This window comes from Rattus rattus, chromosome 7 (genome assembly GCF_011064425.1).
Source record: "Rattus rattus isolate New Zealand chromosome 7, Rrattus_CSIRO_v1, whole genome shotgun sequence".
NCBI classification, from domain to species: domain Eukaryota; kingdom Metazoa; phylum Chordata; class Mammalia; order Rodentia; family Muridae; genus Rattus; species Rattus rattus.
In genome coordinates, this window is record NC_046160.1 from 11,085,884 (window position 1) to 11,230,062 (window position 144,179).

A 144,179-nucleotide genomic window follows, 5' to 3' on the forward strand; every position below is an offset into this window, starting at 1 on the left:
AAGGAAGGTGGGGCTAAGAGTTTCGGAGAGAGAGAGAGAGGAAGAGAAGGGGGGGAGAGAGAGGGGGAGAGAGAGAGGGAGAGAGGGAACAAGAGACAGTGAGAAGACAAGGACAGAGAAAGATGGAGGAATAGGACGATCCGGATCTGCATGGCTTGAAATAGCCACAGATAGCTATGAATATCATAGATGAACAATATAAAATAATATAGAATAATTTGTCCATTCTACGTGGGCAGCTTGTATCAATATCATTTGGCTCTGAGTTCATTGTATGGGAGTTTTGTGGGTTGAGAATTTACTGTTATAAATCTGACTGATAATTTACAAGCCAGTGGAGTTTTGATTATTCTATTGTGGGTTCTTGTGATTTGGGACTGCTAGCCACAGAGGGCAGAAGTTTCAGAAGATAGGAGTGGTTTTTAGACAAGTGAACCCAAAAGGGCAGACCCATGGGGATAGCCATAGGGGTGGGGAGACCTCCACGGCCTGAGAGTAGCTGGCGATAGCAGCCATTGATTTTTAATTATTACACGCAACATGTCTTCCTTTTGTTTCTGATTTACTTATTTATTTGGATACTTTCTCTCTGTTTTTTTTTTTTGTTTGTTTGTTTTGTTGTTAGTTTGGCTAAGGGTATGTCTATATTGTTGATTTTCTTAAAGAACCAGCTCTTGGTTTCATTGATTCTTTGTATTGTTTTCCTTATTTCTAACTGATTGATTTCAGCCTTGATTTTTTTAATTATTCCTTGCCTTCTACTCCTCTTTGTTGTGCTTTCTTTTATGTTGTGTTATTTTGTTATTGTTGCTGTTATTTGTCTCTTTGTTTTTCTTTCAGGTGTACATTGAAATTACTGGTACAGAATATTTCTCCTTTCTTTTGGAGGCAAAAATTAAAACAGAGGCAAAGGAACATCCATTCAAACCTGCCCCATGTGGCCCCATACATATACAGCCACAATTAGACAAGATGGATGAAGCAAAAGAAAGTGCATGCCGACAGGAGCGGATGTGATCTCTCCTGAGAGACACAGCCAGAATACAGCAAATACATAGGCGAATGCCAGCAGCAAACCACTGAACTGAGAACAGGACCCCCGTCGAAGGAATCAGAGAAAGGACTGAAAGAGCTTGAAGGGGCTTGAGACCCCATATGAACAACAATGCCAAGCAACCAGAGTTTCCAGGGACTAAGCCACTACCCAAAGACTATACATGGACTGACCCTGGACTCTAACCTCATAGGTAGCAATGTATAGCCTCGTAAGAGCACAAGTGGAAGGGGAAGCACTTGGTCCTGCCAAGACTGAACCCCCAGTGAACATGATTGTTGGGGGGGAGGGCAGTAACGGGAGGAGAATGGGGAGGGGAACACCCATATCGAAGGGGAGGGGGAGGGGTTAGGGCGATGTTGGCCCGGAAACCGGGAAAGGGAATAACATTCGAAATGTAAATAAGAAATACTCAAGTTAATAAAGAAAAAAAGGAGAAAAAAAAAAGAACTGAGAACTATTTTCCCCAAGGTTTTCTAAGTAGATGGAGGTATTTGAAACATGGTATAATCTGTAACTGTCTCTATTCACATGATGTGTAGGGGAAGTTAAGACAGAAGGGTTGAGAAAAACAGCAATGGCTTAGAAGTACCTGATACCAAAGTTTAGCCTGGATCAGATATTCCAGTTGACTCCCATTATTGCACCTATTTCCCAAGTTGTTATTTAGAGTTTATGACCCTTAAAGAAAAGAATGAGACAATTTAGGACATATGAGTCTAGTCTCAGAAAATAAGAGACAAAGCAGTTTCCAAGGTAACACTATTCAAATAACAAGTGAAGTTTGATACATATCTGAAAGATATATTTTGTTTTAAAATTACACACATACTTCATACATTTGGTTTGGGGTCAAGGACTCAGATGCTGTAAGATAAAATGAATTATAAAATCTTTCACATTTTTATAGCACATAAAGTTTGCGCTTTTGAGTCTTATCATTCTGCATTCATTTTGAATGGCTATTAAAAAATCTGTGGTAGTGCCAGTTTATACATATTGTCATATCAAGGAAAATTTCATTGAGAAATTGTCTAGTAATGATTACATATTAAAAATGAGAAATGATATGCTTACATGCTTTTGTGAACTTGAGTTTATTTTTCAATTCTTGTAATATTTTATAATTGTTATGTTCCTGAATTATGTTCAAACCTCTATTGAACTCACATATTTAAATTTATTTAATTTGAACAGACATTAAATTTTCACTGAGACTTTTTTTTTGTCAATTTCTTTACTTCATGGTTTGTTATTCATGGAATCTGAGGAAAGGTAATGGATAGATTATCCAGTGTGTCCTGACATTTATACTTTTGCTTCTCAAGCTTTCAACTTAACATTAAATAAGTGAAACACAAAAATAAATAATATAGATTGATTGCTGTCTTATAAGCCATTTTTCTAATTATTTTAATGTTTCCCATAATAATAGATAACATTTTTGAATCCCTGTTCCTTTTCTCAAAGACTGATAAACTTATGAAGTTTAGATTTGATACAGAACTTAAATAAATCCTTCCCTACACCTATATCAGGACTTATTACCTAGATGTTGACTTTCTTTTCTATAATCAGAAATATTAATTTGTAAATGATCTTTTTCAATAATTTTAGCCATGGTATGAATCTTTTTCACTGTGTATATGTCACCCAATATGGAGATTTAAGTGACCACAACCTGTAGTCAGGCAAGAGTTCCAGTGGAGGGAGGGGTATATCTACATATACACAAAAACTTCAATGCAAAATTTGTCTTGCTTACAAGACACACATGAATAAAAATGGAGCAGAGTTTGATGAAATGTTCAACCAACGACTCGCTCAACTTGAGACCCATTCGATGGGAGAGGCCCAACCCCTGGCACTATTAATGACCCTCTTCTATGCTGGAAGACAGAACCATAGCCTAACTGTCTCCCTAGATGCTTTATCCAGAATATTATGGGGACAGATACAGAGAACCACAGCCAAACAGCAGGTAGAGCTTGGGATGTCATATGGAAGAGTTTAGGAGAGGATTGAACAAGCCATAGGGATTAACAAACATCAAGAAGATCTACAGAGCCAATTAACCTGGGTCCATGGGGGCCCACAGAGACTGAACCACCAACAAAAGAGGATTTGGGGGCTGGACTTAGGCTCCCTACTCATTTATAGTAGATATGCAGCTTTGTCCCATAACAATTGGACCAGGGCTCTCTCTGATTCAGTTGTCCACCATTGGATCCCTTCTCCTCATTGGACTACATGGTCAGGCCTCAGTGGGAGAGGATGCACTAAGTCCTGCTGTGACTTGATGTCCCAAGGCAGAGAGGTACACAAGGGAATCTTCCCTTTCTCTGAGGAAGAAAGGATATAATAGATAGGATTGGATAGAGTGGGACCCTGATGAGTGGGACTACAACCTGGATATAAAGAAAATAAATAAATTGATTAATGAAGAATAAAGAAACACTAAACATTGTAGCATTTCAAATATGGAAGGGCTCTAGGGCTGAAGAATTAAGTATATTTACGGGTTAAAAATTGCCATACTAACATGAATCTACTTTTACTTAATGTTCCCATATGGAGAGAACATTTGTGATCTATAATTATGGTTTAAAGTTCAACAATCTCTTCTATTAGTTTCAGTGTATCTGGTTTGATGTGGACATCCTTGATCCACTTGGACTTGAGCTTTGTACAAGGCAATAAGAATGGCTCGATTTGCATTCTTCTACATGCTGACCTTTAGTTGAACTAGTACCATTTGTTGAAAATGCTGTCTTTTTTCTACTGTATGAATTTAGCTCCTTTCTCAAAGATCAAGTGACCATAGATGTGTGGGTTCATTTCTGAGTCTTCAATTCTACTCCATAGGCCTACCTTACTGTCTCTGTACATGCATTTTTTTTTTAATCACAATTGCTCTGTTATACAGCTTGAGGTCAGGGAATGTGATGGCCTCAGAAGTTCTTTTATTGTTGAGAAGAGTTTTCACTCTCCTGGGTTTTTTGTTATTCCAAATGAATTTGCAAATTGTTCTTTATAGCTCTATGAAGAATTGAGTTAGAATTTTGATGGGTATTGTATTGGCTACTTTTACTATAGCAATCCTGCCAATCCATGAGCATAGGTAATCTTTCTATCTTCTGAGATCTTCTTCGATTTCTTTCTTCAGAGACTTGAAGTTCTTGTCATACAGATCTTTCACTTGCTTGGTTGGATTCACACCAAAATATTTTCTATTATTTCTGACTTTTGTGAAAGATGTTATTCTTAGTCTGTTCATCCTTTGAGTAGAGGAAGGTTACTGATTTGTTTGAGTTTGTTTTATATCAGGCCATTTTGCTGAAGTTGTTTATCAGGTTTAGGAGTTCTCTGGTGGAATTTTTAGGGTCATTTAATTATACTATCATGTCATCTGAAAATAGTGATATATTGACTTCTTTTTAAATCTGTATCCTTTTGACCTCCTTTTGTTGTCTAATTGCTTTGGGTAGGATTTTGAGTACTATATTGAATAGGTAGGGAAAGAGTGGACAGCCTCATTTAGTCCATGATTTTAGTGAGATTGCTTCAAGTTTTCCTCCATTTATATAACAAGAACACATGCTCCACTATGTTCATAGCAGCCTTATTTATAATAGCCAGAAGATGGAAAAGACCCCAGATGTCCCTCAACAGAGGAATGGATACAGAAAACATCATATTTTTACATAATGGAATACTACTTAGCTATTAGAAGCAGTGACTTCATGAAATTCCTAGGCAAATAGATGGAACTAGAAAATACCATTTGGAGTGAGGTAACCCAGCCACAAAAGAATACACATGATATTCACTCACTCAAAAGCTCAGAATACCCAAGATAAAATTCATAGACCATATGAAGCTCAATAAGAAGGGAGACCAAAATGAGGATGCTTCATTTCTGCTTAGAAGGCAGGACAAAATACAGGAGGTAGAGGGTAGGAGGGACTTGAGAGGAGGAGGAGGAGGAGGAGGAGGAGGAGGAGGAGGAGGAGGAGGAGGAGGGAAGGAGGAGGAAGAGGATAGGGATTAGTAGGATCAGGTATGGAAGAAGAGGGGTGATATGCAGAGGGTCAGGAATTTGAGCAGAGGTGTGTAGCAATGGAGGATGGGGAATTTGTGGTAGCCACCAGCAAGTGCCAGATGCCAGGAAAGCAAGGGGACCCCAGGACCCAACAGGGATGAGATTAGCTGAGATGCCCAAAAACGGGAAGGAGAACCTGTAGAGTTCATATCCAGAGGTTGGGCAGGGTCCCTAGTTGGGTGATGGGACCACCCAATCATCTCCAAATTTTTAACCCAGAATTGCTCCTATCTAAACAAAATACTGGGACAAAGTGTGGAGCAGAGACTGAAGGAATGGCAATCCAGAGACTGCCCTACCTGATGATACATCCTATATACAGACACCAAACCCAGACACTGTTGCAGATGCCAAAAAGCGCTGACTGGCAGGAGCATGATATAGCTGTCTACTGAGAGGCTCTGCCAGAGCCTAACAAATACAGAGATGGAGACTCACAGACAACCATTTGACTGAGCATAGGGACAACAATGGAAGAGTAGAAGAAAGGCCTGAAGGAGCTGTAGGGGTTTGCAACCCCATAGGAAGAACAACAACATAACCCAACAGATCCCCCAGAGTTCCTAGGGACTAAACCACCAACCAAAGTGTATACATGGTGGGACCCATGGCTTCAGCTGCACATGTAGCAGAGGATGACATTCTTTGTCTTCAATAGGAGGAAAGGCCCTTGGTCCTTTGAAGGTTGAATGCCCCAGGTAGGAATGCCAGGACAGTGAGGAGGGAGTGGGTAGTTGGGTGGTGGAGCACCCAAGTAGAAGCAAGGGGAGGTGTTGGGATAGAGGGTTTTTGGAGGGGAAACCAGGAAAGGGAATAATATTTGAAATGTTAAGAAATAAAATATCCATTAGAAAAGGTAGTTAACCATTCAATGCAGAGCCAGAACATTTTCCATACCAAAAAAATGATTGAATTTGGATATAACTTTTGGCCCAAGAGTAATCTGAACTTTTGTAGAATTATTATGAAAAATTTTATACTAAGAAAAAATAACAATAAACAAAAAAAAACCTTGCAAACTTAGGAGTCTTGCTAATGGTTGAAGAATCTTAGTAAGAAAGCTGCAGTTTTCCTTTCAGATAAAAAGAAGTTAAGATGACATGTTTAGTTGTTCCCTCTTTCATGGTCAATGCTGATCTCCTGGAAGACGACATCAGGAGGAACAGTGGGAATGAGAACTATGACCATGTGACTGCAGAATCAAACCAGCCGAATACTTCACATGAGGTCCTAGTCCTTCCTCTCTGCTTTCACTGCTCATCTGTCACTGAGACGCTCAGAGGCAAAGAGGGATTCAAAGTTGACAATCTTCCCCAATGGCTCTTTACGTTCAAAAGAATTCAACATGGGATCAAAACAAAGGTGTGCTACTTTTAAACTTCTCTGCAATATTCAAATGAATGCTGGTACCCAAATCTGCTTTTCTTTGAAAGTCTTTCCCTGCCTTTCTGTCTCCCTCTCTTGCACCCTCTTTCTCACTTTTGAGTTCTGAAGCATGAATCTTTAAGTGGTGATGTTAAACCAGCACCCGCCCACCCCCACCAAAAAGTGAGCACTGTGCGAATACATTTTGAAATCGCAAACAATACCTTTCAGAATCTCTGTTGTTGGTGGAGCTCTGAGAACCCTCAGTGGTATGAACAAGTTTTTCCCTGCTGCCTTTCAGGATGCCTGAGGACTGCGTGGGCAGAAGAGGAAGTTCTCATGTTCCCCATCACTCACCTTGCCTTAAGAAGCTGGCACACTTTAGATGAAGCCTTTATTTCAAATTTGTTCTGAGGAAACTCTGCTAATGTCTTAAAAAGGCAACAAAACTGAAAATTCTTTTTGTTTCCTAAAGTTTAAAGAATGATAACGTGAAAACTATTGACCCAACCTTACACGTACTTGTCCTTACAAGTACTATATTTAGTGTCATGTATTCTCTGGAATATTTGTGGGTTGAAATGTAAGTTTTCTTATTGTTCTTGTCCACACTACCACAAGAGGTATCTTCTCAGACTTGGCTACGCATGCATACAGATGGATATGTTTCTTTTTTTGGATATATTGTTTTTTTCCTTTTAATTTAATTTAATTTGATTTAATTTTTTTACAATCCAATTTTTCTTCCCATCCCAGTCCCACTCTTTGACTGTTTCACATCCCACACCTCCTCCTCTGTCTCCATGGGTTCCACATCCCAACCCCCAAAGTTCCCCCAACTTCCCCATTCCTCAGGGCTTCCAGTCTCTTTAGGATTAGATTCATCTTCTCTGACTGAACCTAGCTCCAGCAATCCTTGGCTGTATATGTTTTGGGGGTCTCATATCAGATGGTATATGTTGCTGCTGGTCTTTCTACAGGGTCACACCCCTCCTCAGCTTCTTCCAGCTTTTCCCTAATTCAACCACAGGGTTCACCAGCTTCCGTTCATTGGTTGGGTTTGTATATCTGTGTCTGACTCTTTCAGAAGCTTGTTAGGTCTTTCGGAGGGCAGTCATGATAGACCTCTTTTTGTGAGCACTCAGAAATAGTGTCAAGCCTTGGGGCCTCTCCTCGAACTAGATCCCAATTTGATCCTATTGCTTGACCTCCTTTTCCTCAGGCTTTTTCCCCCCATTTTTTCCCCTACAGTTCTTTCAGACAGGAACAGTTATGGGTCAGAGTATTTGACTGTGGTATGGCAAACCCATCCCTCACTTGATGCCCTGTCTTTCTGCTGGGGCTAGGCTCTACAAGTTCCCTCTCCCGACCATAGGGCTTTCCATCTAAGATCCCTCTCTTGAGTTTGGGGAATCTCTTACCTCCTAGGTCTCTGATACATTCTGGAAGGTCTCCCACTTCCTCCCTTCAGAGGTTGCCTGTTTCCATTCTTTCTGCTGGCCCATATTTCACTGCTCCCAATAACTGATCATATTCCCCTCTTCCCCTCCCTGTCCCCTATTCCACCCAAAACCCCTTTCCTTCTCCCTCCTGTGTTGCTTTCTGCTCCCTTCCAAGTGGAATTGAGGTGTCTTCACTTGGGCCCTTTGACTTGTTAACCTTTCTGAGTTCTGTGGATTGTATCCTTGGTATTCTATACTATTTTTGGTTAATATTCACTTACTAGTGAGAACATACCATGCATGTCTTTTTGGGTCTGAGTTACCTCACACAGGACAATATTTTCTAGTTCTATCCATTTGCCTGCACAGTTCAAGATATCCTCATTCTTAATAGGTGAGTAGTACTCCATTTTATAAATGAAACACATTTTTTAAATCCATTCTTCTGTTGCAGGACATCTGGGTTGTTTCCAGATTCTGGTTATCACAAACAAGGACACTATGAACATAATGGAACACATGCCCTTGTGGCATGGTGGGGCATCTTTTGTGTATATGCCCAAGAGTACCTGGATCCTCAGGTACATCTAACCTTATTAAAATATTAAATATACAGGATAGAATGAGTCTAAGAGAAGCATCTGTAACTCCAATGTAATAGTTTCGATTATGTTATTTAAATATGTAAAGGCTCTTTTTGTCTCAATTTTGGGCTGATAATAGCAAAGAAATACCTGCAGGAGGTAGACAATCCTTAGGGGGCTGTAGGTGAAGACTATGATCTGTTTAAATACAAAACACAGTAGATTTGAATATTGAATCCTTGAACACCAAAACACAAACTTGTGAACAAAGTGAATGAGACAATAGAAAACTGGCCAACCAAAGAGGGAGTCATCAGCTAGGTAAAGGTTACTCTAAGAAAGAAGAGGTGTGCCCAGGATGAGTCCAGGAGGGCTCTCCATCAGAGGTGGCTTAGTAAAGTGCTACAGTTCAAATACAATTTGTTTGCTTGGCAGGATATTCAAATCTCTTCAAATGTGAAGAGCACAACTGAATGCCATCCAAAACTTTAATTTTTACATTCACTTGATCTGTGAAGAAAGTTGGGATAGTCGGAAGCTAAGTTTTGTTGTCTCTGGCATCTGTTCTTCTCTCAAGTAATAACTTTGAAATAACCATAACTCTGTGATAGGCAGAATCTGCCCGAGGAAAGCCAGGATTGTCTTTTAGAATTGAATTTAGGAAACAAGAGAGAAGTTTCATTTCTAAAGCAAAATATGAAAATAAACTCTTGTTTTAGTTTTCACAGTAAACCCAACTTTCCTTCTCTATCTGGGGATTTTCAATATCCTAATAGCTGTTGACGTTTACCTTCATGTCTGAAATTTTTGCAGTAACAATGTAGATACCTCCATATACATAACATATACATATACATATGCATGTACATGTACATGAACATGTACATATGTATACAGGTACACATGCATGAGTGCATCTATGGATCGTATTAAAATAATATGGCATCAACCTTTTCAAAATTAGAAATTATATGCATGGTACAATATGTACCCAATTTTTATAAACCAAATAAACGATCTTCCGGGATACTAAAGATGAGCTTTTTCATTTGTCTATTTAAAGGATTCAACTAGGCATTCTTTCGTATAATTTTTTGGATAAAGTTTTCCTTTCTTTTCACACTGGATTCTTTAGAGTGCCTGAGTTCTCTGGAACACATTCACTCATAAACATATGCTTCATTTGGCATCCCATTGTGAAAATCATCATAGTCTGCCCATGTTAGTCATGTCACCACAGTGTTTGAAGGACAGACTGGCATCCCATGTGCACTTACTGCCCAGGCAGAAGCCAAAACATACTGTTAAATTGACACTGGTAAAATTATTTTCCTGAGGTAGCCTGCAGTGCCATAAAGTGATGCATTTCCCACTAGAATTGGCGAGTTCATGCTTCCAAAAGTGTCTTTTTCTGAAAGATTTATTTGTGTTAGTTTTGTTTTATTTTTGTTATTGATGGATATGAGGAAGAAATAAATAGAAAGAAAAATATTTTATAATAAAATTCCAGGAACTTATCAGTCCTTTATAAGTATAGCCCTTAGGCATATAATTTTTTTCCCTAAAGAAAGTTTCAAAATGTAATGTTTACGCTATCTTTTGGCATCGAAAATGGCCTCTGAACTAATGAAAAGAAAGCTCTCAGTGATGCATAAATTGCACCTAATTCATCAATTTCTTTCATGACCCACTTTATGGTAAGAAAACTGAAATTAAAGCCTCAAGTGCCAGAGGGGAATAAGAGACTTTGTGGCTATGGAAACTAACAGTTCTTCATAATAGTCATTTAGTGGTGTCTTTGAAAAACCAGTACATTTTCATCCACAAAGAAAATTTAAATATGGAGGCAAAGTCTTCTGCTTTTCATGGAGATAGTTTGTTTAATACTGTCAAACCATCAGGTACACCACATTGTTACTTAGAATAAATCATGTTTGCAACATGTCAATGCCTAAAGATGATTTGCTTCCTAAGTGAAACTTATATTCTATTTGGATACTAAGGGGAAAGGAGATGGGGGGGAGAGGATGAAGAGGAGGTGTGAGGAAGAGGAGGAAGAAGAGGAGAAGGAGAAGGAGGAGAAGGAAGAAAGGAAAAGACAAAAAGCTTTCTAATATCAACTCTCCTATTAACTATCAATCATTTTATCCATAGAAGACACAGGTATGCTTGTCTTTGTCACATGACTATAGGCTTAGATGTTTCACAACATATTTTAGTAAGGTTTTCAAATGCTTTGACATCCCTCCCCTTCTTGCCCACCAAAGGTAGAGAAGAAATAAGACAAGGAAATGTATACCTGTTTAGAAGTAGTTCTTTGAGACAATTCCAATCTCCTTTTGTCACAATACCAGCAATCCACTCCAGTAATGTCGGTATACCAAATACTATCCAGCAGGGGTGACACAATCCAGCAGGAACAGCTAGGCCTCTACCAAATTGGGAATGACCAAAACCATCTGGGGTGCCAGGAGATTACTGCCACCCCTCTCTCAATGAAGTGAAGATCAACAAAGATGTGAGACCAACAAAGTGTTGCAAGGCTAGCATGCAAGCACACTGTCACTGTCTGATTAGTCCTATTTATACTCTCTTCAAGCATCATTTGTCTTCCCGTGGGTCTTGTCCCAGAAAAACGCCACGCAAGACTGCATCACCTGACATAACCAGAAACTTCTACTTCCTATGACTTTGTCAAAAGAAGTGAATGTGCCTATGTTGTTGTTGACAAGACTAAGTTACCTAATCTCTCTCTCTCTCTCTCTCTCTCTCTCTCTCTCTCTCTCTCTCTCTCTCTCTCTCTCTCTGTGTGTGTGTGTGTGTGTGTGTGTGTGTGTGTGTGTGTGTGTGAACATGAAGGCAGTGGTCAACATGAAGTGTCTCTTTCAACTTTTTCCCATCTTATTTATTTAGACACAGTCTTTTACGGTCTCACTGAATTTGATTGGCTGGGCTGGTTGGCCAGTAAATTTCAGACCTCTACTCTGCTGTGCTCTTCTACTATTTCTATGGTTTCAAATGTGGTGTGTGTGTGTGTGTGTGTGTGTGTGTGTGTGTGTGTGTGTGTGTGTGTGTGTGTGTGTGTGTGTAAACTTCAGTCCTCCTGATTGTGCTGAATGTTCTTTACCAACCGAACCAAATCTCCATGACCCACTTTGATTTAATGGCTTCACAAGAGTTGATTACTGCTTGTTATTTTGCAAAAATAGTACTGTCTACAACCATGCTCAAACTACAGGTAACAGCAGGTAAATAAAGGAGATTGTCTTGTTAAAGTTTTCATTCAGGCAGAACAAGAAACTTAGAGAGGTAAAATAGGTTGTCAATTTAATGTAAAAGATCCTCTGCAATCAAGTTATCTTGTCTCATGCATGCTCCATATTAGCATCATCATGTCTGTCTTGTTAGCAATTTCTCACAGTGTTTTGCCTTGCCTAGGGCTAGACTAATGTTTGCTAAATATATAAATGAAAGCAAATCTATTAGGGACTCATCCTCCTGGGTAAATACAAAGGCCGTTGAAAATGGCATAGAAACCACAATTTGTAAATACAGTGAACATAGTGAAAACAGTCAACTGGCATTAAGACAAATACAGAGAAGGCTAAGAGACAATGTTCTTTCATTTGCCACCAGAATGGACATTTTGAGGCTTAAGAGGGGAGAAAATATCTGTGCATATTCTTGGTAAAATCCATTCGAAAAATATTTGCTGTAACTTATTTCTGATTTGCATCCTTCCAAGTACCAAATTTTAAAAAAATACGCATTTTTAAAAAGATGTTCAGACTTTGTTTTCTCTCCATTTAGATTTTAAGCACAGATTCTGTGAATTTCCATTTCAAAACATATCTATAGTCATGATGCTTTGCTGCTGCTTTAATTCAAAGGAATCCTTTCCATACTCCTGTATGGAAACTCTCGAATGGAACTCCAAGTTCAATCTAATGTACTACTAATACCTGGTTGCATCCTAGTGCATTAACAGCCTATGGAAACAAGAATGTAACACTGTAAACAAGTTCAAATTATTCCAGTAGTTTCCGAGCACACCATACTTAAAACATGCATCCTCATCTATCATTGTAAGACCTTCCTGCTCTGATGTTTGCCACCTCCTAAATTTTCCCCCCATTAATCACCACTTGAAAAATGTGATCTACACTGACCACTGTCATGTGCTCAAATAATCCAAAAATGTTCCCACTTGCCACATTGGTTCTCATTCCAGGCAATGTTCAAATCTCTCTCACAGGTTTGAAAATCGTGTTCTCATTATTGTTGAAGGCAGTGATCTTTTTCTTCTTCCACATATCTTTATTGTGTCTACTTATTTCCTCTAGGAAGTTATTATTTCTAGGGCTAAGATTCTTTTCTACTTGTGCTGGCCTTCTATTCCACTCCTACTACCAATTTCTGCCTTAGGCTTCCTATCGCTGTAATAAAACAACAGGAGTAAAAGTGAATTGGGAGAGAATAGGTTATTTGGCTTATCTTTCCATATTATTGTTCATCACCGGAGGAAGTCAGGACATGTAGTCAAACAACCAGGAACCTGGAGGCAGGAGCTGATACAGAGTTCATGTAGGAGTGCTGCTTGTTGGCTCTGCACTCATGGCTTTATTAGCCTCCTATACAATGACACCTAGGACCCCAGCCTAGGGATAAAACCACAAATAATAAGATAGGCTCTCCCACATCATCACTAATTAAGATAATGCCGTACAGGTTTTTCTATCGCCCATTTTTATCATTTTTTAAATGAGTCTCTCCTGAATCAAGTTCACATAAAACTAAAGAGCACACCACTGTTCTTACTGAAGAATCTAGAAAAAAACTAAAATACTACCTTGTATATAGTTACATTCTCAGTTGGCTGTGTTGAATAATGACAACTTGATACAGGATATACATGCTTAGTGGCTTAGCTGATTTCTGTAACAAGTATGATAATACATGTAACTTAAACAAGAAATATGTTCTAAAACCCAGAAATTTCTCAATCAGAATGTAGGTAGATTTTTTTGAATTATAAGTAGCTTCATCATGTAGAAGAGAAAGATCATATTCACTGACTAATCTTATTTAATGGATTCAATCAATCCCAGTCAAATGAAGGGCAATCCCACATTCACATGTGATTGATTCCCAAACAATTCATTGCCAAATATCATCCATCAAAGACATAAGTATCAACAAACAAGTGTGAAGAAGGAAAGCAAACATCCAATCCATAGATAGCAGGGAGTTCGTTTTGTTTTGTTTTAGTGTGGTGTGTGTACGTGTGTGTGTGTGTGTGTGTGTGTGTGTGTGTGTGTGTGTGTGTGCCTGTGTGTGTGCCTGTGTGTGTGTACACGCCTGTGTGTACCTGTGTGTGTGTGTGTTCGCACACGTGTATGTGTGTACGAATGTGTGTAATTTTAGGAATTAAAAATATCTTTAAATACAAAAGGGAAAATGTATCAACACTTGTTAGCTGGTAATGCCGTCTTGAGCTCTTTGTCTAGTAGGCATAAAAGAGACATAAAATATAGTTTCTATTCCTTTGGTTGTAATTGATCAGCAAGCAAACCTGATTTGTATTGATCAACACAAAACTGAAACTCTTTATGACCTCATGGTCATAACAATTGACATTGTTAACAAATATGAATATCAATAAAAATCACCTAGAGAACTCATGAAAAACAGATTGTAGAGCCTGCTTACTCTAATAAAGCTGTTAGGAGTCAAGAAAAAATGCTGAGCTTCAAGTTCCTATTATGATCTTGTTGCTATAGGAACTCTGCACTATTCTCTCATTGAAACTTGTCTCAAACCTGGTTTCACATTCTATCAACTGATTTATTTTTACTTACAAATATAAAGATGTACAAAGACAAAGAAATTCATAGAGTCACATGCAGTCAGTGCTGGATGTGGCAAGGTCATTTCGATTATATTATCTATTCACTGAATAATGGTTCCAGAGTTCACATTTTTATATTAAGTCATTAGATCTTAAAAAGATTATCCAAATTGGGAAGTACTTTTTCAATGAGCCAAGGCATCATATGGAAAGATCAATCTTGCTTTCTTCTAGTGTAATTTTTAGACTTTGAGGAAGTAAGGCATAAAGGCACATTTCTATTGTGATCTGTAGTCACCCTTTAAAGGCAACATTCTGAGAAGACCAGTGAAATACTATCTAGATTAAGGTAGACACTAAACATTTGATATCAGAAGAGCCTACTAATACTGTAAGTGGCAGCATTTTTATGGGTTAGGATTCTGACTAGGATGAAAGCGTGTTGTTTGGAAGCATTCTTTTTCACATGATCCTTGATGCAGATACATGCCATGAGCTGCTTCAAGCTTCTGCTGATGGCTGATGTAACTTCTCCATAATGGTGAGCTACAACCTCAATCTGTTAGCCAAATTTAACCTACCCTCCCGTAAATTGCTTTAGTCAGACTATTCTATCTCAGCAAATGAAAAAAAGTAACTAAGATATAATGTAAAGTCATTCTCCTCAGTTCCTATCAATATGCCAATTTAGATAGACAAGACAGGAAAGATATCTGTGGTTAATTCAGGAATATTCATACTGGGATTCACTACCATCTTGAATGATATTATTTTATTTTATTTTCCAGAAAAATAATTCCAACACATATTAAGAAGAACATACCAGGATTGCATATCTTCTGGATCTTATTTATAATCTCATTTTCTTTCTTAGAATAAAATTGTGGTGGATACATCTGGGTCCCACAGAGATTTCAGTTAACAGTAAGAGGTTCTGGCATAAGCCTTCACCTGAGGTCGTAGGTTCCTTAGGATCACCCCTTAGGATAAATTTAGAAGATCATTTCTGCCTACAACATAAAGCCCTGTAAGGATGAGTCTTCAACAAGGCACAGATTCAGCTTACTTCATATACAGAAGAGTCATGGTTCATATATTACCTCAAACCACCAAAGAAACTTTCTAAACACTATGTGCAGCATTATAAGTCCCTGGCATATCCTTTCCACAGGACAAGTTTCCTCATAATGCAGTTTGTGATACTTGACTAAACAGGACATTTCAATCCTCTTTCTTAAGAATGTATGAATCACAAAATCAGAGAGAGAGAGAGAAAGAAAAAGATTGGGTTTTGGCCTGGAACTTTCTACCCTAAACATCCTGAAGAAAGAGATAATGTTTTATTCATCTGTTGCTCACATCCACTCTCCCAGTCTAGCACACCATGTGGAGAGCATAGGCTGAATATTGAATTAAAATGTTTTTCTCTGATTCCTCCTATTTCTATTTTCACAAATACTTTTTTCCTTGTGGCTGCTGCTTCTCATGGATGATAAATAGAATAAACGTGTCAGTCCTGAGCCTGGAAATCATCCAGATAACATAAAACAGATATTCTCTTTCTTTCCTCTTAGCACTGTTGCTGTCAGAGTAAAGACAACTGCTTCATTTGACTATGTTCACCTTTTAGGGAGACAGAGTACTCAACACCTCACTACTTGCTCTCAGATCAGATGCACTGGAGCTGATGCCAACAGACACTCAGAGGCAATGTATCAAAAGAGTGTTTCAGGGAATGGGAGACGCTTTTGAAATTTTGTCCCAAGTGTAGTGAACACATTTCACTAGAGGAACAGCATTATCTGCCTTTCATTTCCTAATGAGAGAGCATCTGTAATTGCTCCAAGAATAAGAATTGAGGGCAGATTATGGCTCACCAGGCAAAGGTGCTGGCCCTCATGCCTTGTAAGATAAATTTCATGTGAGAGACACATATGAGGGAAGGAGAGAAACTGATTTGATAATGCATAACTTCATAAGAACGCATACAAACATACATACATACATACATACATACACACACACACACACACACACACACACACACACACACACCACAAAATGAATGAATGCAATGAATTGAATATTTTGTTGCAGGATCATCTAGTCTAGCAAAAAAGAGCTGGTATTGTCCTTGTTAAATAGTCAAAAAACTACTTTTATTTAATACAGAGCAAGATGTTGGGCATCTAGCATGTATTGCGGAGTTAATGAGATATTTATCTGTAAATAAAACCAGTGAGTCTTTTGTCATATTACAAACAGTCATGCATAAATGCACACTCTAACAAGCTGATTTAAACTGCTACGTTCATATATTATTTAAAGTGGATTTCATATTTTACTGTTACACCTGTCAAAATTCATCATGTTAACTTGAGCCCATCAGAGTCATGGACATTTTCACATATTTTGTTTGTTACGTTAATTAACCTTCCAGGTTTCCAGTTGCATATAAAGTTGATAACCATGACTTCTTTTTCATTTCTCTAAGCTGTGTATTAAAATACCGCCAAGTCAATACCAGCTCATAAGAGACATCACTTCATCACTATGAAGCCCTGCATCTCCAGTCTTTAGGGATTTATTAGTCAAATGTGCTGTCATGTTATAAGATATATTTCTTGCCAATGTTTTAGACATACTGTATAAAGCATTTATGAAATTGGGGTTCTCTTGTCAACAGTATGCACTTTGCTAGCCTTCTCACCTAAGGCAATAAATTTAGTCTGTACTGCATAACAAGTATAGTTGATATAATAATGTGAATAGTCCCATATTTTATTTGAATTCAGACACTAGGTTTTCTCTTTTAAATTTCAATTGGTAATTATCAAACATCCTCAATTAAAGACAACTAGTATAAAGAGATCATCAATGCAAGGCAATATATTAATCCATAATATAAGTAATATCATTTATGAACTAATCACATCAAAAGTAAAAAGAATGTTTATTAAGTGACCTTTTCAGTCAGAAAAATGACAAAGAAGTGAATATATATGTAAACCTGACTTAAATGTTATATTCTACACATTTATCAGAAATACAAGGTGTGACATTAAAAAATGAAACATTGCATTATCAGACCCTTTGGGTCTGAGGAATCTTACAGAATCCCAAGAGCTTCCTGCTTCCCAATGGAATCCCGCAGGGTCCCTAAAAACCAAAACCATGAAACACTGAGCCACCAATCTCTTGCCAGTTGTGTCTGCCTGTGGCACAGCCAGCAGAGATGAGTTGTGCCCAGTCTCCTGAATTCCACTATTTGGCTCTGGGCTTGCCCTACCATCTCAAGGACCTTTCTGCTTCCCCTTGGAAGCCTGTGTGAGGCACTCAAAACAACCAGCCTAGAACACTGTCCCACCAATCCCATGCCAAATGTGTACACATGAGAAACAGTCAACAGATTTGCATCCCCTGACCTCCGTTGTCTAGCCCATGACTCCCACTGACTTCCAGAGGAATCTTGCTGTCATCAGGATCCTCTAGCCATAAGAACAACATCAACAAGACCAAGGGCAATGTTGACACCATCAGAGTCCAGCTACCCTGCTAAGTGGGCACTGGATATTCCAATGAATTTTATATCTAATCTTATAAATATGATAGACCCCTTTAAAGAGGAAATGAATAAATGCCTTAAAGACATATAGAAAAATATATTCAAACAAGTAGAGTCCTTAAAAGAGGAAACAAATAAGTATAAGAAATACAAGAAACTGATCAAACACCTGGATATTAATAAAGGTATCCAAGAATTGAAAATGGAAATAGAACAATAAAGAAAACACAGAGACAATCCTTGAAAATGAAAACCTAGGAAAGAGAACAGGAACTACGGACATAAGCATCATCAACAGAATATAAGAGATGGAAGGGAGAATTACAGGAATAGAAAATACAATAGAAGAAATTAATACATTGGTCAGAGAAAATGCAAAACCTTAAAAGTTCATGACACAAAACAAGGAAATTTGGGATGCTATGAAAGATCAAACCTAAGAATAGTAGGAATAAATGAAGAAAAACATTCCAAGTTAAAAGGCCCAAAAAACATCTCCAAGAAAATCATAGAAAAAAATTTCCTTGACCTAAGGAAAAAGATGGCTATAAACCTACAAGGAGCTTATAGAAAACCAAATAGATCAGACCAGAAAAGACAATGTTCACACAACATAATAATCAAGACCCCCAAATCTGTAGAACAAAGAAAGAATATTAAAACTGACAAGGGAAAAGGGGCAAGTAAAGTATGACAGTAGACTTAACAGAATTTCACTTTAAGCAACAAAGACTCTAAAAGCTAGAAGGGCCTGGACAAATGTCTTACAGATCCTAAAAGACTACAAATGTTAGCAAAGACTACTATGCCTAGCAAAATTTTTAATTACCATAGATAAAGAAACCAATATATAACAAGAAACACCAAATTTAAACAATATCTTTCCACTAATACAGCCCTACAGGGGATACTAAAAAAAATCTCCAATACAAGGAGGGTATCTTTCCCTAAGAAAACATAAGAAACACACACACACACACACACACACACACACACACAAACACACACACACACACACACACACACACACACACACTACCATCACTACCAAGATCAAAATAATAACAACTAACAATCATTGGTCATCAATATCTCTCAATATCAATGGACTCCATTCCCCAACAAACTGGCACAGGTTAAAAGAATGAATGCATATATTGCTCAGCATTGCTGGGAGCTTTCCCCAAAGTCTTAAAAACAAACAAACAAACAAACAAACAAATCAACAAAAACACCACTTCAATTGCTTTTTTGAAATAAATTATGAAAGTGAAAAGTATCCTTAGAAAAATTGTTTATATAAACAATACTACATACTAAAACAGCAACTCGTGGCACCTGTCTAACTATACTGCACTGCTATTATCATTATGACTATGTATTATTGCTATTTTCAGTCTTAGGGGTGTGAGGGGAAAATGTTTTGCCAGTGTGAGCATCATTTCATTCATTGCCTGATGACACTAGGGAAGTTGTATTCTTTTTATTTATTTATTTATTTTTTTTATTAACTTGAATATTTCTTATATACATTTGGTGTTATTCCTTTCCGGTTTCTGGGCAAACATCCCCTCGCCTCCCTTCCTTATGGTTGTTCCCTCCCCACCCTCCCCATTGCCGCCTCCCCCAACAGTCTAGTTCACTGGGGTTCAGTCTTAGCAGGGACCCAGGGCTTCCCCTTCCACTGGTGCTCTTACTAGGCTATTCATTGCTACCTATGAGGTCAGAGTCCAGGGTCAGTCCATGTATAGTCTTTAGGTAGTGGCTTAGTCCCTGGAGCTCTGGTTGCTTGGCATTGTTGTACATATGGGGTCTCAAGCCCCTTCAAGCTCTTCAGTTCTTTCTCTGATTCCTTCAACAGGGGGTCCTATTCTCAGTTCAGTGGTTTGCTGCTGGCATTCGCCTCTGTATTTGCTGTATTCTGGCTGTGTCTCTCAGGAGCGATCTACACTTCTGCACTTCTTTGCTTCATCCATCTTGTCTAATTGGGTGGCTGTATATATATGGGCCACATGTGGGGCCAGGCTCTGAATGGGTGTCCCTTCAGTCTCTGTTTTAATCTTTGCCTCTCTCTTCCCTGCCAAGGGTATTCTTGTTCCCCTTTTAAAGAAGGAGTGAAGCATTCACATTTTGATCATCCGTCCTGAGTTTCATTTGTTCTAGGCATCTAGGGTAATTCAAGCATTTGGGCTAATAGCCACTTATCAATGAGTACATACCATGTATGTCTTTCTGTGATTAGGTTAGCTCACTCAGGATGATATTTTCCAGTTCCATCCACTTGCCTACGAATTTCATAAAGTCATTGTTTTTGATAGCTGAGTAATATTCCATTGTGTAGATGTACCACATTTTCTGTATCCATTCCTCTGTTGAAGGGCATCTAGGTTCTTTCCAGCTTCTGGCTATTATAAATAAGGCTGCGATGAACATAGTGGAGCACGTGTCTTTTTTATATGTTGGGGCATCTTTTGGGTATATGCCCAAGAGAGGGATAGCTGGATCCTCAGGCAGTTCAATGTCCAATTTTCTGAGGAACCTCCAGACTGATTTCCAGAATGGTTGTACCAGTCTGCAACCCCACCAACAATGGAGGAGTGTTCCTCTTTCTCCGCATCTTCGCCAGCATTTGCTGTCACCTGAGTTTTTGATCTTAGTCATTCTCACTGGTGTGAGGTGAAATCTCAGGGTTGTTTTGATTTGTATTTCCCTTATGACTAAAGATGTTGAACATTTCTTTAGGTTTTTCTCAGCCATTCAGCATTCCTCAGCTGTGAATTCTTTGTTTAGCTTTGAACTCCATTTTTTAATAGGGTTATTTGTCTCCCTGCAGTCTAACTTTTGAGTTCTTTGTATATTTTGGATATAAGGCCTCTATCTGTTGTAGGATTGGTAAAGATCTTTTCCCAATCTGTTGGTTGCCGTTTTGTCCTAACCACAGTGTCCTTTGCCTTACAGAAGCTTTGCAGTTTTATGAGATCCCATTTGTCGATTCTTGATCTTAGAGCATAAGCCATTGGTGTTTTGTTCAGGAAATTTTTTTCCAGTGCCCATGTATTCCAGATGTTTCCCTAGTTCTTCTTCTATTAGTTTGAGTGTATCTGGTTTGATGTGGAGGTTCTTGATCAACTTGGACTTAAGCTTTGTACAGGGTGATAAGCTTGGATCGATCTGCATTCTTCTACATGTTGACCTCCAGTTGAACCAGCACCATTTGCTGAAAATGCTATCTTTTTTCCATTGGATGGATTTGGCTCCTTTGTCAAAAATCAAGTGACCATAGGTGTGTGGGTTCATTTCTGGGTCTTCAATTTTGTTCCATTTGTCTATCTGTCTGTCTCTGTACCAATACCATGCAGTTTTTATCACTATTGCTCTGTAATACTGCTTGAGTTCAGGGATAGTGATTCCCCCTGAAGTCCTTTTATTGTTGAGGATAGTTTTAGCTATCCTGGGTTTTTTGTTATTCCAGATGAATTTGCAAATTGTTCTGTCTAACTCTTTGAAGAATTGGATTGGTATTTTGATGGGGATTGCATTGAATCTGTAGATCGCTTTTGGTAAAATGGCCATTTTTACTATATTAATCCTGCCAATCCATGAGCATGGGAGATCTTTTCACCTTCTGAGGTCTTCTTCAATTTCTTTCTTCAGTGTCTTGAAGGTCTTATTGTACAGATCTTTTACTTGCTTGGTTAAAGTCACACCGAGGTACTTTATATTATTTGGGTCTATTATGAAGGGTGTCGTTTCCCTAATTTCTTTCTCGGCTTGTTTCTCTTTTGTGTAGAGGAAGGCTACTGATTTATTTGAGTTAATTTTATACCCAGCCACTTTGCTGAAGTTGTTTATCAGCTTTAGTAGTTCTCTGGTGGAACTTTTGGGATCACTTAAATATACTATCATATCATCTACAAATAGTGATATTTTGACTTCTTCTTTTCCGGTCTGTATCCCCTTGATCTCCTTTTGTTGTTTGATTGCTCTGGCTAGAACTTCAAGAACTATATCGAATAAGTAGGGAGAGAGTGGGCAGCCTTGTCTAGTCCCTGATTTTAGTGGGATTGCTTCAAGTTTCTCTCCATTTAGTTTAATGTTAGCAACCGGTTTGCTGTATATGGCTTTTACTACGTTTAGGTATGGGCCTTGAATTCCTATTCTTTCCAGGACTTTTATCATGAAGGGGTGTTGAATTTTGTCAAATGCTTTCTCAGCATCTAATGAAATGATCATGTGGTTTTGTTCTTTCAGTTTGTTTATATAATGGATCACGTTGATGGTTTTCCGTATATTAAACCATCCCTGCATGCCTGGGATGAAGCCTACTTGATCGTGGTGGATGATTGTTTTGATGTGCTCTTGGATTCGGTTTGCCAGAATTTTGTTGAGTATTTTTGCGTCGATGTTCATAAGGGAAATTGGTCTGAAGTTCTCTTTCTTTGTTGGGTCTTTGTGTGGTTTAGGTATAAGAGTAATTGTGGCTTCCTAGAAGGAATTCGGTAGTGCTCCATCTGTTTCAATTTTGTGGAATAGTTTGGATAATATTGGTACGAGGTCTTCTATGAAGGTCTGATAGAATTCTGCACTAAACCTGTCTGGACCTGGGCTCTTTTTGGTTGGGACACCTTTAATGACTGCTTCTATTTCCTTAGGAGTTATGGGGTTGTTTAACTGGTTTATCTGTTCCTGATTTAACTTCGGTACCTGGTATCTGTCTAGGAAATTGTCCATTTCCTGTAGATTTTCAAATTTTGTTGAATATAGGCTTTTATAGTAAGATCTGATGATTTTTTGAATTTCCTCTGAATCTGTAGTTATGTCTCCCTTTTCATTTCTGATTTTGTTAATTTGGACACACTCTCTGTGTCCTCTCGTTAGTCTGGCTAGGGGTTTATCTATCTTGTTGATTTTCTCAAAGAACCAACTTTTGGTTCTGTTGATTCTTTCTATGGTCCTTTTTGTTTCTACTTGGTTGATTTCAGCTCTGAGTTTGATTATTTCCTGCCTTCTACTCCTCCTGGGTGTATTTGCTTCTTTTTGTTCTAGAGCTTTTAGGTGTGCTGTCAAGCTGCTGACATATGCTCTTTCCTGTTTCTTTCTGCAGGCACTCAGCGCTATGAGTTTTCCTCTTAGCACAGCTTTCATTGTGTCCCATAAGTTTGGGTATGTTGTACCTTCATTTTCATTAAATTCTAAAAGTTTTTAATTTCTTTCTTTATATCTTTTTTGACCAGGTTATCATTGAGTAGAGCATTGTTCAATTTCCACGTATATGTGAGCATTCTTCCCTTATTGTTATTGAAGACCAGCTTTAGGCCGTGGTGGTCCGATAGCACGCATGGGATTATTTCTATCTTTCTGTACCTGTTGAGGCCCGTTTTTTGACCAATTATATGGTCAATTTTGGAGAAAGTACCATGAGGAGCTGAGAAGAAGGTATATCCTTTTGCTTTAGGGTAGAACGTTCTATAAATATCCGTTAGGTCCATTTGGCTCATGACTTCTCTTAGTCTGTCTACGTCTCTGTTTAATTTCTGTTTCCATGATCTGTCCATTGATGAGAGTGGGGTGTTGAAATCTCCTACTATTATTGTTTGAGGTGCAATGTGTTTTTGAGCTTTAGTAAGGTTTCTTTTACGTATGTAGGTGCCCTTGTATTTGGGGCATAGATATTTAGGATTGAGAGTTCATCTTGGTGGATTTTTCCTTTGATGAATATAAAGTGTCCTTCCTTATCTTTTTTGATGACTTTTAGTTGAAAATTGATTTTATTTGATATTAGAATGGCTACTCCAGCTTGCTTCTTCCGACCATTTGCTTGGAAAGTTGTTTCCCAGCCTTTCACTCTGAGGTAGTGTCTGTCTTTGTCTCTGAGGTGTGTTTCCTGTAGGCAGCAGAATGCAGGGTCCTCGTTGCGTATCCAGTTTGTTAATCTATGTCTTTTTATTGGGGAGTTGAAGCCATTGATGTTGAGAGATATTAAGGAGTAGTGATTATTGCTTCCTGTTATATTCATATTTGGATATGAGGTTATGTTTGTGTGCTTTTCTTCTCTTTGTTTTGTTGCCAAGACGATTAGTTTCTTGCCTCTTCTAGGGTATAGCTTGCCTCCTTATGTTGGGCTTTACCATTTATTATCCTTTGTAGTGCTGGATTTGTAGAAAGATATTGTGTAAATTTGGTTTTGTCATGGAATATCTTGGTTTCTCCATCTATGTTGATTGAGAGTTTTGCAGGCACAGTAACCTGGGCTGGCATTTGTGTTCTCTTAGGGTCTGTATGACATCAGTCCAGGATCTTCTGGCCTTCATAGTTTCTGGCGAAAAGTCTGGTGTGATTCTGATAGGTCTGCCTTCATATGTTACTTGACCTTTTTCCCTTACTGCTTTTAATATTCTTTCTTTATTTTGTGTGTTTGGTGTTTTGACTATTATGTGACGGAGGTGTTTCTTTTCTGGTCCAATCTATTTGGAGTTCTGTAGGCTTCTTGTATGCCTATGGGTATCTCTTTTTTTAGGTTAGGGAAGTTTTCTTCTATGATTTTGTTGAAGATATTTACTGGTCCTTTGAGCTGGGAGTCTTCACTCTCTTCTATACCTATTATCCTTAGGTTTGATCTTCTCATTGAGTCCTGGATTTCCTGTATTTTTTAGACCAGTAGCTTTTTCCGCTTTACATTATCTTTGACAGTTGAGTCAATGATTTCTATGGAATCTTCTGTTCCTGAGATTCTCTCTTCCATCTCTTGTATTCTGTTGGTGAAGCTTGTATCTACAGCTCCTTGTCTCTTCTTTTGGTTTTCTATATCCAGGGTTATTTCCATGTGTTCTTTCTTGATTGCTTCTATTTCCATTTTTAATTCCTTCAACTGTTTGATTGTGTTTTCCTGGAATTCTTTCAGGGATTTTTGCGATTCCTCTCTGTAGGCTTCTACTTGTTTATTAATGTTTTCCTGTGTTTCTCTAAGGGAGTTCTTCACGTCTTTCTTGAAGTCCTCCAGCATCATGATCAAATATGATTTTGAAACTAGATCTTGCTTTTCTGGTGTGTTTGGATATTCCATGTTTGTTTTGGTGGGAGAATTGGGCTCCGATGATGTCATGTAGTCTTGGTTTCCGTTGCTTGGGTTCCTGCGCTTGCCTCTCGCCATCAGATTATCTCTAGTGTTACTTTGTTCTGCTATTTCTGACAGTGGCTAGACTGTCTTATAAGCCTGTGTGTCAGGAGTGCTGTAGACCTGTTTTCCTGTTTTCTTTCAGCCAGTTATGGGGACAGAGTGTTCTGCTTTCGTGCATGTAGTTTTTCCCCTCTACAGGTCTTCAGCTGTTCCTGTGGGCCTGTGTGTTGAGTTCACCAGGCAGGTCACTTGCATCAGAAAAGTTGGTCTTATCTGTGGTCCCGAGGCTCAAGTTTGCTCGCGGGGTGCTGCCCACGGGCTCTCCGCGGTGGCAGCAACCAAGAAGATCTGCGTCGCCCCTTCCGGGAGCCTCCATGCACCAGGGTTCCAGATGGCCTCCGGTGTTTTCCTCTGGCGTCCGAGATGTGTGTGCAGAGAGCAGTCTCTTCTGGTTTCGCAGGCATGTCTGCCTCTCTGAAGGTTTAGCTCTCCCTCCCACAGGATTTGGGTGCAGAGAACTGTTTATCCCGTCTGTTTCCTTCAGGTTCCGGAGGTGTCTCAGGCAGGGGTCCTGCCGCTCCTGGGCCCTCCCCCACGGGAGCCCAGAGGCCTTATACAGTTTCCTCTTGGGCCACGGATGTGGGCAGGGGTGGGCAGTGTTGGTGGTCTCTTCCGCTCTGCAGCCTCAGGAGTGCCCACCCGGGAAGTTGTATTCTTATTTTGTTTGGTTTCTTCATCCTCATATCTCTAGTATCAAGTATGTTTGGCATATCGCGTGGATTCAATATACATTTAATAAATTATTGAAACTGTCAAAATATACCTTATCTAGCTATCATGATGGCATCATATAAAATAAACTATTGTACAGCTTTAATATAAAATGTTATCACTTTGTGAAATATTAATGTCCATCTGTATCTTATTGGCATGGGGTGGCATTTATAATGACTTCAGCAAAAAAAATGAATGAATGAATGAATGAATGAATGAATGTATTAGAACACAGTGTGATTCTAATTTTGCAAATAAAAATTGTAAAAATGTTCCTAAAAATGAAAGAAAAGAAAAAAAAATACCAGATGTATAAACAGAATCGATCATTCTGCTGTGTACAAGGAACACATCTCAGTAAACATGGCCATTACCTCAGGGTAAAGAGATAGAAAATGATTCCCAAAGAAATGGACCCAAGAAACAAGCAGGGCTAGCTATTCTAGTATATAATAATATAAACATTCAACCCAAACTAATCAAAAGATATAGGAAAGGACACATTCTATTAGTGGAAGAAAGAAATCCACACAGAGGACTTTTCAAATCAGAACAGTTATGCCCCAAATGCAAGGGCAACCACATCTATAAAATAAATATTACTAAAGCTTAAATCAGAGATCACACTCCACACCTTAATAGTGGGAGACCAACACTTAACTTTCTCTGATAGACAGGTTATCAATCAAGGACCTCCACATCAAACCAGATACACTCAAACTAATAGAAGAAAAACTAGGGAAGCATTTGGAACACATGGGCACTGGAAAAAATTTCCTGAACAAAACACCCATGGCTTATGCTCTAAGATCAAGAATCGACAAATGGGATCTCATAAAACTGCAAAGCTTCTGTAAGGCAAAGGACACTGTGGTTAGGACAAAACGGCAACCAACAGATTGGGAAAAGATCTTTACCAATCCTACAACAGATAGAGGGCTTATATCCAAAATATACAAAGAACTGAAGAAGTTAGACAGCAGGGAGACAAATAACCCTATTAAAAAATGGGGTTCAGAGCTAAACAGAGAATTCACAGCTGAGGAATGCCGAATGGCTGAGAAACACCTAAAGAAATGTTCAACATCGTTAGTCATAAGGGAAATGCAAATCAAAACAACCCTGAGATTTCACCTCACACCAGTGAGAATGGCTAAGATCAAAAACTCAGGTGACAGCAAATGCTGGCGAGGATGTGGAGAAAGAGGAACACTCCTCCATTGTTGGTGGGGTTGCAGACTGCTACAACCATTCTGGAAATCAGTCTGGAGGTTCCTCAGAAAATTGGACATTGAACTGCCTGAGGATCCAGCTATACTCTCTTGGGCATATACCCAAAAGATGCCCCAACATATAAAAAGACACGTGCTCCACTATGTTCATCGTAGCCTTATTCATAATAGCCAGAAGCTGGAAAGAACCCAGATGCCCTTCAACAGAGGAATGGATACAGAAAATGTGGTACATCTACACAATGGAATATTACTCAGCCATCAAAAACAATGACTTTGTGAAATTCGTAGGCAAATGGTTGGAACTGGAAAATATCATCCTGAGTGAGCTAACCCAATCACAGAAAGACATACATGGTATGTACTCATTGATAAGTGGCTATTAGCCCAAATGCTTGAATTACCCTAGATGCCTAGAACAAATGAAACTCAAGACAGATGATCAAAATGTGAATGCAGATCGCTCCTGAGAGACACAGCCAGAATACAGCAAATACAGAGGCGTATGCCAGCAGGAAACCACTGAACTGAGAACAGGACCCCTGTTGAAGGAATCAGAGAAAGAACTGCAAGAGCTTGAAGGAGCTCAAGACCCCATATGTACAGCAATGCCAACCAACCAGAGCTTCCAGGGACTAAGCCACTACCCAAAGACTATACATGGACTGACCCTGGACTCTGACCTCGTAGGTTGCAATGAATATCCTAAATAAGAGCACCAGTGGAAGGGGAAGCCCTGGGTCCTGCTAAGACTGAACCCCTAGTGAACTAGACTGTTGGGGAGAGGGCAGCAATGGGGGGGAGGGTTGGAGGAAACACCCATAAGGAAGGGGAGGGGGAGGGGGATGTTTGCCCGGAAACCGGGAAAGGGAATAACATTCGAAATGTATATAAGAAATGCTCAAGTTAATAATAATAAAAAAAATAAAAAAAAAAAGAGACAAATGAGGAGACTAACAGATGTAATGATTCTAATGGACCTAACAGATAATCTATAGAACACTTTACCCAAATACAAAACAATGTGCCTTCTTCTCAGCAGTTCTGGAAACTTCTACAAAATTGATCATATAATCAGTCATAAAGTCAGCTTTATCAGATACAAGAAAATTGAATTAACCCTTTGCTTCTTATCAGATTACCATGGATTAAAGCTGGACTTCAACAACAACAGAAATAACAAAATGTCTACCTACCCATGGAAAATGAACAAGTCTCTACTTACTGATAACTGTTTCAGAGAAGAAATAAAGATATTAAAGACTTTCTAGAATTCAATGAAAATGAACACACAGCATATCCAAATTATGGGACACAAAGAAATCACTGCTTAGATCATAACACTAAGTACATCATAATGAAATTGGAGAGCTTTCACACTAACAATTTAATAGTACATCTGGATGCTCTAGAAAAAATAAAAGAAGCAAACACACTCAAGAAGAACAAATAGCAGAAAATAATCAAACTCAGAGCTGAAATCAATCAATTAAAAACAAAGAGAACAATAGAAGCAGATACTAAAGAAATGGCTGACCAATGACTGGCCCAAATTGGTGGGGATTAAATCATGAATGAAGTACTATGTTGTGCTTTCAGACATGAGTCTAGCATGGCTGTTGTCTAAGAGGCTTTACCAGCAGCTGACTGAGATAGATGCAGACACTTAGAGCCAACCATTGGAATGAGTTTGGGGACCCCTATGGAAGACTTAGGGGAAGGATTGAAGGAACTGAAGGAAATGGCAACCCCATAGGAAGATCAAAACTGTCAACTTATTTGGACCTGTGGACCTCCCAGAGACTAAGGCCACCAACCAGAGAGCATACTCAGGCTAGTCCAAGGTCCCAACACGTATGTAGCCGAGGACTGCCTTGTCTGGCATCAGTGGTAGAGGATATACCTAATCCTGTAGAGACTTGATGCTCCAAACAGGAGGAATCCTTGGAGGTGACACTCTTTCAGAGGTGAAGGGAAGGGAAGGTGGGGTAAAAAAATCTCTGAGAGGGGGAAGAGGGAGGCAGCACTTGGGATGTTGATAAATAAAAAAAAATAATTTTAAAAAAGAATCAATGAAGCTGGGTCTTTGAGAAAATCAACAAGATAGACCAACCCTTAGCCAAACTATACAAAAAGCAGAGAGACCATGCCCAAATTACCAAAATCAGAAATGAACAGGGAGATATAACAATAGATTCTAAGTAAATCCAAAGAATCATTAGTTCTTACTCAATAGCCTATACTCCAGAAAACTGGAAAATCTAAATGAAATGTCTGATTTCCTAGTCAAATATCAATTTCCAAAATTAAATCAAGATCAGATAAAGTACCTAAATACTCCTATAGCCAATAATGAACTAGAAGCAGTCATTGAAATTTTCCTAATCTAAAAAAGCCCAGGGTCAACTGATTTCAGTGCAGAATCTTTTCAAACTCTCAAAGAAGATCTAGTAGAAAATTACTCAAGGTATTGCATAAAATAAAAGAGAAGGAACATTGGCAAACTCATCTTATGAAGCCACAGTTACCCTGATACCTAAACCACACAGTGACGTAACAAAGAAAGAAAATTTCAGACCAAATTCTATTATGAACATTGATGCAAAATACTCAATAAAATACAAACCAAATCCAAGAGCACAACAAAGATATCATCCACCATGAAGACTTTATCCCAGTGAAGCAAGAGTAGTTCAATGAATGAAAATCCATCAATGTGATCTACCATATAAAATATTAAAAGAAAAACCCACAGATCATGTCATTAGATATTGAAAAAACCTTTGACAAAATCCAATACCACTTCATGTTGAAATTCTTGGAGAGATTAAGGATGCAAAGCACATGCCTAAACACACTAAAGCACAGTATCCAGCAAGTTAACAGCCAACATCAAATTAAATGGAGAGACACTTAAAGGGATTTCACTGAAATCAGGAACAAGACAAGGCTGTCTACTCTCTCTCTATCTCTTCAGTTTAATACTTGAAGTTCTATCTAGAGCAACAAAATAACACAAGGAAATCAAATGGATACAAATGGGAAAGGAAGAAGTCAAAGCATTGCAATTCACAGATTATATGATAGTATACAGAAGTGACCCAAAAATTCTGCCAGAGAACTCTTACCGCTGATAAATACCTTCAGTAAAATGGATGGATAAAATATTAACCAAAAATAAAAAAAATCAATAGATTTTATACAAAAGATAATGAGACTGAGAAAGATATTATGAAAACAACACCCTTCACAATAGACACACATAATATAAAGTACCTTGATGTAACTCTAACCAAGAAAATGAAAGACCTATTTGCCAAGAACTTCAAATCTCTGAAGCAAGAAATTGAAGAAGCTATCAGAGGAAGGAAAGATCTCCCATGTATGTAAAAAAATGCAAATATGTCCATATTTACTACCCTGCACAAAACTCAAGTCTAAGTGGATCAAAGAGCTCAAGAGAAAACCAGACACTAAGTCAGATAGACAGAAAGTGGGCAATATTCTTGAACTCATTGGTACAGGAGATGACTTCTGGAACGGAACACCAAGGGCTCAGTCACTAAGATCACTAATTACTAAGTGAGACCTCATGAAACTGAAAAGATTCTCTAAGTCAAAGGACACTGTCAATAGGACAAAACAACAGCAATACAGTGTGGGGAAATGTCTTCACCAACTCTATATCTGACAGAGGGATAAGATCCAACAATCCAAATAACCCAATTAAAAATGGGGTACAGGAAGTGGTTTGTCAAAGATTATTAGAGCCAAAAGTCTTATCGTTCTCACTAATATGCAATGTACTGTAGCTAAAAGGAATTAGAATAAATACCCTTGGGAAATAACAAATGGAGTATGGAGCTACATAAGGAATTATTAATGTAACAATCTCTAATGCCAAAGAAACTCTTAAAGAAATGTTCAATGTCTTTAGTCATCTGGAAAATGCAAATCAAAACAACTCTAAGGTGCCATCTTACGCCCATCAGAATGGCTAAGATCAAAATTTTAAGGGACAGCACATGCTGGTAAAGATATGGAGCAATGGGAACATTCCTCCATTGCTAGTGTGAGTACAAACTTGTTGAACCACTTGGGAAATCAATTTGGTAGTGACTAAGAATATTTGGAATAGTTCTACCTCAAGACTCAACTATACCACTCCTGATAATATACCCAAAGGTTGTTCCACAATGCCACAAGGACACCTGCTCAACTACGTTCATAGCAGCTTTATTTGTGATAGCCAGAAACTGGGAACAGTCTATATGTCCCTCAACTGAAGAATGGATACAGAAAGCATGGGTCATTTACACAATGCAATCCTACTCAGCTCTTAAAAGCAAGGAAAACATGAATTATGCAGGCAAATGGATAAAACTAGAAAATATCATCCTGAGTCAGGTAACCCAGACCCAAGAAGACAGGCATGGTATGTACTCACTTTTAACTGAATATTAAGCACAGGATAAATACACTAAAATTCACAAACCCAGCAAAGTTAAATAACCAGGAGGGCCCAAGGGACGATGCTTGAATCTCTCTCAGAAGGAGAAATATAATAAATATTGAAAGTGGAGGGAGGGATCTGGGTGAGAGGGGGAATGTGTAGGGTATTAGGTGGAAGAGGATCAGGTGCAGGGAGAGTAGAGGAGAGAATAGAAATCAGCAGGAGTGGGAGCAATCTCTAGGACATGATAGAGACCTAGGATGGTTTGACAACAGGGTGCCTATGGGGGCTATTCTAGCTGAGATTCTTAGAATCAGAGATGATAAATCCAGAAGTAACCGCTTCCTACTGCCAGATGGAACTCTGAAGGGAAGGATAAACGTATCAAGTCATCCACAAATTTTTCAATCCAGAAGGTATCTTGCCTACAAGATGTGCAGGGACAAAGATAAAGCAGAGATGGAGGGACTGGACAATCAATGACTGGCCCAAACTAAGACATATCCCATGACCAAAAGCAGTCTCTGACACTATTAATGATATTTGGCTATGCTTGTAGAGAAAAGCCTAGCACAACTGTCCTCTGGGATGCTCCATCCAACAGTGAATGGAAAGAGATGTAGAGACCCAGTGCCAAACATTAGATGGAGCTCAGGGAGTCGTACAGAAGAGCTGGGAGAATGACTGAGGGGCATAAGGAGGGCAGGAACTCCACAGGAAGACCAACAGAGTCAACAGACTACCATGAACACTTGGGGGCTCCCAGAGACTAAACCACTAACCAAGAGCTAGGACATGCTGGACCTGGGCTCCCTGCACATATATAGCAGACGAGCAGTTTGGTCTTCATGTGGGTCCCCAAAACTAGAGCGGGGGCTGTCCAAGTATCTATTGCCTGCCTGTGGACCCTATTCCCCTAAATGGGCTGTCTTGTCTGGCTTCAGTGGGAGAGGATGAGCCTAGTCCTGCAGAGACTTAAGGATAACGAGAGGGAAGCTCACCCTTCTCCGAGGAGAAAGGGAGGGGAAGAGGGTAAATATCTTCATGAAGGATCACTGGTAAGAGAGCGGAATCTGACTTTGGAATGTAAAGTGAATAAATAAATAAATCATAAATAAAAGTGAATATCCAATGGGAAAAATAAAATGTTTATATATTTAAGTACCATTTAAACATAGACCTTTAAAAATAACTTTGGTGGAACGGTAGATTGTTACTAATGAAGATGAACTATTGCTATATTCTCAGCATGACTAAGTATCATATTAATAAATTGACTTAAAACGGTCACTTAAAAATGCATACTCTTTGATTATGAATTTTGAAGACAACCAATCATCACAAAAGTTAGGGAGAATGATGTATAACATGGCAATTTCAAGCATTTTTTGAGATAGGGAAGGAGGGAAATAAGTTTCTTGTATGTTAATCTGGATTGATCAACACATAGATGAAATGTTTTATAAAAATACATGTTAATTAAATAAGGGCATTTGAAAATTTCAATCAATTATTTTTAATAATATTAAAATGTAGGTATTTGGACATAAATTTTCAAGTTTTACTCCTGCATGTGGATGTAAATATGATTTTTCCCTGTATTTGATTTTTGATTTTGAAATTTTTAGGTACTAGCATTATTTAGTTATTTGGTTTATCTAGATATTTAAGATTCTAAATATTATCTGGGTCTATTTTTCAATTCCACTTTTAAAAAGCAATTTTCAAAAATTATTATTTTTTAACTAGTTTAACCATTTTTAAATATTTTCTTAATTTGATTTTTACTATAATTCAAAATGTATTTCCAGTTAAGATCATAGTAAATTCAATGAAGTTTCTGAATTAAGATTTTGGAAATATATCCTTCAAATTATTTCAAAGTTATATATTAGATCAATTTTAATAAATATAGAAGATTCTTGGCTGGGCTTTAGATTTGGGGTAGATATTGATATTTTGATTAATTGAGAAAATGGTGGGTCTTGTTAGATCAGACATTGGTTGGCCACTTCCACCCCAACAAGTTCTGCTATATCATTGTCCCAGCACATCTTGCAGGCAGGACAGGATGTAGGTCACAGGTTTTGTACCTGAGTTCTTAGCTATGTTTCTCTTTCAGTAGTGTGCAGAATATCTTCCTGCACCAAAGAGATTAAAACATGAGGGTTAAGGCTCCCATGTAGGCACCAGCTCTGTATCTCTACATTCAATGATTTCTGAAGATGTCCTAGGCATCAGGGCTGTCAGCTTGATGACTGTTCTAGCATCAGCCTGATGCCCTTCAAAAGAAGGATGGATAAAGAAAATGTAATCCGTTTACACAATAGAGTATTACTTGGCTGTTAAAAATGACATCATAAAATTTGCGGACAATTGGATTAAACTAGAAAACAACTATCCTGGGTGAGGTAACCCAGACTCAGATATATATATATATATATATATATATATATATATATATATATATGGGGTTTGTATTTATTCATAAGTAGGTATTAGCTAGTAAGTAAACAATAATGGAGATACAGTCTACAGACTCAAGAGAGGTTAGGTAAAGGACTCTAGAGGGAACACATGGATCTCTCTGGAAGGTGAAATAGAATAGATTTTACTGGCAGAATGCAGCATTTGGGAACAAGAGCAGGAGGTACTCGTGTGGAAGAGAAAGCATAGGAAGAGACTGATGGATTTGAGACCATTTCCAGGTAGTGTGGACACCTAATTCAGTGGGGAAATTCCTGGGAATTATGAGGGTGATCCTAGTGGGATTCCTCATAACATAGGGGCCATGGAGTGTGAACTGGCCATCTCTTGTAGCCAAGCAAGGTGGTAAGACTGAGTTGCATTTGGTTGAATTGTTAGCCAGTGAGTCCCATGGAAAACTCCAAACAGCCTAAGCACTAATTTCCAAATTTCATCCAAAATTTCAGTATCTGCAATGAACTCTCTAGCTTTGTTTATTTAGGTTACTTCTAAAACAAAAAAACTGAGATTTCTAAAATAATTTGTATTCAAATAGTAAAACAGTTTCAAAAACTCTGTATAGGATTCTGTTCCATAATGAATCGTAAGCTCAGATTTATGAGACCAATAGTCCTATTATATTACTTACTGGAAATGGATTATTTTGACATTTTTCTTTAACTTCTCAATATGTTTATAATTTTTTCTTAATTTCTTTTTAATTGATGTAATCTTACATACAGCATGAAAATTCAGTATGTTATAATTGATATTTTAATATTTCAATATAAAATTAAATACATTTATAAATATCTATTCATGATTTTTCTGTGACTGGAAAAGGTCTTTTGAGAATTTCACTCATTAGTAATGTGTTTATCTCATGTCCACGCCACTTTCTTCCCCTTCAACTCCTCCCGTGTTGCCTTGAAGTCTTCTCAAGGACTTCATAACCTCTCTTAATTATTACTGTCAGAGGCCCAGGCACACGTACATGCACACGTGTGTAAATTAACACAAGCTGCTGAATCTCCTTGATGTTGCCAATATGTATGTGTTTAAGGATAATGACTTGGGGCTGGGAAATCTATCAGGGAGAACTGAGTCTCCCTTTCTCAGTAGCCACAAACCGCATGGCATTGTGCCTTACAGGGTGTGAGGTATGTAAGAGTTCCTATCATATATAATACATTAGCTCTTCCTGGTCCTCTTACAATCTTTCTACACCCTCTTCCACATGAGCCTTGGTGTAAGGTCCTGCTCTAGATGTAACAATAGTGCTTGTCAAAGAAAGATGCAAATGAACACAGTAAAAGACAGATCTCCCAAGTTATGGATGATAGAATCAATACTATGAAAATCCCCGACATGGTGGGATTAATTCCCCAGAAGTGAGAAGTGAAATAAAATGACGTAAATTAAAATAAATGTCTTCTCCTGAGTTGCTTCTCTCGGGTATATTGTCACAGTCATAAGAGAAGAAATTAGTACTATTCTCCAAGGAAGACTAGAAATCTGTTATCATTAAATTTTTCTCAAGAGATAATGTCCCCTAAACTTTAAAAATGAGTGTTCCCCAGCAGACCAAGAGAAAGGAGCCATGAGAAAGTGGGGCATCTCTGGGAGGAGATGCTCAAAGGTACTCTACATAGAACCCGCACAGCCCAATGAAATGAGGAGAAAATTATTTTAATGAGTTGGGTATTGTGTACAATAGCCATGAGGAAAAAGATGTGAGCAAAATGATGTTGTAAATAAAGTCATAAAAAAGAAATATATTTAGGGAGATTGAAAACAATTATTCTGATTATTCATACTGTATGTGTGTATCAACTTTTGCAAAGTTCCCTAAATATGCAATTTCTTTCTTGTGAGTATAAAACAAAATAAAATGCTATAATCATCTTTCAAGAAATGTTATGTTAAAAGATCACACTTGATATGCACTCATTGATAAGTGGATATTAGCCAAAAAGCTCGCCTTTCTCAGGATGCAATCCACAGACTACAGGAAGCTCAAGAAGAAGGATGTCCAAAATGCGGATGCTCCCACTCCTTCTTAAAAGGGGAAACAATATCCATAGGAGGGGATATGGGAAGCAAAATTTAGAGCAGAGACTCAAGGAATGGCCATTCAGAGCCTGACCCATGTGGCCCATATATATACAGTCACCAAAACTAGATAAGATTGATGAAGCTAAAAAATGCATGCTGAAAGGGACCAGATATAGATCTGTCCTGAGAGACACATCCAGAGCGTGTCCAATAGAGAGGTCAATGCTAGCAGCAAACCACCAAACTGAGAACAGGACCCCCTTGGGGGGAATTAGAGGAAGGATTGAAAGAGGTGAAGGAGCTTGCAACCCCATAAAAAGAGCAATGCCAACCAACCAGAGCATCCAGGGACTAAACCACTACCGAAAGACTACACATGGACTGACCCAGGGCTCCAATTGCATATGTAGCAAAGAATAGCCTTGTTGGGGCACCAGTGAAAGGGGAAGCCCTTGGTCCTGCCAAGGTTGGACCCCCAGTGCAGGGGAATATGTGGGGGCAGTAAGGGAGATGTAGAGGAGGAATACCTGTATGAGGGAGGGGATGGGAGGGAATGGGGGCTTATGGACAGAAAACTGGGAAGGGGAATAACATTTGAAATGTAAATAAAGAAATATATCTAATAAAAAATAAAAATCAATAATAGAATCTTCATTGCAAATTATCTTGCAAGTATTTTAATTAGATAAATCATTTATATCATAACAGATTATTCTATGATATAGTATTTACTTTAAAATAATGTTTCCTCTCATATTAAGCAATATTTTAAATGCTGTCTTGTTCTCTTTTATAAAGATGTTCACCATGTGATATCTGGAATCACACAAGTATCATTCACACATAAATGTATATACGTATGAACACATACACTATACATACATATATGTATTTAAAATTGAAAGTATACATCACTGACTTGAGTCTAACATTACCAATATTAATTTTAATAGTTTATTAGAACATTTTTACACTTCCAGATATTTATGAAATTTGCAAATACTTTGTGATTTGCTCAAAAACTTGGAAGAACAATTGTTTTTAAAAAACAGTCTCTAATAACTTTTTCAGAGTACTTCAGGACTCGTAATATTTCTTTTACAACAGAAGTGAAACGGATTTGGTTTAATAGTGTAACATTCATACCAGTTATAGGAAAAAGTATTTAAAATAATACAAAATAAGGATAAAATGAAAAAGTACAGATTTGTATTTTTTTCTTTTAGCAAATCAAAATTCGTTTTTCAAAAGTATGCCTCTAATTCAATATTATTGGCAAAGACTTGTTTTTTCTTGAGGTTGAAATGTCAAAATGAGCCTTCCTTTAAATTGGCCTATTTTTCAGTCTGAAGGCTTTCTCCTCAGTGAATGGTTATGATTACATATTCAATCGATACAAGAATAATCTAGTATTGAGAGAAAAAGAAATAAGAAACAAAAAGGCATTTGATAACAAGTCATTTGCTATATTGTTTTTAATCAAAATAACTAGTCAGTAAATGGCTGGAAAGTGTACAGTGGACAATATGCTCAACGGGGACTTAAATCTCAGGCTGTGATCTGAAAGAAGAGCTCAAGTTTTGGACAAGCAACAGAAATAGCATCGCCAAGAACAACATTTTGTACCTAATCAACGTTAACCTTCTGCAAATTGCAAAGTTCTACTTCTGGGAAAATTTTGTAATTTTAATATAGGGCCCTTACTTAATCTGAATGATAAGTTGTTTATCAAGATCAGCTGAAGAAGTTGCCTCAGCACAAAATGTGCAGTGCTGATTAAAGAAAAGACATAATTTCGAAACAACCTTATGCTATTAAAAAGTCAACTCTATTAGGGGAATTATTGCACACAAGCTGTAGAACATTTCCATGAAGGAGAGTGTCCATTAATCACATGTAAGTTACATACATATCATCTTTATTTACCATTCCATTTTCAGTAATGTTCCAATTAAAAATGACTGATTTTGATATGAAACTTTTGATTTTAGAGGTTTTTTTCAAAATGCAACTTTTGATAGACTGTGTATTTTATGCACCATTCATACTTCTTATCAATGTATATTATCAAAACTTTAAATAATGTTTTCAATTTACCTAGTTTGCCCTGGTTATATGATTATATAAGAATCAAAGCAGGAAAGGAACAACTTGAAACAAAGGTGTTTGGCTAACACAGGCGATTTAGAGATTGTGCAACACAGAGAGATACAGCAGTGTAAGACAAAGACTGGGTAATTTGTAGTGGAAACGACAATAGGAAAAGCACTGCAATGAGCACCTAAGAACATCAAGTGTTTAAAAAATCACTAGAATCACTCATTTTATTTTATGTGATTCTTTTGTCTGCATGTATGTGTGTGCACCACGAGTGATTGCTGCTGTCAGCAACAATCAGAAGCCGGCATCACAACCCCTTACAATTAAGAGCTTTGGGTTGCGAACCACCCACCACCTGGATGTTGGAAACTGGATCTGGGCTCTTTGTAGAGCAATCTGTGCTCTTAGCTGCAAAGCCATCTTGCTAGCCTCTAATCATTTTTTTTCACTTTCCATTAATTAAGTTATATATTTATTCAACTTACTGCTGATCACAGCACACCTCCCTCTTCTCCTCCCAGTCCTACCCTCTCACCACCCTTTTCCCATTCCCCTCAACTTCTCCTCAGAGACCACCATGCCAACCCACCCGGGCACACTGAGTTTCCTCAGGCCTAAGTGCTTCCTCTCCCACCTTGGTCAGACAAGGCATCCTAGAAAGAGGATAGGCAGGCAAGAGTCCAATTCAGACACAACCCCTGCTCTTGTCCTATTGGGGGACCCATTTGATCACCAGGCTGCACACCTACTGCATATCGATAGGGGGCTTAGGTCCAGTCCATGCATGTTCTTTGATTGGTGGTTCAGTTTCTGTGTGGCCCCATGGGTCCCAATTATTTGTCTCTTATAGGTCTTTTGTGGGTGTGCTTGACCCCTCCAGCTGCCTCAGTCCTTCCTCCTGACATTTTCCCAAGACTGGAGCTCAGCCAAATGTTTGGCTGTGGGTCTCTGCATTTGTTTCCATCAGCTGCTAGATAGTCACAGAAGACAGTTATGCTAGGCTTCTGTCTGCAAGCATAGCCGAGTATCAGTGATAGTGTCAAGGGTTGGCTCTCTCCTATGGGGCGGGTCCAAGGTTCAGCCAGTCATCGGTTGGCCATCCTTCAATCTCTGCTCCATTTTTATCCTTGCACATGTAGTAGGCAGGGAAAATTTTGGGTCTAAGCTTTTGCTGGTGGGTAAATGTCCCCCTCCCTCTACTGGAAGTCCTGAGTGCTTACAAGAGAAAGCTAGTTTAGGTTCTATATTCCCAGCAGCTAAGAATCTCACCTAGAGTTACCCACAGGAACCTCCCCCATTCCAGAGATGCCCCCTCCAGAATTTCTCTTATCTCTCCCAGACACCACCCTACTCTCCTCCTACGTGATCCCCACCGTTCCTCCCTTCCCCACCGCCTGTCCAACCCAGTTCCCTCCCTTCCTCCACCCTGATTTCTGTTTTATTTATCTTTCTGTGTGATAGTCACATATCGTCTCTTCGCCCCTCCTTGCTATTAATCTTCTTTTCGTCTGTAGATTATAGCATGGGTATCCTGTATTTTATGGTACTTATCAGGGAGTACATACTGTTCATGTCCCTTTGGGACTGGGTTACTCAGGATATTTTCAAGTTCCATCCATTTGCCTGTAAATTTCATGACGTACTTGTGTTTAATAGTTGAGTAGGATTCTGTTGTATAGATGTGGACTTTATTCATTCTTTAGTTGAGGGACATCTGGACTGTTTCCAGTTTCTGACTATTGCTAATAAAGCTGCTAGGAACATAATTGAGAACGTGTCTTTCTGGTATAGTGGAACATCTTTTGAATATATGCCCAGGACTGATATAGCAGAGTCCTGAGGTAGAACTATTTCCAGTTTTCTGAGAAACTGTCAGATTTATTTCCAGAGTGACTGTACTTCCTTTTGCTCCACATCCTCTCTAGTATGTGCTGTTACTCAAACTTTTGATCTTAGTCATTCAATGAATAAAAGATGAAATTTCAGACTCATTTTTATGTGCACTTCCCTGATGACTAAGGACATTGAACATTTCTTTTTTTAATTTCTTTTTATTTATTTAATTAATGTATTTATTCACTTTACTTCCTAATATCAGTACCCCTCTCCTCCCTGTACCCCCTCATGCAAGTCTTCCCCCATCTACCTTTCCCTTCTCTTTTGAGAACATAATGATACTTACCTATATAAAGAAAAACTCAAATATAACCCTATATCTTAAACTAAGAAAGAAAATGATTATGTAAGGCCAAACCAAACACTATAGAAAGGCCGAGAACAGACACAATAATTTGTGTCTATTTTAATAGAAAATAGAAAAGTCAGTATAGTTTGAAATTGATTTTTAAAATATAAAAGTTTGGGTATTAGAAAGACAAGAAAATTAAGAGGAATAAATCCAAGTGAATAGAAAATGAAGGAGAACACATAACTTACTACAGAAACATAAGTTTAGGGTTTAATATTCTCTGAATTTTCTAATTTCTTCTATATAGAACCAAAAATTTAGGAATTAAAGTAATGCAAAATGAGAAAAATATCAGGATAATAGTTTTTATTATATTTCCAGTAGTATGTACAGTAAAGATTACAGGAGAAAGGCTGCCACAGCAAGATTAATATTGGTTTTAATATTCTATATAGATGATATAGAGAAAGCGATGCTGTTGAAAACACAATGGGATGTGGTCTGGGTAGAAATCATGGGATAATTGCATTCTGGGAGAAAAATCATTGTTCGTTTAGAATACCATCTGGGAGCATAGTTAATGCCTGTGAAAACCAATGTTTACACAATGCCCCCTCATTTTTGTGATGCCCAAAATTTTAGAGAATAGAGGTTCATGATAGATGTTTTCTCCTTCCTTCTAGTATTTGCATAGAAAGAGGAGAGTGAATGAAAATTTAATTTTCTCAATTTTTAATAGAGTTACAGTATTTTAGGTAACCCCGGAATTACAAACTCTTAAAGTCCATGAGCTGATTATAAGATGAAAATTGAAATTAAGAGAAAGAAAATATTAGTTTTTATCATTTTTGTCTGGAATATCATTTCAGTTTGGGTTTTAGATGGTAAGCACCACAAACTTCTTATCTCTCGTTAGGGTTAGACATGTTAGATCTTTACAAAATGTTGAGTTTTTGTGAATGAGAACGGAGCTTTCCCAGCACAATTCTAATTCCGTGTAGCTAAACTTTAATTTTAATTAAAAAATAATCTGAACAAAGGACATGTTGGAATCATCTGTGATTTTACCAAACAAAATGGCGTCTAAATTGGTTTAATTATAACATGTATCCATGTGTGCAGGTAAGAATCTTGTCTGGTCATTCTGCAGTCTATCATCTCTGATTTTTATTGTTGTTTTATAATTTTACCAATATGTGTGCCACTAATGTCCTCTAAGACTTATGACATGCTCTTATTGGTTGTGGTTCATTGGCATAATAACTACTTAGGACTTTTGGTTCCTTCCCTTTGTTGGAAGCTTGCATGGTACCTTCTGGAAAGCCAATCTTTCTAAAAATACATGTAAACATATGAAAGCAAAAAGAGGTGGAGGAGATCAGAAAGGAATTGGGGGTGGGGGAAGGGTAATGGCTTGTTTAAAACACAAATATCATGCTAATAATTTCATACAGTGAACAATGACAAAATTACAAATCAAGAAAAATTCCGGGACCAATACTCACATAATCATCTTTAATTAAATAATGCTATGATCAAAATGTAACTAACACTGAAGAAACCATTCACTTCTATCGTGACTCCTTGTAAAGCAAATTTGTATTTATTAAAATATAATTATTCAGAATATGTTTTTACATATATTTACATTGTCAGTTTCTGCCTTCTATTTCTGACATAGTGTCAGTTTTAAATGGAACTAATCTTGTATCTATATGCCAGGAACCAGAATTCAAATACCAGGAAATGAGCTAGAAAGAAGTAACTAAAAGTTCAAGCTATAAACAATGCTGTACTATACTATTTAATACATTTAGAACTGTTTCTAATTTCAAAATATGGGACTTCATATTTTTTTCAGCATGTATCAGTACAAAATTAGGCTTTCTGTTGCAGGTCTTAACATGGATTTTTACCTACTAGAGAATTTGATGTGGAGAGATTATCTAACTTTAAACCTTTGGAGTAAATGACTTTTTCTTGTTACTAATAAAGTCTCAACCCCCCTGTTCTTTGTATTTTAGAGTATACTCCCACACTCAAGTTTCATAATCCTGTTGTGAAGAAACTGTTCCCAAATAGACCCACATTTCTAATTAAAATTAAATTCTTTCTTGTAAATATTCAGTCAAAGCTGTACCTCTTTGTTTTGCTTCAAGACTCCGGATTTATTCATTCAACATCCCAGGTTTCACAAAGTTCTATACTGTTAGATAATTGAGCAAATGCAAGTGATTAAAAAAGAGCTTGATGCTTTAAAAAATATATACTGAAAACTCTTTCACCGTCAAAGAATGTATAGAATTTTGCCACCACATGAAAGCTTTACAATTTTAATTTGTTTGCTAGTGAGAAAACTGATTAACTTTGGTATAGTGTACAAATGTTCGTTCCCACCTGGTAGCACTAAAAAAGGAACAACTATATTTTAAAGCTATTTTAATCATATGTTTTGAAACAATCATGATATTCTCTTTAGCATTGTTTTCTTTTTGGATATTCATTCCTTTCATGGTCATATTTAAGGATTTCTGATAGGATATCTGATATCTTCAGAGGGTAAAAAATATAAAGAGGATTTTTGGGAAAATGGCGGCTGAACTTTATATAAATGGAGTGATTGAGCAGCTTTCTAACCAGAAGCCTTGGGTTTGCAATCCAGGCCTCCCAGCTTCCTAACTGTACCAGCTCCTTTCTGCCTCTGATTTTTAGTTTTCTTCTAAAACCCACATAGTGAGGATAATTTCTGTGCCTGTGCAACAGGGCACACCTAGAAAATGAACTGGCTAAAGGTGAAAGGGTTTAGTCAGCATCTGCCTATGATGGGAAGAACATATGGAGGTGCTCTTTTTGTTTCTTTTTTCTTTCCTTTTATTGGATATTTTCTTTATTTACATTTCAAATGTGATCCCTTTTCCCAGATTCCCCTCCAGAAACTCCCAGTTCCATTCCCCTAACCCCTGCCTCCATGAGGGTGCTCCCCCATTCACCCACAAATGCCCTCCTGCCTCCAAGCCCTGGCATTCCCCTACACTGGGGCATCAAGCTTTCAAAGGATCAAGGGCCTCTCCTCCTGTTGATGCCAGACAATACAATCCCCTGCTACATATGCAGCTGGAGCCATGGGTTGCTCCATGTGTATCCTTTGGTTGGTGGTTTAGTCCCTGGGAGTTCTGGGGTATCTGGTTGATTGATATTGTAGTTTTTCAATGGGGTTACAACCCCCTCAGCTACTTCAGTTCTCTGTTTAAATCCTCCGTTCGGGACCACATTCTCAGTCCAGTGGTTGGTTGTGTGCATATGCCTGAGTATTTGTCAGGCTTTGGCAGAGCTATATCATGCTTCGGTCAGCATGCTCCTCTTGGCATCCCCAATAGTGACTGGGTTTGATAACTGCATGAGGGATGGATACTTATGTGTGGCAATCTCTGGATGGCCTTTCCTTCAGTCTCTGCTATACCCTTTTCTTTGTCTCCATATTTCTTCCTGTATTTTGGTCTCATTTCTACAAAATACTGGGTATTCTGAGATTTTGGGCTACTATCTACTTACCAGTGACTACATAACATGTGGTAACAATCTTTTGAGATTGTTACCTCACTCAGGATGATATTTTCTAGTTCCATCCATTTGCCTAAGAATTTCTTGTAGTCATTGTTTTTAATAGCCGAGTAGTACTCCATTGTGTAAATGTACCAGATTTTTCTGTTTCTGTTCCTCTGTTGAAGGACATCTGGGTTCTTTCCAGCTTCTAGCTATTAAAAATAAGGCTGCTACTAACATTGTGGAGCATGTGCCCTTGTTGTATGTTGGGGCTTCTTTTGGGTATATGCCCAGGAGAGGTATAACTGGGTCATCAGATAGTCCTATTTCCAATTTTCTGAAGGAACTGCCAAACTGATTTCCAGAGTGCTTGTACCAGTTTGCAATCACATCAAAACATGGAGGAGTGTTCCTCTTTCTCCACATCCTCACAGCATCTGCTGTCACCTGAGTTTTGAATCTTAGCCATTCTGACTGGTGTGAAGGGGAATGTCAAGGTTGCTTTGATTTGCATTTCCCTGATGACTAAGAATGTTGAGCATTTCTTTAGGTGCTTCTTGGCAATTCTATATTCCTCAATTGAGAATTCTTTGTTTAGCTCTATATCCCATTTTTAATAGGGTTATTTGATTCTCTGGAGTCTAACTTCTTGAGTTCTTTGTATATATGGGATATTAGACCTCTATCAGATGTAGGATTGGTAAAGACCTTTTGTCAAACTATTGGTTGTTGTTTTAGGCTATTGACAGTATGTCCTTTGTCTTACAGAAGCTTTGCAATTGTATGATGTCCCATTTGGCAATTCTTGATCTTCGAGTATAAGCCATTGATATTCTCATCAGGAAAAGTTCCCCTGTTCACATGTGTTCAAGGCACTTCAACACTATCTCTTCTATTAGTTTCACTGTATCTGGTTTTATGTGGAGGTCCTCGATCCACTTGGACTTGAGCTTTGTACAAGGCAATACCAACCATCCAGAGCTCCCAGGGACTAAACCACTACCTAAAGACTACACATGGACAGACCTGTGGCTGCAGCCGCATAGGTAGCAGAGGATGGCCTTGTTGGGCACGAATGGGAGATGAAGCCCTTGGTTTTGCCAAGGCTGGACTTCCCAGTACAGAGGAATGTCAGGTGAGGAGGGAAGGAGGGGTAGTTGGGGAAGGGGAACACCCTCATAGAAGAAGAGGGAGGGCATGGGATAGGGGGCTTATGGCCACAAAACCAGGAAAGAGAATAACATTTAAAATGTAAATAAAAAATATCAATGTCTAAAAAAACCCAAAGAATGGATCAATTTGCATTCTTCTACATGCTTTCGTCAAGTAGAACCAGCACCATTTGTTGAAAATGCTGTCTTTTTTCCACTGGATGATTTTTACTTCCTTTTTCAAAGATCAAATGACCATAAGTATGTGGGTTCATTTCTGGGTCTTCAATTCTATGCCATTGATCTATCTGCCTGTCTCTTTACCAATACCATACAGTTTTTATCACTATTGCTGTGGAATACAGCTTGAGGTCAAGAATGATGATTTTCCCCAGAAGTTGTTTTATTTTTGTGAATAGTTTTTGTTATCTTGGGTTTATTGTTATTACAAATGAATTTGCAATTTGCTCTTTCCAAGTCTATGAAGAACTGAGTTAATATTTTGACAGGGGTTGCATTGAATCTGTTGATTGCTTTTGGCCAAATGGCCATTTTTACCATATCAATCCTGTCAATCCATGAGCATGGGAGGGCTTTCCATCTTCTGAGATCTTCAATTTCTTTCTTCAGAGACTTGAAGTTTTTGTCATACAGATCTTTCACTTGCTTGGTTAGAGTAACACCAAGGTATTTTGTGTTATTTGTGACTATTGTGAAGGGTGTCTTTCTATAATTTCTTTCTCATCCTATTTATCCTGTAAGTAAGTGAAGGCTACTGATTTGTTTGAGTTAATTTTATATCCAGCCACTTTGCTGAAGTTGTTTATCACGTTAAGTAGTTCTGTGGTAGAACATTTGGGGTCACTTAAGTATACAAGTGTATCATTTGCAAATCTTCATATTTTGACTTCTTCCTTTCCAATTTGTATCCTTTTGACCTACTTTTGTTGTCTGATTGCTCTAGTTAGGACTTCACATACTATATTCAAAAGGTAGAGAGAGAGTAGGCAGCCTTGTGTAGTCCCTGAATTTAGTTTGGTGTTGGCTACTGGTTTGCTCTATGATGCTTTTACTATGTTTAGGTATGGGCCTTGAATTCCTGATCTTTTACGCTGAAGAGGTGTTAGATTTTGCCAAATGATCTCTCAGCATCTAATGAGATGGTCATGTGTGTTTTCTTTTCTTTTGAGTTTGTTTATAATAGATTATGTTGGTGGATTTCTGCATATTTAATCATACCTACATGGATGAAACCTACTTTTTCATGATGGATGATCATTTTTATGTGTTCTTGGATTCAGTTTATGATAATTTTATTGAGTAATTTTGTGTCAATATTCATAAGGAATATGGTCTGAAGTTCTCTTTTTCTGTTGGGTCTTTGTGTGGTTTAAGTATAAGCATAATTGTGGCTTCATAGAAGGAATGGGGTAGTGATCCTTCTGTTTCTATTTTGTGGAATATTTTAGACAGTATTGATATGAGGTCTTCTACAAAGTTCTGATATATTTCTCTTCTAAACCATCTAGTCATGGGATTTTTGGGGGGGGGTACTTTTAATAACTGTTTCTATTTCTTTAGGAGTTATTGGATTATTTAGACAATTTCTCTGATCATGAATTAACTTTGGTACCTGGTATCTATCTAGAAAATTGTCCATTTCCTCCTGATTTTCCAGTTTATTAAATATAGGCTTTTGTAGTAGGATCTGATGATTTTTTAAATTTCCTCAAATTCTGTTGTTTTGTCTCCCTTTTCATTTCTGATTTTGTTAATTTGGATACACTCTTGTGACCTCTGGTTAGTGTGGCTAAGAGTTTATCTATTTTGTTGCTTTTCTCAAAGAATCAGTTACTGGTTTTGTTGATTCTTTGTATAATCATTTTTGTTTCTACTTGGTTGGTTTCAGCCCCAAGTTTGATTATTTCCTGCTTTCTACTCCTCTTGGGTATATTTGCTTCTTTTTTTTTTTACTAGAGCTTTTAGGTGCCCATGTCAAGCTGCTAATGTATGCTCACTCCAGTTTCTTTTAGGAGGCACTCAGAGCTATGAGTTTTCCTTCTAGCACTGCTTTCATTGTATCCCATAAGTTTGTGTATGTTGTACCTTCATTTTCACTAAATTCTAAAAAGTCCTTAATTTCTTTATTTCTTCCTTGACCAAGTTATCATTGAGTAGAATATTGTTCACCTTTCATGTGTATGCAGGCTTTCTGTCATTTTTGCTGTTATTGAAGACCAGCCTTGGTACATGGTGATCTCATAGTATGCATAGGATTATTTCAATCTTGCATCTGTTAAGGCCTATTTTGTGAGAAGGTACCATGAGGTGCTGAGAAGAAGGTATATTCTCTTGTTTTAGGATGAAATGTTCTAAAGATATCTGTAAATCCCTTTGGATCATAACTTCTGTAAGTTTCTTTATATCTCTGTTTAGTTTCTGTGTCCATGATCTGTCCATTGGTGAAAATGGGGTGTTGAAGTCTCCCACTATTATTGTGTGAAGTGTGATGTGTGCTTTGAGCTTTAGTAAGATTTCTTTTATGAATGTAGGCGCCCTTGCATTTGGACCATAGATATTCAGGATTGAGAGTTCATCTTAGTGGATTTTTTTCTTTTATGAACATGAAGTGTCCTTTCTTACCTTTTTTGATAACTTTTTGTTGAAAGTTGATTATATTCAATATTAGAATTGTTACTTCAGCTTTTTTTTCTTGGGACTATTTGCTTGGAAAATTGTTTTCCAGTACTTTACTCAGAGGTAGTGTCTGATTTTGTCATTGAGGTATGTTTCCTGTATGCATCAAAATGCTGGGTCCTGTGTACATATCTAGTCTTTTAGTCTATGTCTTTTCATTGGGGAACTGAGTCTATTGATGTTAAGGGATATTAAGTAATAGTGATTGTTGTTTCCTATTATTTTTGTTGTTTGAGGTAGAATTATGTTTGTGTGGCTCTGTTTTTTGGAGTTTATTGCAAAAAGATTACTTTCTTGCTTCCCTCCTCATTTTGGAGTTTTCCATTTATTATCATTTGTAGGGCTGGATTTGTGGACAGATATTGTGTAAATTTTGTTTTGTCATGGAATATCTTGGTTTCTTTATCTATGTAATTTAGAGTTTTGTTGGATATAGTCGCCTGTTCTCCTAGGGTCTGTATGACATTTGTTCAGGATCTTCTAGCTTTCATAGTCTCTGTTGAGAAGTCTGTTCTAATTCTGTTAAGTCTTCCTTTACTCAACTTTTTTCTCTTACTGCTTTTAATAGTCCTTCTTTGTTTTGTGCCTTACGAATTTTGACTATTACATGATGGGAGGAATTACTTTTTTGGTCCAATCTTTTTGGAGTTATGTAGTCTTCTTGTATGTTTATGGGAATCTCGTTCTTTAGGTTAGGGAAGTTTCTTCTATAATTTTGTTGAAGATATTTGCTGTCCCTTTAAGTAGGGAATCTTCACTCTTTACCTATTACCCTTAGGATTGATCTTATTGTGTCCTGGATTTCCTGCATTTTTTATGTTAGGAGAATTTTGCCTTTTACATTTTTTTTTTGTTATTTGTGTCAATGTTTTCTATGGTATCTTCTGCCCCTGATAGTCTCTTTTCTATCTCTTGTATTCTGTTGGTGAAGCTTGTGTCTATGACTCCTGATCTCTTTCCTGGGTTTTCTATCTCCAGGGTTGTTTCCCTTTGTGATTTCTTTATTGTCTCTATTTCCATTTTTAGATCTTGGAAAGATTTGTTTAATTCCTTCACCTGTTCATTTTTTTCTTATAATTCTTTAAGGGATTTTTGTGTTTCCTCTTTAAGGGCTTCTACATTTTTTTTTACCTGTGTTGTTCTGTATTTCTTTAAGTGAGTTATTTATGTCCTTCTTAAAGTCCTCTATTATTATCATGATATGTGATTTTGAATCCATATCTTGCTTTTCTGATATGTTGGGATATCCATATTTGTTTTGGTGGAAGAACTGGGCTCTGATGATGCCAAGTAGCCGTTCTTACTGTTACTTAGATTCCTGTTCTTTCCTCTTGCCAGCTGGTGTTAGCTGGTCTTGATGTCTCTGACAGTGGCTTGACTCTCCTGTAAGCATGTTTGTCTGCACTTCTTGAGACTGGCTTTCTCACAGCAGGATCTGGGTACAGAGAGCTGTGTCACAGGGTCAGCTCCAGGCACAAGCAGAAACTGGAAAGATCCTGTCCCACACTGCTCCTCAGTTCCTGTGTTCAGGGGGCTCCAGATACGTTCCTCTTAGGCCAGGAATGTGAGCAGAAGTGGTGATCTCTCCTGTGCTCTCAGGATTGTCTGCACTTCTGAGAGTCCAGCTCTCTTCTCAGGGGATCTGGGTACAGAGATCTGTTGAACTGGGTCAGGTCCAGTGGCAGGCAGAAACCAGAAGGATCCTGTCCCAGACTGTTCCTGTGTCCTAAGTGCTCCAGGCAGGTTCCTCAGGTGTAAGTGGTGGTCTTCCCTCTGCTCTCAAGTGTGTCAGCACTCCTGGAGACTGACTTTCATCTCTGGAAAGATCCTGTCCCAGACTGCTCCTCGGTTCCTGTATCCAGAGGTCTCCAGGCAGGTTTCTCTTGGGCTAGGAATGAGCAGAAGTGATGGTCTACTCTGAACTCTCAGGATTGTCCACACTTCTGATAATTCAGCGGGACCGGGTACTCTATATTTCTTCATGCATTTTATTTTATATTAATTCATTAAGTGCTGTAAAGTAAACTAAGAAGACGGACAGGAAACCTCCTCTGATTAGGAACAGTTTCTCCTAGGAGTCACAACTCTAAACTTTACTGCACGTTTGACAGATTTATTTTCTGATGTGTAGCTAGTGCTGTACCACAGGGGAAAAAATTGTAAATTAAGACCTTAGAAATCTAGTCAGTACCTTGTAAATCAAAACCCCATCTCCCTGCAAGGTGGTTAGTCTGGTAAACTATTTCATGTAGCATATTTACCTTATTTCCAATCTCCATTCTTTGAGAGTAACTCATAGTCACTAGAAACTCTATGCTCTGCTTTGAAACTATTCCATAGATTGTGTAAGCAATAAATGAAAATTTCCTGGTACTTTTATATCTGATGAATTTTAAAATGTGTTTCAGACTTGTTATTTTTATACATCATTTCTGCCATAGGTAGTCTCTTTGTATCTTACTGAAATAGAATTAGGAAGAATTGATCATAATTGAGTATATGAAACTAAAACTTTCTACAAATTACTCATTGTAAAAGAAGTCCAGTCAAGTCTCTTTAATTTTAACTGTAGAAAAGATTTTAGTGTGAGTTTAAACCTGTTCATTTTTAGCGTAAACCAATTTCTTTTTTATCTGTTAACAATTATATTTTTCTTAGATTAAAATTTTAATTAGAGATATTTTTAAATGAATTGATTTTATTATTGATTTTTCTGTATTTAACGAGAAGTATTTATGCAGATGTCTGAACTAGTCTATCCATTTAATAGGAGTACATCCACTTACTATATAGCTTGAGAAACTTAGGTCTCTAAAAAAATACATATAACTTGAAAAATGTACTAGGCTGAAATTACAATCTTCTGGTGATTTAAAGAGAAACATTCCTCCTTTGTTGGTGGGATTGAAAGCTGGTACAACCACTCTGGATATCAGGGTAGAGGTTCCTCAGAAAATAGGACATAATATTACCTGAGAACCCAGCTATACCACTCCTGGGCATATACCCAAAAGATGTTCCAACATATAACAAAGACACATGCTCCGCTATGTTCATAGTGACCCTCTTTATAATAGCCATAAGCTGGAAAGAACCCAGATGTCCTTCAACAGAGGAATTGATACAGAAAATGTGCTGCATCTACACAGTGGAATACTACTCAGCTATTAAAAACAATGAGTTTATGAAATTCATAGGCAAAATGATGGAACTATAAAATAACATCCCACATGAGGTAACCTAATTACAAAACAGCACACATGGTATGCACTTATTGATAAGTGGATATTAGCCCAAAAGCTTGAATTACCCAAAATACGATCCACTGATGACATGAAACTCAAGAAAGATGACCAAAGTGTGTATGCTTTAGTCCTTCTTAAAATTGAGAACAAAAATATTCATAGGACGAGATATGTAGATTAAGTTTGAGGCAGAGACTGAAGGAATAGCTATTCAGATCTGCTCTGCCTGGGGATCTAGCCCATATACATACAACCGCCAAACCTAGAAAATATTGCTGATGCCAAGAAGTGCATACTGACAGGAGCCTGATATAGCTGTCTCCTGCAAGGCTATTCCAGAACATGACAAATACAGAGTCAAATGCTAGCAGCCAACCATTGAACTGAGAAAGGAGTCCTCAATGGAGGAGTTAGAAAAAGTATTGAATGAGCTGGAGAGGCTTGCAACCCCATAAGAACAATACGAATAAAGTAGAGCTCCCAGGGACTCAACCATCACCCAAAGATTACACATGGACAGACCCATGGCTCCAGCTGAATATATAGCAGAGGATGGCCTTGTTGGACTTCAATGGGAGGAGAAGCCCTTGGTCCTGCCAAGTCTTGACCCTCCAGTGTAGGGTAATGTCAGGGGGATGGGGGAGGTGGGAAAGGTTGGGTGTTTGGGTAGATGAATACCCTCATTGAAGAAGGAAGAGTAGGGGTGGGATAGGGTGTTTATAGATGGGAAACTGGGAATGGGGTAACAGTTTAAATGTTCAATAAAAATCCAATAAAAAAGAAAGAAATGTTTAACATCCTTGGTCATCAGGGAAATACAAATCATAGGAACCCTGAGATTCCACCTCACACCAGTCAGAATGGCTAAGATCAAAAACTCAGGTGACAACAGATGCTGGAGAGGATGTAGAGAAAGAAGAACACTCCTCTATTGTTGGTGAGATTGCAAGCTGGTACAACTACTGTAAAAATCAGGTTGGTGGTTCCTCAGAAAAGTGGACATAGTAACTCCTGGGGATATTCCAATATATAACAAGGACTATGGTCCACTATGTTCATAGCAGTCTTATTTATAATAGCCAGAAACTGGAAAGAACCCAGATGTCCTTCTACATAGGAATGGATCCAGAAAATGTGGTACATTTACACAATGGAGTATTACTCAGCTATTAAAAATATTGACTTCATGAAATTCATAGGCAAATGGGATGGAACTAGAAAATATGATCCTGAGTGGGATAATCCAACCACACACACACACACAGAGAGAGAGAGAGAGAGAGAGAGAGAGAGAGAGAGAGAGAGAGAGAGAGAGAACAAAAAATAACAAAATAAACAAAACAAAACAAATAAAATTGTATGTACTCACTGATACGTGGATATTATCACAAAAGCTTGGAATACCCAAGATACAATCCACTGACCACATGTAGCTCAAGAAGGAAGAACAAAGTGAGGATGCCTCAGTCCTTCTTAGAAAGGGGAATAAAAATATTCATAGGAGGCAATATGGAGACAAAATTTGGAGCAGAGACAGAAGGAATGACAATTCAGAGCCTGCCCTACCTGGGGATCCAGCCCATATACATACAACCCCAAAACCAAGTCATTACTGGGGATACCAAGACATGCATGCTGACAGGAGCCTGATATAGCTGTCTCCTGAGAAGCTGTGCCAGAGCATGACAAATACAGAGTTGGACTCTCACAGCCAACCATTGGACTGAGAATGGAGTACCCTTGGAGGAGTTAGAGAAAGGATTGGAGGAGCTCAAGGGATTAGCAACCCCATAAGAACAACAATACCAAACAACCAGAGCTCCCAGGGAATAAACCACCATCCAAATAGTATACATGGTCAGAGCCATGGTTTTAGCTGCATATGTAGCAGAGGATAGCCTTGTGGGTACCAGTGGGAAGAGAAACCCTTGGTCCTGCCAAGGCTGGACCTCCAGGAATATCAGGGTAGAGAGGCAGGAAGGTGTGAGTGGATGGGTTGGGGAACACCCTCATAGAAGAAGGGGCAGAGGGGTTGGGGTAGGGGGTTTATGGATGGGAAAACAAGAAAGGGTATAACATTTGAAATGTAAATAAATAAAAAATATCCAATTAAAAAATACAGTGCAGGGTTTGAGTTCTGTCTCATAGAGCAGACTTTAAATCAAATCAGAAAGTAGTTGGTTACTTCTCTAACATTTGTACACTATTGGAACAGTGGGCAAGTCCTGTGAGATTAGTGGGTTTTTTTTGTTATTGTTGTTTTCAGAGTTCACAACTGGGTGGAATGAATGTTATTTCATTCCTTTTGTATCAAGTATAGTACCTTCCATGAACACTACCCAGTAAGAATGAAGCTTCCAAGGTATCAGTTTTCAGTTTCATTTTTGCATGTAAAATTCTAATGAAAATCCCAGTACTAATCTCCACAGAAATAAAAAAAAAAGTTGGAGTTATATGGGTGTGGCGATAGTACAAACACACACACACATTACAAGGCTGCTTGAGAGAGAGAGAGAGAGAGAGAGAGAGAGAGAGAGAGACAGATAGTGGTTATAGTTCTGAGCCAAAGGAATAATGTTTGGAATTATTACCATACTCAATTTAAATTATACACAGAAGCAGAGTAGGAAAGGGAGAATGTCATTTGCATAAGTAGACACTTAGATCAGTGGAACACAATAGAGGGGAACAGATATAAGCATACAGATACCATTTTGTTTAGCATTACTAGCAGTAGTCATCAAAGTCAAGACTTCTTGGCAGGGGTTTCCCTATGATTTTTATCTACTCTCCCACCTTTTCCTATTCATGCATCCATACCTTCCTTTCTTCTCTACTCCCATTTTTTGAAGTCTTATTGAAACATAGATCAAGGGATGTACTTCATTTTAAGCACAAGCTATCCCTGAGCTTTGAAGTTTGGAGAAGATTTCAAAACATTTATTTAAAAAACTATCAGTAGTTCAAAACAAAGGCGGAAGATACTGTTAACTTCAGCATGTGGTGAATAGACCCTAAGAGGTCACTATTATTTCTTTACTTTATTTCAATAGGAAAGAGACTGAGAAATTTGAGAAAAATGCAAATCTTTAAGCTTTTATGTGGCTGTTTGATTAGATGTTATTTTAAAAAAATGGAAGGTCTTGAAATTCATATTGCCTCTAAATCCATTTCCTTTCTGATGAAATCCTTTAATTTTCCATGTAATTGCTTGGAGTTAAACTGCACTTGTAAAACATATGACTTGGAAGAAGATTAGGCTTTATTTTTGTGTAATCAGTTCTCCCATGCCATAAGAGGAGGTAAGAATTTAGGCTCTTAAAAGTAGTCCTTTCAAATAGCAGCATGAACTCTATAAAATAATCAGCACTGCACGTCTTCACACCAGAATTTCAAAGCAAATTATTTTTTTAATTTCCTAATGTATTTTATTTTCAGTATCCAGGTGCACCTTTGTAATTCACCATTCTTATACACATAGATTTTCTTCATACAAAACTTAGATTTTTAAGGTATGCATGTTGCTTCCCCGTACCTCAGGCTACATGAAACATAAGGCCACCCTCTCATCAGGTAATTATTGGAAACTGTCAGACAGAAAGGAGGTACACTGAATGGTACACCAATAAGAATTCTCATTTATCTCCACAAATCAATTTTCAAGTCCTGTGTTTTACCTTTAGTACAGAAAGTTAACCATTCATGTTCATATAAGTGCCAAAGTGTGCTTGTGGGTATGAAATAGATAGATAGATAGATAGATAGATAGATAGATAGATAGATAGATAGATAGATAGATAGACAGACAGACAGATAGGTAGGTAGATTGACATATTAAAAAGGAACTGGAAAATATCATCCTGAGTGAGCTAACCCAATCACAGAAAGACATACATGGTATGCACTCACTGATAAGTGGCTATTAGCCCAAATGCTTGAATTACCCTAGTTGCCTAGAACAAATGAAACTCAAGACGGATGATCAAAATGTGAAGGCTTCACTCCTTCTTTAAAAGGAACAAGAATACCCTTGGCAGGGGAAGAGAGAGGCAAAAGATTAAAACAGAGACTGAAGGAACACCCATTCAGAGCCTGCCCATGTGGCCCATACATATAGAGCCACCCAATTAGACAAGATGGATGAAAAAGAAATTGCAGACCGACAGGAGCGGATGTAGATCATCCTGAGAGACACAGCCAGAATACAGCAAATACAGAGGCGAATGCCAGCAGCAAACCACTGAACTGAGAAGGACCCCTTGAAGAATCAGAGAATGAACTGGAAGAGCTTGAAGGGGCTTGAGACCCCATATGTACAACAATGCCAAGCAAACAGAGCTTCCAGGGACTAAGCCACTACCTAAAGACTATACATGGACTGACCCTGGACTCTGACCTCATAGGTAGCAATGAATATCCTAGTAAGAGCACCAGTGGAAGGGAAGCCCTGGGTCCTGCTAAGACTGAACCCCCAGTGAACTAGACTGTCGGGGGAGGCGGCAATGGGGGGAGGTGGGGGAGGGAACACCCATAAAGGAAGGGGGAGGGAAGGGGATGTTTGCCGGAAGCAGGGAAAGAATAACACTCAAAATGTACATAAGAAATCCCAGTTAATAAAAAAAAAAAAAAAAAAAGAGGGCAATGCCTACTCTAAACTATGGTTCCAGACTTTTAGTAAATGTTATTTTGTCTAATATGTTAATATACAAAGAGACACATCCATCTTGGAAAAGGCAAATGCTAATGAATAAAAGAAGTTATATAGCTCAATAAATATCTTATAACATCTTGTAAGAGGATGAGTTTTAGGAGAGCACTTCAAAATTTCCTCTGTGTGCACGAGTTGCTTTTGGATAGTGCCCTATTGCTGGGACAACATACCCTGAAAAAAATCAGGTTAAGGAAGCCAGGGATTGTTCTGGCTCATAGGTTAAGAACACAGTTCATCATGGAAGGAACTTGGAGCTTCTATCCATACCACACTCATAATTGTGAAGCAGCAGACAATGAAACCAAGCTGCAGATCATTTCACTGACTCAATCCAGGATCAGAGCTGGAAATTAAAACATACACAGTGGGCAGGCCATCCTGTCTCTGTTGGTGCAACTAAGTCAGTGTCCAACAGGAATCCCCAGAGGCCAACCTAACCCTTAAGAATGTGCTCCCCAAAACTGACTTCTAGGTCATTCTAGAGTTTGTGAAACTGACAGTACTAACCATCACAGATAGGAAATCCATGTAAAGGTTCTTTAGACTAAATCACAAAATCCATTTTAAAACACTTTTGACTGAAACTCTGTCCATAGGGAAGAATTTTAATGCAATCATGAGTCTATTGTAGTTTTAAAAAGAACACAAAACTTTCCTACAGGATTTAATTTTATCGGGTTGTAAATCGGAATGTTTAATTTTAGTCAATCAAAGCACTGGCTTTTCATACAATGTCCAGAACTCAAAACTCAGTTGGTGCAATTATTTCTGAGTTTCACCCCCATCCAGCTCCATAAAAGGAATCCAGTAGCTCTCGCAATTGGTCTGTTTTTGCGCCAAGGTTGAAGCCTTTTCATGTTTGGCTGTGGGAAGTTGATTAGAAATATACTTCAGTGTGGACAAATTATAAGTATTTTGCCTAAAGCAAACAGAGGCAATGGTGAACAATGTGGCAGCTTACAGGAACACCGTAATTGAAAGAACTGGGCTAAGGAAGATTAGTCCCTCTTCTTCCAGTTTAGAAAAGAGCAGAAAAGGGTTATGGCCCCAACCATTCCCTCCAAAGATTGCTATTTATTCTGGAGTTGGTTGATTAAAGTCCAATTCATATACTCAGTATATAGTCTGAATTTCATTTTTCCATTGCCTTTCCAGTCGGCACCTCCACCAGTACCTGTGGCAGATCTGCATGCCTGCTCCCTGATCCAACAGCCCTGCCTGTCTCCCAGGAAGTCTGTCCTAAAGAGGGACACAGGTGAGACCCCTACCTCAATACCTGTGCCCATTGGGACTCCCACAGAGCCCAGCATAGATCTGTCCTGCCCTACTGGAGCCCCATCACCATTCCTAACTGCTCCTCCACTTGCACCCACAGTAGATCACCCTGACTGCTTCAACACCCCACAGACCTGCCTGTGTCCGAGGAGGGCTGCTCTAACCAGGGACAGCATTGCCTGCCTCCCAAGAGGCCTGATCACCTAGGTCATATAGCTCCACTTGCCTCTGAGGAGTCTTGTTCCAATCTGAAACACCAAGGTCAGATAATACCAGAGATAACCAGATGGCAAACAGCAAGACCAAGAATATAAGCCACAGAAGCCAATGTAATTTGAGACCATCAGAACCCAGTTCATGTTAGAAGACTTGGAGAGATCAAGAATTCATGGCCATACCTAAACATAGTAAAGGCAATATACAGCAAACCAACGGCCAACCTCAAATTAAATGGAAAGAAACTTGAAGCAATTCCACTAAATTCATGGATAAGACAAGACTGTACACTACTATCTCCCTATTTATTCAACAGAGTACTTGAAATTCTGGCTAGAGAAAAAAGACAACAAAAAGAGATCAAGAGGATACAAATAGGAAAAGAAGAGGTCAAAGCATCACTATCTGCAGGTGATATGACAGTAGGCATAAGCAATGGCAAAATTTCTACCAGAAAACTCCTACAGCTAATAAAAAAACTTCATCAAAGTGGCTGGATATAAAATTCCCTCAAACAAATCAGTAGCCTTCCTTTATACAAAGGATAAGCGGGCTCAGAAATAAATAAAGAAACAACACTATTCACAATAATATAAAGTGTCTTGGTGCAACTCTAACCAAGCAAGTGAAAGATGTGTATGACAAGAACTTCAAGACTCTCCAGAAAAAAACAATGGAAGAAGACCTCAGAAGACAGAAAGACCTGCCATGCACATGAATTGGTAGAATTGACATAGTAAAAATAGCCATCTTACCAAAAAGCAATCTACAAATTCAATGCAATTCCCATCAAAATTCCAACACAAATCTTCACAGACATGGAAAGGGCAATTCTCAACTTCATATGGAAAAAAAAAAAAAAAAACAGGATGGCCAAAATAGTTCTAAAGAATAAAAGAACTGCCAGGGGAGTCACCAACCTTGACTTCAAGCTGAACAAAGCAATAGTTATTAAAAAAAAAAAAAAGCCGTATGGTATTGGTACAGAGACAAACAGGATGATGAATGGAATAGAATCAAAGACCCAGAAATAAAAACACATACCTATGGACAATTGATCTTTAACAAAGAGGCCAAACCCATACAGTGAAAAGAGAAAAGCATCTTCAAAAAAAAAAAAAAAAAAAGGTACTGGTCTAACTAGATGTCTGCTTGTAGATGAATGTAATTGATCTATAATTATCACTCTGTACAAAACTCAAGTCCAAGTGAATCAAGGACCTCAACATAAAACCAGATACGCTGAAATTCAAATACACTGAATCTATTAGAAGAAAAATTAGGAAATAGTCTCAAACACACTGACACAGTGGAAATTTTTCCTGAACAGAACATCAGTGGCTCAGGATCTAAAATCAACAAGTGATAACTGAAAAGCTTCTGTAAGGCAAAGGACACTGTCAATGAGACAAAATGGCAGCCTACAAATGAAACAAATATCTTTACTAACCCTACATCTGATAGAGGGTTAATTTATAACATAATAAAGAACTCAAGAAAATAGACTTCAAAAAAATTACTCAATTTAAAAATAGAGTGAAGACCTAAACAGAGAATTCTCAACAGAATAATCTCAAATGACTAAGAAGCACTTAAAGAAATATTTAATATCCTTAGTCATCAAGAAAGTGCAAATCAAAACAAACTTGAGATTCTGCCTTATAGCAATCCATGGCTAAGATCAAATTTCAAATGACAGCACATCCTGGTGAGTGGGTGGAGAAAGGGAACACTCCTCCAATGTTGGTGGGAATTGCAAACTGGTACAAGCATTCTGGAAATCAATCTGGAGGTTCATCAGATAATTGGAAATAGTTCTACCTGAACACCCAACTATACCATTACTGGCCGTATACGAAAATATGCTCCACACCACAAGGTCACATGTCCGATGTTATAGCAGGCTTATTTGTAAAGCAAGAACATCATGAATTTTGCAGGCAAATCTATGGAACTAGAAAATATTATCCTGAGTGAGGTAACATGGGCCCAATAGTATACATGGTATGTACTCAGTGATATGTAGATATTAGCCTAAAAGTATAGAATGCCCATTATACAGTGGGAGGCATCTGGGTAGGAAAGGAGAAAATGTGGGCAGTATCAAGTATGGAGGAACAGAAGAGAAATTCAAAAGGCCAGGTGAATGAATGGAAATATGCAGATGATAGGGTTGGGGGTTGGATGTAAAAGGAACTTCTAGACTCTCCCTGAGACTGAAAGAGAATGAAGGAATGGCTGACCTGTGTCCTGTCCTACTTGGGATCCATCCCATGGGAGGGCACCAAACCATGACACTATTACTGATGCTACATTGGGTCTGTAGACAGGAGAACAGCATGGCTGTTCTCTTAAAGGCTCTACCTGCAGCTGACTGAGACACATGGGGACACCTATGAAAGAGATAAGGGAAGGATTAAAAGAGCTACAGATGGCACCCCCGTAGGAAGACTAACAGAGTCAACTAAGCTAGAACCCTGGGGAATCTCAGAGACACCCTAAGCCACTAACCAAAAGAGCATGTAAGGGCTGTGTGAGCCCCTAACACACATGTAGCAGAGAACTTTCTTGTCTTGAGTTAGTGGGTGAGATTGCAGCCTAATTCTTAGAGGCTTGATACCACAGAGAAAAAGGAAGGAGGGGCATCCCTTAGAGGAAAAGGGGTGGGGGAAGGGGGAAGAACTCTGGAAAGAGGACTGAGAGGTGACAACATGTGGGTTGTAAATAAATAAAAATTTATAAAAAAAAAACATGTAAATAAAGAATTTTGTTCTTAGAATAAATTTTGACTTGTTTTCATGGGTCTTTAAGTTACCATGTCCATCCTTACGCAGCTGACTGAAATAGACATCCTATGAAATGTGGTGATTTATAGCACTTTTCAGAGAGTAAAAGCTAAAACAGAATCAAACTCAATCTGTCTGTTCAAACACTTTTACTATATCTATGTCACTTGCAATCTACCAAACAGATGGCATTAAGTATGAATTAAATTAATTTGGAAATAACTTCATTCTCACTTCAACTCACTATTAAATTGACTAACTCTGGCCAGAGTAGGTTATATCAAACTAATTTTCCTGGTCTTCTAATGATCTAAATAGGCACTTTTGATGAAGAAACAAACTCTGAGCTCAAGTAGGTTAAGACATGGTTTATTCTAGAGCCAAAAATAAGTGACTGTGTGGCCCAGAAACACAGATCTAGGTTGTTCCAAATTCTATGTTCAAACATGGTAATAATTTCAGCAATTTTTGTAGGAACATAACAAAGAATATATATATATATATATTATATATATTATATATATACATATATATACATATATTGACACTTTTCAAATATATTGGCAGAAGCATTAGGTAGGCAGGTACATCAAAGCAGAGAATTTGACAATATTCTTAGTTTGGGCCTGGTCCAAGCCACAGAGTCTGTTTCTGAATGTGACAATTACTTACCTAATAGTCACAAGGATGTTAGGTCATATACATTAATGTATATGTTAATTGACAATAAATGCTCACTTAAGGGGTGATGCATACTTCCATAGTTTGTAGTGAACCTCTGGACCCTCAACATCATTGAAGTTCTAGTCAGTCAGTGACGTATTTTGTGAGGTTTGTTTGCCTTCCACCCAGGAATCTTCATTCACAATGTGAAGCCATAGTCACGCGGGAGGAGCCATTTGTTCTTTCTCATAGGCAGTAAACACCATCTGCATCTTAGTCTTCGGCTCACTGAGTGTGAATCCAATCCATTGGGGTCACTTTTTTTCCGTGGTGCTTTAGCAATCACTCCCACAGACCTTATGACTACTGCTATCCAAGCCCCTGGAAAGTCAACTACATGATTAGTGAATCACACCATGTGGGAGATAGTAATGAGTTCACAATTACTGAAGATGAATGAGATTATTCATATAGATGGAACTTTTCAAATTCAAGCAGTAACGGAATCAGGCATTCAGCCCTTGAAAGTCTGTTGTGGTTTGCCCTGAAGTTATCTGTATTTTGATGCTAATTCCACTGCCCCAAGGACAGCTGCCTAGTCAGAGTACTCAGAACTCAGGTGACTTCACCAGAACCTCCCCATTGAATTTGTAAACTACAGGTGAGGGGCAGGACAGGGTAGAAGGAGGCCTGTCATTGGAGGAGAAGGAAGGGTGGGTGGGAGAGAAGTTTGAAGGAAGAGGAGGAGAGGAGAAGAGACAGGAGGAGAGAGGGGAGAAGCCATGGCAGGTGATGTTAAGATTCTGCTCTGTGTATTTACAGGTTGTTATCAATGTTCCTAAGGGATGGATGGTACCAGGTTTTGTATGTTTAAATGGGCAATTATATCTTATCAATTGGATCTAAGATTATTGTGTTGTGTGTTCTTTTATGTGAGGGTTTGAGTGTAGGAAAGTGTGCAGCTGGGACATGTTTCCGTCTAGATATCTAGCAGATATCTTGGGGCACTACGGTGTGACCTAGCAGGGTAATAGACAACGATCGATACCTTTTTATTTTTATATTTTTACAACAACAAAAGTCTCTCCCTCTCCCTCTTCCTCTCTCTCCCTCTTCCTCTCCCCTCTTTCTCTCCCCTCTCCCTCCCTCCCCCTTCCTCACCCCCCGCCACACACAAATGCATGAAGCATTAAAATCACTTGTAAAATTGATAGAGTCATTTCTGTTCCATTTGACAAATTTCAAGTTCATATAACATATAGATTTTGAAGCTGTGAGAGATTTGGGTTCTACCTATTCTGGCCACAAATACTTCTCATTAATGGTCTGCTGGAAATTTCCCTTGGCCTTTACAAAATCTGAGCATTAAGAAAAAGGAAAAGGTTGGAGCAGTGGGCAAACCACATAAGCAGAGTGCAATTTAACAGTGTGTGTCTAGCTTTTATGTTCTTAGGAAGCTAGAATTGATTTCAGTAATTATCCCAATTTTCCAGGATCCCTGGCTTGTGGGCTATTTCTATTTGCAACTGGCCTTTCTTTGGTATTCTTGAAACACTAGTTTAAAATGTCAATAATCTGAGTACGACCTCTCGATGACGTTGCCTAGATACAGAAATGTGCTTCCTTAGATGTCACATATTCCTCCGGAAGACTCTGTTTTATGTTTAGAAATTAAAACAAAAGGCTGTTTCAACTTGAGTGAAAATATTCGTTTTGATTTTATTTTTTGAAAGGGCACATCTCCCAGACCCAAATTTAATCTATTATTTGATCAAATTTATTAAGCAAAAGCAACTTGAAGCCAGAAACCAGTACTGGCTCACTTCAGATAAGTAATTTTGCAGAACCAAGTACTTCAGATCCACTGCTTCATTCATCAACGCCTCCACAGACCCTCTGCTCCTCCCCTCACCGAGGACATCGCACTCTTTTGAGCTTCACTGTCTTTACTCTCCATTGTGTCTGTTCCAGTTCAGTGCTCTCTCGGGATTGGTCATTCTCTAAATGCAGCTAAGCTCTACCCAGGTTTACACTTGCTACCCACTGTGTGTGATTGTTTCCTTTTTGTTTTCTGATGTGAGGTTTTTAGTCTCCAATTTTAAGCTCTAAATCCCTTTGTGATAAAGGCTGAGTGGTTTGAATCACAGGATGTAGTTTTGCTTATATATGGTGAGGCCAATGTACCAGTAGGAATTTGCCTTTATGAAGCAATTTGTTCTGCAAATGTGCTCCCAGAGAAGAGGGCACACTGTACCAAGAGGTCATAAACTAAACCAGGAGAACAGACGGGACACAGGGAATGAGAAAAGGTGAAGTGCCCTGTCGGTTAAGTTTTAATATGGAAATGGAGGATAAAAGTATCTTTATCACTGGTGCCTCTGTGGATTAATAGCTGTCTCTATTTGTTGATGCCTCTCCTTAAGGTAATTAGGACAAGGGAATAATGGCACATATTATGGAAGCCCAAAGGGAAGATAACTGAGTATATGGTCTCTGAATTGTTTCATTTTCATACAAATGTCATGCTCTCAGTGGAGCTTCATGCTACCTCTGGAAATTAACTAACTATGAGGATTATTCAATGAGGTCCTAAGATATAAGGCATGAGAAAATAAAATATGTGTTTAATACTCATATAATTCTGTTTTAATACTTTGTGGTGTTATGGAGCATCACGAATAAACAACACACCTGCAACAATAAAGTTAACTGCCTATGAGGGAATAGCTCTCTGCATATTGCTTTTGCTAGATGATTTGAGATCGTCACCAGGAGTGTTAACTTGGACAAATGCCTCTATAAAATCATGAAAACTCCTACTACATCTTTATTATGTTAATTCCCCCAGCCAAAAACACCAGGAGTACACATGCAGGTGAGCAAATGGCTTGTTTCTCACCACAGTGAGTGTTCTCAGAGAAAGTGAGGGTTGTCAGAGAGAGAGAGAGAGTATGACTGGAGTGGGGCTCACCTTAGTCAAGCGACTCTGGAAAGCATCTGCAATTATGAAAGCTGGTGTGTGTTTGGTGCTATAGTAAAATGACATCAGTGTTATAACTCTGTATGCCCATGACATTTATCTGTAGAGCAATAGATGGAGAATTGGAACATGGGCAGCAGAGGCCAAAAACATTAGTTGTAGGAGGGAAATATTTCGTGTGGGCTTCTATGACATGAATTACGTAAATATTTTTCAGTGTCTAGCCATAATTACAAGCCAGTCCTATTTCTGGTGATCCATAGTTGTCACAGAGGGTCTTTGCTGTGTATCTTATTCTTCAGTACCTCTGAAGCTTCTGTAAGTGTGTGACACAAACATCTGTCCAACCCAGGTAAGGCACCAACAATACACAAAAAAATGAGGCCATTCTAAGAGAGTTAGCCCAATATTTCTCTATCTTCCTAATGTAATGACCCTTTAAAACAGTTCCTTGCATTGTTTATGTTGGGGTGACCCTCAACCATAAAATTATTTTTTTTGCTACTTTATATCTGTAATTTTGGTACTGTTATAAATTATAATAAAAATATCTGATATGCAGATTATCTGATATGTGACCCCTGTGGAAGGATTGTTTGATCCTCAAAGGTTTTGCAACCCACAGGTTGAGATCTAATGGCTTAGCCTTTCAGTGAGTTAAATGGGCATGGTTACTGGGTATTGGGGGAACTTGCTTTTGAATCATGAGTAATTCAAAGGCAGCTATAGAGTGGAAAAATCTACTCCATCATGGGTGAGAATACATCAAAGTTGTATCTCTGAAGCTTTCTCCATGAGTTTGGGGAAGCTCAACTGGCCTAAATACCACCCCCCAAGAAACTGGTTAGTGACTTTTAACTGTGAGGAAGAATTCCTGAGCCTCAGTGGTTTTCTTATTGCTCTAAATCTTATGATCCAGGAGGAAAAGCTTTCAATGAGAGTATGTAACTGCATAAGAGCAGGAGTGGCAGGCTAGCTCTTCGAATTGCAGGAGGTAGTGGATGTTTCTATGTCACTACAATATTTGAAGTACCAAGCTTATTCACATATAAGATAGACAGTTAATTCTTACTGGTGATGAATACTGATATTCACACAATCAGTATAAAGTTATACTGATTATAGAGTTTTATAACTTGCTTAAGTGTAAAAAGTAAATTTTTGTTGAGTGTTCAGCCAAGAATGGGACAACTACATCACATCACCCTTAACCTTGAGACTCAGGGGACACTGTAGATGAAGGGGTGAAAAAAACATAAGAGTTGAATCATGGGGAAGATTGCTTTTAAATGCTGCTTTTAAGGTTAAGACATGACCTTTGCACTCATGACCTCACTGTAGCTGTGGCTATCTGCACAAGAACATACTAGTCAGCCTTTAATGACTGATAGAGGAGGAGGTTAATGAGGTGCCATTCTAACTGAGAGGCTATTGACAGTCCATTACTGCTGGAGAGTGGGAGTGCTATTGTCAATTCTAAATGTGGCCTCTGGTAGGTTTTCGATGTTCAGTAGCAGGCCCCATACCTATGAGCACAGGGTATCACTAACTAGACTCAAATGGGTTATAAAATAACATGGATGTTGGATATATGGGGTAACTGGGGGAGTGTGAGTGTGAGTACAATCAACATATCCTATATACGTATACAAAATTGTCAGAGTAGACAAAATTCCAAGATGTAAATATTGTAGTAAAGAGTACTGAAACCTTCTTCTGGAGAAAACTTCTGGGCTATATGCTCATGTCTGGCCACTAAACTGTTGTCATCAGATTATTTTGTTTATATGGTTAAAACTCTGACATTTACTCCTAGGTAAAAATAATATCAACAAAAAGCAGAAAACTATGAGAACCGAGGCAGAACTCAGCCAGGCCACTGTCAGCAGTGACTGCACATTCGATTCCTTTTCCCTACTCATACATGTCAGGAAAGAGTCACAAGTCTTGATTTTGGTATTATAAATAAATCCTAATCGAGAACTTGAGAAAATAGATAATGCACACATATGAGGTTCGATCAAATGTATTGTTACTAATGCTTGGAAGATTTCATCAAAGTGATATTGTTCCAACCCAAAATCGAGCATGTCATTTGTTATGGTCAATGAGCAAGTTCTTATAGGACCAATTTTGAACCCAGATCTGTTAGACTTTCAATTTTTTTTTTATTCCAAACTTGTTCTTAATGTCAAAGTTTATTATTTTCACTCAATATAGGGCCTTTTCTTATATTAACAAGTAGGTAACATGCTAGAATGTGTGTGTGTGTGTATATATATAGAGAGATTGATAGATAGATAGATAGATAGATAGATAGATATCTATGTATATATAGATATATATACACACACACACATATATATATATATATCCAAGTAATTAAATGATAAGTACAATGTTAATTTCGTAGAAATTATCAAGTAAATATAAACTATTGCAATTCAATCAGTATGCAATAGAATGCCTAAATGTGTGCTGATATTCTATAATTAAAGGATCTGTAATTAGTGACTAAGACACTTCCTTTTAGAAACTGCAGGAGGCCACTACCACTAATTCATTTAAGATTTTATTGAATTTGGAAACAATGTAGAAAGCCCTGGATGTTGACTGTTGGTTTCTTTGTGAATTGTGTCTACAATTATAGTACAATTCAGAGCAGGCACTCCCTATTTGTGGTACTTGATTACCAAGGGTTGTACTTCAAGTTCAGACATTGATACATTCTACAACGTTACATTCTACCCTGTAAATCTGAGAAATACTCAAGTTATCCCATTTTGACCTATGATAAACTCACATACAGTTCTTATGAATACAATTCTTTACCTCGCTAGAGATTAGCTGACTCTTTAAAAATCTCCATAAAAAGATTCATACCAAACTCTAGTAAACATGATTTATAAGTTTATTTAAGCTTCTCTTTCTGAAATCCCAAGGTTGGAGGTCTAGTCTCACCCTGATCCAAAATTATGAGAAACACTCTTCTTGGTCATTCTTCCCTCAACTCACTGATAATACAGACATTCTTTAATTAACTGCCCAGCACCGGTCCCTAACAGAAAGGCCTTTTCTCCATAGGCTCTGAGATTCCTGTGGATACTACATCTGAGCATCTGTCCTACAGCAGGAGACCTCTTCCTTTCAGTAATCTCTTTTGAATTCATTCTCTTTCCCACTAAATTGGGTTTGTTTTTCATTTGACAATTCCTATCCTCTAACCTCCTGAAAAGGAAATAAGATTTATGACCAGCACATAGGAGTTAGCAGTAGGAGAAGGGAAAACCTAAGGCCAACATAGTTTACAAATTGGGACCCTGTCACAAAAGACATGCAGATCATCGTCTTGGAAATACTCTATTGTTTGGTATGATCATAAGACAAAGGGGATTTTCTTTTTTTTTTATTATTCATTTATTTATTTATTTTTTAATATTGCATTTTTTATTTATTTTTTCCATCTTTATTAACTTGAGTATTTCTTATTTACATTTCGATTGTTATTCCCAAAGGGGATTTTCTTGAACTTATTTAATTCATCTTAGTAAATTTGAAATTCATTCTCTCAGGTATCCATCTATACATCTCAGGAGGTTGCAGTATTGTACTGTGTACTGGAGTTTTACTCTTTGAAATTACAGAGTATACAATTTCATTCTATCACTCCTAAAGAGTAAAATGGACAACACAAAATTAAACGAATAATCAAAGCCCTGCTGAAATCTCCTGATTAAGTGAATATGTGGATGTTTGTATAAATTACAAATGACACTCTAGGTCATTGAATTGACAAGAACTGGCATCCTGTGTGTAGTTAGTGCTAGTGACAAATTAAAACTGTTCACAAAACACAATGACATAAAAATAGGTGCCATTGGTATAATCGCTGACAGACAGGATGCATGTGGAATAATATCAGTAGAGTCTACAAGTTTCTAATACAGCATTAATCACATTCACATTAACCTCTTAATCTTCTAAGTGAGTAATGTTATCCCTCCCCCACTCCCCACCCACAATTACTGGACTATAGATGCTAAATATCATTCCCTACTAGCCATTCACAGAAGCAGAATGTGAGCATGAGATGTATTAGGTCATTTCCTACACTTGGATGAATGTAGTGTTAAAATACTCCACAGTGACTCATATCCAGAAATGCTAATAGTTTACACAGAGAGAAATAGATTTTAAAAAGTATTCTGTAAACAAATGGGTCTTGGCTAGCAAATATCATTGGATTTTTGTTTTCTTGAAGAAAGGGGTTTAGTGAGTATAAATACTCTGTAGTAAAAAGCTACTTTAAATACTAAAGTAATGCGATGATAGATGGTTCACAGCTATGGAGAAAGTGTAGCTAGAATGTTGTTCCTTGACATATCTTTGGTGGAAGATACCAAAATTATTTCCAAGGAAACACAGTTTTGTTTAAGCAATGAGGGATATCTACCTGAAATATAAAGAAAAATCTATTTATCATGAGATGTGTAACTGTATTTAAAAGATATGATAAATTATTTGGGAATAATAATTAACCTTAAACAGCCAGCAAATACTCGAATAAAATATATAAAGAATATGAAATACTTTAAATTGAATTGGACGTGACTTTGGAGAAGTGGTACACATACATTGGTTTAACTCTATTGCAATGTTTAGGATTAAGTACTCTAGTGTGGTGTCACTTCCTCAAAAATATTATATATTCTTTATCTTTTCAAAACCTGTTTTCTACTGAAGATGCAATGCTACAGTAAACAGTGTTATATTAAAGCATCCTATTGAGAAATTATTGGTAGTATAGGCAGATGATTTGCTGATAAAATGAAGTGAAAAGGGATAGAAAAAGCATGTTTAATAAAAACAGAAAGAATTAGTGAAATATACACCAGTCTCTGGTTGATGTCGAGTAGGTCCTTTATTAAGGTATGGTTATATCTAGTCTTCGAATATTCAGGAACTATAGTCTGTTTCATAGTCTCAAGAATATACAGTACAGCCACCAACACTAGATAAGATTGATGAAGCCAAGAAGTGCATGCTGACAGGAACCAGATATAGATGTCTCCAAAGAGACACAGCCAGAGCAGGTCAAATACAGAGGCGAATGCTAGCAGCAAACCATTGAATTGAGAACAGGACCCCATTGGAGGAATTAGAGAAAGGATTGAAAGAGTTGAAGGGGCTTGCAACCCCATAAGACCAACAATGCTAACCAGAGCTCCCAGAGAGTAAACCACTACCCAAAGACTATAAATGGACAGAGCCATGGCTCCAGATGCATATGTAGCAGAGGATGGCCTTGTTGGGCATCAAAGGAAGGAGAAGCCCTTGGTCCTGCCAAGATTGGACACCTAGAGTAAGGGGGACGGGAAGGGGAGGGTGGATGAAGAGGGGAACACCCTTATAGAAGAAGGGGAGGGGGAGGGAATAGGGGACTTATGTCTGGGAAACCAGAAAAGGGAATAACATTTGAAATGTAAATAAAAAATATCAAATAAAAAGAATATACTATGAGTTAATTACTTGATAAGTAATTATTGGAATACCACATGCATAAATTACTTGGAAATTACACTACGTCAGGCTGATTTAAAACTACACAAAGTGGCAATGATATTTTATATTCTTGCTGTTTTCAAATCAATGTATATTCTGCTGTTCATATTTCTATTCATGTACAATTTGAACATATTCATGATCAGCCCTAACTTGAAAATCTTCCTATTTACAATGCTACATAGTCTTAGAGTCGCATAGTTCAAAATAGGTCTAAGTTTTTTCTTCCGTGTCTCCCTAACATCTTTATTACACAAATTCCTGATAATCAAAGCGTGTTCAAAGATTGAAAGTGTTAGTCATTATTAAATGTGTTCTTCATGTGCACACCAGTGCATCTGTATTCTTGGTTTATCTTTCTATGAGAATAGAATTTTGAATTTCTTATTGAAAATGTATTAGCTGATATAGAAAACTATATTACTTCAAAAAATTTATCCTATAGTTTAATGATGGCCACTAACATAGAAATGCTGTTGTACACACACAGCAACAGCTTAACTGTAAAGTCATTGTTTGGCATTTGACAAGTGTATAGGAGATGCTATTAGAAACAAACAGATCTATAATTGAAATGGTGTGTATTTTATATATTTTACATATGGTAAAGATATGACAGATGTGTGAGTAATATGAAGCTCATTTGTAAAAGAAGAAATTTAGGATTTGCAGGAGAGTAAAAAACAAGGACAGAAGTACCCAGGCCTCGTAATCAGTCTGTTCAGAATCCAGCTCAATGCTTGCTAGTTTTTCTTAGGATAGTGATCCTAGAAAGCAATTTGGACTTGGTAACAGCACTACAGATTTGAAGTTGAGCCTCAGTGATAATCAGAGTCTAGCATGGCCGAGATTCTAATCAGGGACACTATTCCTATCAAAATTATGTATGTTAGAACATGTGACTTGTGTGTGGGGCTAAGAAAATGGACTTAATCACTGCTTGGCACATGGTGAATCTCACTATATGGTAACTGGTATTTATTATTTATATTGCTGATAAAAACAGCAAAGAAAGTACAGAAACTTTGAAAAATACTAGAATAATTTGAGAAAGGGAATCAATTTGACTACTGGGTTTGGTTGTCTTGTTATATAACACTTCTGAACTCTCAATTCTCACTGAAGATACCATAAGTTTAAATTCAAATACAAATTGTTCTTAAAACCAAGAGATAATAAATACTTATTATGAAATGGTCATCATGAATAATAAGTAGATACCAGGCATTCAATAAACATTGAGCATATTATTATTATTATTATTATTATTATTATTATTATTATTATTAATTTGCTGATTTATCCTTAGAAGTCAACAGGTCAATTGATAAAACTAATGAAAAACCTGCAGAGGTACCAAATAGACTTCTTTCATATCCAAGAGAAAGCAGTTTTGAGTAAAACATGAAGGTAGACAATGTCCAGAACCCAGAATTATCTCTATCTTAGGTTTTTTTGGTTGTTGCGATTTGAAATACCCTGACAAGTGTTTGGATAGAGACAAAGAGAGTTCAGTTGTTAAGAGCAGTGGCTGTTCCTTTAGAGGTGCTGGGGTCAATTACCTGCACCCACATGACAGCTTGCAAGTGTGTGTAATTCCAGTTCCAGAGGATCTGACACCCTCACAGCAATACACATAAGGTAAAATTAAAACAAAATACAGTGAAAAGCAACTTATGGAAGAATATTTATAAATACATTGGAAAAAATTTTATTTCAGTCCAGAGTTTAAGGACAGTTCATTGTAGTGGGTCATCAAGGCAGCAGGAGCTTAAAGGAAATGGCCTCATTACCATCCATTGTCCTAGAAAAGGCAGCACATGCATACTGTTGCTCAGCTCCCACTTGACTATTGCTCAGTGCAGCATCCCAGTCAGGGACTATAGATTTACCCATGGGATGAATCTTCATCCCTCAACCACCACAGTCAAGATAATCAATCCTCCAAGACCATGCCTTGAGGTCCATTTGCCGGGTGATTCTAGATTTAATGAAGTTGATCCTATCCATCACAGACAAGAAGCCGCTGTAGAACGCAGCAAAGAAGGCCCTTTCAATATCACAAAATACAAGAGCAAGCATCAATGAGAGAAAGAAGGATGGGGACAAGAAAGAGAAGGAGGGCTACATGAGAGCAAAAGCAAACACACAGGATATAAGACATGGTGATTAATGACATCAGGTTGATGGTGCCCATGTTGTTTCCTAGCTCTGTATTTCTAGTTGAAAGGTACTTAAAAATGTACATTTTTATGAATTCTCAGGTTTTACTACTTACCAGAATTATACTAAATTGTTTTATGAATAGATACAGCAACACATCAAAAACAAAACAAAACAAAACGAAAAAAAAAAATCTCACTCTTTAGGAAAGGTAGGCAAACTTAAATGATCCCTGAGATTCATCAGAGTTCTAAAAACCTGGAGTTCACTTGTATTTTAATGATATAAAATTCTTTTGTTATTTTAGCCTTCAAATAAATACATTTTCCCTCTCACTGTACTGTAGTATAATAGCCTAGGAATTGTAATTTAAGAACTCTTATCTGTGGAAAACAAGTGTGTCACATGACTATATAATTTACCCAGGTAGGTGGGAAGATTTTAAAGATTTCTGAATTTATTTAAAGATGAGACCGCATTTCCACAGCTAATACAAACTCACAATTTGGTTTGAAAATATGGATAGCAAGTGATGCTTTATGTAGCCAAGACATACATGTGTATCAGATTCCAGTTGGGAGTACATTCATGTTCTTGTTGGTAACTGGCAGGAAATAATTTTCCTAAATATTTGTCTTTGCAGAGCGGTATTACTGAAAGATAAAATTTCAAAAACTAGCACTGATGTTTCCAAGTCTGTCAATTCCTATGCATCGTGTCTCAGAACACAAACGCCTTTACAGTGAGCAAGAGGAGTGACTGTTCAAACAGAACCTCCATGAGCTCCTTAAAAGACAAATGCCTTCTAAAATTGATGGACTCTTTCACCACAACTCTTCTGTACTTGCTATGTGAAAACTGTTTCTGCCTGCTGTGTGAACTATACTTAGACATTTTTCTTATAAAAAGTAAAATCTATATCTATCTTTAAAAGATGAAACAAAATTATTCAAAGACTGGGCTGGACTTTCATATTATTTAAAACTACTTTTACAGACTGTCTACGCTGAGCTACAATTTTAATAAATATGTGATATGAAAGGTGCAAAAAATCATAGACTGCCCTGAAGAAGCTTAACTATTAAATGCATATGGAATGTGCATGATGAAGGTAAAATACTTCCAAAACAAACAAACAAGCAAACAATCAAAAACCCAAGAGTGAATATGTGAGACAGGAACATTTGTGGGAAGTACCAAAAGGATGAAAACACACCACAAACACTTTATCATATTTCCTTTGTTTCATTATTTATTTCAATATACAACTATAATTTCTAGATTCAACTCAAGTGACATATCCATAAATGTTATCCTCCAATTTAACTATAAAAATATGTTGCGGTCTTTATATTTTATCTTTTATTGCATTTTAACATCCTGTTTTCTCTTTGTAGAGGCTTTTTTTTTTTACTGAAAATAGATTATTCTCTCATATAATACATCTTCACTATATTTTGCCCTCCCTCCACTGCCTCTAACCAAGACCCATCTCCCTAGCTCTATTTGCCTTCTTTTGACAACAACCAACATGACAAAACAGGATACGATAGACAAGGCAAAAGCGTGGAAAGGAAAACCCAATTGGAGGAAAAGAGTCCAAAAGTAGGAGAAGAATAAGAGGCATACCTGCCCCCCCTGGCAGGAGTCCCACAAAAAACCAAGCCAACACCCATCCCATGGGTGCTCCTGCTTCTACTCCACCACAAGACTCGCGGTACTCAGGGAGGCTGGACTAGGAAGTTTGACTGAGCTTACCCCATGCTGGTACACCACTCAGGGTGTGGGGAAGCATGGGTCTGAGGCATGGGACACAGCCAAAGCTGTAAGCAGGGCAAACTGTAGGTTGAAGGTTTTGTGGCCATGTTTGTTTCCTAGTACCTCCATTGAAAGTTCTGCCTGGCTACAAAAGATGGCCAAGTCAGGCTCTGAATTCCCCCTCCCATTTCTAGAAGTTTTAGTTAGGGTCAACCTCATAGATTCCTGGGAGTTTCCATTTCCCTAACCTTCTAGATCATTCCAAGGATGCCTCCTGATTCTAGTTATCTCTCTCAGATCTCTCTTGGTCAGCTCCCACCTGCTTCCTTCCTGGTATCATCTCTACCCTCCCTTTATAAAGGCTGAGGACTATACTTACCTGGAAGTATAAGGACACATTTTCAGAAAGTAGTTTGGGATTATGCTGGTTTAGTTAAATGACAATTCTCTAGGATCTACGCCTTCACTATCCCTGGACAGTTGGCCAGGTCTCCAATACTAGGCTAATTTATCTATTATTGAGTGATCCATTAGAGTGTTGTTACAGCCAAACTATGTGCCACTACTGTATCTTTAGTGCTATATTATTCTGATCGTTGCTATAGCTCATCAGCTTCATAGCTGGGTAGGACTCTTGGTTGTTCCCTCCTCTGAATGCTTCCACAGCACCATCTTGTACAATGACATGCTGTTCTCAGTGAAGAAGCTCTGAAATCAGCCTCAGCTCAGGTCCCTGTGGACTCTGTGTCTGAAGTACAAAGAGTCTTCAATACTTGACGAATCTCTGTGAGCCTCCATTTAGGGCATCCTGAGTGTTAATGAACTTTCCTGAAAGATGGAATGTATCAACTCTGACACAGAGGAAATTGCTTTACAACACATTGGTGATTACACTCAATGAATTTCTGTGGCCTCTCTCCTATTCTCAATTTCTACCATTATTTCAAAGGAATACTCAACAGTCTTTGATAAGCCCTCTCAATTGTGGGGGATGGTTAGTGCTCTTTCCTAACTCCCCTTGCAAGTATGAGGATATCTGTGATATGAATTCACTTAGTTGCTCGATTCCTATGGGTTTATGAATTTATTCACTTACTTAATTGAAACTACAACTAAGATTTCTAAAAATATTTATAATAGAGGAAACAGCAAACTTCTGAATCTGAATTTATAATTTTAATATTTGAGCTATTCTATGCTTTCATATGGTATTTATAAGAATTTACAGTCTTAATATTGTTGATAGATTTGTCAAAAACCTGATTTTTGACATGTTGATATTCTCGTCAGGACACAAAATAGCAATTTCACACTTGGTGATTTCAGAGATTATGAATGACTTGCTTATTTGATGTTGAAAGTTTATAAATTGTTTAGTATATGTAGAATCTCACAGTGACTGTTAAAAGCCTCAAATAAACTAATAACTGTCTAGGCAAGTACAAAATAAAAAGTAAGATGACATTTACCTTTGTGTATAGCATGTATTTGTGTGTGTGTGTGTGTTTGTGTGTGTGTGTGTGTGTATGCTTCCTTTTTATTGCTTAAAGTAAGTAACTATTATTAATACAGGCAGATGAAATTCATTTAATAATTATACAAAAATACTAAAATATTGATCTCACATGTTCCCCCTGAAGTGATTTCCTCAAAAATCTGTGAGGCCTTGTATTTTCATGTTTTATAGTTTTCTTCAGAATTTGTTTCTGGAATACCACATAAGATCTAGGTTCTCCTACTGAATGTAAAGCCTCTACATTAAAAACCTCATAACTTAATCATTTTTTGTAGGTTGTGGTATCGCTGTGCATGTGGGTTACTCTATGGCATTTCTGGCTATTACCAACAAGATGCCGATAACATCATACCTGCAGTCACTGATAATCAAAATTCTTCAGACATCACTAAACATACAACTTGGTTCTATTTGCTACAGAATGATCAGCTTTTCAGTTTAATGAAGTTGGTGCTTCTATGAAATTACTCTGAAAAAGTCATTGAAATTTTGTCTTCAATAATAAATCTATTACATTAATGCCTGTATCTTACTATGAAAGTGACAATTAAAAATATATATCATAATAAAGATACACATTAATATAAAATCCACATTTATATCTCATATAACAAAAGGAATATATTGAGCTAAAATTGAACGAATTTAAAACAAATCATTCAAGTTGAATAATTAGCATTTCCTGAAAGAAAGGTTGTATTAGAATGCTTCCATTCAAGCTTTCAGGCCCTATAATTCTAAGATACTGCACTGTCTGGCTTCATGCCTCATAGAGAGGATGGGCATAGCAGGGAAGTTCATTGCTGCAGCTGCCCTCATTTCACAGTTTGAGAGGAGAGGCACATGCACTGAGATCACTTAGGCAGTATGTAGAAGTGGCAGGGTCCACCCTAGAGGAATTCCCTATTTCCAGCCCATCATCTCGGGTACCAAATTCCCCTCTACTTCTGACTTCTAGCATGCCTCAAAGCCTCTGAATTAAGTTAACAAATCAATTTCAAGCTACAAATGCTTTTAGTAAATAGAACAAACCTCTGCCAGTTGACTGGCTCTGTGACATACCACAACATGACAGGCATGGTAATGTTGCCATCCGTGAGACAGGAAAGAGTTCATAGCATTCAAACCCTGCTTAACTCTAATCTCAACCGAGGAGATTTCTCTTCTATGCATTTTTCTAATGTCTCTGAACTAGAATATTCAAACAGCAAGCAAGCAAACAAGCCAAGAGTGTTGAAGCTTCCTTCTTCCAAAATACTTAAGCTTCTACGTGTCTGTTCAGAAAAAGTAACTAAAGTGGCTGGGGGTTAGAATTAGTGACCTTTCCCCTTAAACATATAGCTCTATTCTGGCTGAAATTCTTGTGATATCACCATTATAAGTCTGGTTCCTTGAATAAGAAATCCAAGCACTTTCCTCACAAACCTCCTTTCTTTTCTCCTCTTACTAATCGGTGCAAGAGTCCAACAGCCACTGAAAACCTCCACTTCAAACATTTAAATACCTACAAAATCCCTGGCCCGACTTTGTCCATAATGTCAACTCCCTCTTTGATTTTTATCACAGTCATCTTGACAACTATATCCTCAGTTATTAGTCAGTCTATATTTGGTTTTCTGTTGCTGTCATAAATACCAAGACCCAAAACAACATTGGGGGAGTTCCAGCATACAGTCCACTATGAAAGGAAGTCAGGCAAGATCTCAAGGAGGAACTGAAGCAGAGACCATGGAGGCACCCTGGCTACTAACTTGTTCTCCCCTGTTTGCCCAGCCTATTTAAAAAAATAAAAACATATTTTATTTATTGACACCCCAAATGTCCCTGTTCCTGGTACCGCCTCCCAGAGTTTTTACTCCATCCCCCTCCCTTTTTTTCTGAAATGGTGAGGGTACTCCCCCTTCCTTTGGGTATCAAGTCTCTACAGGATTAGGCATATCCTCTCTCACTGACACCAGACAAAGCAGTCATCTGCTACATATGCACCAGAAGCCATGAACCAGCTCCTGTATTCTCTTTGGTTAGGGACTTAGTCTCTGGGAGCTTCTAAGATTCTAGGTTAGTTAATACTGTTGGTCTTCCTATGGGGTTGCCAGCCCTTTCAGCTCCTTCAATCCTTCCCCTAACTATTCCATAGGGGTCCCTGATCTGAGACCAATGGTTGGCTCCAAGTATCTGCATCTGTCTCAGTCAGCTGCTAGCAGAGCCTCTTGGAGGACAGCCATACTAGGCTCCTGTCCACAAGCACAACATAGCATCAGTAATAGTATCAGGGTTTGATGCCCGACCATGGGATTGATCCCAAATTGGGCCAGTCACTGGTCAGCCCTCCCTGCAGCCTCTGTACTATTTTTATCCCTACATTTCTTTTAGAAACAATTCTGGATAAAAAATTTTGAAGGTGGGTTGGTGTCCCCACCCCTCCACTGGGGACCCTATCTATCTATTTGTAGGTGGTCTCCTCAGGTTCCATCTCCCAACTGCTGGGCATTTTGGTTAATTAAAAATAAGAACATCATAAATTTTGAAGCAAATACACTAGAAAATATCATCCTGAATGAGCTAACCCAGACCCAAATTTATATACCTGGTATATTCTCACTGATAAGTGGATATTAGCCCAAAGGAGTAGAATACATATGATACAACTCACAGATCCTAAAAAGTCAAACAAAAAGGAAGATCCATGTGAGGATGCTTCAATCCCACTTAGAAGAGAGAACAAAATAATCATGGGAGGCAGAAGGAAGGAGGGACCTGGATAGGAGAGGAAAGTAAGAAAGGGAAATGAGGGGAAGAATCAGTTATTGGGGAGACAAGAGAGATATCCAGAGGGCCAGAAGAATTAATGGAAATATGGTGCCCCTGGGGGTGGGTATGGGGTATGGAAGGAACATCTAGAAAGTCCCAGAGACCTGGAATGTGTGAATCTCCCAGGACTCAATGGGGGAAGGGGGGCTCAACCTCTTTTCTTGTATAACAATCTTACCTAGTGGTGGCACTGCACATAGTGTCTGGGCTCTTACTGTCGTGCCCAACCTCGACCAGCAAGGAAGACACAACCATCGAAGATTTTCTTCAAGCAGTTTTACTCAGGAACCTTGATACAATCTTCTGACCCCGGGAAACCCCCGCACCACACTTAAATAGCTAGCGCTGGCCAATCCCAGCAAGCCACGTGGGTCATGCAGATAGGCTGTCACTATGCGGAAGCTAGCAGGCCAGGCAGGCATAGACAAATAAGGACTTGTTTACTGCAAGGAGCGCTCACTGTTGGGAGGGTGGAAGGTGGAAACCAGCGCCATCTTTGAGGCGTGGCCCGTCGCAGCTCCCTACAGTTCCCCCCTTTTGTTTAATTAATCAAGCAGGCAAAGGCACTGCTGAGCTTGGTGACCCCCATCTTAGGATCATCCCTTCATTAAACCCGTCTCAGGACACCTTGTTGCCCACAAGGTTCCATGCCTTAGGTAGAAGGGAAGGTGCCTGTCACTGGGCAGGGTCACTCACACATACTCAGGGGCAAGGTGCAACTAGGTCTTCTGAATGACCGTAAGCCAGGCTTGAGGGGACTGTCCTGCCTCAATGGCTGCAAATGCCTGTACCACCATAGCCGTGTGCTGCCTCTGGACAAACCTCATTCTACAGAGACATCACAGGCTCACTAGGGAGACCAGCAGCAAGAGTCCAGCTAGGGCTCCCATACCTGCCCACTCCCTCAGATGATTCATAGCAGCAGCAATCCAAGATGACAATCCCGTAGCCAGTCTAGCATCCGCACATGTGGAGTTCACGGTCACGATGGCTACACGTAGCTGATGCATTAAGAAATCGAATTCTCCTGTCCAATTACCTAAAAGATAACTTGACAACTGTTTAGACAAATTAGAGGAGTGGGCTTAAAGGTCATGACGTATCGGCATGAGTCTCGGGAACACCGATAGTATCCCCCACTGGGGCTCCATTTGAACCAGCATTTGGATCACACCGAGAAGTGTCAGCAACAGCAGGATCTTCATTCTTGCTGCACCTCCTGGTCAATCTCTCGGGGACCCAAATCGGATCTTACTGGTCCTGAGGAAACACACAAACAGACCCTCTCCCCCGGATTTTCAAGGACAAGCAAGAGCTCACCGGACGCTGCTGGAACTGTGACGCTTTCCAAGGCACTGGCCCCTCTCTCAGGGCGAACCCATTCCAGGGTGCCTTGCCCTTCTCCTGCCGACAAATTGGCAACAACCTGTTCATTGGCATATTCAATTAGAAAAGTTCTCTAATCTAGATACTGCCCTGGGCTGAGGCACACTCACGCCAGGTTGGTCCAATCATTAGGAGTAATGCAAAATCTGTGTAAGGCCTCAACCTGAGCTATGGTAAATGAGGCCGTAATGCCATATGTCCTGACTGATTCCGCCAGGGACTTGATCACCTTAAAGTCTAAAGGCTCATGATACCTTTGTTGATTAGCATCCACATAAACAGGATAGGCCAGATGTAGTTCTGTGCGGACTGCCTTCTACACTTCTGGGCAGAATGTACTACCTGAAACTCTACTTCCTCCCTCTACAACATTGCAGTGAGGAGGAGCCAAGGGGAACCGCCCAGGAGGTTCCTGCACCATTTTAGGCTTTTTCCTTTTCTTCTTCTGTCTATTCCTTAGAGACTGTTTCCGCATTTGATCTATCAACTCTTGTAACTCTTCTTCTGAATCTGTTTTGTCTGTTTCCTTCTCTCTATCTGTCTTTTCTGAGTCTGTCTCCTTTGCGCTTCCCTGCTTTTCTGACCTCTCCTCTTGAAGCATTTCTAGGGCAGCTTGCCCCTTCTCTATAGCTGCCTGACAACATTTTTGATCCTCAAGGCAACTACGCACTAAGGGCCACACTGGATGAACCCCAGGTCTTAGAGTCCCCTGTTCCCAGGCAAAATCAAGGTCTTTCCCTAATTTTTCCCAACTTGCCACAGTAAGATTACCAGAGACTGCGAACCAGGGTGCAATGGCATCACATTCGCTCAGAAATCTCTCTATGGTGCTCCTTTTTATTTTTAGTTTCTTTCGCTCAAACAGCTCTTGAAGAGCCAGAATAATTGGACGATACTGTGAGGTCCCCATGACAAAAACTTTCTATGCTGCTACGGCTAAATTCACCGCACATCTTGCTACTTTCGGTTCGCTGTTGCCGTTAACTTTACTTTCGCTTCACTGGTACAGCGAACTTTACTTTCGGTTCACTGCTACAGGGAACTTTCTTGCTCAATACCCTGAGACTTTATATCCCCTAATTTCCCGTGGTTCTTATGGTCCCACCTTACTGCCCTGACTGCAAGAAGTTCTGATCTCAGGATGTCCCCGTATGGGCCACCACTTGTCGCTCCCAACCTCGACCAGCAAGGAAGACACGACCAACGAAGATTTTCTTTGAGCAGTTTTACTCAGGAACCTTGATACAATCTTCTGACCCTGGGAAATCCCCGCACAACACTTAAATAGCTACCGCTGGCCAATCCCAGCAAGCCACATCGCTATGCGGAAGCTAGCAGGCCAGGCAGGCATAGACAAATAAGGACTTGTTTACTGCAAGGAGCGCTCACCATTGGGAGGGTGGAAGGCTGAAACCAGCGCCATCTTTGAGGCATGGCATGTCGCAGCTCCCTACATCTAACAATTCAATAAACAATCAAGAAATGTCATAGACTTACCTACAGATAACTTGATAGATAAAGCTTCCTTTTCCCTAGTTGATAAAAATAAATAAATAAATAAAATAACCATCACATTAGGAATACAACATCAATTTATTTTCTGGGGTCTAAATAGGAGCCCTATTTTATCCTCAAAGATATAAATTATATAGCATCTATGCATATTCAAGACTTTTCAAGTAAGAAATTGAAGGAGACCATATTCCTTTTGTCTTTTTATTCCAATGGAATGTTCTACAAGACCATTAAGAAACTGTTGACTGAGAGCATGTTTGAAGCATCTACCCTATGTGATGACCTTCTAGAGAGGACAGATACTCACCCAGAGTTGTCTTGCAAGCAAGAATTTCATGTGTTCAAGAGCCATATGTGTATGAAAGAGCTGTGTGTATGTGCATGTATACAAAAGCCATATAAATACAAAATCTGGGGGTGGTGCAGAAACTGTATATATTTAAGATCTGTGTATATATGCAAGAGCTCTGTGTTTATATGCAAGGGATATGTGTATATGAGCTGTATGTTTGGGTATGTGCATACAAAAGCCATATAAAAACAAGATCTTCAGGCAATGCAAAAGCTATGTATCTGCAAGATCTGTGTATATATGTAAGAGGTGTGTGTGTGTGTGTGTGTATGTGTATGTGTGTGTATCTGTGTATGAGTGTGTGTGTGTATGTGTATGCATGTGTGTGTATGTATGTATGTGGTGTGTGTGTATGTGTGTGTGTGTGTATCTGTGTATGAGTGTGTGTGTGTATGTGTATGCATGTGTGTGTATGTGTATGCATGTGTGTGTATGTGTGTGTGTGTGTGTGTGTGTGTGTGTGTGTGTGTTTAATCTAGCTCCATCAGGTGGTAAATAGTCGAAGGAAACAATCTGGAAGACACGAAGAAGCATAACCACTAAATCCAGCAACAATGTGTGTTGTATAACTGAATTTTTCTTCTGAGTATCTGAAACTGACAAAGCTGCATCCATTGATCTTGTGGTTCTGAGAACGTGCCTTGAATAGTATAAATGACATGAATGAACTGATTCTGAGGCCCAGAACCATTTTAGATAATGATTATCTGCTCTAAGCTTTGTAATCTATAAGTGAGACGCATGTCCCGTACTTAAGGATCTAACAAAATATCAGTATCCAAATATGCACACCCAAATGTGAAACATCACAAAGGCATCCACCAAAATACTACCATAGAATTAGGCATATTAGTCACCCTTTTAGAATTTGCTATGAACTGTGAGAATTTTGAAGCAAACAATTTGAATTTGGATTCTTGAGACAAATCTCAGGTCAGGAATATTTCCTTATAGTTTCAGTGTAATTTCCCATTCAATATATCACTTGATTCTGTAAAACAAGCAGTTGTGTATGCTTTGTATTCTTTTTAATTGTGGGAAAATCAAACATGAAAATGGACTAACACTTAGCTGTTATATCACTTTATTTACCTTCTATTACATAGAGCAGTAAAAATGAGCAGAGCTAAAAAAAATAGTCTTCCCACAAAAACTGCTGAGAAACATTATTAACAGAAATATTCTTTTCCAAATGGAAAATAAAATCATTGTCCATTTTTTTCTGCTGGCACAGTTACCTCAAATTACCACTTCATGGAAGCAAGTCGTAAAGATGCTGAGTTTTACAGAAGTTAACTAGAAAGGCATTACCCAGGGTCAAATGCGGAATGTGCACCGTGCCGATGGGTCTCTATAAATCATATCAACAAAGGTTTTAATCCAAGATATAGAAAATCTTCCCAAAATATTCTTTAATGCTTGAAGCAATTCTGTACTCCTATCGACTCTCCTGATAGTCATCTCTGTTCTATGTGCATTGGGTAACTAGCAGAGCAACTGGTACCTTCCCATGAACATGTGCTAAGTGTATTAAGAATCCTGTTTCATTTAAGGGGTGTTGCCTGAAATTAAGTGAGTCAAAGATTCCATTATAGCATGTTTGGACAGAGCTAGATACTAAAGGGTATCATTGTCTTGAGCTTCTTCAGTACATTCATCATGCATTTCTGCTTGTTTCTAGACAGTGCTATTAGTCCCCTTTTCTAAACATTATGCCTGTGCATGTGTATGTGTAATCCAGCATTAGGAATTAACAACTTGAAAGTCATGTACTTGAAGGTAAGAAAACCGGCCTTTCCATTAATTTCTTTTACCTGTGAACTTGAATCAGAATAATTTTCTCCTACTAACTAAAATTATTTAATGTATCAGTTAGAATGAAAAACTTGAAAGTGTTACAAGATGTATAGAATTCAAAGTAAATCTAAAACTGTAATTTAATAGGTAACATGTGTTACATAGAGTAAAGCTGGACTCATAGGCACCCTCCTGGATGAGCAGATGGGATTGTAGGCCAGAAAAAAAGCTATTTTCTATGATAAGACAAATATGTATCCAAGTGACACAGTTTCTATGACTATGATGGTTGATCCCAGTGAAGCTGTAACCTAGCAGGACACAGACTGGAGTCACTTTGTATTCGTCACTGCATATCTATGTAAATTTTATATATATTGTTTATGTTTATGTAGCTTCTCATTTGAATCATATTTAATGCAAGACCTATAATCATTTGGCTCTTGGTGATGTATGAATGGAGAAAGGTCTTGGATCAATGAAGAAAAGATGAGGCCATTTCTGGTGGATTGAAAGAAAATGGTCCCCATAGGTCCACATGGATTGGCACTCTTAAGAGATATGGTCTTGTTGGAATAGATGTGGCTTTGTTGGATAAGGTATATCACTAAGGGATGGGCATTGATATCTCAGAAACACAAGCCAGTTTACTTCCTGCTGCCTGTAGATCTGGATGCAGAACCAAGTTCCTTCTCCTGCATCATGTCTGCCATGCCTCCTGCCATGATGAAAATACACTAAACCTCTGAAACTCTAGGCCAGCCCTAAATTAAATGCTTGACTTTATAAGAGTTGCCATGATCATGGTGTCTCTCCATATCAATAAAAGCTTAAGACACCACCCTTCTACATCTTTCTTTGTAGAATGGAAATAGCTATATTCCCAGTGTAAATTAGAGAGGAAATATTCTAATGCAATGTATAGTGCAGGAATATGGTAAGAAGATTCCCATTCTCCTAACCTCAGCCTGCTTAGGGACATTTTCATAAAGCTCACTGAGCATTCTGATTCTTTTTTATCATGTATGCCAAGGCAATAACCACAAAGCAACTGGATATTAGATTGCAGTGTCTTACATTTATCATCTGAGGTGGTTGATACTGTGCAGGATGACATTTCTTCACATGCATTTTTTAACTTTCTACATTAGAAGAGAAGAAGTGCCATCAGTAATTTAGGTCTGTAACCACATACACTACCTCATACCTGAGTTGAACCTTTTAGCTGTAGACTATTTTTACTCCTCAAACACTATACACGGCTAACCGAACTCTAGATGAAATATGTTGTAGCTGTCTTTCTCTCATGGAGATTTTAAGAGCAGCTTGTTTTATTGGAATCTATACTTCTCAATAAACCACAGATCTCCATTTTCTGTAATTAGTTTCATTTTAATGAAAGCATTCTCATTGTCTTCCCATGCTGCTCTGCTTCTCTTTGAAACAAGAAGACAAAAGTCATTGGGGGATTAGTTAGGGAAAAACATTTTGTCTCAAAACAGTCACAAATACTTTACCAGCAGAGTAAGTTCACCCTGTGTGTGTGGTAGCCTTTGCCTGAAAGAATGAGCTATCTAGAAGTTCTATCAGGTGGGGTTCAGAGTCAAAGCTGCCACAAATAGAATATGTGTCTTCCTCAAAATCAAGTGCAAGCACTCAAGGTCCAGATGGAGTGGTGTTGGTCACACCTTCAGGCACATTAGGCTCCTAAGGGCAGAACCTAAAAACATAGGTTCCATGTGATTCAATGAGAAATGGCTATCTGCAAAGCATCAAGTGTCCTTCTATCTTGGAATTCCCAGCACAGACTCATATTTTTGAGTGTCTATTTCTCAAACCATCTAGTCTATCAGGCAATGCTACAACAGTCCACGATGTCTAAGAACAAGAAAATTCCTCAAGCTCAAATTCTCTATAGCAATAAATTGAGAATCAGACTGGCATCACAAATCCTTGTTACTTCTAATTTTTCAGGGACAGAATGAAAATAATGATCCCTTACAGGTATATTAAATACTCAGGGAAAATATTGGTTCTTTGAAAATTCTGTGCAGAGTGGACAATACAAGCTGTCTCTGTTTCTGTCTTTGTCTCTATGTCTCTATCTCATCTCCAACTCTGTCTCTCTGTCTCTCTGTCTCTCTGTCTCTCTCTGTCTCTCTCTGTCTCTCTCTGTCTCTCTCTGTCTCTCTGTCTCTGTCTCTGTCTCTGTCTCTGTCTCTGTCTCTCTCTCTCTCTCTCTCTCTCTCTCTCTCTCTCTCTCTGTGTGTGTGTGTGTGTTCTGTGTAGTATACATCTATTCTGTGATAACTTTCTAGTGACTAAGGCACATACATTTTCCTTTATCTGAACAAATAAATGTTAATGGCATATGAGGACATCCATTTCATGCAATAAAATATACAAAAGTTAACATTAGATATTAAATGGCCTCCACCTTTGACAGCTTACACAAAATAGCTGTTGCCTGAATATAGCAATAATTCATGGCAAATCAGAATATTCTGACATTTTGCAAAGTATAAAATTTTGTTTAGTTTGCATTTCAGCACTGTCCAGTGAGTTTTGATAACTTTATACCTCTATACTACAATCCAAAACAAGAACTAACATTTTCTATACTTGTCTACAAACCTAAGCAAAGGGAATTATTTATAAATATATTGCTAAAGATTCTTACCCTTGAAGTAGATTTAATAATGTTCTTTTCTTTGCCTCAGTGCCTAAATCAACACAATGTCAACACTGTTGCACATGTCCTTTTGTGGACAAAAGTTTTCATTTATCCTCAGAATAGGCCTTCCTCTACAAAGGCTGTTTCCCTGGGTAATTATTGCTCTGAAAGGAGGACTGGTTCAATCATCATTTCTCTGGGAGTGGACTTGGCTGAGTCATTGAATAGGTGATATCTTGAGTGTGATGTGTTATATTTACAATAAAATCTTTCTTCATTGTATAAAAGAGGGTAGATAACTAACCCAGATAACATATGATCTATATATTATAGACTTTATAGAGAACTACAGACTCTTCTTTAAAGTGCTCCACACCCCACAATTCTTTGACACTGTTGATTGCCATGACTTTATTTACCAAACATCAATTTAAAAGAATTTGATTACTTTATGTTTGGTAACTGTTAGGTCTTACCTAAAAAATATCAGTATTTAATGCAAAATAATAGCAAAACTCAGCTATATTTTATTAAAAATACCCCAACCAAGCTATTGCTTCACAGCAAGTAGCAAAAAGTACAAAGTTAATCTTCTTACGTAGATACCTGTATTTTAGAGCATGATTTATTAAAGGGCTTTTACTCTCCCCCACTAAAAAGTCTTGGAACCCAGCCATGTATGTATAACTGTGCACCTGGACTCTATATTTTTCATTTATGAATATGTTCTATTTTTAGGCAAGTTCTAACATCCTTGCTGTTGTAGCTTTCTGCATCTTGAAATCAGAAGTCAGTTCTACAAAAACCTCATCTTTTAAAAATACTTTTAGATACTTTTAAATACTCTTTAGGTTTTTTTTTTACATTGAGGTAGATATTTAACATTAAATAAGTCAGTCTTTAAATAGATAACCACTATGATTTGAGAATGCATTAAATGTAAATATTGTCTTGGAGAAAATGGAGCTCTTAATATTCTGAAGTTCATCAATTTCTGGTCAGTTTTGGTGTATTTATTTAGGACCTTTTTTATGTTTGTGTGTGCAAGTATGTGTATGTGCATATTCAGATACATTTTTGGTGTCTGTCAGTAGATGTGTATGTATGTATGTGCATATGTTTGTAGAGGTGTGTGTGTGGGGGAGGGTTGCTGTGTGTGTACACATGCTATTGTATGTGCCTGTGTCTGTGTGTATACATGCATGTGTATATGTGTGGAGCTATCTGTGAGTGCACATTCAAGTACAATTATATGTGTCTATCTGCATGTGTGTGGGAGTGTGGATGTGCATGTGTGCACACATGGACACATATACTTGTATGCAAGTTAATGTGCACTTGAATTAAGAGACAAAAGGGAAATCTTAGACTTTGGTTCTCAGGAGCCGTATACCTTGTGTTTCTTGTAAGACTTTTATAAAGGACTTGAGGCTCAAAAACTGCCTAATCTAAATGGCCAGTAAGCTCCAGGCGACCTTCATAGTCCAGCTGCCCAACAGTGGAATTACAAGATTGTGTCACTGTAAATCTATTTTAATGTGTTTTCTTGAGATCAAACTCGGTTCCCATGCCTGTGTCCTGAGTACGCTCCCAACTGATCTAGCCCGCCACTCCTATTTAGACCTGATTACATTAGCAGGTTTTTTTTTTTTTTACTATTTTTCTCTAATACACAAATCATATTTCATCTTTTATGCCTATTACTTTATGTGTTGTACTTCAATTTCTATTTCCAGGTATTTATTTTTAATATACAAAATGGAACAAAAATTCATATTCTCCATCCTTTGTTGTACTAAAAGCGTGTGATAACCCTCACTTTGGAAGAAGTTGTCCAGGTGCCATCAGGTCAAACTAGCAGCAGACATAACTGAGCACGCAGGAGGGAGGAAAACTGACTGTGGCACTCTTCACTGAGACATCATGCAAGAGTTGTAGAGATGGTAAGTGGCACAGGTCAGTGTCATGTGATCCAGCTATTGAAAAATGAATATTTTTTTAAAGATTTATTTATTTATACAACATTCTCCCTGCATGTATGCTTGCATGCCAGAAGAGGGTATTGGATCTCATTACAGGTGGTTGTGAGCCACCATGTGGTTGCTGGGAATTGAACTCAGGACCTCTGGATGCGCAGTCAGTGCTCTTAACCTCTGAGCCATCCCTCCAGCCTGAAAAATGAATATTTTTCAATATTTTTGTCTTTAGAACACACTACTTAAGAATAAGCTTATTATCTGATTTGTGTGTTTTATAACCTTTCCATACAATTCAAAACTTTCTAAAGCACAGATAAAGGAAATATTAAAAATGACATTGTAATTCCAGGCTAAAGAAGCAGAGTGACTGAAGGAAGTCACCATCTGACTGAGTGGTGCCGCACTTAGGAACCTGTAGGTAACTGAACAATGTTCCTAGTCTCAGATATGAGATTCTTTCACACAGACAGGTCATGACCTTTTCCCCAAACAGTACATGTTCTTGTCTATCCTTTTGACTGTTTGTCACAATGAGAAGGTAGTATCATTCTATAGAAGACTTACCTTGGATAGAAAGGGTAGAGAATATAGGCAGAACCTGAGCTGGAAGTCCACCATGCTGCCGAGCATCCTAACCACTGGGAGAACTGAGTATAAAATTCCCCATTTATCTTATGTTGTTATGAATTTTATGAACCAGAAATGCATCCTGTCAGGCAACTTTTTCCCACAATATTAGATATTGTGATTCTCTTACTAGCTCCATTATTAGTTTTGAGTTTCTTACCATTGTAGTTCTTCTTTATTTTTAAGGCTCACTTATAGAGCATTCCCTGATGTGTAAAGAATACATTTATTTTGAATTGTACGCCTTTCATTTCTACTTTCTGGTTAGGAATGTGAGTAGAGCATAATGTTTAACAGAAGCGCTGGGAATAGCATGACTGCCTGTGTCCCAGCGTCAAGTTGTTCCCAGTTCTTACTTTCTACAAGTGAGGTAACATGTCTTTGCTCTTTCACCTGTGCCCAGTCACAGTGTCAGTTTTCTCCACATTGAGTCATTTCTCCAGAACCTGAAGCCTGGACATGTCTAACCTTTCCTTGGAGCTATTCTGCCTGTAATGAAGCCTCTGAGAGATTTCTCTGAGGCCTGGAATCTGTGTTCTACCTTTTGTCTGGCCTATCTTCCACTTGTTGAAACTTTAGAGTCCCTTAGATAGAAATATGGCTTTGTTTTCTTTCTTTAAAAAAATATCCTGAAGACAGATGCTTCTCTCATACATCTGAACCACACTTTCACCTCCCTCATTCATTTCAGTCCATTACACAGACTTCATCTCTCCACCAGATCCACTCCCCCTTCCATTTCCCTTCAGAAAAGAGCAGACTGCCAAGAGACAGCCAGACAAATAGGACAAAACAAGAGAGAATAGGACAAGGCAAATTCTCATATTCAAGGCTGGAGTAGGCACCCCAATAGGAGAAAGACAGTCCCAAGAGCAGGCAAAAGAGTCCGATTTACTGGTTCACATGGTGAGGAGTACCACACAAACAACAAGCTAAGAGCCATATTAAGTACATGGAGGATCTGATGCAGGCCATGAAGAACCCAGGCTTGCCTCATCAGGCTCTGTGAAGCCAAGTGAGCCCTGCTTAGTGGAGTCTGTGTGACATGTTCTAGTGTTTTCAACTCCCTATGACTCCTACAATCTACAATCTTTCTTTCACTGATGGAGGTCTTCAATTCTCTCTCTCTCTCTCTCTCTCTCTCTCTCTCTCTCTCTCTCTCTCTCTCTCTCTCTCTTCATATCTGGTCTCTGCATCTGCTCCCATCTACCACAGAATCCAGGGTGGGTGTCTTTGCTGAACAACTTGGCAAGAAACTGATCATGTTTGTCTTTTACTGCACTTTCAAAGCATCTAAGCTGGATTCAGTTCTCCTGCCCTCACCTCAGTCTTAATGGTCAACGCTTTGCAGGTAAGGATTACCTATGAATCTCAGAGGTGCTCTTAGAAAGCCAAACCTCAACCTATCTGTCTTCACACTCTCCTGCTGTAATGTCCGAGGGTCCATAGAGAATCAAAGACAAGTGGAAGCAACCTCCTCTAATACTTACGGATCCTGAAGAACCTCTCCATCAAGCCAACCACACATAGCTATGAAGTGTGTGACTCTCCTCTCCTTACCCCCATCTACAGTGGGTTTTTCCCAGTTCTCACTGATCTACAACAGAGAGGACAGACTTAAGTTTCCTGCCTCACATAAGCACTGGTGTTACTTCCAGTAATTGAGTTCATTTAAATTACTTGTTTAGTCGCTCTCCTGTACCATGGTTTGTTGATTTAGCTATTTTTCTTCTGATACATGAGGATGGCAGTGGAGAGTCCCATAACTGTGTGATTAATAGTCACTAGCTAACAATACCATGATCTACATGCACACAGCAGGATGTTAAATGGTTGACATTTAAAGAAATGATTAATCCCTGGTTCTCCTTTCATACTTTAGTGGGTAGAGCACAAATGCCTACTCTCTAGAGGAAATTCCAGCTCTGTTATGCAAGGACTAAAGAGATTAAATTCAATGGCTGACATTAAAATAGGATTCCAGAGAAAGATAGCTAATACACTAGAACATTGCTTTATGAGAAGTTTTCTGTGTAATTTTATATTTATATTTTTACTTATATTATACTTTTATATTTATACTTTAGCACATTATGGGTCTTACCCTTAGAAAACTACAAGCAACAAAAGATTGCTAAGAGAGGGTAAAGCACCCTCTCCTAGAGAAGAATCCGTAACTGGTTACCTAATACAAGGTTTTAAGCCCCCAAACCATACACAGACTAACAAAAAAAGTAGACTTAGTAGATTGAGTTTATTTATTTGTGCATATGTGTGTGCATGTAAAAATAATAAAGAAAGGAGGATATCAATATAAAGGTGCAGAAGGAGACATGGGGTTAGAGAAAGGGGACATAGGAAGGGCTGAAAGAAAGGGAAAGACAGGTCTTTTGATCAAAAGTATATTTTAATGAAAGAACGCAAAATGCAGAAATTGCTAGGTCCTAATGTTTTGCAGTGGGAAATAGGCTGGCAGAAGTCAAACTTTTGCCCTTCTTTCAGAGGAACAGAGAAAGAGTATGGATAAAGCACAGGACAGAAACACAGATATTGTTAGGGGATGAGCCTGTAGTGCAGGAACGTTTGTAGTCAGTGCTGCTCTATAGAGAGTGTCTGCCAGGCTTCCCATAACTACCATGCTACTATCATACAAATACATGCAAATACAAAACCACCCCTCAGCCTTCTTCCTTCTCGTCTTCCACAAACCCCTCTATGTCAAGTGTGTGTGTGTGTGTGTGTGTGTGTGTGTGTGTGTGTGTGTGCGCGCGCGTGCATGCGCATGTGCATGTGCTGAGAGACAGACAGACAGATAGTTGATAGAGACTTTCTTCAAAATAAAGGAGGATAATCAAAAGTCCATCTGTGTGGTCTACCAGCATATTTCATGTTATTCTACAGTAATTGCTGCTGACAAGACTTTTCAAGCTCCAATAGAATCCAATTCACCAACAGTTAATCTCAAAAGCATCCATAATAGAGGTTAAGATGCAGGTTATTTGAGATATCTCTGTCGGCCCACATTCTAAGTATCTAGATTTGCTTATAACAGCTACATAACTCATACTGTGAAATACATAAAGGCAAACGGTGACCACATAAAGCATCGGTGTTCACTGACCAGAGCATCAGAGGACACCATGGATGAGCACCTGGATCCTAATCTGTGGATGTAAATAGATGAGCTAGCCTTGGCCTCTTATTCTAATAAACATGGACTTCATCATAGGAACAAAAGCCCAGAGCAATGGTCTTTGGATGTTGAAAATGTCATCAAAATATGAGAGAAATCCAACTGAGATTAGTCATTTATATATACTTCTTTCCCTAAATAGTTAACCCATATATTTGTATATGAGTTACATTTTATTCTTTGAATTCTGATTATATGTTTTAGGGACAATTTATTATATACTCATATACTTAATTTACCTCATAAATACATATAAGATGCATTAGTCCACATATCCTATTTAAATCATTTTATGGAACATATAAATGATATTAGAATGATTATTTTATGCTACCTGCATTTATAGTAAAATACATTAAATAAGTACATAAGTACATGTTATTCTCTGTTAACCAGTGGAGTAATTACCATCTATCAAAGAAACCAGCTACAGTCCAGCAAATGTCTGTTCTTGTGAATACTATGGTATTTTTTAATGTAAAAGACTTAGGGATTCTTTCTCCTTCTAGATCATGTACTCTAGTTGTCTGTTCCAGCTTAATCTATTATTCTCTCTGATTTCCACAAAATGAATTGGTTAGACATGATGAGATTTAAAGGGGCATAATCTACACAAACACACATGATAGGTTATTGCTGTTTCTCTTCTGCCAAGAACTAGCAAGTCTGATTTGGCCACAGCGTCGATGTGACAAATACCACATGTAGCTCCTAGCCACATCACTGGCTTGTTGAACAGGATTCTAACAGGATGTTTTCTACTTTCAGGGACCAATGCTGAGGTAACAACTGCAAAGGGAAAGGGTGAAAGCAACCTCAGAGGCTTTGCTTTCCTCAAATCTTGTAATTCTGTGTCTGTTTCCCAGCTCTTTTCAGTGAAAAGTATTTATTTATGCTTCATATGGAGTGTTTTGGAAGTCCCTAAAAGAATTCTAGACTTGCGTGTTCTTGCATGGTGCTTGTGTGTTCTTGCATGGTGATTTGTAGTAACATGAGTTTCTCTCGTGGTATCACACCTCCTTTGCCCATGCATTTGGTTCGGTGTAACTCTGGCTTGCGAAATGGAAATAATAACCTACATTTTCCTTTCTGGATGAAGGAAGACATAATAAATGAACAGATACTGAACCTTTTGTGTAGTAAAGAATGGTCATATGTATACCTTAAAATACCAGCTCAGTTTCTACAGAGTTCCTGTATCAGATCTTCTTCCCCTTGGAAACACTGCAGAGCAATGATCCTGGGGTTCCAGAGGGCATTGTCTTCTTAGTTGAGTAGTACACTCCTCATCATTTCTACGTAGATCATGCATCCCCTCCAGCTTTGTTTGTCACCTAGACAAGGGAAATTATAAGGCAGTAACAGTACCTATAAAGACAGTTCTTTCCACGCTACATAAGATGTAAGATGTTAGAGAAAGAATTAATGGAAGAAAAAATGAAGGAGGGAAGGAAGGAGAGAAAGAATAAAGTATTTAGTTAATATTTTTGATGATTTGTCCCTAAGTTGCTTACACGCTATGATTTCTTTTTGTAAAAATCCTTACTTTCTTTTCTTCAGCGCTTACTCAACTGTGACTTTTAATGACTTTACCCCTTCCCTGATGGGACTCTGATTACAAAGGGAGAGGCAGAATTAACACTCACCTCAAACATTTTAGAAAAACTTGAAAGACTGTTTCATATCTTTGGATGAAATAACATTCTGTTCTCTAAAATGTAGATCTGAACTTTTCTTGAGATCACTGTGGGGGAAGAACTTTCCACAGAACTGTCTCGGAGCAGTATGGGAAATATCAAGCAGTTACATTTGCTTTAAAATGCTTATTATAATAACAATGTAACTCTTTTCACCTTCCAGCTTGGGAATCACACAATGTTCTTTCACACTGGCCTTAATACAGAAGTGCAGAATTTCCTGTGTAAAAGCTAGCCCTCCCACTGGGACCATTGGTGGTCATAAAATTGTAGGTGAACAAGAAGTGAGGGAGGAATTTTTAATAAGTAGCTAGATGACATGGTATCTACTGCTTGAAGACAGTTATTGTTGTTTTATTGGTTTGTTTTCAAACTGCATGAAGAACACACAAGTCAGAGATCAAGTTTGTGATCTCAACTATAATTGCATGAAAGAACACAAACCCAGTCTCCACACTGCCTTGGAAGTTTGTCTTAGAAAGGGCTTCGATGACTTCTGCCTCCTCCCCTAATTCCTTACAATCTTTCCTAGGTCTGCCTGGAGAACATATTTGATATAGTCTGACTGCATAGGTAGACCAGCTGACCTTTAGTGTGGGACCTTAGTGTTTGCTCTTCGACTCTAGTCCCATTGTGGTGTTTTAAGTCTTGGATCCTATATCTAAAACTAGCCCATCCACTACTGTTTCCCTCAGAGTTCAGTTTCTGACCCACACGATGACTGAGCTAGTAAACCGAAGGCGGAGTTTGAGCTATCCCCGACACCTCCCATCAGTCCCTCTATTACGATGTAGAGACAAATAGTAATTCCTGACTTTCTTAGGGAAAGACATTTGTTTCTTAGGAACAAGCCCCGTCTACCCTTCTAGGTTGATACTGAGAGTAGCTATTATCTTGGGAGGATTTTGTATGCATTTTCAAAGATCTGGTTTCTTGTATGTAGTAGTATCAGTATCATAATCAGTTGATTATGTAACTAGGCCAGTTAAGGTAATCTGATCTTAGCCAAACCTAAGATATATAGAATATAGAGGTGTTATGTGCATTATTATATGCAGCACTGTACACAAGTATTAGTGTTGTGTCTCACTGTAACTGAAAGAGTGAAGCTCAACCCTCTTATATGTCATAACAGACAATGAAGCCGGGATTCAAACCTGGTTGCTGTAATTTAAGACTCTATCCATACTCTGTCCTCCCAAGCTGATTCCTATACCCCAGGACTTACTGCTACCTGACAACAACCACAGGTATCACTGCCTCATTTTTATCCCACTAAACCTGGCCTAAATATAAATGATTTGAAACATAAAATTAAAATAAAATGTGTTTCATTTGTAAGGCAGGCGAGAAAATAAAACAAGAAAAAATGCATAGTTACGATTCTCAACAGTTGATTGACTTTCTTTTTCAAGTGTGTGGTTTTGATCTGGTAAGAACTCCATGTCATCATAGGCATCCCTGCAGCCTTACTCTGCAAGCCTGCACCTTTTGATTCCCAGTCTCCTGTAACTTTAAAGCCATTGTTAAGAGAGGTCTACAGTGCTCAATTTCTGATTCATTTCTGTGAGAACAGCTGGAGTCAACAAGTCTCAGAGGCTTTTCTTTTTCCTCCAGAATTACTTCTGTAATTATCGCTGTCTACTGTGGGCTGCGGAATATGTCTTTTTTACTCAGAATTGTAGGGGTTTTTGCACAAGGTCACCATGCACCTAATTTAAGAAGTAATTACTAACCTCCATTTCTCCTTTTGTTCAACTCCCTTAGGAAAATGTGTTCAAATGAAGTAATGTGATTGGCTTACTAGAATCAGCCCTGTTCCTCCTACTTCAGCTGTGGATTTTTCTAAATTTCCTACTAAGCCACAAGCTAAAGAGAAGAAATAGAAAATAATTTGTTGATGAGATAGAGGTCTACATAAGTGCACTGTAATGTCTCAGACACAATTGGCATATTTTAACTACAGTAAAATACTTTTGTATAAGATCAAATATTCAAACTCAAGAACTAATTGACAAGAAAAAACCCATTTATAAATCACAGTTTAGAGATGATAAAAGGTACTGTTCACATTTGCTATTATACTTCACAGTATGAACAGTTAGGAGGATTCAGCGATTCTTCCCCATCTAATGAGAGAGTAAGTAGTATAGGAAAAAATAACTTAATAACACATTTTTGTTCTTGTTCTATACTTCTGAAAAGCCCCTAACTCCCCTAACTAGGTATGCTCTTGGTGCACAGAAAACTAAAAGGCCAGGAAACGCCATTTAAACTAATCATGGAACATAGGACATTACTACAATTCTAGCCTCTTTAGGAAACTGAGCCAAGAGCATCCTTTAAGCTCAGAAAGTCAGACTGGGCCACATAATACAAACGGCAACAGAGAAATCTACCGTTCTTCATAGTCAGAATGTAGACCAGAGTCCTATAATCTTGGCAACTATTCTAGCACACTGAAATGCCATAGTTTGGAAAGTTTCTCAATGTGGGGTTTTCTTTCAGAGAACACAGAGTTACAAAGTCCTCTGAGGTTACCCTCAAGGACAAGAGATCGTATATTCCATTTCATTATTCTACTATGTCTGCGTGGTGGAGATGATCCGTGTTTTAGAGACATTTGTTTCAGGTCTTTTCTTAAGTAACGTTTTTTAAAAGACCACAGCTGGGAGCATAGCATTATAATAATCCCTGTAGCCTAAACATCTGTGTGTATATGTGTGCATCACTTCTGTGTGTGCTAAGAGGTATAATTTGCAGAAAATCATCAAGGATGAATTACTTTTAATAAAGCGAGAAAAGTAGAAGTTAAGTGATGATTTGGGACACACAATTATGAATGAAGTACTCTAGTAGTGAAAATATCTTGTCAATAATCTGCTTCCCATATTTCATGGATTTACAAAGGCAGGTCATGATGTGGGAAATAGACACACTGAAGGCTTTGATTGAGTTTTCCTATTTATGTAAATCTATTTACTTGCTCAATTATGCAGAATTCTCACTTTCTAAATGCTAAATTAATGCTTATTAAAATAATCAGGGTGTTTTCTTATTCTGTTTGTATCCTGTGTATGAAAGGGATATGAAGCTGACAATGTTTTAATTTACCCTACAATCTCTCATCACTCTCTCACACATCATGTGGGAGTTGAGGAAGGCTGCTGTATAAAGAGAACACTTCAAGTGTTGAAGGCTGCACTTAGTCAATCAGTATGGGTTAGCTGAAGACACTGAATGGGTCCTGACATGAGAGCATGCAGCTGTCCTTTGGGCACAAGAAGGAGGAAAGGAGTATCATTTTACAAGAGTAGCACTGATCAATTATGGGTTGTTAAAGGAACCCCAAGCAATGAGAACCACACAGCAACTCTCTTTACTGAAAGTAAAATCAAAGAAAATAACAAAACCAACAAAATAACAAAACAAGAGTGGATTATCAACCCTAGATTCAGTTTTATGTTTCCAACACAGTCATTGACTATTAACAAGACAGGATATGGAGCATAGACCGGGAGTGGATAAATACTGAACCCAAGAAATGCTGGCACTGTAAAGTAACTAAGGGACTGTACCTTTCATTGGTTTATAAGAAGTTTTAATGGCAACTTATGTCAAGGTCTGCTGTTTGCCCCATCTGGACAGTCACCACCGACCATCCCTATTGAATAGCAATTTAGAAATTGGGCCAGCTGAGGAGCTTCAACTCTGCTGTACTTTACCCAAAGGTCAAGTGAGTTAACTGCCTGTCACCAGTTGCTAATATTTGGACAATTTGTCTTCAATGTCTTAGAACAGTTACCACTGAACCCAATGCTGCCATTTTCTAAAACCAATGTAATTTCTGAAGTCCTAGCTCAATTTCTAATCCCTAGTAACTTCCAGTTATTCTCAGATTCTCTATGTTGCTGCGAAGATCCACCATTCTCATCTGAACCGTACAATTCTGTTCACTGCCAGGTGCTGACATCTGCATACGTATCTCAAGATGGTATCCCCAAGAAAATTGCAATATCTAATAGCCCCCCCCCCCAGTGACACTGGAAAACTCATTTTAACTTGTTGATTGGGAGACTCTCAAAACAATATGGGCTTTTACTATTGCCTCTGTAGCCTTCCAGAGTTTGAAGGCAAGACCTTATTGTGGGCACCAAACACTTCAGGAACAGGACTTGGAAGAATAGAGCTAGAACTGCTCTGAAAGCCCCATCCATCTGGAAAGGATCCCACAGTATCTGAAAGTAATCTGCAATCCACCAAGGGAGAAAGGCTAGATTTACACCACTGCAAAGCCTAAAAGCCACAGCAGTAGCTTAACTCGCAACATATTCCCAATTAGGCAATAGTGGGACCTCTCTCAGGGTTAAACAGTCATTTGATTAGATTTAAGACTTACACAGTTGGAGAGACTTCATGTCTTGTTTGGGAAAACTAGCAAACTACTTATGTCTGGGTGAGGGAGGAGAAGGGGCTCATAGGTCATACAGGAGAACTTTCTACTGCCATTTTCAAAAACCAATATAATTTCTAACCATGTTCTAAATACTTAAATCTTTAGACCCACATATGAATTAATGTCTTACTCGTAATAAAAAAATGCTTCTTTTGCAACAGATGGAGACCATTATGGCAATCAGCAACTGGTCAAAATATATAGACAAAAAAACTCTAGGGGATGTCTAACTACAGCCAATACATTTGCAATGCAACATATATCACCACAACTCAGGACAAATGATGGGAGAAAGGACAGAAATGTTATAAGAGTCAGAGGCCCAGGATGCCTCTTGCTAGAAAATATACCCTAAACATGATTGGTGAAATGAATCCATGAACTCACATCAATTTCATTGCAAGAACAAGGTCAGCATGACAACATCACCTGTCAAGCTACATGTTTTCATTGGCTGCTGAGAGGAGATAATTACTTTCCTTTAGGAATGAGTTACTATGTAAGACATCCAATCCCATTTTGCTAATCTTGGGTATCTATATCTATATCTATATCTATATCTATATCTATATCTATATCTATATCTATATCTATATCTGTCTATTTCAAAGTCAAATGAGTAGATTGTATACACAGTGTAAAATAATAATTAAAGTAAAAATATGAATTTGGAAATGGGTCATGCGATGAGCTGAAGTGGGATGTTAGGGTGATAGTGATGCAGATACATTGTTCATGTGTGAATATCTCACAAAACTCAGTTATAAAACAATAGTAATTCTATTCATTGTCAGAATTTGAGTCATTGCCTCTCTAACAAATGCATTTCTCATATCATGCTGTAAGAAGCTAGACATCTCAAGTTTCTTAGAAACAATTTTGAAATATTTTAAACATAGTTAATAAAATTATGTTGAGCTTGTACTGCAATTTGGATCTTGAATGTGCCCCAAATATCCCATGTGTTGAAGACTTGGTTCTTGGCCTGTGGTGATATTGCAAGATGATGAAACCTTTAGGACATTTGGCCTACAGCCAGGAAACTAGGTCAGTGGACACGTGACTCTGAAGGAGATAGTGCAGTCTTTCCCACTTCCTGTGTCTTTTCTTGTTTTCTAGTGGTCATGCAGCAATCATGTTCCTTTGCTTAGTGTTTCCACCCATGTATTCTGTCTCATCACAGGTCCAAACAACAATGGTCTGAGAATTATGAATTATGAACCTAGAGTAGAATCTCCTTGTGGTAACTGATAATCTCAGTTCATAGTAACAGAAAGCAGGGCAGCCACATAGAAAATCTGGCTGTGGATGCATGTAAAACAAGCCGGGAATGTTTTCAGTGTAGACCTAAGCCCTCTCTTTACCTTGGCAACAAAGTATTTTAGGACAGAATTTGTACAAGGACTCATGTTAGGTTAAAATTTCCCAAGACCCTTTGCCCATTAAAGACACAAGTCCATTGAAATGTCACTGAGGCAGGGGGAAGCCCTGGTCCAGTTGTGTGAGATGGGATTAGCAGCTAATTCCAAAGGGAGGAACTTAAGCAAACACCAAAGGTAAGCAGCTTGAATTTTAAGTTTAAATGACTTTGAATTTGAATTTTCAAAAACAATAGTTGAAATTACAGTTACAATTCTAACAAGTAACTTTTTTTTATCTTACTATTCTATAGGAATATAGAATTCATGTATTTTCTTCTTTAGAGATAAAGCCATTAATTTCACTTAGTGTCCCTTTTCTAATGATACAGTCAATATATAGTTATTCCTTTCAGAATTCATTGTCAACAAACTTAGAACATGCTTTTTTTCTTTAAGCTTTTGCACACTGTGATGGACAAAAGAACTATTTTATCCAACGGGGATAAGAAACACATTTTAAAGGAAAGGCAATATTTTAACTCTTAGAACTCTTACATGACTTCCCAAACATCTATCCAGCCTCTCTCTTCTCATTCAGATTCTTCTAACTGCTATTGGGCTTCAACATAGAATTGTTGTAACAGGTTCAATGCTATTGTTGAGGAACAATGACAAATTTAGAAACACCCAAATCTCTGAGGGCACATTTGAGTACATCAAATACCCTAATATAGTACAGAGACAGGCTCTACACAAGTTTCTTACTCTTGAAATAATGCTTCTTATTTTGAATCAACATACCAGCAATATGTGCAGTGCAATTTTAAATACTACCAAATATTTTCATCTATAAATCTGTAAGATAAGTGGTGGAACTGTATGACATAGGCACTCAAAATAATGTGGAGAATTAGATGTTTGGATTTTTGTTTTGTTTGTTTGGTTTTTTTTTTGACATGTATTCCCCAAAGTAAGTGGCTTTCAAGTCTAGAGGTTCTGTTGTATCACAGTTCTTTTGCATTGCCATGAGCTTATTGTAAACCAAAAGTTTACGGGTACTTTCACAAAAGATTCTGATAAACAATTAGTTCAAAGGAATGCTGTATCTTCCTGGTGAGATGTTGTACTCACAGACTAGATGACAAAATGCTTTATGTTGCTTCAGGTGCTAAAGGACAGTGCTGTGCTGGAAATGGTTTCAGACTTGGTTGTTGGAAACTCGGTCTAAAAGTTCCCTGGTAAACTCTGCATGCATTATTTAGACCCTGGCTTGCTTTCCGGTCCTTAACAGACACAGCTTAAAGGGGCTTCTGACCATGCAAAATATCCATAGGATTAGGCATATTGCATCAAGAGAAAAAAATTCACGTACTTAGCATTAGTTCAAATAGCAAAATAGAGTTGAATCAATAAAGAAATGCCCTTTTGGCTTTAATAATAAAAATTTGAGTCTAGCAAAAGGGCTTAATAGGTTAAGTGGCTTACTGCCTGACTGCAAATTCAACCATTAGAGTTCAATTCTGAGATTCCACATAAAGGTTTAAGGAGGAGGACTCCACACAGTGTTTCTATGACCTCTATACACATGTCATGATTCTACCCCAATCTCCATCATCCACAAACAAAAAATACTAGTAATAGATATAAATAAAGTTTAAAATATTATAACATTCTGGTAGGAAAGATGAGTAATAATCAAACAAATGCTACTGCATGTGAGAACCTTTGAGCACATCCCATAAAGGCTTACTTTACATTCTCTTTCACACAGCACATACTCGGTAATGTCCAGAGAAACAGAAATGGATGCATCATATCCTTTATGGAGTCAATGAAAGAAAGACAATATGAAAGGAAAGTCTTTGAATTTTAATTTAAGACAAAAATATAAAAACTAGCCACTTATTTGCACATGAGCCTTATAACAGTTATTTAAATGATTTGCTGGTCTAATCTGGCATCACATAGCATAGCATTTGTTACTACTCCAGTCTTTTCCTGGCATATCCCATTTTCTGAAATTCTTATTACATTATTTATATGTACCCAGAAGTCATCAGTCTTCATTATACACGTCTTTGCATCAAGTAAGAAAACTGGTTATTTCTCTCCATTTTTACCTCTAAATATCTTTATACAGGTTTCTATCATGTAAACTACCAGACAGATTATTAGATACAAACACACACACACAACACACACACTCACACAACACACACACACACACACACACACACACACACACACACACACACACACACACGTATTTGAAGCAAGATTTATTAATTACTGGCCAGGATGATGGACACTGACCATACTCAAGATTCCCAAAGAATGGCTGTGAATTGCTTTAATCGGGTGCATATAAAGGCAAAATTTACAAGGTAATATGCTTCCTGTTTTCATCCGAGAGGAGGCAGGTATACACCCTGAGATACTCCCCGCCCACTTCCTGCCTTCCAGTTAAGTATAATGAAACATATTCTGTGCACCTGAGGTAAGCAACCTTCTCTACTGAAGTGAAAATGCATGGCTTGTGGTGCTTACAAATAATATATTCTTAACCACTTAGATAAATTAACTTTCCTAAAGAAAAAACATTTTTTTTTTTGCTAGCTTTCCATTACCAGAATAAGAGAAAAAAATTTTCTAGGAAAATATAGTAAACACAGAGAGGAGTCAATCATGATTTTTAACTGAACAGAATGGTAGGACAGATAGGTAGGATAGTTACAAGTATTAACAAAAACTCAGCTGATGAATAATTTTTATCTAAACCCAAAATAAAGCCACATATGACAATCTCAGAAACTTCCTGCTCAAGATTTTTATTAGGTTCATAGAAAAGAATATGATCTAAAGGCAAACCTTCCTGTGAATTAAAAATACTCAGTATTGAGTATCCATTCAATTTGAAGGCTAAAGCTTTAATAATAATAATAATAATAATAATAATGATAATAATAATAACAATAATACTTTCAAATCTGTCTGCTCAGATTGTTTGTGTGTGTGTGTGTGTGTGTGTGTGTGTGTTTAATTTGATTAATTTGATTTTTCCTTCCTCACTTGCATTTTTTCCTCCTTTTGCAGGATGCTCAATGATAATATGACATCCTTTAAAACTATAACCAATGTTTTCAGTCCATTAAAATGAAAGCAAATGATATTCTCCTGATATATGCAAAAGTATTTACATAATAAATCACTTTGTATCTTACAAAATGAAATGTGTTCACTATCAGTTTCAAAGAATTATCAAATTGAGTGATTAAAAAGGAACATGTTAACAAAACAATGGATCAAGTAAATTTGTAAGTTCAACTGTTATAAAGATAAAATTCTTTTTTCCCTTTTATTACCAGTGAAATTACCAAAGTTATTTAGTACAAGTCAAATAAAAACAACACAACTCACAATATTTTACTGATTTTTTTTATAGTTCCTTTTTAAAAATTTTATATTATACTTGGGGGAATGAAGCTAATATTTTTGGTGGTGATTACTAAGTAGAGGTTACAGGAATGATTGAGTTCAGTTGATGCAAAATTGATTTTTGATGCTAGGAGTATGCATTCCAGAACCTGGAAGGCAAATCTTCACTGTGATGGTGCTGGTTGCAATTGTACTATTTACATGGCCTCCTGTTTGTCTTGGGAACAGATGTTAGTAGCTGGGATCAACAAGTGAGGTGTTTCCAAAAGAACCAGAGACACCCCACATACACAAAGCACATACATTCGTGTAGTCGATAGTTTGTTTCTACAGAATCTGTTCTTTCCCAGCCTAAATGGAATTATACATAAAGGAGAATGGGCAGTAAGTGGCTGGCTTTCTCTTTTCTGATTTCAGCTTGCAAAAACTGTATGAGCTGACTCAGGATACAATGTCCATCATCGAGAGGCTTTAGTTCTACTCACTGTAGTTACTGCTAATAGACACTTTCTTTCTAAATATGAATTCATAGGCTGACTTCATTTTTAGCAGTCACTGGGAGCTATTGGTTGAATGTATCAAGACCACAATAAGCATGATCCAGTTTCCCCGCAACATGTGTAACAAGAGTGAGGACGTACTATGCAAATAAACATGTTCTCATCAGAAGGTAAGCACCTACAGTTCTCAAGTGTCTGTATAATTATTCCAGAATAAACTCAAATTAAGAGCTTTTAAGCAGATTGGAGGAATAAAATGCCAGTTTAGTAGTATGCCTTCATAGGCCACAAGTAATTCTAAAGCAATTAACCTTCTTTATCCATTTATTTTGCCTTAAGATAAAAGAGAAAACAATGAAGTCTGATTTAATCAGGGGTCATGAGGGTGGGGACAAAATGAGAGAGAACCAGACCCAAATGACTGACTCAAAGCAACTGGAATATTTGGACAGTGTACATACAGTTTGTGTCATTGTTATGAGACCCCTGGGATCAACAACGTTTCTTTTTAATATTTATTGGCTATTTTATATGTTTACATTTCAAATGTTATCCTCTTTCCTCTCCACTCCCATATCCCTACCCCTTTTCCCTGCTTCTATGAAGATGCTCCCACTCTTGCCCACCCACTTCCACCTCAACTTCCTGGCACTACCCTACAGGGAAAAAGAGCCTTCACAAGACGAAGGGCTACTCCTCCTATTATGCCAGACAATGCAATCCTCTGCTACATATGGTGCTGGAGCCACGGGTCCCTCTATGTGTACTCATTGGTTCATTGTTTAGACCCTGGGAGCTCTGGGTGAGTCTGATTGGTTGATATTGTTGTTCTTCCTATGGGTTTGCAAACCCCTTCATCTCCTTCAGTCTTTTCTCAACTCCTCCAATGCAGTCCCCATGCTCAGTCTGATGATTAGCTGTAAACATTCTCATCTGTATCAGTAAGGCTCTGGCAGAGCATTTCAGGAGATATTCATATCACGCTCCTGTCAGCAAGAACTTCTTGGCATCAACAATAATAGCTGGGTTTGGTGTGTCTGAATATGGGATGGATCCCCAAGTGAGACAGTCTCTGGATGACCTTAACTTCACTCCCTGATCCACACTTTGTCCCTATATTTCCTCCAATGAGTAATTTGTTCTCCTTTCTAAGAAGGACTGAAGCGTCAACATTTGGTCTTTCTTCATCTTGAGCTTCATATGGTCTGTGAATTATTTCATAGATATTCCGAGCTTTTGGGCTAATTTCCATTTTCAGTGAGTGCATACTATGTGTGTTCTTTTGTGACTGGGTTACCTCACTCAGGACGATATTTTCTAGTTCCATCCATTTGCCTAAGAATTTCATGTAGCCAATTGTTTTAATAGCTGAATAGTACTCCATTATGTAACTGTATCACATTTTCTGTGTCCATTCCTCTGTTGAAGGACATCTGGGTTCTGTCCAGCCTCTGGCTATTATAAATAAGGCTTCTATGAAAATAATGGAGCATATGTCTTGTTATATGTTGAGCATCTTTTGAGTATATGGCCTGGAGTGGAAGAGCTGGGTCCTCAAGTAGTAATACATCCATTTTTTAAAAAAAGCATCAGGTTTATTTCCAGAGTAGTTGTACCAGCTTGCAATCCCACCAACAGTAGAGGAGTGTTCCTATTTCTCTGCATCATGAACAGCATCTGCTGTGACCTGAGTTTTTGCTCTTAGCCATCCTGACTTGTGAAGTGGGATTACACAGTTGCTTTGATTTGCATTTCTCTGATGACTAAGGATATTGAGCATTTCTTTAGGTGTTTCTCAGTTGACAATTTTTTGTTTAGCTCTGTAGCCTATTTTTTAATAGGGCTATTTTATTCCCTGGAGTCTAACTTCCTGAGTTCTTTGTATATATTGAATATTAGACCTCTATGTGATGGAGGATTGGTAAAGTTCTTTTCCAATCAGTTGGCTGCCATTTTGTCCTGTTGACAGTGTCCTTTGACTTACAGAAGCTTTGCAATTTTATGAGATCCCATTTGTCGATTCTTGATCTTAGAGCATAAGCCATGGGTGTTTTGTTCAGGAAATTTTCTTTTGGGCCTGTGTGTTCAAGGTTCTTCCCCACTTTTTCTTCTATTTGTTCCAGTTTATCTGGTTTTATGTGGAGGTCCTCCATCCACTTGGATTTGAGCTTTGTACATGGAGATAAGAATGGGTGAATTTGCATTCTTCTACATGCTGACCTCCAGGTGAACCAGCATCATTTATTGAAAATGTCTTTTTCCCCTAGATGGTTTTAGTCAAAAATCAAGTGACCATAGCTGTGTAGTTCATTTCTGGGTTCAATTCTATTCCATTAATCTACCTGCCTATCTCTGTACCAATACCATACAGTTTTTATGACAATTGCTCTATAATACAACTTGAGGTCAGGGATTATGATTCCAGCTGAAGTTCTTTTATTGTTAAGAGTAGTTTTTGCTATCCGGGGATTTTTGCTTTTCCAAATGAATGTGCAAATTGCTCTTTCTAAGTCTATGAAGAATTGAGTTGGAATTTTGATTGGGATTGCATTGAATCTGTAGATTACTTTCTGCAATATGGACATTGTTACAATATTAATCCAGAAAATCCATGAGCATGGGAGATCTTTCCATCTTCTGAGATCTTCTTTGATTTCTTTCTTCAGAGACTTCAAGTTATTGTCACATAGAACTTTCACTTGCTTAGTTAGGTTCACACTGATGTATTTTATTTTATTTGTGACTATTGTGAAGTGTGTTGTTTCTCTAATTTCTTTTTCAGCCTTTTTATCCTTTGAGTAGAGAAAGGCTACTGATTTGTTTGAGTTAATCTTATATCCAGCCACTTTGCTGAATTTATTTATCAGGTTTAGGAGTTCTCTGGTAGAATTTTTGTTGTCATTTAAGTATACTATCATATCACCTGCAAACAGTGATATTTTGACTTCTTCTTTTCCAATTGTATCACTTAGACCACTTTCTTTCTCTAATTGCCCTGGCTAGGACTTCAAGTACTTTATTGAACAGATAGGGAGAGAGTGGTCAGCCTTATCTAGTCCCTGATTTTAGTAGGATTGTTTCAAGTTTCTCTCCATTTAGTTTGATGTTGGTTACTGATTTGCTGTACATTGCTTTGACTAGGTTTAGTTATGAGCTTTCAATTTTCCTGATCTTTCCAAGATTTTTGTCATGAAGGTGTGTTGGAGTTTGTAAAATGCTTTCTCCACATCTAATGAAATGATCATGTGGTTTTCTTTGAGTTTGTTTATGTGGTGGATTATGTTGATGGCTTTTGATATATTGAAACACTCCTACATTCTTGGGATGAAACCTACTTGATTATTTAGGATGATGTATTTTTATGTGTTCTTATATTTGGTTTGTGAGAATTTTATTGAGTATTTTTGCATTGATTGTCATAAGGGCAATTGTTGTGAAGTTCTCTTTCTTTGTTGGGTCTTTTTGTTGTTTAGGTATAAGTCTAATTGTGACTTCATACAATGAATTGGGTAGTGCTCCTTCTGTTTCTATTTTGTGGAATAGTTTGGAGACTATTGGTATTAGACCTTCTATAAAGATCTGGTAGAATTCTGCACTAAACCCATCTATTTCTGTTCCTTTTTTGGCAGGGGGTACTTTTACTGACTGCCTCTATGTGTGAAGATCCTTTATTTTAGGACGAAATGTTCTATGATGTCTGTTAAATCCATTTGGTTTATAACTTCTGTCAGTTTCACTGAGTCTCTGTTTAGTTTCTGTTTCCATGATCTGTCTATTGATGAGAGTGGGGTGCTGAAGTCTACCACTATTATTGCCTATGGTAATATGTACACTTTGAGCTTTAGTAAAGTGTCTCTTATGAATGTGGGTGGTCTTGAATGTAGAGCATAGATATTCAAGATTGAGAGTTCATCTTGATGGACTTTTCTGTTGATGATTATGAAGTGTCTTTCCTTATCTTTTTCGGTAACTATGGGTTGAAGTTGATTTTAAGACTGCTAGCTAGTTTGCTCCCTGGAAGAGGCTATATCCTGAGACATACAAGAGGGTCCACTGCACTGAGCATTTTGAGCTGCTAGGGACCAGTGAACCACCATCTCCCCAAACTCCCACCCACCAAATGCCATCCCCTTCTGCCTGGTCCTTTCTGCCAGGACAGACTGCTAGCTAGTTTGCCCCTCAGAAGAGGCTATATCCCAAGACATACTAGATGATCTGCAGCACAGCTTTTGGTAAGAAGCTCACCAAAGTTCTGTAGCAGCTTCTGGGGATCGGCATCTTACCAAATCCCCACCCACCAAATACCAAGCCCTTTCTGCCTGGTTCTTTCTGCTGGGAAAGACTGCTAGCTAGTCTGCTTCCTGCAAGACTCTATATCCTGAAGCTTACAAGAAGTTCTGTTGTACTCAGAACGTTTGGCATCATATCCGAAAGCATACCAGAAGAACCACTGTACATAAAACATGTGCTACCACATCCTGAGGCATCCCAGGAGATCTGTTGTACCTAGGGCATCTGACACCACAACCAGAGACATCCCAAGAGATCCACTGCACCCAGGATACCACAGCCTGAAGGCATCCCAGGAGTTCCTCTGTACATACGGCAACTGGGCAATTGACACCATAGTCTGAAGACCTTCCAAGGGCTCTATAGCATGCAGGGCATCTGACACAAATGACTGAAAGCCTCCCTGGAGTGTAGCGGCACACAAGGAAACAGAAACCACAGTCCATTGCCACCCCCCCAAACCCCATCCAGCTTCACAGAGGACAACAGTGTGACTGTACCTCTGAAGACCCAACAGTCTGAAAGCCTCCAAGGAAATCTACTGTAGCCAGGGAAACAAATCAGCAGTTTCTTTGCCCCTCTGAATACCCTAAAGTTGGAAGGACTTCCAAGATATCTATTGCCCAAGGAAACAAATCAGCAGCTTCTCTTCTCCTCTGAATATCCTCCAGTTGGAAGGCGTCACAAGAGGTCTGTTAGAACCAGGGCCACAGACCTACCAAGAAACCTGTTGCAACCCATGGAAAAAAGAGGCAGCGTCACCCATACAAGTGAATACTAGGGATAACCAGATGGCAAGAGGAAAGCTCAAGAACATAAGCAACGGAAGCCAATATATGTGGGCATTATCAGAACCCAGTTCTCCCACCAGAGCCAGCCCTGAATACACCAACATACCTGAAAGTCAGGACACTGACCTAAAATCCTATGTCATGAAGATAATAGAGTCCTTTAAGGAGGATATAATTAACTCACTGAAAGAAATACAGGAAAACACAGGTAAGTAGGGAGAAGCCCTTAAAGAGGAAACAAATAAAACCCTTAAAGAAATACAGAAAAACATAATTAAACAGGTGAAGGAATTGAATAAAGTGGTCCAAGACCTAAAAGTGGAAGTAGAAATAATAAAGAAAACACAAATGGAGACAAACCAGGAAATGGAAAACTGGGAAAGAGAGCAGGAATTACAGATGTAAGTTTCACCAACAGAATACAAGAAATAGAGGAGAGAATCTCAGGTGTAGAAGATACTGTAAAGAGATTGACACAATGGTCAAAGAAAATTCAAAACATAAATAACTCCTAACCCAAAACAGCCAGGAAATTCAGGACACAATGAAAAGACCAAATCAAAGAATAATTGGAATACTGTAGAATGAAGATTCCCAGCTCAAAGGACCTGAAAATGTCTTCAACAAAATCATAGAAGAAAACTTCCCCAACCTAAAGAAAGAGATGGCCATAAAGATACAAGAAGCCTATAGAACACCAAACAAGTGGGACCAGAAAAGAAAACCCTCTCATCACATAACAGTCAAAACACTAAATGCACAGAACATAGAAAGACTATTAAAAGCTGCAAGGGAAAAGGCCCAAGAAATATACAAAGGCAGACCTATCAGAATCACACCAGACTTCTTAACAGAGACAATGAAAAGCAGAAGAGCCTGGTCAGAGGTCATCTGGACCCTAAGAGAACACAAATGTCAGCCTAGACTACTATTCCCAGCAAAACTCTTAATTAACATAGATGGGGAAACCAAAATATTCTAGGACAGAACCAAATTCAAACAGTATTGATCAAACAATACAATCCTACAGAACGTCCTAGAAGGAAAATTCCAATACAAGAAAGATACCTATACCAAAGGAAATACAAGATATTAAGCATCTCACATCAAAGCCAAAAGTAGAAAACCACAAGCACATAAATCTACATACAAAAACAAATATAACAGGAACCAACAATCATCTGTCTTTAATACTTCTCAATGGATTCAACTCTCCTATAAAAAAGATATAAGCTAACAGACTGGATATGCAAACAAGATCCAGCATTCTGCTGCATAGAAGAAGCTCACCACAATAACAAAGACAGACCCTACCTCAGATAAAAGGGTAGAAAAAGGTTGTTGTAATTGCCCTGAAGTTATCTGTATTTTGATGCTAATTCCACTGCCCCAAGGAAGGCTGCCTAGTGTCCTACTCAGGAATCAGGTGACTTCATCAGAACCTCCCCATTGAATTTGTAAAGTACAGGTGAAGGGCAGGTACAGGATAGAAGGAGGCCTATCATTGGAGGAGAAGGAAGGATGGGCGGGAGAGAAGTTTGAAGGAAGAGGAGGAGACTGGAACAGAAAGGAGGAGACAGAACAGAGGAGAGGGTGAGAAGCCATGGCAGGTGATGTTAAGGTTCTGCTCTGTGTATTTACAGGTTATTATTAATGTTCCTAAGGGATGGATGGTACTGGGCTTTGTATGTTTAAGTGGGCAATTATATCTTATCAATTGGATCTGAGATTATTGTGTTGTGTGTTCTTTTATGTGAGGGTTTGAGTGTAGGAAAGTGTGCAGCCGGATGTGTTTCTGCCAAGATATCTAGCAGATATCTTGGGGCACTAAGGTGACGGACCTAGTGGAGTAAAACACAACAATAAATCTTTTTTATTTTTATATTTTTACAACAACAAAAGGTCTTCCAAGCAAATGGTCACAAGAAACAAGGTGGAGTCACCATCCTAATATCCAATAAAATAGACTTTCAACCAAAAGTCATCAAGCAAGATGAGGAAGGACACTTCAGTTCATCAGTGGGGAAATCCACCAAGTCTCATTTCTGAACCACATTCATTAAAAAAACAAACAAACAAACAAAAAAAAACAAAAACAAAAAACCCCAAAAACTTTACTAAAGCTCAAAACACACATTGTAACCCGCACAATAATAGTGGGAGACTTCAACACCCCACTCTCACAATTGTACAGGTTATAAAAATAGAAACTAAACAGAGACACGGTGAAACTAACAGAAGTTATGAATTAAATGAATTTAACAAATATCTATAGAACATTTCACCCTAAACAAAAGGATACAACTTCTTTTCAGCACCTCAAGGTACCTTCTCCAAAACTGACCATATAATTGGTCACAAAACAACCCTCAACCAATACAAGAAGGTTGAAATAATCCCATGCATCCTATCAGACCACTGTGGCCTAAAGATGGTCATCAATAACAACAAAAGCAACAGAAAACCCACATACATGTGGAAACTGAACAACTCTCTACTCAATGGTAATTTGGTCAGGGAAGAAATGAAGAAAGAAATTTAAGACTTCCTGGAATTTAATGAAAATATTGACACATCATACCCAAACTCGTGGGTCATAATGAAAGCAGTGCTAAGAGGAGAATTCATAGCACTAAGTGCACTGGTAAAGAAAATGGAGAGATCTTACACTAGCAAGTTAGCAGCACATGTGAGAGCTCTAGAACAAAAAGAAGCAAGCTCACCTAAGAGGAGTAGAAGGCAGGACATAGTCAAACTTAGGGCTGAAATCAACCAAATAGAAACAAAGAAAACAACACAAAGAATCAGCAAAAACAAAAGATAATGCTATGAAAAAATTAACAAGATAAATAAACCCCTAGCTGAACTAACTTAAGGGCCCAGAGGTAATATCCAAGTTAACAAAATAAGAACTGAAAATGGAGACATAACAACAGAAATGGAGGGAATTTCAAAAAAAAAAATCATCAGATCCTACTACAAAAACCTATACTCAACAAAACTAGAAAATCTAGATGAAATCAAGGATTTTCTAGACAGATACTACATACCAAAGTTAAATCAACAGTAGGTTAGCAATCTGAACAGGCCCATATCCCCTAAGGAAATAGAAGAAAACATTAAAAACATCCCAGCCAAAAAAGGCACAGGGCCAGATGACTTTAATGAAGAATACTACTAGACCTCAAAAGAAGAGGTTATACCGACACTCCTCCAACTATTCCATAAAAGAGAAACAGAAGGAGCACTACCTAATTTGTTCTATGAAGCCACAGTTACTCTGATACCTAAACCACACAAGGACTCTACCAAAAAAGAGAACTTTAGACCAATCTCACTTTGAATATCAACGCAAAAATACTGAAGAAAAAACTCTGGCAAACTGAAATTAAGAACATCATCAAAACCATTTTTCACCACGATCAAGTAGGCTTCATCCCAGGGATGCAAGGTTGGTTTAATATATGAAAATCCATTAATGTAATCTACCATATAATCAAAATCAAAGAAAAATTCACATGATCATCTCCTTAGATGTGGAAAAAGCATTTGACAAAATAAAACACAACTTCATGTTAAAAGTATTGGAGAGATCAGGAATTCAAGGCCTATACCTAATCATAATAAAAGCAATTTACTGCAAACCACCAGCCAATATCAAATTAAATGGAGAGTTACTTGAAGAAATCCCACTAAAATTGGGAACAAGACAAGAATGCCCACTCTCCCAGTATCTATTCAATATAGTACTCAAAGTGCTAGCTAGAAAAATAAGGCAACAAAAAGAGATCAAGGGGATATAAATTTGCAAAGAAGAAATAAAGGTATCATTATATGCATATGATATGATAGTATATATAATGAACCACAAACATTCTTACAGAGAATTACTCCAACAGATAAACAAGTTCAGCAAAGTTGACAAATATAAAATTAACTCAAATAAATCAGTAGCCTTCCTTTATACAAATGATAAACAGGCTGAGAAAGAAATTAGGGAAACAACTACCTTCACAATAGCCACAGGTAATATGAAATATCTTGGGATAACTCTGACCAAACGAGTGAAGAAATCTTTATGATAAGAACTTCAAGCCTCTTGAGAAGGAAATCGAAGAACTTCTCAGAAAATTGGGAAATCTCCAGGGCCACAGATCAGGAGACTTAACATAGTAAAAATGGCCATCCTACCAAAGGCAATCTACAAATTCAATGCAATCCCCATCAAAATTCCAACACAATTCTTCAAAGACATGGAAAGAGATATTCTCAAATTCATCTAGAAAGGCAAAAAACCCAGAATAGCAAAAACAGTTCTTAACAATAAAACAAAACAAAACAAAACAAAAACAAACAAAGAAACAAAAATGGCTGGGAGAATTCCCATCCCTGACCTCAAGCTTTACTACAGAGCAAGAGTGATAAAAGTTGCATGGTATTGGTACAGAGGCAGACAGGTTGATCAGTGGAATAGAATTGAAGACCCAGAAATAAAACCACACACTTACAGACAGTTGATCTTTGACAAAGAAGCCAAAAATATACAATGGAAAACAGAAAGCATCTTCAATAAAACAGTGCTGGTCTAACTGGCTGTCTGTATGTAGAAAAACGAAAATAGACCCATATTTGACACCAGGCATAAAGCTCAAGTCCAAGTGGATCAAGGACCACTGAATCTAATAGAACAAAAACTGGCAATGCACCTTGAACTCATTAGCACAGGGGGGAATTTCCTAAACAGAACTCCAATGGCTCATGCTCTAGGATCAAGAATTGATAAATGTGACCTCATGAAAATGGAAAGCTTCTGTAAGGCAAAAGATATAGTCAGTAAGACAAATCGGAATCCTACAGACTGGGAAAGTCTTCACTCACCCGACATCTGATATAGGGCTAATATTCAAAATATATAAAGAACTCAAGAAGCTAACCACCAATACAACAAATAACACAATCAAAAAATGGGGCATAGAACTAAACAGAATTCACACAGAGAAATTTTGAATGGCTTAGAAGCACTTAAAGAAATGTTCAACAGTCTTAGTGATCAGAGAAATGCAAATCAAAACAACCCTGAGATTTCACCTTACACCAATCAGAATGGCTAAGATCAAAACCTCAAGTGACAGCACATGTTGTCAAAGATGTGGAAAAAGAGGAACACTTCTCCAATGCTGGTGGGATTGGAAATGGGTACAGCCATCCTGGAAATCAATTTGGAGGTTCCTCAGAAAATGGAATACTACTCAGCTTTTAAGAACAAGAACTTCCTGAATTTTGTAGGCAAATGTATGTAACTAGAAAATATCATCCCGAGTGAGATGTAATTCAGATCCAAAAGGACTTGCACAGTATGTACTCAAAAATAAGTAGATATTAGCAGAAAAAGTACAGACTACCCAACATACAGTCCACAGAACTCAAAAAGTTCAACAAGGTGAAGGGTCCAAGTGAGGATGCCTCAGTCCCACTTAGGAGAGAAAAGAAAGCAATCACAAGGGGAGTAGGAAGGAAAGGATAGAGGAGGGAATGGGGGTGGGGGAGGAGGGGGAGGGGAACATGATCTGGTATTGGGTGGGGACTGAAGCTCTGAGGGCCAGCAGAAAGAATGAAAGTAGGCGATTTTAGGAGGAAGGAGGTTGGGAGGACCCTCTGGAATATACCAGAAGCCTGGGAAGTGAGAGATCCTTAAACTTAAAGGACTTAAAGTGAGGCACCCTAGATGAAATGTCCTACAGTGGGGAGAGGAAACTTATTAAACCTACCTCTAGCAGAAAGTCAGGGCATCAAGTGAGTTATGGGGTTGCTATTCCACAGTCAAAGCTCTAAACCATAATTACTCCTGTCTGAAAGAAATGCAGGGATTGAAATGGAGAAGATCCTGAGGAAAAGAAGTTTCAGAGACAGGCCCAAAGTGGGATCTAAAACATATACAGCAGAGGATTCCCGGGTCTGGGTTCAGTCAGAGAAGATGCACCTAACCCTCAAGAGACTGGAGGCCCTGGGAAGTTTAGAGGTCTGGTGGGGAGGGTGGACTGGTGACATCCTTGTGGAGACAAGGAGGGGAGGGGAGGGAGGGAAGAAGGTATAGGATGTGGAACTGTCAGGGGGTGGGTAGACTGGGAGGGGAATAAAATCTGGACTTAAGTAAATAAATAAATAAATAAATAAATAAATAAATAAATAAATAAATAAATTTTATTCTATATTCGAATGGTTCCTGCACCTTGTTCCTTGGGACCATTTGATTGGAATTTTTTTTTCCAGCGTTCTACTCTGAGGTTTTCTGTACGCAGCAAAATTCTGGGTCCTGTTTTCATATCTAGTCTGTTAGTCTATATCTTTTTATTGGGGGAATTGAGTCCATTGATAGTAAGAGATATTAAGAAATAGTGACTATTGTTTCCTGTTATTTTTGTTGTTGGAGTTGGAATTATGTTTGTGTACCTACTTTCTTTTGGGTTTGTTGCAAGATTATTACTTTCTTGCTTTTTCTCCCTCCTTGTGTTGGAGTTTTCCATCTATTATCCCTTGTAAACCTGGATTTGTAGAAAGACATTGTGTAAATTTGGTTTTATCCTGGAATATCTTGGTTTCTACATCTATGGTAATTGAGAGTTTTTCTGGATATAGTAACCTGGGCTGGCATTTGTGTTTATCTAGGGTCTATAAGACATCTGTCCAGGATCTTCTAGCTTTCAAAGTCTCTTTTGAGAAGTCTGGTGCGATCCTAATAGGTCTGCCTTTATATGTTACTTGACTTTTATGCCTTACTGTTTTCAATATTTTCACTTTTTATGTGTGCATTTTGTATTTTGACTAATGTGATAGGAGGAATTCCTTTTCTGATCCAATCTATTTGAAGTTCTGTTGGCTTTTTCTATGTTCATGGGCATCTTTGTCTCTAGGTTAGGGACATTTTCTTCTATAATTTTGTTGAAGATATTTACTGGCCCTTTAAGTTGGAATTATTGCTCTCTTCTATGCCTATTATATTTAGATTTGGTCTTCTCCTTGTGTCCTGGATTTCCTAGATGTTTTGGGTTAGGAGCTTTTTGCTTTCTGTATTGTCTTTGACTGTTTTCTATGGTATCTTATGCACCTGAGATTCTCTCTTCTATCTCTTGCATTCTGTTGGTGAGACTTGTGTCTATGACTCCGAATCTCTTTCCTAGGCTTTCTTTCTCCATGGTTGTCTCTCTTTGTGCTTTCTTTATTGTTTCTATTTTCATTTTTAGATCCTGGATTTTTTTTTAATTCCTTCACCAGTTTGGTTGTGTTTTCCTATAACTTTTTTTTTTTTTTTTTTTTTGTTTTGTTTTTTTTTGGAGCTGGGGACCGTTTTTTTTTTTTCAGGGCCTTGTGCTTACCTAGGCAAGCGCTCTACCACTGAGCTAAATCCCCAACCTTCCTATAACTCTTTAAGGAATTTTTGTGTTTCCTCTTTAAGGGCTTCTACTTGTTTACCTGTGTTGTCCTGTATTTCTTTAAAGGAGTTTTTATGTCCTTCTTAAAGTCCTCTATCATCATTATGATATGTGATTTTAAATCCAAATCTTGCTTTTCCAGTGTGTTGGAATATCCATACTTGCTGTGGTGGAAGTACTGGGCTCTGATGATACCAAATAGACTTGGTTTCTGCTGCTTAAGTGCTTATGATTGCCTCTTGCCATCTGGTCATCTCTGATGTTTGTTGTTTTTGCTGTCTGTGAGTGGAGCTTGTCCCTAATTGTGGGCCTGCGAGCCTGTGATCTTAGGAGTGAATGCACTCCTGGGAGACCAGTTCTCTGTGGGCAGGTTTTGGGTCCAGAAGGCTCTGGGACAGCCCCAGCTCTGGGCACAGATGGAGACCAGAACTATAGTTCTTTTTTAAAGTATCCTTTTTAGTTTCCATTTTGTAGGACACTAATTTTGCCTTAATTTTAAACCAAGCATTGTCATATGAATTTTAAGACAAAAGTTCTATAAAGAACCAAACTGATTGTTACTTTACTTTGTGCATTGCTTAGTTTTGAGTTTTCTATGTGAACATTTAAAAAGGACAGAGAAAAGGAAACCAGCTGTGCTCTATTTTAGCCCGTGTTTGATAAAAGGTACACCATGATGTCAATGGGAACAGTTATGTTCCCCTAGAACTAATCTAATGGAAAGTTATACAATACTTTCTATAAGGAGAAATAGGAAATCACACTGAGTAGCCATGCTGACTTTCATGTTGAAATGAATTCTCCCAGAAAATCAAGGACAAATGCAGAGCTTATTTTGATCACAGTCCGAATATTGATTAGATGTGTCATCTTTTCAGAACTGTCTACTACAGCAGTGATAATTTCACCCAGAGAGGAATGCCGCTGTAGGAGCCTAACTGACCATTAATCTCTTGACAAATGTGATGTCCATATGGGGAAACATCAATGCCAGCACTTACTAGTAGAGCACTGCACAGCGGGCCACCAATCCAGCCAGCCAGCGTAGGAAGCAAATCTACCTGCAGAAACCTAATGCCGCTTGAGAACTAAAGTCTTAGTCAGGGTTTCTATTCCTGCACAAAACATCAAAACCAAGAAGCAACTTATGGAGGAAAGGGTTTATTCAGCTTATACTTTCCACATTGCTGTTCATCACCAAAGGAAGTCAGGACTGGAACTCAAGCAGGTCAGGAAGCAGGAGCTGATGCAGACACCTTGCAGGCAAGATATTTAATAGTTTGCTTCCCCTGGCTTGCTCAGCTGGCTCTCTTATAGAACCCAAGACCACCAACCCAGGGACAGCTCCACCCCCAATGGGCTGGGTCCTCCCCACTTGATCAGTAATTGAGAAAATGCCTTACAACTGGGTCTCATGGAGGTATTTCCATAAGGCTCCTTTCTCTGTGATAACTACACCTTGTGTCAAGTTGACACACAAAACCAGCCAATACAATTGACCCCTTGTCAAGTTGACACACAAACACATCACTATTAAGCCTCAACCCTTACTTTCTTATTCATTCCCAAGATCTAAATAACTTTAAGAGTCCCACAGTCTTTACATATTAAAAGTTCAATCCCTTTAAAACATCCAACATCTTTTAAAATTCAAAGTCCTTTAAAAATTCAAAGTCTCTTAGCTGTGCACTCCACTCAAATACTTTACTTCAAGAGGGGAAAATATCAGGGCACAGTCACAATCAAAAGCAAAATAAAACCCCAATAGTCCAATGTCTGGGATCCACTCATGATCTTCTGGGCTCCTCCAAGAGCTCAGGTGACTTCTCCAGCTCTGCTCTTTGTAGCACACACCTTGTCTGCTAGGCTCCAGGTGCCTGTATTCCACTGCTGCTGCTATTCTTGGTGGTCATCCCATGGTACTGGCATCTCCAAACCATTGTTGTCTTCCACTGCAACTAGGCTTGACCAATAATCTCTATAGGTTCTTTTCATAATGACAAGCCTCAACTCCTTTGCATGACCCCTTCAGTCTTTGGCCATCAATTTCCACTGAGGCTGCACCTTCACCAATAGCTTTCCATGGCCTCTCACAGTGCCAAGCCTCAGCTGCTCTTCATGACCCCTTCATGCCTTCAAAACCAGTACCACCTGGGTAACTCTTATAAATCACCAAGTCTAGCCATAGAATGAAGTACAACCTTGGCTATCTCTGAAACACAGCCTCTTTGTGCTCTCAGAAAACACTTCTCAGAAGATGTCATCTCAATGATGCTCTTTTTAATCACCACTAATTTCTTAGCTCCAGCTGACCAGCATCAATAGTCCAGTAATGCAAAGGTTTCACTTTAGTAGTTCTAGTATCTTGTTAATCACAGTTGATTCTTCAGCCCCAGCTAGCCAAAACCACAGAATCTTCACAGTCTAAACACTAACAGCCCAGATAAGAGTCTTTAATCTTTCATCTGAAATTTCACAAGCCAAGCCTCCATCTTCTGCACTATTCTCAACATTATCTTCCAAGCTCCTACACAACATCCTGTAGAGCTCTTAACATCCCCATGGCTCTTCTAGCTCAAAGTTCCAAAGTTCTTCCACAGTCCTCCCCAAAACATGGTCAGATTGTGATAGGAATACCCCACTATGATGGTACCAACTTCTGTATTAGTCAGTGTTTTCTAGAGTTAAAGAACTTATGGGTAATCTCTATATAGTAAGGGAATTTGTTGATGAATTGCAGTCTGTAATCCAACTCCCCAACAATGGTCAGTAGAAGCTGTGAAAGGAAGTCCAAGGATCTAACAGTGGCTCAGTCCCACAAGGCAGGCAGTCAAAGTAGAGTGTGCCTTCTTTCTTCCAATGTCCTTATGCAGGTCTCCAGCAGAAGGTGTGCCCCAGATTAAAGGTGTGTACTGCCTGGATTTGGGACTTGCTTTGTGCCAGATGACCTTGAACTCAGAGATCTCCTTGCCTTAGTCTCCTGGGATTCATAGCCACTATGCCTCCATGCCAAGATCCAGGTCAGAAACTTGTATCTCTCAGCCTCAAGATAAGGATCAAATGTGAGCCTTCCAATTCTGGATTGTAGTTCCTTCCAGATATAGTCAACTTGACAACCAAAATATAGTCACTACAACTAAGAATCACTTCTGAGGTCCTACTTTTTCTCTTATCAGATGTTTATAAATGTTGAGGCAGGAACAGTCAGCTAATCAGGGAGTCTCTGAGATCTGAGGGTTGATCAGAACCTTTTCTCCCTGCCTTTCTCACCATTTATCAAAATTCTCCATGGGCTAATGAAAACAGATGCACACAATGGAGAACACTGGTTTTAATCCCTCTCCAATTTTCTATATCTCAGTCTCTGAATTCCCTTACATTTTTATTGTTTTTCTCTTTTTTAAATATTCTGTCCTCTGTTTTCAAGAAAGCCCACTGAACTGGACTATTTTAATCCTCTGAGAATAAGATCGTATAATGCAGTACTTTATTCTTTCAAAAGTATTTGAGCTATCACTGCCTCTGTTTTTCATAGGGGAGTGTGTTCCCCAGTCCAATTACATGGCCAGAGATGTGACCTCTAAGTAGTACAATGAAGGTTTGAGCTCCTGTCTGCTTCACTCCATTTCCAGTTTTTCCTGTATGCATATTTTGGTGATTTGCATAAGAATTTTTGAGTCATTCTGGAGAGACACTACTTTAGAAGGATTAGGAGGTGTGGCCTTGTTAGAAGAAGTATGTAGTGGGCTTTTAGGTTTCAAAGCACAAGATAGGCCCAGTCATTCCCTCTTTCTGTTGCTTGCTGACCTAGATGTAGATGCCTCAGCTACTTCTCAAAAACCATGTCTTCCTGTATGCTATGCTCCCTCCCAACATGATAATGGACTAAACTAATTTTTCTTATAGGATTTGCAAAAGTCACGTTGTTTGTTCACAGCCATAGAACACTGACCAAAACACATAGGTTATCTATTTGTTATTATAATCAGAAACCATAGGGGAACAACTAAAAGTACAAAAGGTTTCATTTTTGTCTTAGGGCTTATGGATTTAGAGTATATCATGACATGAAGGCGTAGCAAAAGGCTTGGTCTCTAGTGACTGATTTGAGCGATAGCTACTATTATATGGCACAGCATTTGAACAGAAGTGGGCCACCCTTTCATTTTCCAGATCTGCTCCTGTGACTCTGCATTTGTCAGCTAAGTCCAAGTCCTAAAGTTTCTACAGTCTTTGAAAGCATCACCACAAAAGCACAATGTTTAAACACAAGAACGTTTGTTCCACTTCTAAACTGTAACATTCATCTTCAAGTTCCATCATGCTCATGTCAAATGCATTCAATACAGTGTCAAAAGTCCCTGAAGTCTTAACAGTCACATATTATACAAAAATAAGAAATTTCTTCTGAGATTGAATACAAACAGCTGTAGACTACTGTAATTTCAACACACACGCACACACACATGCACACACATACACACAGAGGATATATAGATAGATGATAGATAGATAGATAGATAGATAGATAGATAGATAGATAATGATGATGATGATGATGATGATGATAGATAGATAGATAGATAGATAATAGATAGATGATAGATATATAGGTAGATAGATATAAATAGACAGACAGATAGACAAATAGACAGACAGGAAAACAGACAAATGGTAGATAGATGCTAAAAGATAAACAGATGATAGATACATAGATAGATAGATAGATAGATAGATAGATAGATAGATAGATAGATAGATAGAAAGTGTACAATGCACATAATTAGTATTCTCATTCCAAAACAGAGAAACAGGAAGCTAGTAAAATGTTTTAGTCAATGGCCTATTATGAAGAAACACCATGACATGCCATTTTTTATTGATTTAATTATTTATCTACATTTATACTGATTGCAGTTCCCCTCCCTCCCCCCAGGACCTCCCTCTCACTTGCAGTAATGAGATCGATTAGCAGAAAATGCTAAGGATAATCATTGAGGCCAAGTTCATAGAGGCCCCTTTCAAAAGACTCTGATTGCAAGGTAACTATCCTCCAATCACAGTCATTTGAAATGAAGTGAACACAATCAAATACCATACATTTAAAGACTTAGAAGGAAATATGACTGTGTAGTATTCTTGTGTATGCCTACAAAAATTTCTCAACATTCAGAATGTACAAAAAGTTGAATCTATCATTGAAAGTTATCTGCCAATTGAATAGTCAGTGTGTTAGCACCACAATCATTTTTGAAAACTCGATAAACTGCAAATAAGTAAGAATTTTAAAGGCAAAATTAACACAAAGTTTGTCCCTTCCTACTTTAATTGTATATTCTTTATGCAGGTATAATGTTTCTGCTCAGTGTAAATTAATAGTAACAAAAGTAAAGCTAGAAGTCCTCTATCACCCTAAAATTATGCTAAAATAAATGTCAACTATATTTACTAGACTATATTTCAGAGATTCTAAATACAGAACATTTTTTAGTTTTCTATTATTTATTTATTTATTTATTTATTTATTTATTTCACATCCCCATCAGAGCTTCTCCTTACTTCTCTTCTCCTACTCTCTCCCTCTCACCTCCACTCTATCCACCCATCCTTTTCTTCTCCTCAGAACAGGAGAGAACTCCCGTGAATATGAATCAGCCTCGGTCACTTTCTTCAATTTAAGCTAGACAAAGCAGTTTGGTGAAAGGGATGCACAGGCAGGCAATGTAGTCAGAGATAGCCACTGCTTCCTTTAGGAGTTCCACTTGAAGACACAGCTACATGACTATTATATATGTGCAAATGGTCTAGGTCTACCCAAGGATTGCTCTCTGGTTGACAGAACAGTCTCTTTGAACCCCTATGAACCCAGGTTAGTTGATTCTGTAAGCTTTCTTATGGTGTCCTTGAAGCCCTCTGACTCCTCCAATCCTTCCTTCCCCTCTTCCACAGGTTTCCCCAAGCTTCACTTAATCTTTGGCTGTGTGTCTCTGCATCAGTTTCTATCATTTGCTGGGTGAAGCCTGTCTGATGACAGTCACACTATGCTCCTGTCTGTAGTATAGCAAAGTATCATTAATAGTGTCATTGGTGGACTCCCTCTCAGGGCATGGGTCTCAAGCTTAGCCACTCATTGGTTGACCCTTCCCTCAAATTCTGCTACATATATTATCCCTGCACATCATGTAGGCAGGAGAAACTGTAGGTCTAAGGTTTTGTGGTTTGTTTGGTGTCCCAATCCCTCCACAGAAAATTTTGCTTGGTTACAGAAAAAGGCTGGTTCAGGCTCTGTTTCCCCTATTGCTAGGAGTCTTAGCTATGGAATAACCCTCACAGATTCCTGGGGCTTACATTATCCTAGGTTTCTAGCATCCTAGAGATGCCTCCCCCACATCCAGTTATCTACCCCAGTACTATTTCTTTCCATCTTCTTGGCACCTTATCCCTCCTGTTCCCATCCCAACATCCTCCCACAACCAGTCCTCTCCCTTCTACTCAGATGTCAAATCTATTTATCTTTCTTAGTGATATTCATGAGTCCCCCTCCCCTTGGGCCTTCCTTGTTAGCTTCTTTGTGTCCGTGGTTCGTTGCTGCTTTTCTGTAATTTATTTCTAATATTCATTTACAAGTTAGTACCTACCACTTTTATCTTTCTGGGTCTGGGATACCTCACCCAGAATGATTTTTCTTGTTCCATCCATTTGCCAACAGATTTCATGATGTCCTCAATTTTAATGGCTAAGTAATATTCATTTGTATAAATGGACCACACTTTTTTTTATCCATTCTTCAGTTGAGGAAATCTAGATTGTTTCTAGTTTCTAGCTATTTGCATTCTTCTATATGCAGACATCCAGTTAGACAAGCACCATTTTTTTTAGTGGTTTATGATGCTTGGTTTTTTTTCCACTGTATATTTTTGGCTGATTCTCTCTCTCTCATATATATATATGCGCCACATGATGGTCAGGCTCTGAATGGCCGCTCCTTCAGACTTTGCTCTAAACTTTGCCTTCATATACACTCCTATAGATATTTCCCCCTTTTAAGAATGCGTGGAAGCATCTGCATTTTGGTCATCCTTCTTCTTGAGCTTCTTGTGGTCTGTGGATTATGTGTGCCTACTAAGTGTGTTTTTCTGTGATTGGGTTACCTCACTCAGGATGATATTTTCTAGTTCATTCCCTTTGCCTATGAATTTCATGAAGTCATTGTTTTTGATAGCTGAGTAGTACTCCATTGTGTACATGCACCACATTTTCTGAATAGATTCCTCTGTTGAAGGGCATCTGGGTTCTTTCCAGCTTCTGGCTATTATAAATAAGGGTGTTATGAACATATTGGAGCAAGTGTCTTTGTTATATGTTGGAGCATCTTTTGGGTATATGACAAAGAGAAGTATAGCTGGGTACCCAGGTAGTGGAATGTCCAATTTTCTGAGGAACTCCCAAATTGATTTCAAGAGTGATTGTATGAGTTTGCTGTCCCAACAATGGAGGAATGTTCCTCTTTCTCCACATCCTCAGCTGCGTCTGCTGGCACCTGAGATTTTTATCTTAGACATTCTGACTGGTGTGAAGTGGAATCTCAGGGTTGTTTTGATTTGCATTTTCCTGATGACTAAGGATGTTGAACATTTCTTTAGGTGATTCTTGGCCATTCAATATTCCTCAACTAAAAATTTTTGTTTAGCTCTTTAAACCATTTATAATAGGATTATTTGGCTCTCTGGAATCTAACTTCTTCAGTTCTTCGCATATTTTGGATATTAGTCCTCCATCAGATATAGGATTGGTAAAGATCTTTCCCAATCTGTTGGATGCTGTTTTGTCCTAATGACAGTGTCCTTTGCTTTACAGAGGCTTTGCAGTTTTATGAGGTCCCATTTGTCGATTCTTGACTGTAGAGCATAAGACATTGGTGTTTTGTTCAGGAAATTTTCTCCAGTGTCCTTGTGTTCAAGACTCTTCCCCACATTTTTTTCTATTAGTTTGAGTGTATCTGATTTGATGTGGACGTCCTTCATCCACTTGGAGTTTAGATTTGTACAGGGTGATAAGAATGGATCAATTTGCTTTCTTCTACTTGCTGACCTCTAGTTGAACCAGCACCATTTGTTAAAAATGCTATCTTTCTCCATTGGATTGTTTTAGCTCTTTTGTCAAAGATCAAGTGATCATAGGTGTGGTTTCATTTCTGGGTTTTCAATTCTGTTCCACTATCTATCAGCCTGTCTCTGTACAAATACAATACAGTTCTTATGACTTTTGCTCTGTAATACTGCTTGAGTTCAAGGATAGTGATTCCCCCAGAAGTTCTTTTATCGTTGACTATAGTTTTTGCTATCCTGGGTTTTTTGTTATTTCAAATGAATTTGCAAATTGTTCTTTCTATCTCTATAAAGAGTTGAGTAGGAATTTTGATGGGGATTGCATTGAATTTGCTCTTGGCAAAATGGCCATTTTTATTATATTGATCTTGCCAATCCATGAGCATGGGAGATCTTTCTATCTTCTGAGATCTTCTTCAATTTCTTTCTTCAGATACTTGAAGTTATTGTCATACAGATCTTTTACTTGCTTGGTTAAAGTCACACCAAGGTATTTTATATTATTTGGCACTATTGTGAAGAGTGTCATTTCCCTAATTTCTTTCTCAACCTGTTTATCCTTTGAGTAGAGAAAGGGTACTAATTTGTTTGAGTTAATTTTATATCCAGCCACTTCGCTGAATTTGTTTATCAGGTTAAGTAGTTCTCTAGTGGAACTTTTGGGACCACATAAGTAAACTATCATATCATCTGAAAATAGTGAAATGTTGACTTCTTCTCTTCCAATAATTATCCTTTTCACCTCCTTTCATTGTCTGGTTGCTCTGTCTAGGATTTTGAGTACTATATTGAATAAGTAGGGAGAGACTGGGCAGCCTTGCCTAGTCCCAGATTTCAGTGAGATTGCTTCAAGTTTCTCTCTATTTAGTGTGATGCTAGCTACTGGTTTGCCATATATTGCTTTTACTATATTTATGTATGGGCCTTGAATTCCTGATCTTTCCAGGACATTTATCATGAACGGGTCTTGAATTTTGTCAAATGTTTTCTCAGCATCTAATGAAATGATCACGTGGTTCTTATCTTTGAGTTTGTTTATATACTAGATTATGTTGATGGCTATCCATATATTAAACCATCCATGCATCCCTGGGGTGAAGCCTACTTGATCATGAGGGATAATAGTTTTGATGTGTTCTTGGATTCGTTTTACAAGAATTTTATTGTGTATTTTTGTGTCGATAAGGTCTGAAGTTCTCTTTTCTTGTTGGGTCTTTGTGTGGTTTAGTTATAAAGTAATTGTGGCTTCAAAGAAGGAATTTGGTAGTGCTCCCTCTGTTTTTATTTTATGAAATAGTGTGGACAATATTGGTATGAGGTCTTCTCTGAAGGTCTGATAGAATTCTGCACTAAACCCTTCTGTTTCTGAACTCTTTTTGGTTGGGAGACTTTTAATAACTGCTCCTATTTCTTTAGGAGTTTGGGGGTTGTTTAGACAGTTTATTTCTTCCTGATTTAACTTTGGTGCCTGGTATCTGTTTAGAAAATTGTCTGTTTCCTCCAGTTTTTCAAGTTTTGTTGAATATAGGCTTTTGTAGTAGGATCTGATGATTTTTTGAATTTCCTCAGATTCTGTTGTTAGTCTCCCTTTTCATTTCTGATTTTGTTAATTTGGATACAATCTCTGTAACCTCCGGTTAGTGTGGCTAAGGGTTTATCTATCTTGTTGATTTTCTTAAAGAACCAGCTCCTGGTTTTATTGCTTCTTTGAATAGTCCTTTTTGTTTCTACTTGGTTGATTTCAGCCCTGAGTTTGATTATTTCCTGCCTTCTACTCCTCCTGGGTGTATTTATTTCTTTTTGTTCTAGAGCTTTTAGGTGTGCTGTCAAGCTGCTGACATATGCTCTCTCCTGTTTCCTTTTGCAGGCACTCAGAGCTATGAGTTTTCCTCTTAGCTCTGCTTTCAGTGTGTCCCATAAGTTTGAGTATGTTGTGCCTTCATTTTCATTAAATTCTAAGAAGTCCTTAATTTCTTTCTTTATTTCTTCCTTCACCAAGTTGGCATTGAGTATAGCATTGTTCAATTCCATGTATATGTGGGCTTTCTGTAGTTATTGTTGTTATTGAATACTAAACTTAGTCTGTGGTGATCTGATATGCTGCATGGGATTATTTCTATCTTCCTGTCCTCCTGTATCTGTTGAGGCCTGTTTTGTTAGTGATTATATGGTCAGTTTTGGAGAAGGTACCATGAGGTGCTGAGAAGAAGGTATATCCTTTTGTTTTTGGATGGAATGTTCTATAAATATCTGTTAAATCCATTTGCTTCATAACTTCTGTTAGTTTCTCTGTGTCTCTATTTAATTTCTGTTTCCATGATCTGTCCATTGATGAGAGTGGGGTGTTGAAATCTCCTACTATTATTGTGTGATGTGCAATGTGTGATTTGAGCTTTAGTAAGGTTTCTTTTATGTATGTAGGTGCCCTTGCATTTGGCACACAGATATTACGATTGAGAGTTCATCTTGATGGGTTTTTCCTTTGATGAATATGAAGTCACCTTCCTTATTTTTTTTGATGACTTTGGTTGAAAGTCAATTTTATTTGATATTAGAATGGCAACTCTGGCTTGTTTCTTTGTGCCATTTGCTTGGAAATTTGTTTTCCAGCCTTTTACTCTGAGGCAGTGTCTGTCTTTGTCTCTCAAATATGTTTCCTGTATGCAGCAAAATTCTGGGTCCTCTTTATGTATCTTTTCTGTTAGTCTATATCTTTTTATTGGGAAATTGAGTCCATTGATGTTAAGAGATATTAATGAATTGTGATTGTCGCTTTCTGTTATTTTCTTTGTTAGAGGTGGAATCATGCTTGTGTGTCTCTCTCTTTTGGTTTCATTGCAAGGAGATTACATTCTTGCTTTTTGTATGGCATAGTTTCTATCCTTTTGTTTGAGTTTTCCATCTATTATCTTTGTAGGGCTGGATTTGTAGAAAGATATTGTGTAAATTTGGTTTTGTCATGGAAGATCTTATTTTCTCCTCTATGTTAACTGAGAGCTTTGCTGGATATAGTAGCCTGGCCTGGCATTTGTGTTCTTTTAGTGTCTGTATGGCATGTGTCCCAGATTTTCTGGCTTTCATAGTCTCTGGTGAGAAGTCTGGTGTAATTATTATAGGTCTGCCTTTATATGTCATTTGACCTTTATCCCTTACTGCTTTTAATATTCTTTTTTTTGTTTGTTTGTTTTGTGCATTTGGTGTTTTAACTATTATGTGACAGGAGTAAATTTCTCTTCTGGTCCAATCTATCTGGAGTTCTGTAGCCTTCTTGTATGTTCATCAGCATCTCTTTCTTTCTGTTAAGGAAGTTTTCTTCTATAATTTTGATGAATATATTTACTGGCCCTTTAAGTTGGGAGTCTTCACTCTCTTCTATACCTATTATCCTTAGGTTTGATCTTCTCATTGTTTCCTGGATTTCCTGGATATTTTGGGCTAGAAACTTTTTGCATTTTACATTATCTTTGATGGTTGTGCTGTTGTTTTCTATGGTATCTTCTGCCCCTGAGATTCTCTCTTCTATCTCTTGCATTCTGTTGGTGATGCTTGTATCTATTACTCCTTGTCTCTTCCTTAGATTTTCTATCTCCAGGGTCATCTCCCTTGGTGCACACCTTTGCCCACATCCCTCGTCTTTATTGTTTATATTTCTTTATTGTTTATATTTCCATTTTAAAATCCTGGATGGTTTTTTTTTTTCAATTCCTTCACCTGCTTGGTTCTGTTTTCCTGTAATTCTTCCAGGGATTTTTGTGTTTCCTCTTTAAGGTCTTCTACTTATTTACTTGTGTAGTCCTGAATTTATTTAAGGGAGTTATTTATGTCCTGCTTAAAATCCTCTATCATAATCATATAATGTGGTTAAAGTGTGATTTTAAATCTAAGTCTCTTTTGCGGTGTGTTGAATACCCAGTATTTTCTTTGGTGAGAGAACTGGGCTCTGATGATGCCAAGTTGTCTTAGTTTCTGTTGCTTAGGTTCCTGTGCTTGCCTCTCTCCATGGGGTTGTCTCTGATGTTTGCTTGTCATGGTGTTTCTGACAGTTGATTCACCTTCCTGTAGTTCTCCGTGTCACCACTGGTGTTTCTGACGGTGGATTCACCTTCCTGTAGGTCTCTGTGTCAGCACTCCTGTAGAATTGTTTTCCTGTTTTCTTTCAGCCCTTTCTGGGAATGGGCTCTCTGCTCTCTGGTGTGTAGGTGCTTCTGGTGACTGTCTTTCAGTTCTAGACATGGGCAGGGATCAGATGGGTCCTGCCCCTGACTATTCTTAGGTCCTTGCACCCAAGGGGCACAGCTGGCACTAGGTGATTTCCTCTTGGGTCAGGAATGTGGGCAGAGGGTAGTCTCCTCTGATTTCTCAGGAGTGTCTGCACTTCTGAGGGTCCAGCTCTCTCCCCCATGGGATTTGGTTGCAGAGAGCTGTTTGACTGGTTCAGTTCAGTTCAGTTCAGTTCATGGCACAGACCAGAACCTCAGGTACCAGTGGGTGACTGTTTCTATACTCCCATGTCCAGAGGTACTGTGCAGTTTCCTCTTAGACCAGGGATGTGGGCAAAGGTGTGTAGAAGTGGCAGTCTGTCCTGCGGTCTCATGATGTCTGCACTTCTGGGTGTTCAGCTCTCTTCCCCAAGGGATTTGAGTGTAGGGAACTGTGGGATGGTATCAGCTGAGTTCCAGGCACAGCCAGAAACAGGAAGTGCCCTGACCTAGAGGACTTCTGACTCTATGTGTCCTGAGTCCAGCAGGCAGGTGACTTGGAGCAGAAAAGTTGGTCTTACCTCTGATCTCTGGTGTGTAGGTGCTCCTGGTGACTGTCTTTCAGCTCTAGGTGTGGGCAGGAATCAGAGAGGTCCTGCCCTAGATTGCTCGTAGGTCCTTGCAGCCAGGGTCACAGCTGGCACTAGGTGATTCCCTCTTGAGTCGGGAATGTGGGCAGAGGGTAGTTCTCCTCTGATTTCTCAGGAGTGTCTGCACTTCTGAGTGTCCAGCTCTCTCCCCCATGGGATTTTGGTGCAGGCAGCTTTTGACTGGTTCAGTTCAGTTCAGTTCTGGGTGCAGACCAGAACCTCAGATACCAGTGGCTGACCGTTCCTATATTCCTGTGTCCAGAGGCACTGTGCAGTTTCCCCTTGGACCAAGCACGTGGGCAGAGCTGGGCAAAAGTGACAGTCTGTCCTGCAGTCTCAGGATGTCTGCCAATTTCTTTCTTTAAAGAGTTGAGGTTTTTGTCATAGGGGTCTTTCAATTGCTTCGTTGTGAATTTTACACCATGTACTCCAATCCCACACATCCCTTCTTGCCCACCCTCCACTTTTGCAACCCTCTCACAAAGAAGAAAAAAATCTTGCGTGGCAACTGTACTGTGTCACAAAGTGTTCCACAATATACCCTTTTGTCCATACTTCTTTGCTTGGATATGTTCACTGCAATGACTCTTTTTCTCTGGGACAGGGCCTCTGGCTTATACTATCCTATCAATACTGAAACCACATTGTAACTCCTCATAAATGTTCTGTTTTTGCTGTGTCTTAGAGATCCTATAGCTTTGGATCTGTAGAACCAATCCCTTCATGTCTTCCAGTAGTTCATCAATAGAGTAGCTGTTGGGGTGGGCTACTTCACATCCCTGGATCTGTGCCTGAGAAATATCTGAGCTGGTCAGCCTGAGGGCTCTCCCTCTCTTAGCCTCTCAGAGCCAGCTCTCCAGCAACCCCCATGATACTAGTGCAAGCTCTATCCTACTGTCTAGACGAGATGCAGGGTCCACTCTCCAAAGTGTTGCAACTGGTGAGGGGCATGGCCAGTACTCCAACTCTCATGATCTTAGGACCAGCTCCCTACCTGACATAGATGGCAAAAAATAAGGGAGGAGAGGAGGGCATCTATCCCTCACCAACTCCACCGCCCAGCAGACAAGAGGTAGTAGGCCTGGCTCTCATGCAATCATGCCTTCTGGAGGATCATACCTACATCTCCCCCATTTAGGACCAACTCTTCTGTGTAAGCCAGGTGAAGTACATGCTGTTGAGTGCTGCAGCAGGGGAGGTTAGTAGATGCTTTCTCATTCTGATGACCTTTGGACAAGCTCTCCTGCCTGCCACAAGTGACAGGCATTGGAGGTTGGTGTGGGCATCACTCCCTTGTCTATATCACCAGATGGCATACAAGTGGTGGGGCTAGCTCTCCCACACTCATGACCATGAGTCAGGCTAGTCTCTTGACCCTGCCACCAGGGTCAACTTTACTGTGCTGCCCAGGTGAGGTACAAGGCCTGTTCTCCTGAGTGCTACAGTTGATGAGGGTCAGGAAATGTTCTCCTGGTCTCATGACTCCAGGCCCAGGTGTCCTACCTGCTGAGATACTTAGGAGCAAGGGGGAGGGGGATAGTATTTCTTCTTTATCCAAGACACTCCAAGAGAGATGAGTGGTTAGGCCAGCTCTCCCATGCTGACACACTCAAGTGGCCCACCCACAACTTCTGCAGTAGATGGGGCCATCTCCCTCCAGTACTGCAGCTGGCTAGGGGTGGAGCCAGCTCTCCTCTTCTCATGCCTTTAGGGATTGCTCTCCCATGATGTCCAGGTGAGGAGAGGAGCCAGGTTTGCACATCCTCAGACATCAACAAGTCTCTGTGTGATAACCCAGACCAGACCCACCTGGCCTTTGTGATAACAAACTCCTGCTGCACGGGGCCACAATCTTGGCACCCATGGCAGCACAGGCCAGGACCATTCCATGGACTTAGGAGTCATCATCAGCTACTCACATCAGGCTGTTCCTCACTACCCTCCAGTCTCCAGTTCTGCCTCTCTTCATTATGCCCACATCCTTCTGTTTCTATTCCTCTTCCAATGCTCTACTAATTACTTGTTCCTCTTAGCGGCCCAGGGACTCTGAGTGCCTGAGTTTATCTCATGAGTGAGTGGTCTCAGGAATGTTATGTCCAGGGCACATGCATTACCTGCCTACAAGGCACTGGACTGGTGGTCATTTCAGGCCTGGTATCAGGCTGGTGTCCCTCTTCTTTTTCAGGGAAATGCTATGCTACTAATCATTACAATGTTCATAGGTTAGAACACTGAGCATAGGCATAGCCTCTCTCCTCTGTCACCTACTGATCAGTACATGTGACACAGCAGCCACACCTGCAGTGGCTCTAGGGGCAGGTCCCTAATTCTTTCCCATCCCATTTAATATTTGTACATAGGAGGGCTACTGATATTTTTTAATTATATTTTATATCTAGCTACTTTGCTGAAGATGTTTATCATCTGGTAGATGGTTTGAGGTTACTTATTTATACTATCATATCATCTGCAAATAGTAATACTTTCACTTCTCCCTTTCCCATTTGTATCCCCTTGACCTCCTTTTGTTGTCCTTTTGCTCTAGCTAAAACTTCAAGTATTATATTGAATAGCTATGCAGAGAGTGGACATCTTTGTCTTATCCTTGATTTGGGGGGGAATTACTTTAAATTTCTCCCCATTTAATTTAATGTTGACTATTGGCTGGCTGAATATGGGGCTGGCTTACAGTCTCAGAGGTTTAGTCCATACCATCACGATGGGAAGCACGGCAGTGTGCAGGCAGTCTTGGTGCTAGAGAAGATCTGAGTTCTACATCTTGATCTACAGACAGCAGAAGGAGACTGCCACAGTGACCATACAGCACACTTCCTGCAACAAGGCTATACCTACTCCCACATGGCTATACCTCCTGTAGTGCCACTCCCTATGAACCAAAGATTCCCAAAGGTGGACCTATGGGGAGCAGTCTATTTAAGCTACCACATGTCCCCAAAAGGAAAAGTCATCCATAGATGACCCTATTTGTGTGGGAAACTCCTGAAGAAATACACTCCTTAATATGATTTTCTTATTCTGTGACCTGTAAAATGCCATTTATTTATAATTAATTAATTTTATAATTTATTTTTGGAGACTTTCTTTTATAAGTACCATATTTCCAACATCTCAACCCATCCGTTTACGGTCTCTGACTCCTCCTGTCTTCTTCTGCCCACTCGAATTTATGACTGCCTTTATGGGAATTATTATTGCATATAATGGATATAATGGAGTCTTATCTTCTATACACCTGCCCAAAATCTCTGTACAGTAAAGCCCCCATTTCTTTAAATGACATGAGTGTCTAACAGTTGTAGCCAGTTTGTCCACACCTGCCTAACTTCAGATTCAAGTTCATGGGTATCCCTATTCTTAGCACATTTCACACTTTCAAATTCTTCTAACTCTGGGCTTTGATCAGAACTGCCCCTGTAAGTCTGGACACACACACTGAGCATATCAGTCAGTGTCACAGCCCAAACACAATGCTCCTTTGATATTGCCTCCACCAAATAAATTAGGGCATGACCTTGGATTTAGTCTCACTTGGATTTTGATATGTGAAGAAAATATTACCCAATTACTTGCTAGAATGTAACATGGATGACCTCTTGTCAAATTTCTGGTAGGAGATTTCTGTTCCCCTATGAAACTCTGTAAACTTGTTTTTTTTTTTTCATTCAAATTCCTAGACCCACAGCAACATGCCCCATTAAACTCTGACATGAGGCTTCAAATTTGCCTATATTCCCTTCACAAACTGATTCTATATGCCCCTGGGCCACATGGTCAGGTTTGTCGCAGAAACACTCCACATTTCTCTTTAATAATGTCCTTACTTATCCCTGTAGTGCTGTAGGTGCCTCTGGGGAATGTCTGAACAATCACTCATTGGGAGATAGCCTGTATCTTGCACTTTGATTTTCATTAATAACCCATGCGTTCTGAGAGCAGGATTTTCACTAATGAGGAATAAGTCTTTTCAATATGTATAGTGGGGTTTCATAAGATTTCTTCAAACATCCTTCATACAAGTTGCATTCTGTCCTTTTAGGTCAAGATAACCACACTCAGTATAATTTTTATTACTTAATTTTCATTTGCTTTTTAAATTTATAATTAATTAATTTATTTTTTTACATACAAGATTTTATTCCCCTCCCAGTCCACCCTCCTACTGTTCCACATATTTCCTCCCTATCCCCTGTCTCCACTAGGATGTCCCTACCCCAACCCACCAGGCCTCTAAACTCCTAGGGACTTCCATCTCTTGAGGGTTAGTTGCATCATCTCTGACTGAACACTGTCCCGGGAGTCCTCTGCTGTGTATATGTTAGGGGCCTCATATCAGCTGGTGTATGTTGCCTGGTTGGTGATCCAGTGTCTGAGAGATCTCGGGGGTCCAAGTTAATTGAAACCGCTGGTCCTCTTACAGGGTCACCCTCCTCCTCAACTTCCTCCAGCTTTTCCCTAATTCAACCACAGGGGTCAGCAGCTTTTGTTGATTGGTTGGGTGCACGTATCTGCATCTGACTCTTTCAGCTCTCTATGGGTCTTTTGGAGGGCAGTCATGATAGGTCCCTATGTTTGAGCGCTCCATAGCCTCAGTAATGGTCTCAGTAATGGCCTCCCCTTGAGCTGGATCCCACTTTGGGCCTGTCCCTGGATCTTCTTTTCCTCAGGCTCTTCTCCATTCCCATCCTTACAGTTCTTTCAGACAGGAACAATTTTGGGTGACACTTTTGATTGTGGGATAGCAACCCCAATCCTCTCTTGATTCCCTGTCTTTCTGCTGGAGGTAGACACTACAAGTTCCCTCTCTCCACTGTAGTGCATTTCATCTAGGTCCCGCCCTTTGAGTCCTGAGGGTCTCTCACCTCCCACGCCACTGGTGAATTCTGGAGGGTCTACTCGACCTCTTACCTTCTGAGGTCCCCTGTTTCCATTCTTTCTGCTGGCCCTCGGGGCTTCGGTCTTTTCCCCCACCCAAGGACAGGTCATATTTCCCCCTCCTACTGTCCTTTTTCCTTTCCATGTCCTTCCTTCCCTCCCCCCTTATGGCTACTTTCTTCTCCCTCCCTAGTGGAACAGAGGCTTACTTGGCTCCTTCAGCTTTTTGAGTTCTGTGGACTGTATCGTGGGTATTTCGTACTTTTTTGCGATGATTGCTTTTATTTTATATCTCCTTTTTCTTTTTTCCTTGAACTGTGCTATCTGATCCATCTTCATGTAAATACCTACATCTTGTAAGCTAATTGTATCCTATTTTAGCCCTTCCCAGATATCCTGAATGTCACGAACGCAGTGTCATCTGAATGAAATTGTCTGAATTCCTATTTCTTATTTTCTCCTTTCAAAGACTAAATGAAGATTTCTATTTAAGATGGTTTTAATATTGAGTGGCGCTGTGTCCTTGTGATTTTATGTGTCCTACATACATGGTTGCCCTCAGAAACCAAAGGACATTAAAGCCTCTGTAACTGGGGATACGGTTGGTTATGAGCTCCTGATGCAGATGCTTAGAACCAAATCTGGGACTTCTGAAAGAGCATTAAGTCCTCTTAGCAGCTGAGACAGCTCTGTCTTAACAGCTGAGCTCCAACCTCTATATTCATTTTGTTATCTTCAGGACTTGTTGTTGCGAATTATTATTAAATGACTATATCAAACATAAACAAGCTTTAATTTCATTACATTTTTATTACACATGTTCACTGTGTGACCTTGTTCAAGTTTTCTTACATCTCTTAGTGACATCTCAGCCTCCATGAGAGGTAGTTATGAAAGATAAAGAAAAGATTTCACTTAAAACATGTACAAAATGGGCAGCTGAGGCAGGTCAATTTATAAGCTAAGCCATTGTGTGTTTGTACATACACTAAAACACACACATACATACACACACACACACACACACACACACACACACACACACACACAAGAATTGCAGGCCAAGTAACTTTTACTGACTTCTGTAAAACCCTCTTCAGAAGGGTCTCCAAGAGACAAGCATTTTCCCATGAAATAGTGCCTTTTGGCATACAGTACATTGAACTTGCCAAATAGTAATTGAAATCACAGCAATCATTTTAAAATGAACAGTCTTCAAACAAACAAAATTTAAAAGAATTGTTCTTTTTATTTTACCCTTTGAAAGTCTCAAAGATGATGATGTGATGATGATGATGATGATAGTATTGATAATTCTTACTAAAAATAGTAGATCTTCAATTAGAAAGATAGAATCACTTTGATGATTTTAATTGTCCACTTTGCACAATCTAAGGTAACCAATGAATAAAGTTTCACTGAAGGAATGTTTAGATGACGTAGCCTTATGAGTCTAACTGTGTGATATTACCCTAATTGTGAATTGATATGAGAAGATTAAGCCCAACATGGTGGCACCAATCCCGGGCTTGAAATCTAGGAGTCTATTAAGTATAGAAAGAGGGCTGAGTTTGTGTAAACTTCCACGAATTAATTCTTTTTCTTTTTTTCTCTCTCTCCCCCCAACTGTAGATTTGACAAGGAGCTTCAAGTTACAACCTAGATTTTCCTACACTGATTGACTTTAACCTGTAATTATAAGCCAAATAAACCCTTTCTCCCTTAATGTTGTTTTAGTCAGGATGTTTTATCACAGTAGAAATGAATCTAGAGCAACCATTCATTAACCAGAATATCTAAATATAACACATAGGTATAAATATTATAAAACCAAAGAAAATGAACAGCAGAATTCTGAAAAACTAAACTACATTTCATACCCGAATTCAGCTTTCTATCGCTAGTCATGATTACATTAAGAATGTTTTGTTGACCTGTTAGTGGTAGGACATTAACACTCCATTCACCTCTCAAGCACTAAGGATACATATATCCTAACACCTGAAATTTCTAAATATTTTGTATTGATTATCAAAGGAAACTATGGTTATATTTGTAATTGTACTTACCAGCCAGTTGATATAATATGGATAAATTATCCAGAGGTGCCCAATAATAAAAATTATGATTAGAGTAAAACACAGTTGTTAGACCAAGAGAGAGAGAGAGAGAGAATAGAAAGTGCTCATTTTTAAGACAGAAGAGAGGCTGTGAGAGAAGGAACACATCTTCATTTAGAAGACAGAAAAGTCAGTATGGCTTCATCCTTACATCAGCCAGGAAAGATCTCAGCCCTTAAGCTCTAAGCATGTTGGCATCCGCCCTTAAAGTTGGAATCTAACCTTTATAACTGTAAGAAAATATGTTTGTACTGGTTAAGTCAATAAAATTTTCACCTTTATTGTATCAATAAAAAGCTAACATAACTTATCCTTATAGCAGTTCTCTTGAGGTAAAATAAATGAGAACAATGACTGAATTTTCTCCAGGAAACATAAAGATTTTTGGAGATGACACTCCTCCAGAACAAAGCCAAACATCAACAATAAAACTAAACCCTCAAATAAAGCAAAACAGCCCAAACCACTTCAAATTGAAGTGTTTAAAGTGTCTTTCAAGGACCTAGAATCAAGCATGAGTAGATGCAGATTTGCAAAGTAGTTTTCCATCATACAACAATAAAAATCAACAACTTATTCACATATAAATATACACCACAGACACACACATACACACACACAGACATACATACATACATACACACACACACACAGACATACACACACATGCACGTGCATACAAACACACACATACACACACACATGCACATGCGCACACACACATACACATACACAACACATACACACACACATACACACACATACACAAACACACACATATATATATATATATATACATATATATATATATATACACACTCACATGAATTCACCTTATTAGGTCTAATTTCCAATCATTTATCATATGTTTTAGAAGGTAACACTTTCCAAAGTTTGCAAACAAGAGAGAAGTCATGCCTTTTAAATTATATTTCATACTGTCAACTTATGTCTCAGTGAAGGAAAAAATCTAAAATAAAGATGTATAAAAAATAGCATATCATGATAATTTATTTCAATATCAGCTAGTGTCTATGCTTTGGCGATGATAAGTCTATAAATCAAAACAGAGAAGAGTGCATTGACTTCTACAAAATAACATTCAGAACATTTATAAATATCCCTAATTGCCTTTGCTCACTATAGCATTACACTTAATTTTACCTCAGCTCAGGTCTCTGAGAAGTAGAGACATGGAAAATAATGAGGAAAAATATTGTTGAACACTAGAAAGAGATGGAATGCTACTTGATTTAAATATCATCGCATTTTTAGCTTGAATACCTTCTTGTTGAAGGTTCGAGTGAGTGGTCATTACACTGGTGGGTCCTTAGTTAGGCAGCATCTTGAAATGGCTTAAAAATTAGATTCATCTTGTTGTTCCAGGAAGCTATATCTGTTCAGTCTTATGATGGCCAAGACTGAAGTGAGATGAGTATGACACTTACATCCAGCAATCCATCTTTGAAAAAAATGTCTAAATAAAATATTATTTTCTGGTGGGAGCTGCTCTATCATCAGCTAAGAGGCCACATGAAATATTAGAAAGAGAAATGTGAACACCATCTAAACATCTGGAGCCTGTTTGTTCTCCTGGCTTGTGGAAAACTGTGAGCTAAAACCTGAGGCAGTGTTTTACTCTCATCGCTCATGCAGTCTCAATTAAACAAGATGAGGTCTTGTGCCTGTGGTGGTTTTGTGGTTTGGGCACTGCCTGCATATTTGGACTTGGATATGCGTCTAATACTGCAGCTGTTTTCACTTCAGAGAATGACAACGAGGGGAAACGTACTAACCTTCCTGCTTTACTGAGCATTGCAGATTTATGGCTTTATTTTAGCACTTGCTTTTGGGGACCCACTCTAGATTAATCCAAACTTGTTCTTTCACTGGGCCATGTTTACTGTCAAAGTGGGTACAGTATGAGTAGCCTGTGCACCTGGAAGTTATCTTCATGCCAAAATCTATTTAACTCCTCATACACAGGTAAGGTTCCCATGATATACTTCAAAAATGGGCTGAAAACTCTATGGCTTCTACCAGGTTGCTTATATCTATGTCTCCAATGAGTGCACTGCCAAATTGGCAGACTTTGATCTCTAGGTTCTCCTCCAATCTTAATATGCTACTGGAGGACAAAGTGAAGTCCACAGAAATTAAATATCAGTGTGAGATGACACTTTGGTGAAGTGTAATGTTCACCAACATTCTGGTGAACAAGTTAATTGCAGTACGATTAGAAAAAATAAGCAATTCATAAAATTCACAAAATTATTTTTTATTTTCTTCATTAGAAATAATAGGGAATGTCTAAATAATAAATTTTCACATTAGAATTTACCTAATAATTCCCAAAGAATGTTGATAGAATTGATGATAGCATTAATAATAAATGAAAAAAAGGTGATTTAGTCTTTCATTTAGAATTTAAAACTTTGGAAAAAAAGTAAAGTCCGTGGAAATTAAATGTCACTATGGCATGACACTTTTCGTGAAATGGAAAATCCAGGCTTCTTGGGCTTGGCCCTCAGGTCTTTCATGTCAGTAATTTTCTTTAACTAGTTTTTTTCTTCTGACTAAAATAATGATTTGGATACTCTTTAACCAAACTGTTCTGGAAAATACATTATAAACCTGTGAGAAACTTATGAACAGTGTCATTCAGAACCCTCTTAATCTACAATATCTGCGGCTCCTATGGTTTATGGAAAGAAACTAAAGTTGAACAAACATCTAAATATTATTCAATAATCACTTGGAAAAACTCATCTAGAATCTCATTCTTCTAGTCTGTGTATGTGTAACTAAGTAAACATATAAAGGTTATTATGGGGGAAAAGACATAATTACTTCAGTCAGGAAAGAAGGAAGAAAGAAAGAAAGAAAGAAAGAAAGAAAGAAAGAAAGAAAGAAAGACAGACAGAGAAAGACTTCCTATAGATAGGTGCCTCCAAGTTCACCAGAATCAAGTCTCTTATTTTTTTAATTCAAGTTCTTCACTTTTTCATGGCATCTATGTGTCTAGTCTAGGAAAATAAATAACAAAGAGGATGATAAGATCACAATAAATAATGTTCAGTTAAAATTATTAGTAAAATTCAAAGTGGTACACTTAGCATTTTCAGATCACTGCTTGTAACTTAAAAGCTTAAAATAACTCCCCCACTCAGATTCTGATAAATAAGTGCATAGACGAAACTACAACTCATTCTATTTGCTCAATGCGCAAAATAAATGTTGCTACTGAGCCTCTTTATCTGAGCATTGATAGCATTTACAGAGTTTAGCCCATGTTACGTGAAAGCTGTGTTTGTATAAAAGCAATGGTAATGATAGCACATTGAAATGTCATGACAGTGTATATCACACTCCCAAGAAAAGATCTCAATGCATTTATCAACTCCTTATGGCTTTCATACTCATCAGCTTTGAAGATGTAAGAGAGTTTCAGGATACCATTTTAGAGGAAAAAAAATTTCCACGATGTGTGTCACTTGTACTCTAGAACAAGTTGTAGAAAATAATTTCCCCCATTTCAAGACTAGGACTTTCTATGGGAACCTCAGGACGTCATTCATGGTCCTATTTCTAGTTAATTGAACACCATGGACAGAAATCTAACATGCGGTAAAGAAAATAGAGGTGAACTGAGCAATTATTGAACTCTTCTGATGCTAATAAAGAATAACAACTCTTATTCCAAGATCTGGTTTTGCACCTGTACATAAATAGAGAGGCAGACTAGATGATAAAAGACATCTACTCACTACTGAGAATCTTGAGCATATGCAAGTTCTCAGCAGAAAGATACCCAGGGATTCACAAAAACTATTGAGGGGAAAGGAAAAAAGGTGATTAACTCAATTCTTGATGGAAACATTAGTCAGATAATCAAAGTAATGGGAAAGTTTGGCGAGACGCTTAAACATCTGCCGAATCCGGACCATTGTTATGTCTCCAGAAGGACACCTGTCATTAGCAATTTTCGCTGTCCATTTCCATTCCCGTCTCCCATTGCTCCAATTTAGGACAACTGAAATACAATGAGTTTGATGAGTGGTGACAAATCGAGGCACTACTTGAACTGGGATAAAAACAATACATGCCCTTTCTATCCTTCAGAGTCTCGCACATGGTTAACAAATCAGGGAAGAACTTTTAACCTGACACTGGGATCAAAGTTGTCTTTGACAAAGACATTAATTATTAACTCCTTAGAGGCAGCTATGTTTTTGAATTGAAGATACTGGAGAACAATTTATCCTAATCAACCTTAATCAGGAGAGCTTTAATGACCCATCATAGGTTTCATTCAGGGGTAGAAGAAGACATTGACCTGCAGGCTAATTTTAAAGTCATTATGGGGACAGGATGTTTTTTGACGACCCCAGCCCTATTTGTTAAATGTTATGGCTGATTGCAATGAGGTTACTCGCAACTATCTGCAAGAGCATGGCAGGCATTTGAATGGCCCACAACGCACTTATCATTTTCTTGCTTTGTTCCAACATGTAATCTAGTCTTCATTCTTATTCTCGGGTTTCCCTTCTGTTTCCAAAGGAGTTTCTGCCTAGTGTTCCAAGGTGAGAACATTTGGAATCATGCTAGAGAAAGAAGTGAAAAGGTTATCTAAGCAGAGTTTAAGCTACAGCATTGAATATTAGCATTCCCCCACCTTTTAAATAAGGGCAAGCATTGACAGCATGACTCGTTGAAAATTAGTACCCAGCAGTATTGGGAAGCAATGGTCTCCTTCCCAGTGCATTGTAAATTATGCTCATTAAGCCTGTTTCCCTGCATGCTTCTAATAATCAACTATTCAGTAAGTAGCCACGTAAAAGCACTTCCACAGTTTATAGAAACTAAGAAGCTTGCTATTCATAATTACAGGGAATACTCGGATAGAGGGGGAAGTCTTAATTTTCTTAATGTTTTCATGCATAGAAAAACAATCAAGTTTTCCTTTGTACTTGTAATTGCACTGACTGGCCTGAGCTGGGTTTGCTTTTCCAAATTACAAGCAAGCCAGACCATTGAAATGTTGCAAACACGTCTTTGAGCAGTTCCTTCTTATTTATTTTCTGTAGCCCTAAAGGCCTTGATAAGAATCATCTCAAGTTACATTTATCTTATGCAATCACTCTCTCAGAGGGCCAGGCTGGACTCCCTATTCATTGACCTTAAATCTTGATTAAGTTTTGGCTGGAAACTAATAAAGCTGGGAACTAGAAAATAGAATAGTCCATCATTTATGGAATCTTGCCTGAAGACGCAGCAGGGGAAGGAATAACAAATGTTCTTTTATTAAGGCTCTGCCAAGTTAATGGGTCTGACTTTGTCAAGTTACTAATAGGATTTAGGATGTTGAAAACTGTGTCTACAGAGTTAAATAGGTATGGAAAGGACAGAGAAGATTCAAATAATTGATTTTTAAACCTTGTCAAGTAATATTAGTGAGTGATACGTAACTAGGTGTTGATATCAAACATGTGACAATACTGAGTATTATATATTTTATGTCATGAATTTAATATCATACAGTATATCTGGTAAAGAGTGTATTCCTAGGCATAGAGTACAACAGAAGACTTTGAGAGAATTCTACCCATTAGTAGCATCAGCTTGTTTTTACATATTCTGCTCATATAGATTGATCTTTGCATCTTGCCTATAAAATATTGTTAAAGGTTAGATCAAATTTCCTCCAATAAACAAAGCTGCCAAGTTATTCCCATAGGTCTCTTTTCAGCATATTTCTACATTCTGAGGACATGATCTTGATTGTACACTAAAGCTCAGTGGTTCTACTCGGCAGACAGATTCTTTGCATTAGGAAGGCCTCCTCTCAGTAATTTTCTGCCAAGAAGGATAACATGCCTCATGTGTGCAGTTTCCCAGCCTTTCTTTTTGATGTAGCTTATGAAGTGTTTCTGTTCGACTCAAAATAGTTCTTATGTGTCATTTTTAGATTTTTAAAACTTGAAATATAGTCTCAAATAGTCATATTTCAATTACAGCAGTTTATACAGCTACACTTATTTTAATTATCAACATATTTGAAGTTGTGTCTAGAACTTAAACTTCAATTTTCCAAATCAGACTTAGAGATGAAACAAGGAAACTTTGATTCATGTATAAATATATCTATGTAGGTGTGCATCCACATATGCATCTGTGTGTATATTCAAATATATGCAAGTATGTGTATTTTTAAACCTTGTATAGATGTATGTGAATTGTATGTTTAAACACATGAGTATGTATGTATATACAAATGCATGTTTATATGTATATATGTGTATATGCAAGTATGCATGTGTGTTCATGCATATGTTTGCATGTATGCATGCATGGAGATGTGTTTATGTATATATTTATGTATGCATATATGAGTATGAATATGTGTGAATGTGTACACCTGTATATATGTATATGTATACATATATGGTTGTATGTATGCATATGTACATATTTCTATGTATGTGTTTGAAGTATGTATGCATGTATCTATACATGTATACATGCATGTATTAGTATATTCATGTGTGCATGTGTGTATGCGTGTATTTTCATATGTCATTTTCATATGTCTATATACATACATATATATCTGTATAATACATATTAAACTGGGGAGATTTTCTGAACGATCTTCTGAGATATTAGTTCATAATACTTAAGCAAGGAGAAACGTACTATCAATAATGTTCAACAACTTTATATTGTGCTATTAATAAAACCAAGTGCATAAGAAACCAGAGAATGCTTATCATGTGGCCACCCAGCTCTTTTTTTTTTTTTTTTAATTAACTTTAATATTTCTTATATACATTTCGAGTGTTATTCCCTTTCCCGGTTTCCGGGCAAACATCCTCCTCCCCCCTCCCCTTCCTTATGGGTGTTCCCCTTCCCATCCTCCCCCCATTGCCACCCTCCCCCCGACAGTCTAGTTCACTGGGGGGTTCAGTATTAGCAGGACCCAGGGCTTCCCCTTCCACTGGTGCTCTAACTAGGATATTCATTGCTACCTATGAGGTCAGAGTCCAGGGTCAGTCCATGTATAGTCTTTAGGTAGTGGCTTAGTCCCTGGAAGCTCTGGTTGCTTGGCATTGTTGTACATATGGGGTCTCGAGGCCATCCAGCTCTTAATCAAGATGTTTGTAATGAAAATTTCCAGACCTCTGTTGTTTTCAGTTTTGTTAAACACTTTGAGTTTTCGAGTTTGCTTATAAATTTATTTAGAAGAGAGATTTCAAATTATAAGAAAAGTCAAAATATCTAGTCATGTCTGCTTCCCCTTGGTTACTATAAACTATAATAAAGCTGATGCAGTTTCACAAGTGCACATTTTATTCTTCTTACATTTCAAACAGATCAGCTAATTACAGCACTGCATCGGCATGATCTTGACGAATACCCTGTATAACATTTAGAGTTCAGAGGCATTTCTCTTTAGTAAAGCCCATTTTCCTTAACTTTTCATGTCATTGTTTAAAAGAAGTAATAAATTTTGCTTTTAGGCAGATCAGTTTCTAAAGAAGGAACAGGATACTGAGGAAGCCCTATACTTTAAGAATGACATGTGTTCACAGTAACTTATATATAAAATCTAATACAGCCCCACACAGTTCATCCTAATGATTTGGGGTTATGCATAGAGACATTTTTAAAAGAAATTTATTCAAGTTAAATTTTAAAGGTTTTTTTATTACTTATTTGTATCTATTTTTCTTTTCTTAGTTTATCAACAGAGTAAACATAATATCAACCAATGGGGAATTGTCAGCCCTTACACTCACACTGTGTGCACAAAACATTTGTAGTATTTTAATTTTTTTCATCTTATTGTAGAACAGTGCTTTTTAAAGAAATATAATCTTTCTTACATAGGTTAATGGATTAAAAACATTCATTACATAGAGAGCTTAATATACATGAGGATACACAGATAGCAACTACTGTAGAAAATGGAAGTATAACTGTCATTGTGCCATGTTGGCAATGCATATGTCTTTGAAATGGGGGTCATAGGGATATAAGATACAAGAGTTTCATTTCCACAGTCTGTCTGTCTGAATTCTGTAAACGTCAGTTTCCTTAAGTCTAAATGGTGTGATATCTCACAACTCCCACTGCAGAAACATGTTGTTCAATGTAATGTCTGGTATGTGAGGAGGAAACATTAGATCAAATCTTTCAAAGAATATTAGGGCCTATGTTTTAAATGTGGTTATTTTATTTTGTGTGATATTGTCCTAAACACGTATATAAAATTGAAAAGTAACTGATATGATTTTAAATTCTATTTATTTACTTGGCTATGTACAAACCTTTTACAGTAACTGGTAAAGGATCTTTCAACTCGTGTGCTACTAAGTCTTCAACTCCTTGATTCAAACGTTAAATATGAAGAAAATTATTAATTCAATAAATTTATAAGAATGAAATTATGCAAGTAATGATTTCTTTAAAAATCTTTATATCAATTTTGTAACTTTTTTTAATGAGCTCCAATAACTACCAATTAACCTTGTTAAATAAATGACTCTGGTATCCTAATAATTTCCTCATATTAGTCTTTTTTTTAATCACTCCAGATTTTATTCCCCTCTTTGTCGACTGTTTGACTGTTCCACATCCCATACTTCCTACCCCACCCCTGTCTCCATGAGAATGTCCACCCTATCAGACCTCTAAACTCCCTGGGGCCTCTAGTCTCTTGAGGGTTAGGTGAATTTTCTCTGAATGAACCCAAACCTGGAAGTCACCTGCTGTATATGTATTGGGGGCCAGCTAATGTATGCTGTCTGGTTGATGATCCAGTGTTTGAGAGATCTTGGGTGTCCAGGTTAAATTGAGACTGCTAGTTTAGTGATCAGAGAAATGTAAATCAAATGACCCTGAAATTCTATCTTACACCAATCCGAATGGCTAAGATCAAAAACTCACCAGACAGCACATGCTGGCAAGGATGTGGAGAAAGAGGAACCATTGCTGGTGGGATTGCAAACTGGTACAACCACTCTGGAAATCAATTTGGAGGTTCCTCAGGAAATTGGGAATAGATCTACCTAAAGACTCAGAAATATCACTCTTGGGAATATACAAAAAGATGCCCCACCATGCCACAAGGGCATCTGTCCCACTCTGTTCAGAGTGGCCTTATTTGTGATAGCCAGAAACTGGAAACAACCCAGATGTCTCACAACAGAATAATGGATACAGAAAATGTGGTTCAGTTACACAATGGATTTTAGGAATGAGAACTTTCTGAGTTTTGCAGACAAATGGATGGAATTAGAAA

The 144,179-nt window shown here is 38.3% G+C and overlaps 1 non-coding gene across 1 annotated transcript; it reads right to left on the reverse strand.

Annotated features, from left to right (window-relative positions):
- Window positions 1–130,050: 130,050 nt before the first annotated feature.
- On the reverse strand, window positions 130,051–130,182 carry LOC116906457. The gene has a single exon (XR_004388713.1). It is a non-coding gene; the product is annotated as a small nucleolar RNA SNORA17 (small nucleolar RNA).
- Window positions 130,183–144,179: the final 13,997 nt, after the last annotated feature.